The 144,179-nt window shown below is 42.5% G+C and overlaps 1 protein-coding gene across 1 annotated transcript; it reads left to right on the top strand.

Annotated features, from left to right (window-relative positions):
* The first annotated feature begins 25,853 nt into the window (after positions 1–25,853).
* On the top strand, positions 25,854–120,050 carry LOC311000276 (zinc finger E-box-binding homeobox 1-like). Its single transcript, XM_083990945.1, has 9 exons — positions 25,854–25,983; positions 89,569–89,811; positions 105,329–105,466; positions 106,362–106,564; positions 108,631–108,757; positions 109,923–110,392; positions 111,392–112,777; positions 113,741–113,918; positions 116,059–120,050. Exons 1-9 carry the CDS (start codon positions 25,926–25,928, stop codon positions 116,838–116,840), a joined length of 3,585 nt encoding a protein of 1,194 aa, XP_083847071.1. The 5' UTR covers positions 25,854–25,925; the 3' UTR covers positions 116,841–120,050.
* The last annotated feature ends 24,129 nt before the right edge of the window (positions 120,051–144,179 follow it).

The following is a 144,179-nucleotide window of genomic DNA, read 5'->3' as shown; positions in this document are numbered from 1 at the left end:
CACTTCAGTACTTACCTGAAACAGGCTGAGAAATATCGTCCAGCACGTGCAGCTTCAGTAATGATTTCAACCTGGTTTCAGTCTTTCTGTGTGTGTGTGTGTGTGTGTGTGTGTGTGTGTGTGTGTGTGTGTGTGTGTGTGTGTGTGTGTGTGTGTGTGTGTGTGTGTGTGTGTGTGTGTGTGTGTGTGTGTGTGTGTGTGTGTGTGTGTGTGTGTGTGAGGAGATTAAACCTTAGGGGTTAAAATCGTGTCCGTCGGCCTTTTATGGCAACGCAGCCGGAGGGAAATATTGAAAAGATAAATATAAGATGCTTGTTCATTTGTAAACCCCTAAACACGAGGAATGATTTCCAGCTGATATTTTTTCTTGATGTGTTTAGTTGTTGCTCTTCCGAGGAAACTCTTGGACTCGTGGCGGCGGAGGCTCGTGAGAAATGCGTTTTCTCTTCCCTCCTGAGAGACGAGCTGCAGGGTTTTTTTTTTTTTTTTTCCCCTGTCAGATCAAAGCGGCTGAGCTTTAGTTTTTAGATATGACAGGGCTGAGTGGATTTCTGCCATGAAACATACATGACAGGATTACTAGAGGAGGTGCTCGCTTGAGTATAAAGCAATTTTAAAGACTGCACCGAGGAAAAACAATAAATGTTTCAGGTGAATGTGGAGATACACTGTTTCATTTCAGTCCAGTATAAAGTCAGATGAGCTTGGTATCGTGTTGAGCCAGAGGAAGCTATAAACATGATATAGTAAATATGTATTTATACAGTACAAACAATTTACAGCAGGAGGTGTGATGTCATCACTAACTTATAATAATGTGCAGATGAAGAAGTAGAAACCTGAAACACTGAAGTACCTGCTCTCAGTCGGAGACACTGTTGAGAGTTTAGGATGCCATTAATATGAATAAATATTAGTTCTGTCCTTGTCCCAGTTTATATGCAACAGGGAAAATCTATTAGCTGATGGAAACTTTTTGCCTCCACAACACTAGGTGGCGATATACATTGTTTCAGTAGGTTAATACGGATTCCTTTCTGGTTGACCTATCCCTTCACCTCGTAAATGACTGAAAGTTCTCAATGGGCCGGATTTGAGCCGACAATATATTGAAGTGACTCGGGTCTTTATAAAACACATCTTCTTCCTGGTTGTACTGTGTTGTGTGAAATGCACTGAATTGCATTTCGTGGCCGGGTTCAGGAAAGCTTCTATGCTACACTTTGTGTCGTCTCCACTGTTGTGAAACCTGCACACACACACATTGTTTCAGTCAGATGAAGGCAAATACATGCAGAAGAAAATGTCCAATCCCATTATTTGGGTGTTTTAATTGGAGCTGGAGAAGTCCAGTCTCAGTTGGACTAACGCGTTCACATGCACTTTACCTGTCTAGTTATAGACGGCCATGTGTCATGTAAACGTACTGACTGTAAATGTTGCAGCTTATCTAAACTTAACTGTGAGGCGACAGCAGCATCTTTAAGTTTCCATCGATGAAGATGCATTCAAGTGCAGCGTATTGAACTGTGCTCACATGATCACTGGAGTCATGTGCACTGTTTAGAGGGAAACTAAACGGTGAAAATCAGATAGTGATGAAACTGAAAAATGCTGCTACTTGAGAGTGGCTCCAACAGTGAGTCATTCTCCACAGACTCTCATGTTAAAATGTGCAACTTTACAGAGGAAAGAAAACATGTTTACAGCCTGCTACGAAAACAGTTTTGTTTTTTATGGCTACTGCTGCGGCTTTGGTTATTACGTCGTTCGTGACAACCGTATGGGAGGTGAATTTTTATATAGATGTCTCATTTAAACTTAAAGGGGGACATATTATGGAATTATCACTTTTTTGAAGGCTCTTTAACATATATTTGGGTGTTTGTTTTGCCTTCCAGCCCCCAAAATGTGAGAATTGACGAAGAAAATCTGTAATTTTCAGGCTCCTGAGGTTGAAATCCATGTGGTTTTATGAGCTGTTCCCTCAGTTGTCATCCAGTGATGTAAATAGGATTCAACCAGTAGAAGGGGCGGGGCAATCAGTGGTTCATTTGCATTTAAAGGGACAGGCACTGAAAGCAGCCGTTCTGAACAGGGCTGTTTTACGTAAGAGGATGAAAAGAGCTGTGATGTTTGATCCTTGGGGGATTTTGACCGAAGCATGTCACAGACATGTCTTTAAGACGCATGGGAACTATTCTAATTTGTGAAAAAGGTGAAGAATATGTCTCCTTTAAACTTCAGCACAATAGAGGGCGTGGCCACTTTGAGTGACAGTTGGGTGTGTGTATGTTTGACCTTTATTTACAGACTATACAGCTGGAATCGGGGAAAGACAGGTTATAAGAGACAGAGCCTGTCTGCAAACAGCTGGTCAGCTTTCTGGACGCCTTATCTCTCTTATCCTTGGCCCGACTTGGACACACACCTTCTCCTGGGCGTCAGCTTGTTAAACAGCTACAAAACAAGAGGAAGGAAGCTAAACTACACTTTTCTGTGCGGTGACTAACACATCTTCAGTCAGACCTCTGTGGTAAAGGTTGAGCAGAAGCACAGGACGACCTGTTCTGGTGTTTTATCAAATGACATCTCATGGAAAAACACTCTCTGGTCTTCCAGGATCTTAAGCTCACTCATCAGCTGGCTGACACCGTCCCTACTGTTTGCACATATAAAAACCTCCTGCGCACCTCCACCTTGACACTAGCAGACGGCGTTGGCAAGACATTCACACTGCAAAAACTCAAAATCTTTCCAATAATATTTGTCTTCTTTCTTGTCAAAATGTCTCAATTTTGGTCAAAACTAATCTCTTTCCACTTAAAATAAGACTCATTACCTAAAAATTAACTTGTTTTTAGATCATTTTCACTTGTTTCAAACTGATTTTCAATTGAAATAAGTACAAAATCTGCCAGTCAAAGCAAGATTTTTGTGCTTGTAATAAGAAAGAAAACTACTACTTATCTCAAGTGAAAATCTGCTTGTCTAAAAACAAACTACTTTTTAATGTGATGAGTCTTATTTTAAGTGGAAAGAGATTAGTTTTGACTAGAAATAAGACAAATATTCTTAGTAAGATTTTGAGTTTTTGCAGTGCATAACGCAGCTGCAACAAATCCTCCAGAAAATAAAGACACGGCGCTGCCAGACCTCCACGGTATCATCTACCTGACGGGAGGAGGAGAGAAACTTCCAGCATGTGAGAAAGTGCAGCGTTTGTAAAAAAAAAAAAAAAAAAAAAAAATCACCTCCAGGTTTTGATTCTCGATCTGCCTCTTTAACAGTCGCAACTTCTCTTCTTGTGCTGGGAAAGTACCACATCAGGTGAACACGGAAATTCACATATGTTTAAGTCATCCTCTGACCTAACGTAGGTGTAAAGTTTCCTGCTATTAGAAGCAAACACACACACACACACACGCACACACACACACACACACATGGTGAAGATTTCTCTCCGTCCAGCTGGAGACTATTAGTGTTTCTCTGGCCCACAGGAAGTCAGCCATCATTTCAGGCTGACAGGTACATGGAAGGATCTCACCGCTCGGCTGTTCTGTTCAGACATCGGCTCTGTGATTCTTTACAGCATCCTGGTGTTCGTTCTGATCACCTGGCCGATCGGCTCGAGGGAAACAGCTTTATGGAGACGTTTTCTGAGGCGTCCAACTGAGCAGTAACACAGATTTTTTTTTTTTGTGTGTGTGTGTGTTTGTTCTGGCAGTTCGCTGCCGATCACCCCGCTTCACGTCTCATCCAGGTCCACACACACACACACACACGCCAGTAGAATATAAACTCCGCTTGGCCAGTCACTGAAGCAGTTGGAGATGACTTCTCCACACGTTGTTCCATCAGGACGATGGATTCATCTCACACAGCGTCGTGAATTAAAGGCTGAAGACAGGAGAGCTGGAGCGGCGTATCCGTGTACGACATCGCATGGAACAGCTGGAGAGAGCACAGCTGTCTGAGAGCACCAGACCAGAACATGTCAGAACATCAAGTGCAGAGTACAGGGTCAAAATAATGAACCAGGAGTGGGATGGATGGACGATAAGAGTCTGTTCAGAGTGAGCGCTGCGGTGCTCAGTTCAGATTTCTTTCTAGATCGTGTTTTTATGTCGCTGTTCTCACCGTCGTTTAAAGTTTAGATGATATTATTAGACTCTAACGTGAGCTGGTCAAGGACCTGAAGAACAAGAAGACGTCAAACACTGGTAAACAAGGGGAAGATGGAGGCCACAGATTGAGCCGTTACACACGTGTGTCACCTCTGATGTAGGTCTAAAACTTCACTGACCTCCATCGCTGCTGTCTGCCATTTCTTGTCATCCACCCAGCCCGAGTCGCTGATGTCAGCGTAGCTGCTTCATCTCGTTCCGTTACATTATTTCTTCCTAAAGATCAAGAAGACTGAACCTTTGTGGCTGAACATCATTTTAGGGGGTCCGCGGAGGTGCTGCAGAGGGGTTGTGGTCGTTTTATACGTATATTTTAGTTTCCACATTTATGTTTCAAATAAAAACATGATTTTGAATAGCTTGTCTGCAGGATTATCATGCAGTTGACAGACATTGTTGATATTGGCGTTGGTATCAGTGAACAAGGTCTGTTTATAAATGGCAGAGGGAGGGACAGCCCCCTACTCACTGTACCTGTACACAGTTAGAAAAAATATGAATATATGGTAACACTTTACTTGAAGGTATCGTCATAAGAGTGACATGACACTGTCATGAACGTGTCATAAACATTATGTCATAACGTTGTCATTAAGTGTCATTCGGTTAACCCTAACCCTACAAAAACCGAATGACACTTAATGACAACGTTATGACATTGACATAATGTTTATGACACGTTCATGACTGTGTCATGTCACTCTTATGACGATACCTTCAAGTAAAGTGTAACCGAATATATGAACATAGTATTGAATGAATAATAACACACTATGTATATACATGATACTGGGCCCAATACACAATTTTAATTAATATATAAGGGGTCCCTGCTCCATCTCTCCGTCAGTTTGGGGGTCCTTGGCCTGAAAAACGTTGAAGACTCCTGTCATAAAGTAACTCCAACCAAATCCATAACCTTTATCGCCCTGACAAAGACCTGCATGGACTCAAGTCAGACTTCAAATCTTTGGTTTTGAGTCCTCATCTCGATGCAACGGCTGTGAGATCAAAGTTTCAAGTTTTGAACTGGTACAACCCCAGACAACATCCATCCATCCATCATCTACTTATTGGTCCGTGGTGGCGGCTGGAGCCGATCCCAGCTGATAGATAGTATAGTGAGGGAGGGGTTCACCCAGAATAGATCACTGATCTATCACATGAAGAGAGACAGACAACACTCACAGTCAGACAAACATAACTCGGTGCATTTTAAAAGTCTTTCTATTCGTTCTCAGTTTACCTGTGAAGACATAATTGTCTGGATTTGTTTCTTGTCCATCGTCTAATCCCATAATTTAATGTTTCCGCTGCAGTGCTGCTGCTGATCTGACGATTTCTCTGATATCCACATAACTGACAGAGTGATCTACTGTGTTAAAAACTGCTGGTTGCTCTTTTTATTATTATTATTATCATAAATGGCTTTGATCTGCAGGAATCCAGAGTAAAACATAGTGTTGCTGATTTGTTTTTAATTGTTATTGTTCTGCAGTAATTAATTTTGTCACCCTCTGGTGTGGCAGCGATGCAATTTCATGCCAAGGAAGCAACAACTGAACCGAGTGCAGTGAAATTGAATTGAGCTGAACCGACGGAAAGAGAGAAGGAGACAGAAATGTAGGAGACGTTGAAGGTGTGTGTGTGTGCTTATGTGTGTGCGTGTGTGTATGCATATTTTCATGTTTGCTAAATCATGCTCAAAATGTGCACTTGTGTTCGTCAAACCAAACTGAGAAACTTCCAGCATCCTCACAAACATCTGACACCACAGATGGCTGAATGAAACAGCTGGTCACACACACACACACACACACACGTCAGGAGGTCATGGCTGTCTCTTTGTATTAATTTGCCTGTAAATGGCAGTGTGGCTCGCTGATGCTGAGGCAAGGAGAGGAGAAGAGGAGGAGAAGAGGAAGAGGAGGAGAATGGGGAGGGGAGGGGCAGCGAACGATGCTGCTCGGCTCATTACAATATGCTAATGAGAAACCAAACCATTTACATGAATTACCCCATTAATCGCCAAAATAGGAATCTCAAACTTCAGTTCATTTAAATGGCTGTGAGCCGTCGAGTGTGTGAGCCCTCGTTCCTGAGACACAGATTACCTTTTTTCCACTTTTGTGCTCAGCTGAGCAGCAACCGGAGGAGAGAGGAGAGGAGAGAGGGATTACAGATGTCTGAAGGTGGAGGAGTGTTGGGTTTCATCCCTGAGTGTGGTCTCACAGGAAGATTGTGTTACATCACTACATTCATGGACACACCGGCTCTTATAGCTCTGCATTTTTGTTCCGCATTGACGTTTCAAGATGATACAGGTGATGAGATGTTGATGTAGGAAACGCATCGCAGCACCTCCGGCAGGTCGGCCAATCAGCTAACAGCAGTGATTGTCGTTCAGATTTACTAATTGGGCTTTATGGATTTGTCAGCATTTTTCATGAGCTGCTCATTACTCAGAAGGAGAAGATGATGTCAACAAGTCTTTAAAGAGATCGTTAAAACGGATTCATCTGAGCATTTTCTGATACTGACGTAATGAAATAATGATAGAAAATCTTTCAGGTGTTGGTGAGGAAGCATCACGATGTGGCCGAGGTGTTTTGTTCTCCGATCATCGACCTGCAGCGTTGCCACGTTTGTATCATCCGTCACCTCATTTGCTCCTGAACTCTGCTCTCAGTTTCAACTCGATGCCAACAATGAACTCATCAAATTCTCATTTATAAAGTCTTTTTTTTGTTTTTTTAAGTCAAAGAAAGATGCATGGATATGATTTACTGCAAAAAAAATCCAATTCAATCCATCTTATTTATGAAGCACAATTTAAATAAACATAAAGGTTTCCAAAGTGCTGTATACAGTAAAATAAAAACCATAAAACATACAAAAAAAAATAAAAAGCAAAAATACTAAACATAAAAAACACAATAAAACAGCCAAGGAAACGAAACCCAATCAGAAAAATTCTCACTTGGGTTGTTGTGCACATTTTCATATCAGTATTGTATTTTTCATTCATGTGCAGATTTGTACCACACACCTTCATGCATTTATAGCGAAAAGTGTAAGTAGGGCAGGTTATAACTAATTTTGGAGCCGTGTTTTGTACAAATGCACCTTTAAATTGAACTTTGAGGTTCTGCAACAAAATCCTATCAAATGAAAAGTGAACACAATAAATCACAGCTCTGGTGCAAAGACCAGATTTCCATATAAAAATGACAACAATGAATCATTAAGAGTAAGAAACACACTTTCTTCTATCACTTCTCTTTTCTTTGACCCCCCCTTTTTTTTTTAAATCTACCTCGAGGCTCTCCGGCGGCTGGAGGGTGACAACAGCCATGATTTGCCCATTTCATTAAAAATGCCAGTGTGAGCCGAGCCTCTTAAAAGCCCCCAAAGTGCAATTATCTGCAAATTAAATATGCTGTCATGCTATTATCACAACCATTTCCTTCTGCCTCGCTGGATCGCCATTCATAATTTAATCCTTTATGCACTTCCCGTGTTCCAGGTGTCGCCGGCGCTCCTGGCAAGGTAGGAAGTGAGCGTAGCGGGAGGCGGCCGACCTGGTCCAGGGTGAAGAGGTTGTTGTTGTTGCTGTTGTGGTTCAAGAGTGAAGCTTGTCAGGAGCTTTATATGCAAATACCAGGCTTAAAGGTTTTTTTTTTAAAGTATATTTGCAACTTTATTTCAGCAACTAAAAGACATTTTTAAAGCTGCAGAGGCTTTTTTTTTTGATTGACACTGTGCATTATTATGACATGTACTCCATATTGCATTGAAATTGTATTTGCTACGCTCGTCTTTCTGTTGCCTGCAGTCAAAACATCATTAATCATGTCTTAAACTTGTGTTGGCCTGTCAGTCTGCACTAACGCTGAGCTCTCTCTCTCACTCACACACACACACACATAAGCACATTATACATATATATACTAGCTGTCACTAGGAAGTTTGGGAAGCCGTCCCTTATAAAAAATGTTGTAGAGGTGAAGATAAAACTCAGCAATAATAAATCTCCTGAATCCAGTTTATTTCTGTTTTGCTTTTTTTAAAAAATAGGACGCAGCTTCTCTCAGGCAGTGAAAAATCTAAACAAAAGGATTTATTCTGACATTGTCAAATTCTATAGTCTGGTTCCTTTCTTTATTTTTACTTTTGAGGAGGAAATCTTCACCAGTAATCATGCACAACATGCCAGTAAGAGTGCATCAAACATACGCAGACGCTATAACTTTTCCCACACAGTTACTGACTTTGAAGGAGACGCGGCAGATTAAAGTGCTTCTGATTCTGAAGTCGAGAAGTGCAGATGAGGATGAGGATGGCAGGTTGGGGTGGGAAAAAAAAGAAAGAGAGAGAAGAGGTTTGAATATTCAATTTGGCTTTTATCACGCCGTACTAGATACCTGTCTGATGTGGGAGATATGAAGCCTCTTTCAGTGACTGTCAAGTGTCAGGGTGAATTTTGGGGAGAGCGAAAGGAAACACCGCGAGGCACTTTGATCTCGACAAAGTGCAATTAGTGTCAAAACAGTGAGGAGCGGAGGAGGGTGGATGGATTGTGTTGATCTGAGGCTGAGGATGGGGGGGAGGGGAGGGGAGGGCAGCTACCTGTACGATGATGAACGACGCTCAGTGGACTGAAACAGAGCAATTTAAGGGTGTTTGTATGCGTGCACAGGTTCCTATCAAGAGTAAATGGGTAGAGATAATGGCAACGGCCTGATCTCTCTGTTGCGGCGAAGCTGGGTGTCAAAGCACTCCATCGTTTATCTGTGTGTAGTGACAGATGAGTGCAGCGTGCAGGTACATGCATATCCTAACTAACTATATTCCATCTTTTCCATCCCTTCGCTGCCTAGCTGCACTCTGTGGAAATCATCTCTTTTTTTCCCCCTTTTTTTTTTTAGCCACGTTAGCATCACAGCTAACGACGACATCTGTTTGTTGTTTTGCACAGCTTTGGCCCAGACTGAAACGTCTCAACAGCTCAGAGACGGAGACTCATGAAATATAAACATCAATGGATCAATGAATGATGACGTATCCCGACAGCATCCCCTGACTCTTCCTCTTTCTCCAGGTCTCTACAATTAGCAGATGAAATTTGGTAGAAAACTCAAACTATAAAGACTCAAACTTATCTAACAGTTTAGTTTACAACTAAATAAACCAATGACATCAAATTCCCATCATTTTAACTTTGCACGTAGTTCTAAATTTGCTAATATTAGCATGCTAACCATCTACGACAGCGAACAACGTCAATCAATACACCTCATATTCAATAATATATGCAGATATAAGCACTGTCAGACAATAAAAATATTAATGAGCATCAATAATTACTCACAAAAGATCATGAATTAATCACACTTTTCTTTTCTTTGCTTATAATGTAGCTACCTTAAAGGGACAGTTTTCAAGTGTTTAATGGACAGACATGCTGCTTTATGCAAATTTAACTTTACTATACATTAAACAAAACAAAAACTATGACAAATATTCTCCAGAACCTCTGGAAAGGCCTCACTGCATCTATCAAAAAAAAAAAAAAGAAGAAGCTCAAATAGTAGCAGGGCGACATCATCTGAGTGGTAACTCTCAACAGAGACAGTTCAGCTAGTCACAGAACATGCATTGATCATATGTCAAGAAAGAAAGAAAAGGAATTTGCATGAATATAGATGATCTGTGCAAAACTATAGACACACCGCGTAGATTCACACTGTTGAAGTCAGTCCTAGAGATTAGATAAGACTGCTCAGTTTGTGGGAACCAAAGAGACAGTTTACTGTAAATATTAAAGGGATATTCAACATTTTGGCAAATTGGCCCATTGCCATAATCCCTATAGTCATAGCAGTAGGTTTGTTACCTTTAATTGTAAAACAGCGGAGCAGAGCCGCGAGCTGCTCAGAGCTATATGAGATAATAACACAACGTTACCAGACAGAATTGTTTTAGAGGGAAATTCATGCAAAACCACTGATGCACGTTGCCTTCAGGGACAGTTTTCATCAAGCAGTCAAGGCAACGTGCATCAGTGGTTTTGCATGAATTTCCCTCTAAAACAACTCTGTCTGGTAACGTTCTGTTATTATCTCATAGCGTGGTGAATGTGCAGGTCACAACTTGTCCACCAGAGCGTTGTGGAGTTGTTGGATTGTGTATTTGATGAGTTTGATGAGGGAAACCAAGAAATCCTCCGTAGCGTAGCTCTGAGCAGCTCACGGCTCTGCTCCGCCGTTCTAAAAATAGCTTGCACCGACAATTAAAGGTAACAAACCTACTGCTAAAACTATAGGGATTATGGCAATGGGCCAATTTGCCAAAATGTTAAACTATCCCTTTAATGCTTGGTCAGTGTAATGAGAGGGGATGGATGACTGACAGCCAGGAAGGTTGAAGGAGTCGGAGTGTTGGGGTTCAAGCATTGATGAGAGAGAGAGAGAGAGAGTGGAGCAGGTGATCAGCCGTCCTGAAGCACGACGACGACGACACGAAGAAACCTGCACAGTCCTGCACAGAGCGCGTGGCGCCGAGCGGCTGAAACAATGATGTGGTGAAGAGATCTCAGCAGGTTGCCACGGTGAGATGATGGGTCGATGGATGGCAGGTGTGCAGGCAGATTGGCAATCAGGAAGCTGAGAGAGAGAGAGACGGAGTGGGAATGAGCAGAAACACAAGGGATAATCTGGAGCCACAGTCAGAGCATTAATAATAATAATAATTATAATGATGATAATAATAATAATATGAGGATTTTCTTGTCTTTCTTTGATCCTCCTCCTCTCCTCTCCTTTTCCCTCTGGTTATTAGTGAAAGCACGACAAGCAGCAAGTCTGACTTTCATCTTGAATAATGTCAACTGGGATGAGTCATGGATGGAGACGTCTCTGCAGTGACTAGACTGAGCGCGCTGCTCGCCTATCCCATAATACACTGGGGGCTGAGGCAGGGCTGAGGTCATCTCTGAGGGGAAGCTGCTGAGTCCTGTGGAGCTAAAACAGTCTCAAAATGAATAAATGCACACATAAATTATGTCTCAAAACTCTCACAAATGGAAATGCAGGGAAGTTTACAAATTAATAGCACTTTGTAAATGTAGGTTTGACAGTTCATATATCAGTATCAAATACGAACTTGCAAATTATTTTCTTTATGTGCACATTTGTGAATTTCTATTCAAACTTCAAACTTTATTTATTTATACAGCACCTTTTATACATATAAAATATATATTGCACATATTTAAAAAAAGAAATATTTGCGTGTGCATCACAAATATGTTTATACATCTTTCTTTTTATTATTTATTTATATATGGAATGAAACATATGTTTGTGTGCACTGACGATGTTTTTTGTGTTTTAAGTCATATAGATGTATACAATATGTCTCCATCCATGACATATTGTGTATACATGAATACACAATATAGTATATAATATATACCCAAATACATGGAAGCCTTTTTTGTGCATCTGTTAATTTCTGTATGCATTTATTCATTTCGGGACTGTTCTAGCTCCATAGCGTCCTGCTTCTCAAAGAAGAATAAGACTAAACACACAAACACACATCCCCCCCCCCAAAAAAAATATACCAATATAAAATGTCTTAAATGCACCTCATGACAGTTTAAGGCGTTTCTGACATGTTAAATGAAGCCTTTGTGTGATTCACAGTGCATCAGCAGTGAAGATGTCACAGCTGTGAAAGGTCGAACAACCATGATTCCTCTTTGCAGCGCTGCCTGTTGCCTCCGCTCACATGCGTGGAAATTTCATAGACGTGCTCACACATTTTGTCATAGTAGGTGGTTTAATTCAATACACTTTGCATGACCGTGCACAAGGAATATTTCATCTTCCCACACATATGCCAACTGAGCTCATTTTCAAAGGTAACACACACATGCACACATACGAACACACACACTCCTATAATGAAGTGTGTTGCACAAAAGGTGTCACACAGGGTGTAATTAAGATGCTGACACAGGTGTGTGTGTGTGTCTGTGTCTGTGTGTGTGTGTGTGTGTGCACTCAAGACCTTACAGATAGAAATGGTATCTGTATTTTTTCAGATTCAATTGTCTAAAGGTTACATATCATAAACTTTTCTGTTTTATTTGAAGCGTTGACTCGTATGAAGATATATTCCTCTCTCAGCTTCTCTTTGGAGCTCTAGTAACAACAGTTTGGTGTCAGCCAATCAGAAGAGAGAGGAGGATCTGAGCCTCTCTTCTGATTGGCTGATCTGTTTTATGGTGGGATACAGTAAGAAATAGCAGATTTCAGGTAAAAACGCTCCTGGATGTTGAGCTCCAGGTGGGCGGGGCTTGAGGACTTGAGGAATCACTAAGTTACAGAAGTGTGTGTTTCTCTGTGGATTGAAGCTTTGATACTTTCACTGTAACTATGCAGGACTTTTAGCTCAACTATGCTACATTTATACTTCAATTAACCAGCTTCAGAGTCCTAGTGCTGGTTAAATCAATGACTTGTAACTAGTTCCAGGGAGAATGGAGCGTCTCTTGGCTGAAAACCAACCTTGTAAGATCAGAGCCTCCGACCCAGTGTCCCTAGCCTGACTCTCGCCAGACCCTTGTAGTTCCGCAAAGCTACGCTGAGCTCCACACAAGGGTCTGGGACTGCTCCATAGGCGATTCATTTCAGAAGGCGGGGCCTTGTAAAAAAATCTTGTATGTGATTGGATAAACCACTTGTCCGTTATCTTGAATGACGTGCTACTTCAGCCACTCACTGCGAGCCGCCATTGTTGTTTGACTCAAACAGTCGCTTCAGCGCTACGTCACACCTCAGAAAGTCCCGCCCGGCGATCCTGATTGGTTCATTATTTTTTGCTCCGGGGAAGAAGTTTGCATTGGCCTCGAGTCCAGACCCTTGTGTGAAGCTGAGCGTAGCGCCTCTGGTGGAGCTTTGCGGAACTACAAGGGTCTGGCGAGAGTCAGGCTACAGTGTCCCAGCTCTCGCCCCATAACCCATAATCTCTTGTTTATGACAGATAAGACTACACAAATATACACGTCATAACATTGTATATGATTTATAACGCTATTTACCGCTCTATTTATTGATTTCCAGTTTCATTGTAAACAAATGCAGTAGGAGGGTTAGAAACACAGCAGAAAAGCAACCAGACTTGCATAGTTCCTCTTTAATATAGAGCCTATAGCTGCTAAATTATCCTATAAACAAGACATGAAGATCTCACTTGTACAGTATGGGACCATTAAAGCTCCTTTCAGTCTGTATTTAACAGCTTAAAGTGAAGAGGCACATGGGAAACATGCAGCAGTTTGACTTTTTATAGCAGGAAAAGCATAAATGTAACTAATAAGATAGATAACATTCACATTACATTTAGTTGTGCCTGTCTAAAGGCCTGGTAATGTGCATGTTTAATCTCTGGCTCGGCCATTGATGCTGTTTGTTCCACCCGTCTCGCTCCTGCTATGAAAAGTGAAACTATCTGCCATGAAAACAGCAGAACGTCACAACAACACGTCTCTAAATTCACGTGGGCTGCAGCGTATTAGCTGAACGGGGGTAAAACTTGTGAATTGAAAAACTAGCACATCAAAGAGCATCAGAGCCGCAGAGTCAGACTGAGCTGGAGAATGCAATGTGGTTTTCTGAATAGACTCAGCAGATCAGGTGACAGCTGTGCTCTGCTCTGCCACCTTCACTGTCAGGAGCTCAGCAGGTGACTGTACACTGCAGAGGAGGAGGAGGAGGAGGAGGAGGATACACCTTTTTATTTTCTTTGATAGCGTCACAATTTGCAAAAGTTTCACATCATTGCTGTAAGATTTCAGATAAGACGCTAACATGAGACTGAGGGGCAACAAGTGCCACTGGTGTCAGTCTTAGGGTGTACTCAGACCTGTGGCTTGTTTGCTTTGTTCCCATTCAGGGGCTGAAACAATACAATCATATTTTTTATTTTGGTCGTTTGTGTTCAGTCCAGAGTGGTCCAAAGTTGTAAACAAATGTCATGCATGAACCAACTGTTGTCTTATTGGTCAGAACTTGAAGTCTCACCCAGAAGGAGGAGGTTACCTGGGAAAAACATGGGGGAAAAAACAAAAACCTCTCAATGGGCCTAAAATTTGAATAACCTGTCCCCCGATCCGATCCGAGTCATTTATATAGGATTTTTCCGTCCCAAATCTGACCCAAACCTGGCCAAAAAAAAAAAGAAAAATCAAAAAAATCTAATCAAAATCAAAATAAACTTTAATGTCCCCGGAGGGAAAAGAAAAGGAAGCCGACCCGAGTCCTTATATTTTCGTCTCGAACCTGGTCCAGTCAAGCCGAGAACATCAGCAGGTCATGTGCTGTGTTGTGTTGAGTCGATTACATTCTCACTGCAGATAAACCCTTAGTTATAACATTGTAGTTCGACTAAAGTCCATCTAATGTTCTCCCAGTCTCTTCTGTGTTGAAAGCGAAGGCTCAGGACTCTGCCATGGGGTCAAGAGTTCGCTGTGGCCCTCTGGAGGTCGTCTTCTGCATAAATGCTGACAAACACAAGGAAAAACAACAAGACAGTCAGCTTTTGGCTCAGCGACTACAGTACTTTGATATTTTCTCAATTATTTATTTGTATACCTCGCCGTTTTTTGTTTGTTTTTTCTTTTGCCAAATTTTTTTTTTCTGATGGATTTTTTTTTTTTTTGCCATTTTTTTTTCCCAATGTTTTTTTTTTGCCAGATTTTTTTTTTTCCCCTGCCGGATTCTTTCTTTGTTTTGTTTTTTGGCTGGCCCTAATACTCCTTCGTACAACAGACCAGTGATGGGAATAACAGCGTTATAAAATGACGGCGGTATTACTTATCACCCCTTTTTTCAGTAACAAGTCATCCAAAAAGTGACTGTTTCCCTCATTATCATTACGGACAGTCAAATGCACCGTTACTTGACTCAAGGAGTCGCGTCACCAGTGAAAAGGCTGTTAATCTGGAACTAACCGACTCACTCAGTATTCCTCCGCACAGAGTAAAGTAACGTGCCCAAAACTGCAACACACTAAATTTAGACGGGTTGAAATGCACATAGTTCCTCAAAAGGTTCCTGGTTTCTGGGGAGAGTTCCTGCAGCGGAGATATGATTGTTTGTTTTTTTTCCCAGAGCAGTATCTGATCTGTCTTACCTCTGTTCCACCTCCAAGAAATATGTAAATGAAGTTCAGAGGAAGTTTAGAGGAAGTAGAGTTTCCTAGCACGCATGCAGCTTCAAAATGGCTGCAGTGAGAATAAGGTCAGCGGGGCCGGTAGCAGGAGGCTGTTGTTCCATATGGAGAGAGGAGCGCTCAGTCATGTGACTTCCATGTGTCCAGACCAGAGCTGCAGTGCTGCAACAAATGAGGTCAGCCTCCAGGTATGGGCTTGAACAGCAGGCAGAGCCTCAGGACGAGCACACACACACACACACACGGACACACACACGGACACACACACAGGCATGCGGTAAAAACACACTTGTGCACATCCAGCCATGAAGAAATGCTTGCACCATGGCATTCGCATTAACACACACATAAACGTTGTGTGTGTGTGTGTGTGTGTGTGTGTGTGTGTGTGTGTGTGTGTGTGTGTGTGTGTGTGTGTCTGTGTGTAGGTGTGTGTGTGTGTGTGTGTGTGTGTGTGTGTGTGTGTGTGTTTGGGTCCCAGTGGAGATGAAGTGATGCACAATGACATCAGTCGCTCCTGTTTCTGTTTGTGACTCAGTGCACTGGCCACTACACAGGCTGACCACCACCACCACGTTATCTCTGCCACACATTCACCTGAACCGCACACACACACACACACACACACACACACGGGCCTATTGATCACCAGCTGAGATGTGATGAGATTGATCGCCACTGCACAGGAAATGAATGTTGTGCAAGAGAGGAGAGGAGAGGAGGAGTGTAGGTGGTGGGGGGAGGGGTGTGGGTGCTGTGAGGTGGAGTCATGTGGAAGGTGAATGGTGTGTGTGCATGTGTGTGTGTGTTGATGTTAATTGTGTGAGTGTGAGTTTGAGCAGCCACATTGGAGGAGCTGATGATGTGATTTTGTATCTTTAAAGCTGAAGTGAGACACGTTTGGCCACTAGGGGGCAGAGCAAACGAAAAGATAATATCTAAAGCTAGCATTAGCATATGTAGCCTAACATGTTCGAAACTGAATGAGTCAGTTCACAAATGATCGGTGTGAATGTGGAAGGTACAGACGCTTGTACTTCTGCTGAGGCCAGTCTGTTTCAGTGCCAATTTAAATGGGAAAAAAACATGTTTATTTTTATGCAAATTGTGCTGCCATTATGCCAGCCAGGTATTTAGTCATGTCAAGCCACAGTTAATTATTTAAAAACAACCTCAGTCGACCAAAGTGCTGCACAGTTATGAAAATACAATATAGTTAATCATGGACAATAAATAAAAACAATAAAAGGAATATAAAAAAACTAAATTTATAACAATAAAAGAGAGAGCCCAGGTTATTCGCTTAGCCTTGACTTGACGGGAAAAAAATGGTAACCCTTTAATTTACAGGCTGCTATTTACATGATAATAACATGATAATGTCAAGAAATAGCTAAGAAATAACAGTTAATTTCATAGTAATGTCATGTCATGTCATGCAAAAGATTACACATGTTTTTCATGCTTTGTATTTTTTGGGAAAGGCAATTGACTGTTATTTCTGGGATGTTTCTACACAATCAATTGTTATTTCTTGGCTATATCACAACATTACTATGAAATTGAGTGTAATTTTTAGGCTATTCCTAGACGTAATGATGCAATTACTTGTTATTTCTGGCCTAATTCTTGACATTATCACAAAATTAATGGCCTGTAAATTGAAGGATTACCAAAAAGATACATGTAAATGTGGATTGAGATTTAAATATAAATGTAAATATCCTTAAATTAAATAAAGTTAAATCTAAAATCAATGTGAGTATATCCTTATTCAAAGAACCACATGTGTCCACTTTGTTTGTCTGTTTGTATAAGTTCACATGCACATGTCCACCTCATCACTTTACCTATTACCTGCTTTCCTGTGATGTTTAGACTGTATTGATCAGACAAGCAGAATAACACACTGACACACACACACACACACACACACACACACACACACACACACACACACACACACACACACACACACACACACCTGGGAGAGCGATCAGCCAACTGACCCTTGGTTTACCTGTTGAAGCCAGAACACCCTGTCCAGACTTTGTCCTGTCAAACACAGCTCTTATCTCAGGTAGGAGGATGCAGCCGAAACTCACATCAAACTGTCTCAATCAATGGAGAGATCAATAAAAAAAAAGGAGCTTTTCGTGATTGGAAACCCAATAATAATCAAGTTTTAGAAATACCTGAGGTTGCTTTTAGATCCATTTCATTGTGTAAAAGACATTTACATGACCAGGTTAATACCGAACCGAGGCCTTTAGACCAAACCCCCTCTTTTTTTAATTAACCTTGTCATAGAGTAAACATTTCCCAGCAGCAGTCGTCCAGGTTCGTTCCCCTCTCTTCATTCATAATGTCACGCAGCCTTTACAGCATTTCATTAACAGAGAGAGTGACAGGGAGAGAGGATGAATTATCTCCCTTCTCCTCCCGCCTTATAAAGGTAACTCAAGGACTCGCCATTATCAGTTCCCCAGCCACTCATCGAGACAAGTGATTTGTACCCGCATTACTCATCCTGACACAGAATTACATTATTCATCTTTTGGCCACCGAGCCCCATCTCCATGGCGCTGAACTAGGACTAGTGTCGGACTCAACTTAATTGATTTGTTACATGTTTTTTTTTGGGGGGGGGGGGGTTGATTAACACATCAGAGACGAGTAGAGAGTAGAGTGTATAGCTCTGTTTCTTTGTCCTCACCCTCACTAACCTGCAGACCACCTGACTCACATTAAAACCAAACACCGAGGAGGGAGGGAGGGGGGAGGGGGGAGGGGTCACACATTTAGCCTGAGAGGAGTGCTCTGCTTTAAAGGCCAAATCTATTAGAGCCAATGCATTGACATTAGAATGAAAACAACAAGTATCACATTAGGGAGGAAAAGGTCTCAATCAAAGGCACCACAACAGCTTCTGTTTTGTTGTTTGTGTTAGCATTTAACATTAGCATGCATCAGGCACAAAAAGGTGTAAAAGGTGTAAGTTATACCTGACACTGAAAAAAATACACTGTTAAAATATATAAATATTGGGTGGCATTTGTTTTGCAAGTTTCAAAAACTCAAAGGATTAATAGTTAGGCTACATGACAGTAATTAATATAAACACATATATATCTTAGTTAACACATATTACAAAACGTTTTTTTATTTATATTCTCTTTTTTTATATATATATATAAGCAGTGGCATCAAAAATTATATCAAACACACATGATACATATATTCCCCCCCCTGCCCTATACTCACCCCTCCGACCTTGATCATTCAATAAAAACAAATCATAACAAAGAAAGAAAAAAAATGTATTGCTGTTAAGAATTGGAAGAGGATAGTTGTAACAAGGTGTATCCATTTTGAATTCATCTTCCAAGTCTGGCTTTAGTTTGATCTGCTGCCATATGCCAGGATAAAATATTTTTGTCTTGTTTTGCATTATGAATTCAGGCTGTAGATGTTTCCTGATAGATAATATAAAGAAAAGTAAAGTACCAATGAGAGATGTTGTGCTTGTGCAGTGATTTAACTCTCATTATTTATTTTTTAACACGCATCATCAGGCACAAAAAGGTATAAAAGCTATACCTGACACTGGGAAAAATACGCTGTAAAAATTACAATTATTGGCTTGCATTTGTCTTTTTTGTTGTTTTGCAAGTTTTTCTGGGGGATACATGACAGTAATTAATATAAACAAACACATATAGTGTATATACAGTATAGCTACATAATACAGAAAGATGTGAAAGATATTAACAACATTTCTTTGCCTCTTATAGCTACCGTCACATTTGTTGTTGCAGCCCAGACCTGCAGAGCATGTAGCATTTGTTACCCTCTCCAAATAGTCGACAATGGCATCTATTCTTTATTTTCAGACTTAATTACACACCTCAGTGCTGCCGCTGTCGTCCTGTGTCATTAAAATGGTCGGGGTATATAGAGAGGCACTAACACCAACAGGTTCAGGATTTAAATTCCCTCACACATCCGCAGCTTCACACTTAATGCTAGAGCCCCCTGCCTCACGCATAACTAAAGAAACTGCTGACGAAGGAATAAAAAAGTCATTTAAGGCCCGAGGCCCGAGGCCGGGGCTGCTCTTCAAAGAACAGCACTCACAGTCTATTGGCCGACTTCTCATTGAGAAAGATTTTCCAGCACAAATACAAATGAATTTACTGAGGAGAAACAGAGAGAGAGCGAGGGGGGGTGAGCCCAATATTCATGTCAATACCAAATTAGCATTGAATAATGGCATCCATTTCCTCTTTCACTTCACAGGCAGCAGGGCAGCAGCCGCCTGTAGAGACGTTGTGATGTAGGAGAGCAACGACCGACCCCCCCCCCCCCCCACCACCACCACCACCACCACCACCCGGACAGGAGAGGACTCTATAGGCCTTCATATCCTGCCGGTGGGAGACTCAATTAAAGCATTACTGCTCTGCTGCAGGAGGTTTGGTTCGAACTGATGGACAGATCAGATCCACCAAAATGATATGATGATGAATGTGAATGAGTGTCGGTGCCGAGTAAAGAGACTCAAATATATTTATACCATTCGTTACATTGTTAGGATCAGTTCGCAAAGAGTATATTTGGGGATATTTGAATTTTGAATCTTAAAGAGGAACTATGTAAGATTTTTTCCTCAATTATACATCTTCAGAGTAATTGACCCTTCGCGATTGTGAACCACATACAGCTTTCCCTGCTGTTTTTTTTCTCCCACCACTGTATCAGTCAGTGAAAGCAGTCCCTGCCTGGAGGATCCCTCGCCTAAAAGCCCAGGTAAAAGCCGTAAAAGTACAGCTGTCATTTCGGATGTGAACATATGGTTATCCCCATATTTACACTTGCTCAAGTCGAAAAAAGAGGAACTATGTAAGTCCAGTCGCTTTTCGCTGCTTTGCTAACCCTCATCCCGGCCATGTGCATTTGTTTACAACTAAGCCGGTGAGAAATCAATCAGTAGAGCGGTGGATAACATTATAAATCATATACAATCACTGGGTTTCCATCCAAATGTATCGAATTTAAGAGCGGATTTTGTGAAAATGCACAAAAAGCAAATGCGCATTTTCATTTAATCGATACGCTGACAAATCCACCCCCCCCCCCCCCCCCCCCAAAAGTGTAAAAACTTGTATGCACATTTACTACCTTTTTTCGAATTTCTGGCGTTTCCATTCAAGTATTTATTCGCAATTTTTGAAAATGCGAATAAAAAAAGGTGAATGGAAACGCAACTAATGTCAAGACATGTATATTTGTGTAGTCTTATCTGTCAAATAAACAAGAGATTACGGGTTACAGGAGACGAGACACCGGGTCGGTGGCTCTGATCTTACAAGGTTGGTTTTCAGCCAAGAGACGCTAAGTGGAAGGCAGAGAGCCTCCATTCTCCTTCGTAACAAGTTAAGCCATTTATTAAAGCAGCACAATTACTACAAATCTGTTTAATTAAGGTAACAATGTAGCATAGTCAAGCTACAAATCCTGCATAGTTCCTCTTTAAACTGTTTATATTTGCAGAGGAACAGGAGTGACAATGTGTAACATGTATTTATTCTACACATATACGGAGACGCTTTGACTTTTAGTTTCTATGTTAGTCTGCAGCTCCAACAAACAATGGATCCTACACCTCCCATCACACAACTTGTGTCTTCTGTTAGAAAATGCTCTCAGTCTCAGCCACCCTAGATCGTAACGCAGGCCAGATGAAATCATCTGGGTTATTTCTGCGTGACCCTGCAGCGCCCTGCGTCTCCTCCAGAGCCACTGATGATTCAGGCTGTAGAGTCTGGAGTATCTCTTAAAGACAGGAGCCGAGGTCTTCACAGAAACGGCTGAAGCTCAACACGGCGAAGGCTGCTGAGGAGATGGATGAATAAAAGAAAAATGGCATAAAAGGGCTCTCACACCATCCCAACAAATAATAAGTACACTTGACTTTTGCTCTCTGTCGATTGGACCATTTTGTGACTTTGTGACATGCCAAGCTACAAGATCAGACTGTTGTTCACTCATGACGGACTAATATGGACACAAATGTGCAGAGAGGAGTGCAGACACACACGTAATCTGTATGTACTGTCTAGAGCTAAACTTCAGCTCTGTATACTACCTACTGCTGTAACACGTTATGTCAAAATGTCATAAGTAAAGAATGTTATGTCAAAATGTAAAAAAAAAAAAAAAGCAAAAGAAAAGAAAATATTATGATAAAGATTTTATTCTGTGGGTAATGGGGGCGGGACTAGATAAGCTTTTGCTTCTCCCGCTTTCCCTTTCGGCCATGTGTATTGTATTACTTGAACTAAGATGAAGTGTGATGATGATGATTTAAATTGACATGCCCGAAATAAACAAATAGATTGATTGATTGATGTGGAAAACAAACCCCTGCCACTCTCCAGGCCGAGACGAACACTGTGCTGCTGCTGCTGCTGCTGCTGCTGCTGGTGGAGAGGCAGTAATTACCTCACAACACGATTGGCTGCTGCTTAATTGGCCAATTAAGTCCCTGGGCTCGTTCAGCCTGCACAACAAAGACAAACAAATCAGGGTTTTTTTTTCTTTTGCTTTGACCAGAAAGAATTAATTAATAACCAGAGATGTAACTGACCTTCTGTTTAGTAAATAAACAGCCACTGAACCTAATTTTGCTTTATCACAGGTGTAACCTCGATAAAAACATGAACGGTGCCTGAACTCAACATGTTGGCTCACTGTCAGGACTTAGTGGGACACTGAACACATCTCAGGTCTTGTTAATTGTTGTTGGTTTCACCTCTGCTCCTCCTGTTCTGACGGGTCAAAACGTCTTCTGTGTTGTTGTTTTCTTCCAATGTGGCCGTTGTTTAATCGTTCAGTCTGAGCCAAACATGGTTCTTTATTCACTAAGTACGAAGTAATACCACTGCAGTAACTACAACTCTGTGGAAGCCGCGACCGGACAACTCTGGCAGCTGGACACATTTATTGAGGCTGCTGCACTACTGCATTTATTTGGTAGCTACACCGGTCGTTCTGGGCCGGTGTGTTAACGGCGTCGATCCGTGACCGCAATGCATGATGGGATATCTTGCTCCGGTTAGTGACCATCGGATGCTCACTACATTTCGCGGTGAATTGTGGGATAGATTCAGTGCACTATATAGTGAACATTAATAATCACTAAACATTCGGACACCTACAAAATGGCGTGGTCACTATATAGTGCACTATATAGTGAGTAGGGGGGGATTTCGGACACAGCCATAGACTAAATGTGGACTGGGGGTCGTGTCAGTGTAAATATGACGATCAATGATACTTAAACGGGCGTGATTCAGCTGCAGTGTCCGAGGGACCAGACAGTAGTTGGCTGTCGTTGTTGCATTACGTCCATAGACTTTATACGTCTAGCTGTGTGTGCCCCTGGATTTGGAGGAGCCTTCGAACTGGGACAGGCCTTGTTGTTGTTGTTGTTGCGACGCTGTGACGTAATCGGCCTTTACATGCCTCCTCCGAAGGATGCAGCCCCCGGATTGAGACACAGCTCCTGGATCTGTGTCTCTGAGGATGATTGGACAAATGAGAAGCACCCTGCAGCACTGTATGTTTATATTTAAACCCCCCTTAGTTTAAAAGTTCAATTTTTATTTCTGTGTCATGTCAGTTTGGCCCGTCCCACTTGGGAATACAAGACACATACAAGGCGGGTAACACTTTATAATAAGTACACACTATTAAGCATTAATAAATACTGAATTCTTCATAACACATGAATAATACTCATTAGTATGTAGTTTATAAATACAGTTAGTGCTTATTTATGTGTTTATAAACTACATACATGAGTAATCATGTGTTTTAAATGATGAATTCAGTATTTAATGCTTAAAGCAGAAGTAAGGTGAATGTTTGTGTTAATATAAGTCTTAAATAGTTGTATCTCCCGACAGCAATCACTTCTATAGAGTGTTTGGTCTGAAACACGGGTCTGTCAGTCACTCTGCTCTGCTGTAAGCCGAGGAGAAAACTTTCCTTGTATCCTACAACCTTTATCCAATGAGGAGAGAGAACGGCATAAAGGGGCGGTCCTCTCTGTGTGTGCAGCCAAGGGATGCGCGTGAATGTGGTGATGTAGGGACGAGGACCAATAGATCCATGATAACATAAAGTGTTACCATACTAGCAAAATAAATAAATAAATGCATTCAATACATGAAGCTACAAAACAAACTCTCCAGGTAACGAGTCTGTAAATGGGTTGTTGACATGACATGTATTTTTCACTGTCACAGGAGATAAAATGAATATAATTAGTATTCTTATAATTTAAAATACAATAAATGGTTAAACATTTATTTGTTCTACATGGACATTTTGTTATAAAAACTGCTTTGTTATTAGATTTTTTACATTTTTGAGTCAAATCTCAAAATTGCAGAGCTGCACCAACTCAGTGAAGCTTCCCTCCCTCCTGGATAATAAAACCTCCACAGGCTCACTCGTGTGTCCATGTCAGGCCGCTGAATGCAGCACCCCAACAATGAGGAACCTTTGAACAATGCCTATAATCTCAAGCTTTCTCTCCCCAGTAATCCTCTGCAGTGTAATTTCACTCCCCTCCCAAACCCCCTCATCCTCCACAGTGTGAGACTCACGGCAGCACCTGGTGTGTCCGAGCTGGAAACCTGATCGTCGGCAGGTACAAGAATAGCTCGACACTGACCGTGAAGGCCACTCCTCCTGCTGCTCCGACCTGCTGCATGTGAACTGTCACTGAACTTCTGTTCCCTGTTGCTGAGGACCAAACACAGCTTCACGTATACAGCCTACGTGTGTGTGTGTGTATTTCTGGACTCAGGTCTCCTCCACATATTCAGGTGTCAACACATTCCCGGTTACTGGACCACTACTGGCCTATCCTCACTCTCGGACGTCCACGGACTTCGTTCCCGCCCCCCAGATCCACCTGCTCACCTCGTTCTCCATATTCAGTCACTAGAACTTCTAGCTGTGGATTTCTGCGCCACCTGTTCCCCATTCCTCTAATCTGCGCTCCAGTATTTATACAGAATCCCCCCTTTCTTTTTTTTTTTACACCCAGTCACGGGATTGAGATTCAGATTGTCTGTGTGTGTGTGTAATGGCCTTCTGTGGACACTGTGTCCCTGTTACCTACCTGCCTATCCATCCATCCATCCATCCATCCATAGGCTACTAAGTACACCTAATGTAATAGGATACATGCACAAATCCTACAACTAAATACATTTACTAGGATACTGCAGCGTACTTACAGGTGTCACTACTTGTACTTTACTTGAGTATTCTTTTCATATTCCACTTCATATTTGCATATAAAACTGTTGTTATATATCAAAGTATCGATAATTGGCAGAATATCTCGTCATGTTTGTGCATAAGTAGGCTACCAAACATTTCATGGTTATGTCAGGATACATTAAGTATCTTTTCCACATTGTTACTTTTTATTATTATTATTATTATTATTATTATTATTTTTATTACTATTATTATATTTTTTATTTGACATATCTATCTAGGCTATTTGAATGAATGGACAAGTTAGTAAGTTGTTTTAAATATTTTTTATTGATAATAAAATAATATACAAATAGCCTACATGTTTTTATTCTCTCCCAACCTTAATTAATTATCTCCTGACCCATCAGAGTTACTTAGTGACCCAAAACACTGGACTAAACTATGATGAATAAACTCTAAAGTAGTTTGTAACATGTCACTGTCTTAAGAAAAAACATAAAATATCACTAACTATGCAGCCTTCTTGTACTTTTGATCATTTAATTACATTTTATAGAGATTATTTCTGCAGGCTGTTCTTATTTAAATAGGATTTTTAATGTCAACACACTGGTATTTTTATTTTTACACTTGCTCCACCACTTTCTCTCCGACACACACACACAGAGGCCTACAATGTGCCTGTATTTCCTCTCTCTTAGGTTACATTTCTACTCTTCCACCTTGCTGTTATATATATGTAATTACATATAGTTTAAAAAAAAATATATATATATATATTTCTGGGCTGTTATTTAGCAGCGAGCAGGAACCGTGTGAGTCCCCAGCCGACCCCTGCTCCAGAGAGCTCTGGGACCAGAGCAGACCACCATCACACGGCCATGTGCGGCCAGTAGGAGGGGCCATGTGGCGCTGAGGTGTTTTGAGAAGGTGATGCCGTAAAGGCGGGCCAGGGTGTCGCAAACCAGGTGCAGGGGGAAGGTGATGTCGTAAAGCGGACAGCAGGGGAGGGGAAGGGAGGGGAGGGGTGAGAAGGGTGAGGAGGAGGAGGGGGGGAGAGAGAGAGAGAGAGGGGAGGAAGGAGAGAGAAAGAGAGAGAGAGAGAGAGAGAGACAGGAGGGGGAGGGAGGGGAGGGGAGGAGGGAGGAGGTGACTCGCAAGCGGCTGCGTTTCAGACTCAGCGAGAGGATCATGGCGGATGGCCCCAGGTGTAAGCGCAGAAAACAGGCGAACCCGAAGAGGAGCAGCGGTAAGTCCCAACTCTTCCGTGTAACCGACCGCAGCAGCAGCAACAACAGTACCAGGCTGGTACTGCTGCTGCTGCTCGGCGAGCTTCTTTCTTCCCCCCCCAAGTCCTCCAAGAGACTTTTTTTTAGTTTGGGAGTGAGTTTCGCTGGAGTTTGTGGGAGTATTTGGTCCTAGCAGCAGCAGCAGCAGCAGCAGCCAGTGTGTTCATAACGGCGCTGTACCGTTATACCTGGATGATGGCTGCTGCTCTGCTGCTCCCCCTCCGCCTAGCGGTGCATGCGGCCGCCTGCCTGGGTGGACCGTTATCCGCCCGTTAGGCTATAATAATAATAATAGTAATAGTAGTAGTATTATTAACAAGCGCTTCATACTTTATCGCTTTTTCCTCCTTTATTTTTATTTTCTGGACACTTTTACACACTTTCCCCTCCCTCTTCGTCTTCTTTTTTGTTGTTGTTGCTCCACTTCTTTTCTAGCCACTTTTCCCACCCACGGTTGTCTTCTTAGTAGTCTAGTAGTTGTCTAACTGTTGGCGGCAGGTTGCGGGGCTTTCACCTAACAACGTGGTCGCAGCAGCAGTTCAGTTGCAGCGTTTGGGTTTGTTACTTTAGTCAGTGGATGGTTGTTTTTTTTTTTTTTTTTTTAGGGCGAGGTTGTTGTTGCCTGGATTAGTTTCATGCTAACTTTGCTGCTCGCTGACTGCAGGGCTCAGTCAGTCAGTCAGTCAGTCGCTCGGTCTCTCGGCCACAGCACAGGACGGTTCAGTTTTGTCGGTTGGTTGTTGTCTGTCCGTTGAAAACAAAAAATCAAAAAATCAAAAAATAGAACTCAACTTTTTGTCCGTTTTGTTTTTTAACGGCCGGACGTTCGAATCGCACGAGCTCTCCTTCTCTCTCTCTCTCTCGCGCCACCTCCACCACCACTACAGCCGGTGATGGCAAAGAAGCGATGGGATGTTTATTTTATCTCCAGTTCACCCCTCCCTGCTCCAACTGCAACAGCACCACATGCTTCTGTAGTTAAGGTAAGAGCGGAAACTGCATTGTTGATGAAAAAAAAGAAAAGAAAAAAAAAAGTAGATTTGGCACAGTTATGCACGTGCTTCCTCGTAGTTTATATTGAACAATCCAGTATTTTCTGTTGCGTTTTTTTCCTCTTTGCACCTGTGTGCACCGGTGCACGCTGGGGAATAACAGATAAATACGATTTACGGATGCAGGCGTTCACTCTTTTTTTTAAAATATTTATTTCATTTTTTATATACTTTGTTCCCCCTTCAGGCGTAATAGAGCTGTAATAGGGATCGTATCCAAACCGGAACTGTGATTTCAGAGTATAGGTGCATGTGGGCTGAGGTGTTTTCTGATCCACCTGTTATGAAGTTAAAAAAATAAAAAATAAAAATAGACATTTACACGTTGCTTTAAATTTAGACAACCCCTCACGGAGGAGGAGGATGAGACACGCTGATTGGCCGGGCTCTTACCTGTACTCCCCCCTCCCTCCTCCTCTTCCATCGCATCCACCAATAAAAATAAAGGTAAACCTATAATAAATATATAAATATATATTTTCGGACACCGTTATGAGGCATGATGCGTGTGTGTGAGAGAGCCGAGGGGGTTGGAAAGCACCTTTTCGTTTAATCCTCCTCCTGCTGCTGCTGCTGCTGCTGCTGACGACACGACGGTGACTCTGTGCGTCCGTGCAGGAGCCATCATCATCCTCATCCTCATCACCACCATCACCATCATCATCATCATCATCACCATCATGTTTACCTGAACGGAGGATAACGGGTCTGACAAATGGCCTGGACATAAACACCAGATCACCTGCTGGGCTCTAAACGAGGATCTGCTCGTCGTTTTTGCTCCGTTAGTGTCTCGTGAGGAGCCAGGAAATGTCAACTTGTGCAGGTAGATGATGATTTTTTTTTTTTTTTTTTTTTTTAGTTTTCACCGTGCAGCCTTCCTTCCTTCCTTCCCCTTACCTTCGCATGGATGGATGCTCGCCTCCCTTCCCTTCAATCTCGCGGGATTTATCCGATCGACACGCATTTCTGACCCACTTGTGCATGTCTTATCTCTCCTTTTATGCATTTTTTTTGTTGTGTATGTGTGTGTGTGCGCGCGCGCGTGTGTGTGTGGATTGGTTGGACTCATATGGTCGCGTGCACCCGTGCAGATCACTGTGTGTGTCTGTGTGTGTGTGTGTGCATAAAGTGCTTCTACCTCTTGTTATCCCCCCTCCTCACCGTCAAAACCTGTTCGTTTCCATCTATTGTGTTGCGGTAATTCGTTACACAATTTCCTGAGCGGTGTGTGCGTTTGTGTGTGTGTGAGTGTGCGCGCGGAAGGGAATGGCGGTCAGTCCCCATTACTGCAGTGAAGGCGGGGTTGTTGCTGTGGTTTTTTTTCCTTTTTTTTCCTGGACCGGAGACAGCCAGGTATACGGCAAGGTGATGCAACACCTATGAAGGTGTCATTTCACCGATTTCTCCACGCGATATTCTGGCAGTGCACGGGGTGTGTGTGTATGTGCGTGTGTGTGGGGGCGTCCCCGTGTGTCTTGTTTTAGGTAGATTTCAAATAAGAAGAAGAGAGAAAAACGAGGTTAAATGAGATTATGGTGTTAGAGCCGCTGCTGCTGTGACGGTGACTCACAGCGACACGGACATGATCAGATGAGAGTGAAACTCTTTTTTTTTTGTTTGTTTCATTTTCAACCTGCCTTACTTCAAACGTGTGTGTGCGTGTGTGCAGGGCTGGCCCTAGGATTTTGGTGGCCCCCTAAACAAGATTTTTGTTTTTGGCCCTGCACTCTAAGCGCAAACACCAAATCACTGGTAAAAACTGAATACAGACGTGTTTATGCCCTCTGAGGTTTGAGGCCATTTTCTCGACTTTTACATTATTTTCTTAAATTCATCTTTTTAAGATACTTGCAGATGTAACAATACTCAAGTGTTTTATGTCTAAATATTAGAACCTCCGCTGTAAGCTCATAGCGTGCACATGCAGACCTCAGGATGTTTAAATGACTTGAATTAACCCTGGTACCTTTCTGATCATGTGGCCCCCCCACCTAACGGCTGTGGCCCTAAACAACCGCATAGAGTGTTTATGCCCTGTGTGTGTGTGTTATTATTAGTTTTCAATCCACATGACACACACTTATGTACTCACGCACGCACACGCTGCTCCTTCACAGCTCGTTCACCTCTTTGAATTTCAATAGAGCTGATGTACCAAACATTAGTCTGTGTTAATGCACCATGACCTCCAGTCTGTTCACCAGCAGCAGAGGCGGCTCATACCTACTGTTTTTTGTTGTTGTTGTTATTATAGTGTCACAGAAGCTTTAATCCAACACTTCATATGTCCACGTGCACATTTACGTCTGATATGTGGCTCTGCATGGGCTTTATTAATATATCTGGGAACAGCTGGGCTGCCTCAGGTGACCATAGATGGTTTTAGTCATAACAAGAAGAAGAAGAGTCAGTTATCATCTAATTATTGTCTCAGTAAATCAGTGTTGATCTCTTTTATTGTCATAAAGTATCTGATCAGTGGTTCAAAAGCCAGAGATTTAACATCCTACTTATATTTACCCTCATATTTGAGAAGCTGGAACCATCAATCAGCTTTGAAGTCTGCCTAATTTAGTGGATAATTGGTTCAGGCTGCAAATATATTGTTTGTTTTTTTAGTATTGGTTGAATCTAATTGTCATTAGTCCATGTGTGTGACACCGGTCCATGATCATATTGTGTGACTGTAAAAAACTATTATGACCAAGCAGCTGTGGCTCATATCAAGGGGGTGAAAGTGGGTCATCCACTATAACCACAGGGTCCGTGGTTCGATTCCCCAGCCGTTGAAGCGTCATGATACAGTTGTTGTAAAGCACTTTGAGTGACCGATACGACCGCCCGGTAAAGATAAATAAGAGCAGCACATTGGAGTTCAAACCATGTTGTCATCTATAAAGAATGTTTTTTCTTGTAGTTTAAATTCACACGTCGTGTTTGAAGTGAAGCAGAACTGTCCACGACGTCATTAGCAGATGGTTATCAGAGAGGTGAGGTCATCAGTCGTCCTGCAGAGTTTTTTTTTGTTTTTTTTTTACTCCATGACGGTGGTGGAGATGATGAGCTCTGTGTGTGAGCTCTTTGCTGTGTGAACTCCTCTGGTGTTCAGACTAGTTAGGGCCACATGAAAGGAAAACCTGGATGTGAGCAGCAGCAGCAGCAGCGGCGGCAGCGGCACCATCAGACTTTTTTGTCCTTGGAACATTTTCTATTCCAGAGCATCAGTGGCAGCAGTCAGGTGTCGACATCCCATCCTTTCATATGCATGAAACCTTTGCGTTTGTGCTTTGAGTTGTGATCTTCCTCCGTAATGAGCCACGTCGGAGTTTGGCTTGAAAGAGGCCTGAGACTCATTTTCCTGTGTCCCTGAGCTGTTATATTGTGTGCCGCCCCCCCCCCCCCCCCCCCCCCCCCCCCCCCCCAAATTATTATTTCACTTCTTTTTTTATTTTATTTTTTTATGTTCTCGCTGAGCTTAACAAACAAACAAACAAAGCCTAACCTGCCTGGTGTTAATGATGGTTGACAGTCATTTGGCCCGGCGCTGCTTCTTTACACAGATGATTTCCCACCAGGCCCACACACTGTAAACGTGTCGCTGGAAAAAGCCTCACACACACACACACACACACACACACACACACACACACACACACACACACACACACACACACACACACACACACACACACACACACACACACCAGCGTCGTCTTGATGTCGGCCTGCAGAGAGTAGACTAGACGCCTCCGAAACTTTCACTTCTATCCCAACACTACACCTGTTTGTTTTAGCCTCAATTTAAACGTGTACATGAAAGTGAAGACTACTACTACTACTACTACTATGTCGTCCGTGTTGTTCTTGTTTACCTGCAGCTGTGTTGGTCCCATGATCGGCTCCACCTCATGTTAAAGGAGAATTTTTCGGTCATTTTCGACCCCTAAATCGTTGTCCTGATGGTCACCCAGTGTTGGTTGGGGCAAAAATCGCGACTAAAATTGATGCAGGCAAACCAGAGTTACACCATGGCTACCCGGCGCTAGCGATAGCCACAACGCTAACCTATGGGGGCAATTCTTTCAACCACAACAAACACTCAAAAAACAATCAAATATCTCTGGTACATGACTGGAATCCTTATGACACACTACTGAACTCATATAGTGTAGAGTATAAACAGTATAAACTTTGTGTTATAATAATTAATAATTAAAATAAACGGTCGGAGATATTCTGGACATTACCACTGCACTGCTCCACCGTTTATTTTAGTAAAGAAATCATTCCAACAAGGACAAAGTGTTAGTTTCTGTGGCGGGGAGAGCAGGCGCTCTGTGATGGGATAGTAATGTCTTTCTGGGATGTTTCAGAGTTTGGCTGTCTGAGGTGAGTGGCTACATGCAAAAACACAAAGTTTATACTGTTTATACTCTACACTATATGAGTTCAGTGGTGTCTCTAAGGATTCCAGTCATGTACCAGAGATATTTGATTGTTTTCTGAGTGTTTGTTGTGGTTGAAAGAATTGCCCCCATGGGTTAGTGTTGTCGCTATCCCTAGCGCCGGGTAGCCATGGTAACTCCGGTTTGCCTGCATCAATTTTCGTCACGTTTTTTTGCTCCCCCCAACACTGGGTGACCATCAGGAAAAAGATTAAGGTGTCAAAAATGACCGGAATTCTCCTTTAAGCGTCTGCAGCTCCTCTGTAAGTGGCAGGTGTCAGCCCGCCGCCAGCCACCGCTTCATCCAACACCTCTCCTCTTGCTTTTTAAGTGCCCCGTGTCTGTAGGCGTGTTTGTGCTCCTGTCATCTGGGCTGTAACCTAACACCTAGGATCTATCGTCCTGCGTGAGGGATCCCTCCTCTGTTGCTCACCCTGAGCTTTCTCCAATGTTTTTCCTGTTAAAAGGGGGTTTCCCAGGAGTTTTTCCTCGGTGGATGTGAGGGTCTAAGGGCAGAGGATGTTGTTATGATGACAAACTGTTGGTAAAAATGGGCTATACACATAAAATAGCCTGGACAGGACAGAAGCAGCAGCTCAGTTTGGACTATGGATCGGCTGAACATCGGTATCGGCCCAAATTCGCCCGATGGGCTCTATGCACAGCTCCACCACTTCCTGAATTTGAGGCCTTTATTTCCTGTCTTACATTATTGGACACACTGATTAATCCAGGTGTGTCTGACCATTGTGACTACTCAGACACACCTGGATTAATCAGTGTGTCCAATAATGTAAAACAGGAAATGAAGGACCTGCCTTAAATCCAGGAAGTGGTGGAGCTGTGCATAGAGCCCATTGGCGTTTATCTGTTATGTGGTATATTATGCTGACTCAGAGGAGAAGCTTTTTTTTTTTTTTTTTCTCTTTTTGGGGAGATGTGACTCTGCTGAGACGCCAGAGAGCATGTGCACGTTCAATTTGTCAAAGTTTTGTGAGAGAAAATGTGGATTTTTCATGTGCACAAGTTAGCCAGGAGAAATAGCTGGAGAAATAGCGTAGGTGGTGATGGTTGTGTCTGTTGTGCTGCCAAATCCAGTCTGCTGGAGATGTTTTCCTGTTTTATTACATGAAGTAAATCTGGAGAACACTCAGCTTCAGGTCAGTCGGATAGAAAACAGACATTTGTTGACATGAAAGTGTTTTTTTAATTGCTGTTTTTAAGGATTACCCCCCTCCCCCTCCCTACCTGTGACGATGAGCAGCATTTCCACTGTTGTGAAGTCTCTGGCCCTTTGGCTCAGTGTATAGCTAAGTGCTGTATCACTGTGTACAACAATTTTCTTTCTGTTCATCTCAGTGTGGGTTTGAAGTGAGGAGCTGCAGCCTCTTTTTGTCTCTATATGAATGAATGAAGCGTTTTCCTGAGGTCACCCTAAGGTGCTCCAGTTAGAGGAGTCATGTGAGTGTCCGGCCTCTTCACTTAATACCGAGCGAAGCTAATGCACTGACTCCCACAGGCCGGGTTCATCCCCCGATCAGGCTGATAGGAAAATAATCAATGTTATATTAATGTGTAATGCAGCTACGGACTGCATTTTGATTTGATAACGATTCACAAGGTCCAGATTCGATTTGATATTGATCCATTTAGAGATATAACCAGTTTGTTTGGTTATGAAAGAGATTTTCACAAAACTAATGTTGCAAATTGTACAAAGATTGAACTCTCTAACCTGGTGTGTTATTAAAAATATTCATGTTTACCGTATATTAAATTGATGGAAAAAGCAGCTACATTAATGCACATTCATTTATTTAATGACCCACTCCAGAAGGAAACAGTGCAACAGTGCAATGGCTACATTAAAAGATCAATGAACCGATATCAGATCTTTCAAATGAAGATCGATATAAATTGGAAACTCACCTTTTTAAACCTAACCCTAGATATGAAGGCTTGGTCTTTTACCTTTCAGGTTTTTGTGAATATTTATACACACGTCCGCCTGTTGTTGCTGTTGTTGAGAGACGTGTTTGAGGGAAAATGGTCCTGAGTGGGACTAGAAGTGGCTGTGGTCCACACCAGCTGTTAATTGATCCATGACCATTGGTCATTCATGTTACTTTCTCCTTGTGCATAAGAGCCCGAGGCTGTGTGTGTGTCTGTGTGTGTCTATGTGTGTGTGTGTGTGTGTGTGTGTGTGCTGTTTCCCCTGCACAAATGGGCCTGTGGAATGACAAAGCACTACAGGATGTCTTTAGCGAGTCAGCATCAGCCCCTCCCATCGCCTTTTATGGCTCGGAGGGGGAGGTGCGTCAGAGCTACTGATGCTGCTGCTGTGACTAATTGAGCAGTGTGTGTGTGTGTGTGTGTGTGTGTGTGTGTGTTAGCATCAAGGTGGGAAACTGCTACTTTCCTCCAGGCTTTGCATAACAACACGGCTCTGCTTGTTGGGATTTACATGCATTAACACGGAGCCTGTGAGGAGGAGGAGGAGGAGGAGGAATTCTTCTTCCCGCTGATGCTGTTGCGTTTCAATTAGGTGACGTTGGCGGCGGCGGCCGATAAAGGCACCTTGACAGATGACGCATGGAAAGTTAAGGCAGATGACTCAATACAGCCAAACAATTAAACACAGCAGCTTTAAACCGGTTGTAACAACAACACAAAGACAAACACAGACAGAGACACCCACCCAGTTCTGACTTGACTCGTCTGCAGTCGTAGGAAGTCGAATCAAAAAGTCACAAAGCAAAGATGATGATAAAACTATGTAGCAAATGTGGCAATTACACTGTTAAAAAAAAAACAAGATAGAAGAAAACAGAGCAGCACTGTGGGTGTAAATACTGTAATAAACATGTCACTTATGTTTAAGATCCCCATTAGCATCCGCTATTCTTCCTGGGGCCAAAAACATATACAGAGACAATAGAGGGTATGCACATGACGTCACGGTACTCGGAAGTCGCTGTGGAACGTCCACTGAGCGGCAAAAAGACGAGTGGCAGAGCCGCCAAAGTTTAAAAACGAGCAAGTAACGAAGCGATTTTCTCCGAGCCCACACAAGTCTGACATGTCTAGCTTTGCCAGCATGTAAAGCAGCATGACCTAACAGAGCTGCTAAAAACCTTGAGGATACGTCTCACTGACCGAGTTACGTTCAAGATCCTGTTCTCAATGACGGAAAGTAAATTCACTGGAGCGGTGATTTTTTTTCGATCGATCAGCTGTGTTTACAGTTTCAGGTGTCATAGTTATGATGGTTAGACAGATAAATTAGTCCTCTAACACATCCTACAGTTTGACTGGTCAGAGTTTTTCAGAATAAAAGCAGCTAGTCCTCTAACACATCCTACAGTTTGACTTGTTAAGAGTTTTTCAGAATAAAAGCAGCTAGTCCTCTAACACATCCTACAGTTTGACTGGTTAGAGTCTTTCAGAATAAAAGCAGCTCGTATTTAAGCGTCGGGAGTCACTGTCAGGACGACAGTAACAGCTGTAATCTCGTCCCTCTGCACAGTAACACTGAGCCTGTCAGTCACTGCGGTGCCACGGTCACACTGTGTGTTACAGGATTGTCACTGTGTGTTACTATGGTTACAGGATTGTCAGTGTCCGTGAAGCAGACGGTTTTGGGGAGCTGGTTGTCGATTCCTTTTGACATCAATTTGTCTTGATATAAGATATTTTATGCAGTTTATGAGTCCACCGCTATCCGCCAGCATGTTGAGGGACGCTTGTTTTGCCACTCAGTCTGAACGAACGGGGCGTTGCCGAGGGCAACGTGACGTAAACGCATACCCTCTATACACACATTCACACTAGACAATATAGACATAGACATTAAACAATATACACTAACAAATACATAAAGACTGAATCTCCTTGTTGTTTACAACTACTTCCGGGTAGAAAACCAGCTCGTAATTTGAATGAGAGCAGTAGTAACGAACGAGAGTTTAGCCACATATATATGTCATATTTTTCTCGCCAAAATCTGAAATGATTGAAGAAACATTACTATTTCTCTGTGTGTTTTGTGTTGCTATGTGTTGTATTTATTCAGTTTGGGGGAATCACAGTGTCTAGAAAACATCAGTAGCTCAGCTGACAGGGACAGCTAACGGTAGCTAAGCTAACGGTAGCTAAGCTAACAGCAGCTAAGCTAACAGCGGTAGCTAAGCTAACAGCGGTTATTAAAGTTAAACAGGTAGCTAACCGTTAGCCCGGCTAATCTATGATAACCATGACTAATTACAAAAATGTGCACACATAAATAGTAATGTTTGTCCAATCATTGGTTTTATAAACTTTACAAACATCAGATTAGTATAAATGGTGATATAGTGACATGAAAAATTAGATATACTGTATATATAGCGAAACTCTCGTCCGTCACTATTGTTCTCATGCTGGTTTACTATCCGGAACTAGTTGTAAACAACGAGGCGATTCGTTCTATAGACAATATTGACCATATAGACAATGAGACTTACACCTCAACCCACCGTTAACTCTGACCGCTGGTAGCTGAGAGTTTACCTGTTTAAGGTAGTTTCATTTTCCCCTAAACAGAGGCATTTTCCCCCTAAAATCTGAGAGTGTTTAAGTAAATTCTTCATCTACTTGCGCATGTGCAACCAGTAAATTTGCTGTTATGTTTTTTTTAACACTCAAAGAATGTCTGTCATTACAGGTGGCAGCAGGCTGAGTTGTATGAGGATCATGAATGAAAAGGAATATTTGCTTTGCCCCTAAATATTCTGTTTGTGCTCCACTGTGCTCCAGATCTAATCTGTGACAAACAATCAGAATCACGTCATTAGCAAAACCCACCCACGTGTTCAGAGACGTTTGCTCTAGTAAAAAAAAGGGGGAGGGGGCACGTGAATATAAACGCGCCAGGTGTGATTTGCCACAGCAGCTCGACACTGAACTATTTTTAGTGGAGGTGAAAGAGAAATTTAAAGCTAAAAGCAGCTAACTCACTCTGAGAAGTGTAAATGAGTGTGAAACCTGCAAGAGTGCAAGCTGCACATTGTCTGCACACACTCACCCCCCCCCCCCCCCCCCCCCCCTCAAACCCACTCAGTCCTCCACACAGATAGAGGTCGAAGGTCAGTGGAGCAGGCCTAGAGCTGTGTTACACCACAGAGCAGAGGAGCCACATGGGCTGAGAAGTAGAGCTGCAGCTAACCATTAGTTTCATTACCCATGACGAGTTGATTATTTAAACGATTCATCGATTAGCTGGTCAATAAAATATAAAAAAATATTGAAAAATGCCAATCAGTGTTTCTGAAACCACAAGACAACGTCCTCAAATGTCTTGTTTTGTCCACAAACCAAAGAGATACTCGGTTTATTGTCTTAAAGGAACAAAGAAACTAGAAATATTCACATTTAAGAAGCTGAAATCAAAGAATTAGGACTTTTTTTCTTAAAAAAAACAACTCAAACTGATTATTCCATTAGCTAAATAGTTGACGGTGAATTTAATAATCCATTATTGTGCGAATAATCGATGAATTGTTGCAGCTCAGACGTGGAGTAGCTTTTTAAATCGGCGTCTTCAAAAGAAATCAAGGACTTATTGTCTGTTTTTGTGTTGTGATTGAACGACAGACATTTAAAGTTTCTCCTCTGCTGTGTCTTGATAAAGTGTAACAGGAGGAGGAGGAGGAGGAGGAGGAGGAGGAGGAGGAGGAGGAGGAGGAGCTGGGATGAGTACGGTCTACTCCAAACCTAAATAAGATTACAGCAGAGCCAAATCCCGCTTTAGACTTACAATGGCGTTTAAAATCGATGTTATGAAGACAAAGTTTTGCTCGCTGCCTCCTCCACACACACACACACACACAGAGAAAGAGAAAGAGCCAAATGTGGAACCAGAAGTGAAATGTACCTCCGAGCGGCAGCGGTGCGTAAAATCTCAGAGGAAGTGCCAAGCTGGTATCATCAGCACCCTCTTTTCTTAAAGGTGGCCTAAACCGTTTTTCCGCGAGTAACCTGCTTTTGCCGGCGCCTTTCATCATCCTCATTCAACCACCTTGAATATTCATGTATTCAAGAAGCTCCGCGAGCGGCGAACGGCTAAAACTTTAATCTGCGCTGCTCTGCAAACGGAGGCTGAGCCGAGGAAGACGGCCTGTGGTGAAGGGACTCACTTTGTTCTGCTGCTGCTGCTGCTGCTGACCAGCATCACACCTCAAACCATGCAGGAGTTTAGGTTTGTGTGTGAGAGTTTGTGTGATTGTGGGGGTTTTGCAGGCCAGTGTGTGTCCAAAGAAAGAGTCCCATTCAAAGTGTTGTGTGTGTGTGTGTGTGTGTGTGTGTGTGGGAGAGGGGGAGCACTCTTTCACACTCAGCTGGTGGGAAACTCCTCACTCTCACTCTTCTTTGGTGGTGCTACGATTTGCATATTCTGCCACCCTCCATTCTCCTCTCCCTCCTCCTGCCACCTGAGAGGCAGAAGAACAGAAGAACAGAACCAACCCGAGTCGAGTCGGAGTAATCCCGCCGCGAATGTCGGCGATTGCAGAGGAACGCCTCTCGCTCTGTGATAGGCTGCTTTGATTTGTTTCCATTTGAAAATTGGGACACATCTCAAAGGTAAAGCGGAAAGGAAACAGGTGCAGGAAAGTTGAAATGTGGAGCCGAGGAGGAATGAAGAGGGTAAATAAAACAGAGTTAAAGCCCTGGCTCGTCATCACAGCATCTTCTCTGTCGGTCAAACTGCTAAAAACAACTCCATTAATCAGTCATCAACTATTTGATCGCTTTTAAATCAGTTGCAATTTCTCCAGCGGAAAATCCAAAACATTTCGTGACTCAATCAATCAGACACTGGAGTTCATTATCGTCACTTGTTGTTGGTAATGAGTCTCTTTAATCTCTGATCTTTTCTCTTGTTTTTGATGAAGATTATCTTCCAGGGCTGAAGTCTGCTGACTTAATGAGTCGTCTTGAGATTTTAGAAGTCTGTGCTGTCGTGACCTGGATGATACTGGAGTGTTTTTTTGCTCCTTTTACACTTTAGAAAGAAACGTTAAGTGATTATTCTTTCAGGTTATATTCAAAGAAACAGTATTTACCACAATAACTTGAGAACAACAGTGAGTTATATATTTACATTTCCCCATTTTGCCCACACCACCACCAAACTAAAGATCTCTTTGTGATTGAACAAAAAGGGAAAACCTACAGTAGGAGGAGGAGGAGGAGGCCACCTCCCAGCAGCCCCTGCGGTCTCAGGAGACATAAATCATGAGTGGTGGTGGACAGGTGGGTTAGGAGGGGCCTGGACTCACTAAAGACCCCCCAGAGACCTGGGAGGGGGCAGCAGCAGCAGGACAGGTGGGAGTGGAGCAGAGAATTAGATTAGAGGCACCGTCAGTGATTTATCTCTGCTCTTTTAGACCAGACCGATGCCTGGTCTCCGCTCCACCCTCTTTGTTTCAGACCTGTGTCTGCGTGTGTCAGGACAGGAAAAGTCAAATAGAATGTTATATTTTAATCTCTTTTTTTAATTACAATTGACACACTAACATATAAATTCCTACCAGTTCAGTGTTACGTTGGGTAAATTGACATAAGTTGTAAGTTGACGAATGAAAACAAAGTTCACAACCCAGCTGTTTTGTAACTTTGCTTTCGTTCATGCAAGTTGCACTGATCTGCCTCGATAGTTATGATGTAATCTTTTTTGGAAGGAACCTTTACGGTTAATTAATTGTTGCGTTTGATACCGCGGTTAATTGTGAAAATAAGTAATTGTGACATCCCTACTGTGCTACGATAGGTTGGTGGTATACCGTCGTCAAGCAGTGAGAACATGGGCGTCTTTACAGCTCTGAAGACTTTGTACGTTCTGTCTGCTTGTTGCCGGCCTCTTCTTCTGGAGTAACTTAGGTTCTGATCGCATTACTGGTCAGACGTGCTCATATCACTCTTGAGTTTTCAAAATGCCTAAAATGAAAACTTTTGGAAAACAACAACATGCCGGTCAGGTGGTTTTCTGGTGGTCCTTGATGTATCCTTCCCCGATTCGTCTCTTTCCTATTGTATCGTATCGTTTCTGGTAGAAAACAACGATGCTCTAAAATGATCATCAAACCCATTACTAGGTATTAAATATGGCCGACCTCCGCCTCTGCTAACGGTGATACCCGAGTACCCGGGTACCCGAGTAGGCAATCTGCTATCCGGTTATGAATTTATTATCCGGTTAACCTAGGATTAAAAAAACGGCACGTTAGAGCGCAGTCTAGCATCGGATCAAACTACATTATCATGCCGTGGTTCGGCTTTTTGTAGTGTTAAACAGTTTCAGATCAAGCAACGTGATTTTCTGCTGTGTAAAAGCGTTTTTGGATCGAGCCTCGGACTTTCAAACCTTTTACAATAATCTGTGGTGGTTCCCTCGGCGTAAACCGTCGGCAGGGAGACGACAGGTGTCATCAAGTCTGTTAGAAAATATGTTTTCAGTTTACAAACATTCTGAAACCTCCCCAGTTATTTCCTGAAACGATGCGAGGCAGAGAGGACCGAAGGCCCCAACATGTAGTGTGGACTAATAAATAAGCACCGCTAATGATAAAAAAATAAAATAAAATAAAGCGCTCAGAGCGCATGCAGCGCATTTATTCCCCGGCATAAAGATGCACATCTGCCCCATATGTAAGGGATAATGTATAGTTCGGAGGTTGTTATGGAGAAATAAACCCCGACAGGTTGTATGGTTCCATACAATGTTCGCACGATGTGTGTATTGTGTGTATTGTGTGTAGTCGTATCTGTCATAAACAAGAGATTAACTTTACTGTTTACGGGGTGCGTTTGTGTCACGGAGTCGCGGTGCCACCGAGACGAGAGGAGAGCTGTGACACCGGGTCAGAGGCTCTGATCAGCAGGTTTGGTTTCCAGCAGCGATGTGAAGGAGCCTCCACTCTACTTGTAACAGGTTACAAGTCGTTTATCTAACATCACTAATAGTCCGAAGCTGTTTAATGACGGTAAAAATGAAATATAAGGTAAATATCCTGCATAGTTTCTCTTTTCTGTGCTGCGCTGATCAGAGCGGCGTCCCTAGCAACGGTCTGTTATACTTGACGACGGTCTGTTATACAGAAATAACAGACCGCAGAACGCAGCGCTGGACCAATCAGAGAGCAGCATTCAATAGAGCCGTGTAATAAGTGCATCTTAAACTCCATCTCTACTCTTATTATCCACCTGATATTTACTCTGACGACGCTGTGTGTCAGTAATGCGACTGTCTGACGGACAGAGCACATTAATGCACCGGCTGCTCTCTGTCCGTCAGACATGACGTCATTTTATTTTTTATTACAGTATTCGGTTACCCGGTTACGACAAGGTTAGGGTACTCGGTTAGAAAATTATTCGAAATGCCCATCCCTAACGACTGCGCACAGTTAAACGCTGCACCACTGACTCTGTATCTGTCGCGTGATGTTACGTTTGTGTTACAGTCGGATGTTTCCGTCTCTCTCTCCCACTACGCAGGACGGTTTGTTGGTTTTTGCGAACACGTTGAAATGGAACAGAGGATTTGATTAGGAGCCGAGCAGAGATGCGCCGTAGTGTGGCGGGTCGTCTCTCTTTGTCTCTGTCCTCCATCCTGTGTCCTGTGGGCTTGATTTGCTGTGCGTGCTGGAGCCAGAGCGATGATATATGACGCTTGTAAAAAAATAAATAAAAAAAAAAGTGAACACCGGGAGGAAGGAGGGAAGGAGGGAAGGAGGAGGGGGAGCAGGGCAGACACCTCTTGCTTGCAAACAAAGTATGCAAGTCTATTCAGAGGCCTTAATAAACTGTCAGCGTAGATTTAGATCTGCGCGTTGATGTGGGGGAACATTAGGAGGCGTCCTTTTTTAAATCACGCAAGCAGATTCACGGTCGAGTGAAAGAGAGGGAGAGGGAGCTGGAGAGGCTGAGAGAAAGGGAGTGTTGTTATTGAATTACAGGTGATGGTTGCTAATTGGGCCCTCCAGAGGTTGTGTGTGTCTGTGTGAGTGTGTGTGGTGTGTGTGTGTGGCTCTGGGGATGCAGAGTTGATGAAGCTGTTAGGGTAAAGTGCGGGGCCCCTGTGCGCTCCCTGAGTGCTGCGCTTTAGAGGCCGCCCCGTCCCCACGGAGGAGCAGCAGCGCTAATGGAGGCCACCCAGCCCTCAGGAAGATACACCCAGACTGGGATGGATGGATGGAGGGATGATGATGAACCAGGGGAGAGAGGAGGACGAGGAGGACGAGGAGGGGGGCGATGCTGCTGTAATTGAGGCAGCTGCAGGGTGAGAAGAGCGCTGTGTTTTTTTGATGAGCTGTGGGCACGAAGCAACACGTTTACACCGGCGCTGTGACAATAACTGCATCACCGTGTTGTTTGGTGGCAGGTAGCAGGCCGGGGCCGGAGAGTCACTTTGCAACCACACAGCAGGGTTTAGAGCTGCAACAATTAATTGATTAATCAAACAATAATAATCAATTGTTAAATTCATTCTCAACTATTTTGATAATCAAATAACAGGTTTGAGTAGTTTCTTTTAAGAAATAAAGTCCAGATTCTGTGATTTCAGCTTCTTAAATGTGAATATTTCTGGTTTCTTTGTTCCTTTATGACAAGAAACTGAGTGTCTCTTTGGTTTGTGGACAGAATGAGAGATTTGAGGACGTCATCTTGTGGTTTGAGAAACACTGATTGACATTTTTCTGTAAAGGGCAAAGGCTAAATATAATAGATACAAGGCTGAAAATCACATGTCTGTTCTGATGATACCAGTCAGAGGTGTAAAACTCAAGCATGTGGGAGCCTCCTTTTATATTTATATTTAATAGACGGTGGGACACAGTCAATCAATCAATCAATCAATCAATCAATCAATCAAAAGTACAGCTATCAAGATGATGATGATTTTTTAAATTTTTTTTAACAGTTTTATTCCTATATTTCATGCATACATTGACAGTTTAGGGGTGGAAAAGTCTGGAAAAGTCTTGGGAATTTGTTGGCTAAAGCGTGTATGAACCCTGACACGTGACTCTCTACTATCACCGACTCACGTGACACAATTGTGACTCAGATGGTCTGTAGCCGGGGGCCGTGGAAACGCGTACAAAATGTGACGTTGTCGACTCGCTGGTTTTCTGCAAACACACCCTCTGTTGTACAAGAAGCAAAAGTGTTTGTTTTGCTGCTGAGACAGAAGAGACTTAGGATTAAACAGAAGAAGTGGCAGCAAACAGGAGCAGAACAGGATTCATTCATATCAAAATCCAACTTATCATAGTGAGTTATCAAGGAAAAGACAGGCATTTGATTCAGATGTATTCAGGTGGAGAAGTACTGGCTGGACGAAATAGGTCATTTAAAGAGATGGTGTCAGTATCGCTATTTATTCATAATTCTCAAGGTCCTGATTCAATATTGATTCATTTAGATATATTTCAGAGTTAACACCAATTCTGCTTGGTTGGCCATGAAAGAGATTTCCACAGAACTGATGCTGCAAATTGTACAAAGATGGAAACTCTCTAAGCTGGTGCATTATTGAAAACATTAGTGTTTACATTAAAAGAAAAAAGACCCAAAAGCAGTGAAATTAATGCACATTTATTTGTTTAACATGAGCCACTCCAGAAGTAAACAGTGCAACTCTTGTCATGAAGATCATCCAGTACTGCATTTTCAGCAGTACTATTACATTAAAAGGTCAGAGGATTTTATGAATCAGTATCGGATCTTTCAAATGAAGATCCCAATAAACCCAGGCCTAATCATTTCTGAGGAAGAGGAGGATGATGATGATGAGGAGGAGGATATGAGCTCCACAGGAATCACAGCATAAAGCCTGTGACCCAGAGCAGACACACACACACTCTCTGTGTCAGTGGAGTTTCTTCTGTTTACAACACAAACTGGACTCTCTCCAGGGAGAGGATTTGGCACTCATGTCTTTTTTTTTTTTTTTTTTCTTCAGGATTTTAAGGACACTGACACTTGGTTGAGCGATATGTGGGTTCTTAGCTTTTTTGTCCCTCATTTCTTCATGGAGTTTCAACCTGAAAACTATTTTCTCAATGAGTTGACTGTCAAGCAGCGAACATGCTGATCACTGTCGGCTCCTGGCTCCTCAGTTTGTGCTTTAATTGAAGCAGAATACAACTTGGATTTCTTTTTGGGTGCAAAATAAAGTGTAAGGGAAACACTGTAATTGATAGATCAATGGAGAAAATAATGGTCAGATAAGTAATGAATGAAAATCGTGTCACTGCAAGGCATTTTGGATAAAAACAAAAACGTCTCTCCTTCCTCTCGCCCTTTACCCTATTTTTTGTATTTATCACTTCCAATATACTTTTCCCTCCGTAATTGTCATTCTCTCTTTCTGCTGACTGTTCAGGATGTAGGACACACGCAGTGTTTTCCACCGCCGTGCTTATCCACTTTGGTAGATTTCTGTTGATCAAAGCAGTTTTGTCCTCGGCGGCGCTGCTGCAGAGCGACTGCCGAGGCGTCAGCTGCTCCGTCTGCAAGAGACGAGGAGCAGCAGCAGCAGCAGCAGCAGCGGCACTGCAGCCGCTCTCGTCTCCTCTGTCTCAGGGTCTCACCTTCACCGAGCCCAAACCTGTGGGCCGGAGCCAGAGCCTCTTCGGTTGTGTGTGTGTGTGTGTGTGTGTGTGTGTTTGTACAGTATGCAGCGACATCAAAGCTACTGTCTGTAACACCATTTGCATCACCTTCACCTGTAAAGGAAGGCGAGGAGGCCTGGCTGTGAAAAGGTCACGGGACTCGACTTATCAACAGCAAACAAAAGTGTGTGTTTGTGTGTGTGTGTGTGTGTGTGTGTGTGTGTGTGTGTGTGTGTGTTGTTGTGTGGCCTGTTTACTTTGAAGAAGGTGTGTCTGTTATGGCAGGATGTGAGTTGACGGGGTCCGCTCTGTGTGTCCAGACTGGGTTTCCTCTGTGACTGCACCGTTCTCCTGCATTCATCCAGTTTTTGAACTTAAAGGACAATTCCAGGCAAATTCAACCTGGGGCTCTAGTTTCCTAGTATTTCAGGTCTAAAAAGAATGAATCTGAATATTTTCTTTTTCCTGTTCTGCAGTAGTTCTGTCTGTCCCTGCATCGCCACAGCAACGTATAATGAGAGCAGACAGATCTTACGCTGTTTAGGCTGTTTACATCCCACAAAATCGCTTTTAGTTTCCACAGACAATGCCAGTTGTCTTCAAACACACACCGCGAGGGGTTTGTTTACCTTCATGAAAGACGACATGTTTGTTAACGAAGCTGCGATACAAAGTCTCGCGAAGTCTCGCGCAATCTTGCGAAGTCTTGCGAGAGTCAAGTTGACATCTCACTATGTTTACAGGGCGTCTGAAGCTCCCGTCAGTCAGAGTAAATCCATACTGTTTATTCCACCTGTAAACATACTGACGCTTGTCAACTTGACATCTGACGTTGTCTGTGAAAAAAAAAGTGTTTTTGTGGGATGTAAACAGCCTAAGATCTGTCTTCTCACATTATAAGCTGCTGTGGCGATGCAGGGACAAACAGAACTACTGCAGAACAGGAGACAGTGAAAAGAAAATCCTCACATTCTTTTAAAACTCTTAGGAAACTATAGCTCCAGGTTGAATTTGCCTGGAATTGCCCTTTAATCTTGTCGCAAAGTTGATCGTCTCAGTGTCGCACCACACTTGCAGTTTGTGTGTGTGTGTGTTTCTTGCTGAGTGTTATCTGAGCACCTGGTGAGGTAAACCGTCGTCTTCACATCGCTGCCTGGACAGATGCCAGCTCATGTTCAACAGCGTGTTGACTGGATAAGGAAGTTACAGCAGAACCAACTTTGTAACACTGAATGGAAACATTTCTAACATTTTTCAGACTTGTTTCACCCTCTGCTCTCTTCCACATGTCGATACATCAGCCCTGTTATTCTGAATTAGCTGTTGACTTTTTGGAAGCCGTCAGCCGGCGTAATCGATGGGCAGAAAGTTTAATTTCCTGCCCTCATCACGTAGGAAACCCAGAGCAGGAGTCTGGGCTCGGCTGCACTTTTTCCTTTTTGGGTGATGGTTATATGAGAATTGGCACAGGTGCAGCTCCCAGGCTGCAGCTTTTTACGCCTCGACTGGGTTTCATCAGCGCTGTTTGTTTTCCCCCTCTGGTCTCATGCAGCAGGCATCTTAATGTGAGCTCACAGATACTTGGAGTTGATCCGGCCGGCCCGTAGCGAGCCGACCGACCGACCGGCCGGCCGGCGTGGAGGCTCATTAGTCACCCAGCGGCTTCGGCCCCGGACAATCTGAGGGGAGACGGCAGGAAGAGGCCGAGAGTTCAGCAGCAGGGAGGTTGTTTCCCAGCTGCGTGTCCTCGCTGCTCTCTAAACCTTCATATCTGATTCTGCACCGCCTGCTCCGTCTGTCCAAGGTCAAACGTTCTGTCTCGTATCAGCGTCACAACACAGAAGCAACACAGTCGATAGATTGATCTGTTCGTTGTTGCTTTTCTTTGCCTTTATGGTTTTTTGGGGTGTTTTTTTTTTTAATGATAAAGGTAAACTTGTTCATTATCAGCAGCGAGATGTCCTAGAAAAACAAAATCATATTCTCAAGATGTAAAGGGACACGTTTGTCTAAAAACTCAACATCATCAATCACAATATCTGCAAATGAAATTTGATTATTAAAAAGGTTGGCAACAAATTTCATTCGATTTGTTGTGTGGCGCAATTATACAGTACGTCACTACCTCATGTTGAGTGAGTGTAGGGACCAGTACATAACCAGCACAAGGCAGTAATGCAACTTTACGGACACAAGTGTGCGTCTGTCAAGCAGCAGCCTGTTATTTGTGCCTTTTCTGCACTGTCAGTTTGAAATAAAGTTGTTTTTGACTAAAGCAATTGAAATTATTATTTTTTTATTGATTAATCGATAAAATGATCAACCAATGAACTGATTATTAAGATATTCGTTAGTTGCAGCTCTTATGTTTTGTTGTTTCTATTGCCTAGCAGCCCTAGGTTTTAATAGAAGACTCACGTCTTTATTGTGGAGCAAGACGTTTTAACATCGACTTGGTCTTTAAGAAATAATAAGTAGAATTTAGCTACAATCACTAAGACTCAGTGATAAACTGAGAAAATAATCATTGTGAAAATAATGTGACGTGTTTATATAAAGCTAAATTATCCAGAACTTTTTACTCAGTCCATGTCAGGACGAGTCCCGTGTGGTGGAAACATTTGTGTGTTTACGTCTTTAGTATGTGTGAATGATTTTGTGTGTGTGTGTGTGTGTGTGTGTGTGTGTGTGTATATTAATACTCACACATCCCAGCGTAGCAGGTGTGCCCGCCCGCCCGGGCTTCAGTCCCATAACAAGTTTCATAAATACCATGTGACACGGTTCCAGCAGGCAGGCCTCGGTGTAAAACTCTCCTCCTGTGGCGCGAGCATGCAGCCCCTCCAGCACAGTCACATTACAGCACACACACACACACACACAGCCCTGCACAGCTCCTATCTGCACACACACACACACCTTCTCTCAAGCTGCTGCGTCTCTATAGACTTTATATTCGAGCTGCTTTTTATTTTCCGTATTTATTTAACATCTCACGAGTTAATTTAACTTTCTTTTTTTTCTAATGTTGTAATGTCCTCTGCCTCACATGTTTTTATTTGAGATTTTCACTTCGTACAAAACACACACACACACACACACACACACACACACACACACACACACACACACACACACACACACACACACACACACACACACACACACACACACACACACACACACACACACACACACACACACACACACACACACACTCGAACACCCCCCGACATCCAGGGGCGTTAAAGTTCACATCAAATTTAATGGCGTTTAATAGAAGAAGAAAACACAGAGGCCTTAGTGGTTGAATCCATCTGCATCTTGCGAACCGTTGCGAACAAATTGGGTGCAGTCCGTGTCCAGGAGGTGTGATATATAAAATGTGTGTGTGTGTGTGTGTGTGTGTGTGTGTGTGTGTGTGTGTGTGTGTGTGTGTGTGTGTGTGTGTTTGTGTTGGCTGGGTTGCAGGTCCAGCTCTGCAGTGTTTGCCTCTCTGCTGCCCCCTCGTCCGGGTGACATTTCAGCCGATCCGAACGTGCTTGACATTTTGCTAAACTGTGTTCGGAAGGTCCTGCCTGTCCCTGTGTTTTCCTTCCCCCTCCTCCCTGCATTGTGTGACTGGGTAAACAGGCACACACACACACACACACACACACACACACACACACACACAAACACACACACACATGCGTATATCCTCACAGGCAGCCTGTACATCTAGGGAGTTTGCTTTGAACGCCGGCAGGCTGAGGATTATGCCTTTGTCTTTTATTGCTTACCGCGCTCAGAGCAGCCTTGAATTGTTTATTTTTTGATGTTGTTCCCTGAACGCACCTGTAAAGGAAAAGAAGTAGGCTAGCATCTCATTATGCTCTCAGAACAGAGCAGGGCAGTATTTTCCACACTCCTGCTCACAGACGCTTCTTGTTCCTGTGCCCAGACATTCAAACAAAACCTTTTAATGCACCAAATACGTCCGTTTGATCTGCTTTAACAGACTAGATATCATACAGGAAGTGTTTTCTCCAGGCGGCGTTTGCAGGTCCTTTTGAATCGACACCAAACAAGTTGTCGTTCCAATCATCCCGGGGCTCCAGACTGCCCATAAATGGGGGTATTTTGCCCCTCAAATTTGAGACAGTGCAGGTACATTTTTCATCTACTTGCGCATGTGCAACCAGTAAAATTTGCCCCCTTTTTTTTAACACTGGTGGATCAAAGAATCTGGAATCTGTAGTTGTAGTAGCAGCTGTAGTTTATTCAATCTTGTGCCCAAATTGCTACAGTCAGGTGTCAATCAACATTCAATAATGCATTCCTTAATTTAAACTTAATTCATACATCGAAAGGCGGTATAGGTTCGTTACCTTTAATTGTCGGTGCAAGTTATTTTTAGAACGGCGGAGCAGAGCCGTGAGCTGCTCAGAGCTACGCTACGGAGGCTAATGGGATTTCTTGGTTTCCCTCATCAAACTCATCAAATACACAATCCAACAACTCCAAAACGCTCTGGTGGACAAGTTGTGACCTGCACATTCACCACGCTATGAGATAATAACACAACGTTACCAGACAGAGTTGTTTTACAGGTAAATGCAGAGACTGCTTGATGAAAAACTGCCCTCGACGGGAACGCGCATCAGCGGTTTTGCATGAATTTCCCTCTAAAACAACTCTGTCTGGTAACGTTGTGTTATTATCTCATAGCGTGGTGAATGTGCAGGTCACAACTTGTCCACCAGAGCGTTTTGGAGTTGTTGGATTGTGTATTTGATGAGTTTGATGAGGGACACGGGACCATGTACCGTTCACCTCCATTGTGTTCACTGAGCAGCTCACGACTCCGCCCCGCTGATCTCTAAAAAAAACATGCACCGATAATTAAAGGTAACAAACCTACTGCTATGACTATTAGGGATTATGGCAATATGCAAATTTGCCAAAAATGTTGAACTATCCCTTTAAGTTTGGGGGCCACTGTGCTCAGCCCTGTTATCCCAGAAGTTTTAATCCTCCGGCTGAAACCGTACGGACACGCCGCGGTTCTGCTGCTCTGCTTCGTGCGCCACTCACTCAGATAATGAAGCCTTCCCTCGGCTCCGCCCGCAGCTTGATGCTCGCCTCGCTGAGTGACAGCCGTTCAAAGCTGCAGCTCGCTGCCCGGCGTCCAGACGGCAGCGGCATGGTCTTCATTTAGCGAGGACAGAACCGCTGTGCCAACCGAGGCGGCGTGCCAGAGTGCTGCCCGCGGAGCACGCTGCCGCTGCCGCCATCGCCGCTGCTGCTGCTGCCAACTCCTGACATACAGTAGATGGGGCGTTTTTGGGGTTTAGTTTTGTGCCAAAAATACAGTGGTCTGATTAAGTACTATGATGTAAGGTGGAGGGGTGGGTGTGAAGAGGCCTGCTGCTGGATTTGGAGGATGGAGATATCGTTAGCAGCGGGAGGAGGAGGAGGAGGGAGGAGGAAGCTGCAGCTCTGTCCGTTCTCCATCTGTGCTCCGATTATGAAATTACGCCGCCGACTGGATACACAGAGCCATTCATGAGGGCTTAATCTTCAAGGAGAGCCGGGACTTTGTAGTGACAACAGGTGGATTAGCACAGAAACAGTGACTTTATGTTGTGTAGTCGGAAAAAAAGTAGGTTACATTACATCCAGCTCCTATTGTTGCTGTCGTTGTTGTTAAAGCTGCCAATTTTCAGGGAAACGTGAAGTGAAGTCCCAAAACCTGAAGTTATTTAGCTCACGGTCACAATTTTAACAAGATTAAAGCAGAAAGGAGGAGATGACAAGTCTTTTTGTTTTTTTAAACCCCAAGTTGATTGTTTGATTCACTTTTCTCTGTGAGTCTTTGCAGTTTAGAGTGCACTGGGTTCCTATTGTGGAAACGACTGCATCACCAAATTTGCTTATTCAATAAAACCCAAATTTAAGTAAACGGTCACTTCAACTGCAGCGTAAAGACCCAGACGACTCCGGCTCAGACGAAGCATAAAAAAAACAACAACATTTGGCTGTAATTTCAGACAGATTCGAACAAAAACTTTAGTTTGAAAGTTTTGACTCTTATTTGCTCCAGAGGGTGTGGGACGTCTCCGGAGAGCCACAGCACAACAGAGCTGATGTAAACCTCCGCCCACTCCTCCCTCATCTGCGGCGCTGCAGCGAGGAGGCCAGGCCCCAAAGATGAAAATTAATAAATTAAAGACGAGCCCCAGGCAGGCGCTAGTTTAGATATTTGAAGAATGATATCGATGCACGAGCTGACAAAGTCATGGGCGGTGGTTTAGTTTCATATTTATGTGGTTTTACATGGAGGGATGTGAAAATGTATTTTTAAGGAACACGTATGTTGTGTTTTATTCAGTTCACCTGCGCAAACGTTTGTATGGAAGCTTTTTTTTCTCCTCCTTCTCGTGCTCGTCACACATTTTGACTGATGTGACCTCACAGCTGAGCTGAGGTCAGATCTGTTATCCAAGAGCAGTATTTTTACAGATTTTTTGGATATGGCAGCGGCTGTGTGTGTGTGTGTGTTTACACAAAAGCTTGAGGCAGACCCACACCACACTGCTCATCTAAGTCAGGGGTGTCAAACTCTTTATAGCTCAGGGGCCACAAACAGCTCAGTTTGATCACAAGTGGGCCGGACCAGTAAAAATAACAGCATAATAAAATTATTTTTGAAATTAAGTTTGAAATTTTCCCTTTGTTTAAGATGTTTACAGTTAATGAGCTATCCTAAATGTTATGCCTCTTCTGTCTTTTGTGTAGTTTTCACACTCAAAACAAATTCACTTCAAACATCAAACAACACCAACAATCAATAGCAAGTGGCAAGGCTATACATGTTCTCCAACTCTGATAATCAGAAAAAACAAAAACATCACTAGGCCCCTAAATTAAAAACATCTTTTAGTTTATCGGCTTGTACTGTAGTAATAAAAGTAGTTTTAAGGGATAGTTCAACATTTTGGCAAATTGGCCCATTGCCATAATCCCTATAGTTTTAGGAGTAGGTTCGTTACCTTTAATTGTCGGTGCAAGCTATTTTTAGAACGGCGGAGCAGAGCCGTGAGCTGCTCAGAGCTACGCTACGGAGGCTCATGGGATTTCTTGGTTTCCCTCATCAAACTCATCAAATACACAATCCAACAACTCCACAACGCTCTGGTGGACAAGTTGTGAGCTGCACATTCACCACGCTATGAGATAATAACAGAACGTTACCACACAGAGTTGTTTTAGAGGGAAATTCATGCAAAACCGCTGATGCGCGTTCCCATCGGGGGCAGTTTTTCATCAAGCAGTCTCTGCATTTATGAATGTGCAGGTCACAACTTGTCTACCAGAGCCTTTTGGAGTTGTTGGATTGTGTATTTGATGAGTTTGATGAGGGACACGGGACCTGTACCGTTCACCTCCATTGTGTTCACTGAGCAGTTCACTGACCTACTCCTAAAATAGGGATTATGGCAATGGGCCAATTTGCCAAAATGTTGAACTATTCCTTTAAACATAGATGGAAAATTGACATAATACTTTGAAATTCATTACACTTGTATTCTTACACTCAACCCATCCCCCTGAGGGCCGGATTGGACCGTTTGCCGGGCTGGTTTTGGGCCGCACGGGCCGCACGTTTGACACCCCTGATCTAAGCGCTTAGTTTAGCGTCGCCTGGCGAACCATGATGGCACACAAACAGGGGTTGCTCCGGGCGATACACGCTCCCACTCCCACAGGCTGTAGCTGGTGTTGCAGAGGCAGCTATCACTCCAAACACACAGATGCCGTGTTTTTTTTTTCTACACATCACATCACAGCGCTGAGCTCTAACCGATGCTAAGCAGCTCTTTGTAACCCGGCGAAAGTCTGCAGCTCGGCGACCTATTTCCCAAGGAGTTTCTGTGGCGGGGGAGAGCCGAGCAGAGCAGAGCGGCGCCTGTGTTGTGATGTGAATACTGAGCAGGTGAGAGTCGGAGGAGAACGTGGAGGAGCTGGAGATCATGACAGTACACCGGTACCTGCTGAGGCATAAATCAGACCCACTGAGTTTTATCCTGTTGAAGAAAAAGAAAAACCCACAGGCTGCATCCAAACAAGCTTGTGATGTATTTTTTGGGGAAATGTCTAAAACCTGTTAACCCAAGTCTCCAGACTCACTTTTTTTTACTATGAGCACAGTGGCCCCTAACTTAAAGGAGAAGTACCGTTTTTTACAACCTGGACAGTATTGCTGGTATAAAATACAGTTATTTACTCACCCATATCTTTGGTGTCATTAGGAGGATGATATTTAGATCCATTCGAGAGCTGCGTATATCCATATAGTGGGAGTGATCGGGGCACCGAAATGCAGCCTCTAAATATCACATTATCTGCTGCGAAACTCGTTCATTTCACCAATATTTTGTTATGGTTCGCTAGTGCTATTCCACAACAACAAGTCGTCGTCCACAACCTCAAAATCGGACAAATATTCAACCATGCTGCACAAAACTAGCAGTAGCAAGTTCCAGGTAAACAAGCCAACCTTCACAAAAAAAAAAAGGAAAATGAGTGAGCCTTTTTTAAAATTGCTTTATTAACAATTATATACAGAACAATACTGTTAACCAGGGGTATTATAGTTATAGAAATTATATACACAAAGAGGCAGAGTGAATGAGCTGTGCTCAAAGATGACATCATCCAGGTTAGATGTCAGTAGGTCAGTGTACTCAGAGGGGAATAGCACTAGTGAATCATAACAAAATGAAATGAACACGTTTCGCGGCAGATAATGTGTTATTTAGAGGCTGCATTTCGGTGCCCCGATCACTCCCACTATATGGATATATACGTGGCTCTCGGCTGGAAATAAATATGGTCCCAAGGACTCCGTAATGACACCAAAGTTATATGGGTGAGTAAACGACCGTATTTTATGCCAGAAATAACGTCCAGGTTGTAAAAATGGCACTTCTCCTTTAAAATTTTAGGAGCGCAAGCAGAAAATGTACGGGTGCACACTGTAAATCCACCTGCAGAGCAAATATCCACATTTCCTTTACACTCATTATCCTCACACACATGGGCCTGACACCTGTTAATGACAGAGTCCAGATTCTTTGAGTCGCCCCTTTTCACATTTCACCAAAAAACAGCTAGTTAGCTGGTTGCACAGGCACAAGTAGATGAAAAGTCTCAAAGTGTAGGGGCAAAATGCCTCCATTCAGGGGCAGAGGTCTGGAGCCCTGTGTCAGTCATCACATGATACTCTGACTGTAGCTCATTGATCTGTTGCGTGATCAGCGGATTGCCTCTGCATTACTGGCGGCTGCCTGTAGGATATCCTTTGTTTGGGCTCCAGTGAAACAGAAAAAGGCCCTAATGGATATTAAATTAGCCCCCGTAGTCCAGATTGGAAATACATTACCAGTTGTAATGAAAGCATATCTGGAAAATCAGGGTGTGGAGTGAAACGCAAGATGTGTTGGAGGTAAGCGAGTATATACCTCTCTCCCTCTCTGCTCCTCCAGCTGTCATTTGTGTGGCTCTGGGGCTTCATCGTTTCCATTCTATGTCAGGGTAATCACTGCGTTATGAATGGTTTTTAAGGCTGTGGCAGACGGGGCGAAGCTCAGCGAGCAGGGGAGAGTGTTCTGCCTGATTAAAGACTTAATAGGTGACGACGCTGCCGCTGCGTGGCATTTTCAGCGCGATAAGCCCGACGGTGTTTGGTAGAGAAGGTCAGTGGAGACGGAGTCAAGACACGGAGCAGGAAGCAGCAGATGTTGTGTCTCCAAACTTTGTGTTGTCACTTTCAGAGGAGAGTCACGTCGTCCCGTCACGTCGCCACAGTTGCTAAATCACTAAATGCAAAATATTTTGAACGTCCATCTTCCTTATTATTGAGTCCCACAGGCCGTGATTTTATGAGCAGTATGGGATGTCGCTGTTAAAAGTTTTTCATTCACAAGAAGAAAAAAAAAAACGTAGGCGTGTGAGGTTCAGTCGGATAACTCAGGTGGTGTCACACAGTAACATGTCCCTGTGAAGAACCAAACAATAGTTCCTACAGTTACCTTTACCGTTACCTAGGTTTTACGAGGAATTACAGCTCTTTCGCAAAACATCTGTAAATAGCAATAAGCTTTATGCCCAGCTCCACTACTTCCTGAACTTACACCAGCTCCTTTATTTCCTGTCTTACATTATTGGACAAACGGATTAATCCATCACAACAACGGTCAGACACACCTGGATTAATCCGTTTGTCCAATAATGTAAGACAGGAAATAAAGGAGCTGGTGTAAGTTCAGGAAGTAGTGGAGCTGGGCATAGAGCCTATTGTACTTTTTTTTTTAAATTTCAGAAATATCACTTTTATCTTGTGAAAACCATTGATGGAAACTCAGCTTGTGTTGTTTTGTTGTGTGGTGGTTTTTACACTGGAACCGATGGAGGGGATATTAACCTTGTTCAGCCCCACCCCCACTCACAGTGTGGAGTGACAGGAAGAGATGGAGGACAGAGAAAGGGGGGGGGGTTGGGGCCGAGGGTCAGAGGTCAGGAGGCAGGACTCACACACACACACACACACACACACACACACACACACACACACACACACACACACACACACACACACACACACACACACACACACACACACACACACACACACACACACACACACACACAGGCATCAGTTGAGTCCTGTGCATCACTGTTTGTTGTGTAATATGGTCCAGTCTGATAATCTGCCTGATATCAAAGCTGCAGGAATCTTCTTCCTCCTCCTCCTCCTCCTCCTCCTCCTCCTCCTCCCCCTCCTGCTGCTGCTGCTGCACGTGAGGGGGTCAGAGGTCAAGATCAGCTGCGTTACAGCCACTCGGCGACAAGAAGGGATTTCCTGTCAAGGACACTACAGACGTGTGGAGTGGTTGAACACAGCTGTCTGGTCTCTGTAAGAGCAGCGTCAGTAGCTGGGTTTCCAGCCAAATGTATCGAATTTAAGAGCGGATTTTGTGAAAATGCGCAAAAAGCAAATGCGAATTTATGCCCGTTTCCATTCATTAATGTTTTGCGATTAGGAGGAGTGCGCCGTGAGATTACGTCATAAGAGAGCGTGAATGTATCCAACAGTTGACACTCAACATCATGGACAATTTACGTACTTTCCGGACTATAGACGCACCTGTATAAGCCGCACCAGCTAAATTTTAAAAGAAAATACATACGTTTCCTCATCTCTGATACAATAACAAGACATTTTGTCATGATGGTGAACTTTTTTTTGTTAATGTTAGTCGGTCTGGTTTGACATTTCAGACCTGGTGCTTTCTCCCGCTCCCTGAAGAAGCTGAGAAAAGTTTCCTATAGTTTATTTTTTGCTTTAAAAGGCATGAAAGTGTCTTAAGTTGTAAAACCTATCCCACTGTGTCTCCTGTGTAGTGGTCTGACTCTGCAGACAGAGTCATGTTCTCTGCCCCGGGGGCCGGGGGCCGGTCTTTCATGCTCAGCCTCAGTGGAGAGCTAGCTGCTTTCTCTGTCTATCTGCTTTGTTTTAGTGTGTTATAATACTGAAACTGATTTGGAGACAGTGAAACGTGACAACCTGTTGACAGACTGATGATATGAGACTCCTTCAAACATCTGGAAAAGCCAGCGTGCAGGAGTGAAAGGAGAGGGTTCAACACTGACCCAGATCTGCTCCCACCACCAGAACCTGTCACTTCAGAACAACAACAAACAAACCCCCACCCTCACTTTATGAACGTGTCATCTGCTGCCTGTGTGTGTGTGTTGTTGTTGTTTAGTTGTTTGTTTTGTCGATCACGAGCCGCACAGCGCAGCAGCTCCGTACCTCACGGCAGGTAAAGTGTCACGTCGGCACATTTCACAGGATCTAATAAGCTGGTTGAAGCACTTCCTGCTCCAGATGTGCAGCTGCTCTGACAGATGCAGGAGCTGGTTTATAGGTTTAGTTTTATTGTCTCGTGGCATTTTCAACATTTATCTTCTGCGTTCATAGACAGATAGATACGTTGAAAGAGAAAATTAAATATGTTTTCATGAATCAGTTTGAAACAGAAACCGGGCGTTGTGTTACAATCTGAACCAGGATCAGTTTGTGGAACAACGGATTCACCAGGAATTTGCATTTCAAGTCCAGATACATTAAATAAATTGATTATCGCCTATCTCTATAATAAAGCAATATCACACGAGAGGGAGTGCTGTTGTACTGTATATCAGCACGGGTGTGATTCGGTCGTAGGCACGAGGCCGCAGATAATCACACTGATATACAGTACAACAGCACGACCTCGAGTGTGATATTGCTTTTATACAACAGTGCTACGAGCGCATTTTAGAACAGTAATAAACTACAAAAGATTATGATTTGTTTGTTTATTTAATCATTTCTTTGGCTCCGCCAACAGAAATAGTTCCGCAACTGGAAGGGAGACAAGGCTGTTGCCAGGCAACACATAAACATGTCCTACTAGCTTGCTACTAGCCATTTATATCTATGGCTACTAGCTACAAGCTTTTCCACCGAGCTGCTTCCAGTGCTGGTTCTGGTTCTGAGCCCGTGTCTGATTAGCACCGCAGCAACAGGACCAGCGTGAAGACATACAGAGACGTTATCGATACCGTATTACATTTGTTTATCTGCTATGTAATCAATATAAACACAGTTGAAGCTAAGTAGCTGAGCTACGTGGCTAACAACAGCTAACGCTAATATCAAAACACATCGCCGTCAAAACGTAGTTGCCCCGCGGCAATTTTTTTCCAGCCGTGTTTAGTAGAGATTTATCGCCAATTAGACGGACCAGGTCAGGTCCAGGTTTTAATGTTCAGGTCCGTTTCTAACTGTAGCAGCAGCAGAGAGATGGGGCAGCTCCTGTATGGGGAGCGTGGCTCTGACTTAGCTCCTGTCCAGCTGAACAGCGGAGTGATAATGTCTGTAAAAAGTAGCAGTGCTGTTATACTGTATATCAGCACTCATGGAACGTCTCTTGTCCAATCAAATTGCTCGGTTGGGACCGGTCGGAACTAACTGTTGTATAACACATTATAACCACCACTTATAATGAGTTATAATGCAGTTATAGCACTGTATAACTATAGTTATAAAAACTCATAAATGATTGCTTTATAACAATATGCATAACACATTAGAATTGAATAGAGGATAGAGAATACTTTATTCATCCCTAGCAGGGAAATTAAAATTAGTCCAGTAGCTCACACAACAATGACACAAAAAAGAATTACAAGAAATAATTAATTATTAAAGCAGAAGTAAGCGATCCGGTCGTTTTGGCTAATGCTGCGTTCCAGGCAGGCTTTTGAAACCGTAAGTTACAGCTTCAAGTCACAACTTACGACTTTGTAGCGTTCCAGGCAACCCGTAACTCGCGTTTTTCCGACCTGTTGCACCTGTGAAAGTCACTATAACGGCCACTCGTAACTTCCGACCCGTGAAGTCGCACCAGATCGAACTGGTACGACTTCACAGGTCGGAAAAACACGAGTTACGGGCTGCCCTGAACGCACCATAACGTCTTGTCAGCCGATGGAGTTAGCAGCCCCCGCCCTCGTCATGGATCTATTGGTCCTCGTCCCTACGTCACCACATTCACGAGCATCCCTTGGCTGCACACACAGCCCTTCATGCCGTTCTCTCTCCTCATTGGATAAAACTTGTAGGATACAAGGAAAGTTTTCTCCTCGGCTCAGAGCAGAGCAGAGTGACTGACAGACCCGTGTTTCAGACCAAACACTCTATATAAGTGATTGCTGTCGGAAGATATAAATATTTAAGACTTATATTAACACAAAAATATCGTTTACTTCTGCTTTAATTAATATAGAGCATTATAACTCTATGACTCTGATGGATCTGACCCCATCAACAGTAGATCCAGTATTGGCAGGTGGACGACATGAAGACAATGTGATGACGAGAGCACAAGTTACTTTCAGTGTCGGGGGGCGAAACACTTTATGAACCGCGCCGTTCATTACGCTGCGTTCATTGTTTTGAAGCAGCAGACCAGCGCCCTCTACTCTGGCTGAGTGGCTGGAGACTGGGCCCTGGGATGGGATGGGAGCAGTAAACCTGGAGCACTTTACAAAGCTGCATCACTTTTTTATAATGAATTTGAATTTGTCTGTTGTGTGTGTGTGTGTGTGTGTGTGTGTGTGTGTGTGTGTGTGTGTGTGTGAGTGTGTGGGAGCTTCTCCAGCACATCGTGGCAGAGGAACGGGCTGCGATACAAAACCTCATGTAATGCCGGAGGTGTAAAATTGTGTGTTTGCTGATAATGCCACCAGGAGAGACTCCCTGCTGCTGCTGCTGCTGAGTTTCAACTGATTTATATTCAAATGACTGGATGCAGATCCACACACTCTGCTGTCGTGTTGTTTCACACACTTCAGGGCTCCAGACTATCTTCTGTTTTTTTCACTAGAAGCACAGTGGCCCCTTAACTTAACAGTTTAGGAGCACAAGCAGAAGATTTAGGGCTGTAAATTGTCTTGCAAAGCCAATATTCACATTTCCTTCTCATTTATGATCCTCACATACAGATACCAGATTCTTTGAGTCGTCCGTTTCAATGTTTCACCAGTGTTGGGGGAAAAAAAGGCAAATTTACTGGTTGCACATGTGCAGGTAGATGCTCCATCTCAAACTTTAGATGCAACCTGCCTCCAGTCTGGAGCTGCAGTGCTTTTCTCTTTCTTCCGTCCTCCAGTTTGTCATGTGGCTAAAGGCCATGTGGTCGGAGCCCCCACCCCCCACCTCAGCACAGTGACCTGTCCTCCTCCTCCTCCTCCTCCTCCTCCTGTGGTGGCCTCTCCATGCTTTGTGGCCGTTGGTTCCTGGCCAATGGGCGCCGGCGGCCGGGCAGCGACCTTTCCGACCTCTTTAGCACTGATTGGTGCAGCGTGGCTGTCGGCTCGGCTGCACTCTCTCCTCTCTGGCTCCTGGTCTTACGCTCAAACATGGCTGCTCACTGGGGGGCCGCATGGTGCTTACCAGAACCAGCATTGATGTGCATTAATAGCACTTATTTACTACCAGGCTGCAACTTGCAGGATGAAAATCTTTGTGATGCTAAAAACTATTATAGTGGTAATAAAAACATACAAGTGGCTCACAGACTTTAGATATATAATAATAATAATAATAATACATTTTAATAAAAATAAATAAAAAAGTGATACAGGTAATCATAATAAAACTGAATTTAAAGCAATCATAAAGAAGTTAAAAACAGTTTAACTTTTAAAAGTTAAGTTTTGAGACCATTTTTAAAACTATCAGTTGTGTGTGGAGCCCTCAGATGTTTATAACACCCACCAGTGTGGATGATCACACAGAAATTGATGAGGCTCCTAAATCTTATTGGGAAACTGCTGAACAGCAGGGAACACCAGAGAAGCATCCGTTTAAATCAGGACAGTAAAGATGAGAGAGAGACAGAAACTAAAAAGTTTAGGTCCAGACATCAGATATTTATTTATTTCAAAAAGAATCGGCCTAAAGCAGCTCCAGTCAGTGTCCTGGTAACCACATGTACTGATCCGATGGTTTCGGTTGGTCTGTTAGTTTGACATGTAAGAGAACAAAAAACAAACTAATTACAGCTGTGAAGCAGATTTAAATATGTGAATCCCTCCGTTCCCAGATGTTCCTACAGTACCTGCTCCTAATGATCATAAAGTCTGAATCCCTTCATCCTCTCTGGTCGTCTGCAGCTCTCAAGTCAGTGTTTTCAGTAAACGTCCGATTGGGCCGTCGTAGCGTTGCAGCGTCTGTGTGTATCCGTCTCAGTGCTCAGGCTGAGGTTGAGAGCAGCAGAGAGGTCAGAGGTGAAAGGCAGGAATCACCCGTTCTCTGTCCCTGTGTGTCTCCAGAATCACTTCCTATCTCCAGCTCCCGGCGCGTTTCATCCTGAAGGCCGAGGAGATACACGTTTAAATTCACTTCAGGAAAATTGTAATCATATTTCACGCCGAGTCGAGACGACGAGACGCCCCCACAGGCGCAGCAGCAGGTTGTGAGTAAGACAGAAGCCTGACGTGGCCTGAACATACTGGCATGTTTCTGTCACCGTGTGTCGTCTGTTAAATAACAGACTCTGTTCATGAAGCTGGTTGTGTGAGACGCAGATGCTCTGAGTCGTGTTATAGGGAAGTGGCCTCTGAACCAAGGTTGTTATAGTTTTAACATTTTCTTTATTTTTTATTTTTATTTTTTATTTCAGTTTAGTTTTAGTTCAACAACTGATTTCAGTTTTAGTTTAGCTTTTAGTTTGAGGAATTGACTAGTTTTTATTTAGTTTTAGTTTTTCAGGTTTTAAGAGAAGATGAACTTCCAAAGTTGTGGGTTTTTCCCTTTTAGTTGCATCCCATAATGTTCCCATCAGTCCTCATCAGGTTACATCACTCTTATCTACCTGTGGGTCGGACCTCAAGTCGTCCCATATTGAGCGGTGGCGTTTTCTTCCTGCAACTTAAGCATCTCTAAGAAAACTAAACTAAGCTGATGTTATCTGACTGAACTTTAGTTTGAGTTAGTTTGGCATTGTTCATTATAGTTTTTATTTATCGTCATTTTTATTTTAATTTCAGTTCACTACATTATTTTTTCCCTGCTGGTTTTAGTGTTAGTGAGCTATACTCACCCTGCTGTGAACCTGAGTGTCTCTAAATGAAAAGCTAAGTGCTGCAGGTCGTGTCCTGAGAAAGGAGGCGAGTGTAAAAACAGGGAAACGAGTGCAGAGCAGCTTTCGATAAGGAAGCTGCTGACTGAAGGTCACCGCTCTGCTCCGCATCGCGCTGCGCCGCGCTACGCCGCCGCACTCTGTTTGTGCCCGTAATGAAATCACAGTCACATGCAGAGGTGATGTATGGATAATATATAGCCCTGCCAGGAGCCTAGGCACTGTTACAGACACACACACACACACTCACACACAGGTTCATTTAGCGAGCCAAGAAGATTTAATGTCTTAGTCTCGGTTCTCATGTCTGCCAAAGTGGAGACCTGCATAAAAATGGAATTACAGAAAAAGAGAGAAGAAGGGAAAGTGCTAGTGTTGTAGTTTTTCTTGGCTCTCTCTCTCTCTCACACACACACACACACACACACACACACACACACACACACACACACACACACACACACACACCTCTCTCTCTGTGTAACAGCTGGGCTCCTTAGGTAAATTGAATCAGCCCCCCCCCCCTCCCCTCGGTTGCTCAGGCTCTTGTGTGGCCCCTGGCATTGGAAACTCAAGCTTTCAGATTGATTTTCTCTCCTTCTCAGTCCACCGTCCACCCCCCACCCCCCCACTCTGCCTCACAGCTGGTCCAACCGGGTCGACTGGATCCAGCAGAGTAGAATAGTAGAGTAGTAGCCCGCCGGTAAACGGCCGCCTGCTGGACCCAGGTCTGGCCTCGGTCACCGCCGCTGCTCCTAATAGAACGAATCTCCTTGTTGTTTACAACTACTTCTGGGTAGAAAACCAGCATGAGAACAATAGTGACAGACGAGAGTTTCGCTATATACGTATATCTCATTTTTCATGTTACTATATCACCATTTAGACTAATCTGATGTTTGTAAAGTTTATAAAACCAATGATTGGACAAACATTACTATTTATGTGTGCACATTTTTGTAATTAGTCATGGTTATCATAGATTAGCCGGGCTAACGGTTAGCTACCTGTTTAACTTTAATAACTCAGTGACTCAATAAACGCTCCATGAAAAAATATTTTCTCCAGCGGATATCTGAGTTACAACATGACTGAGCTAACTGGAGTAGTTTCATGTCGTGTGCCACAACGGGAGGGTTTTAACAGCTGATGTTAGCTTAGCTACCGTTAGCTTAGCTACCGTTAGCTGTCCCTGTGCAGCCACTGATGCTTTCTAGACACCGTGATTCCCCCAAACTGAATAAATACCACACATAGCAACACAAAACACACACACACAGAAATAGTGATGTTTCTTCAATCATTTCAGATTTGTCTAAACGGTGATAGGGCGTGAAAAATATGATATATATAGCTAAACTCTCGTTTGTTACTATTTATCTCATTCAAATTACGAGCTGGTTTTCTACCCGGAAGTAGAATGTAAACAACAAGGATATTCGGTCTGTAAGTGTGCGCAGACAGTCAGCTGTCAGTGTGTGTGTGTGTGTTAGACTCATATGTGAGTGTCTTGTGGGAGCAGAGCTTATGTAACCTCCTCCCCGTCTTTTATCCCCTCGGGTCTGTTGCTTCAGAGACTAGAAGGAGAACGGGGTCAGTCCTGCTGCTGGTAATCGCTTATTCTTGGCCGGGCAGCCTTCAGACAGCACACACACACACACACACACACACAGAGGCACACGCACGTATCTCCTTGAGCTATTTTCTGCCTGACTTCAGGTCCTGCCCTCGAACCTGTCCTCCATTTAAGCTTTCAGACTCTGAAGTGCTATTAAAGAGATATTCCACCCAAAAAAGCTCAGGCTGAGGCTCTTCTACTGACCCAGTGTCAGAGTGTTTTCATGGGGAAGATTCACAACTTCAACAGTTTTTTTCATGATGCATCTTTTGTTTTTTCGGTTCATAAGCTGCTAAATACAAATAATGTTTAATAATCAATATCATGTTTTAGTGTTGTGGTGCTCGAGACCAGGTCTTGGTCTTTTCTTGGTCGCCGTTGAGCTTTTTTCTTAAGACCAGTCAAGACCACATCTACAGTGACAAATGTCTCTCTGTCACTTTGGTTTATGTAGTTTATTTCAACAACTTTTAAAGGAGACATATTCTGCCCCTTTTCCACAAATTAAAATAGTTCCCAAGTGTCTTAAAGACATCAAAATCCCCCAAGGATCAAACATCACAGCTCTTTATATCCTCTCTAAACAGCCCTGTTCAGAATGGCTGGTTTCAGAGCCTGCCCCTTTAAATGCAAATGAGCCACTGCTCACCAGGCCACGCCCCCTCTACAGGTACCTGTACTCACAGGTAGGGGTGGTGTTATGCAAATTAGAAAACTAATGACATCATTGGATGACAACTGAGGGCAGAGCTCATAAAACCACATGGATTTCAACCTAGAGAGCCTGAAAATTACAGATTTTCTTTGTCAATTCTCACTTTTTAGGGTCTGGAAGGCAAAACAAACATGTTAAAGAGCCTTCAAAAAGTGACATTTCCATAGTACGTCCCCTTTAAGATAATTAAAATTGTTCTACTAAAGGTTCTGCTTTGTTGCACCAGTGTCAAAAGTGGGAGGAGACTCAGCAGGTTCAATCCAAACTTTGTTTCAATTAATAATGGTATGGATTTTATAGAACTATGTTTTCTCTTTTAGCCGAGGAACAACGTAAATATCAAGCCACATGATTATTATAAATACTGGTACTGAATACGGTAATGGTCTTGGTTTTGGACTTGGTCTTAACGCGGTCTCCAGTCAGGTGGTCTCGACTACAAAACTATCATTTCTTAGCAGGAACCGTAAATATGATGATATGAATATGAAATCTTTAGTTTGAAGTGAAACAAGAGGAGCTCTGACTCTGAGGAAACGATAACAGGTGTTTGTTGTTGTTTCCTGGTGTTTCTATAGACAAAAAGCCTAGTTACAGCCTCAGACATCTAGATGACAGATTCTATTAAAAGACGTCACATTTTCCACCACATTAGGCCAAATTACGCCTTTATTGTGTGTGTGTGTGTGTGTGTGTGTGTGTGTGTGTGTGTGTGTGTGTGTGTGTGTGTGTGTGTTCAGCAGCTTATTGTGTTTTTCTGCAGCAACTGTATCAGGGATCTCTCAGTCAACAGGAAACAGTTTATTTTGCTGCTGTCAGAGCGGTGAGATCCACCCTGCATTGTGTCCATGAGAGATTCAGCAGAACTTCATCATTTAGAAACTGATTTCCTGAGTTTCACATCAGTTTTGAAGCTTTTGTCCTGTTGTTCTTTACTAGACTGAGACATTTCCTACACTAAATGATGATTTTAAAGCTTATTCTGTCTGTGTGAAACCTGTAAGACAAATTTACAGATGTAATCAGGAGTGTGTGATGTTGTTGAACTCTGACCTTGTGTGTGTTTGTGTTATGATCAGCGACTTAATTGATGCACAGGAGATAAAACCCAGAGTTGAGTGTACAAACGGTAAGTGTACACAATAAATCAGGCCTGATAGATTACTGTATGAAAGCCTTTAATCCAGCTGTGGAGCTGCTATTTGCCTTTTTGGCAGAGGAGATTACTAATGCAGATGAATGCATGTTGTGTAGTATTAGATGAAGTTGAAGCTCTCCTCTGCTCCTCTGCTCCGGCTGCGCTGAGCGGAGACGGGAAACGCCCTGCAGGAGAGGTGGTCGGCTGAGGACGGGTGTGTGTGTGTGTGTGTGTGTGTGTGGTAGAGAGAGAGAGTGTGTGTGCGGGAGGGAGGGAGGTTATGAGTGAGTATGACAGTGCAGGTTATGTGATTGACAGGCTGCCTGCCTCATCCCACACACACACACACACACACACACACACGTGATGTGAGCTCTTCTGCTTTTTTTTTTTTTTTTTCTACCTCTTGTGTATTTAAAGCGACCTGGCGCCGGCAGCACAGAGTTTCCTCCAGCGTCTTCCTCCTCCTCCTCCTCCTCCTCCTCCTCCTCCTCCTCCTCCTCCTCCTCCTGCTGCTGCTCATGATGATGATGATGATGATAATGATGACGATGGCGTCACATTCTTCTAGTTCAGTGGTTCCCAACCCGCCAAAGATCCAGGGGGGGTCGCGAAGCCCTCTTGATTTTAAGGGGTTTAATAATTTTAATGTAATTAAAATGTTAAATAAATGAGTAGGCTAAGCATTTAATTCATATATGTGACAAAATCAACAAAATTCAAGGGCCACATTAAACATTTATTTGTGTATTTAAATAGATAAACAAATAAATTATAGGCCTATATCAATAGATGATTGAATATCAACAGTTTTAAAACATTAAATACATAATATACAGCAGGGCAATATCAGTCACAATGAATTTGAAAAACAGCATGGAACAATGAGAAAAAACCTGTGTAAAATTACTAAAGTTTTCAATGGTAAAAATATGGGTCCCTTAAGAAAAAGGTTGGGAACTTCCAGTTTCCCAGTTGTGAATCAGCAGCACACTCTATGGTGGTGATTTCTCTCTAGTGTTCTAGTTTCTCATTTTGCCCCTAAATTTTGAGACAGTACAAGTACATTTGTCATCTACTTCCTCATCTAATACAACCAGTAAATTTTCAATTTGATGAAAGGTGGAAGTGGCGACTCGAAGCATCTGAACTCTGTCGTTAACAGGTGTCATCAGGTTGATGTGTGTGAGCATCATGAATGAAAAGGAAATGTGAATATTTGCTTTGCAAGTCTCTTTACCGTGTTAGCTCCCCTACATTTTTTGCTTGCCCTCCAAAAAGATTTTTTTTTTCAACGATCTTATTATTGAGAACAAGGTACAGAAAGACAGTTATAAAAAGATAATACTTTTAGATTTTTCACACAACACTTACTGTATACAAATACAAATCCCAGGTAGTGCATCCCAATCTAAGGGGATTAAATAAGTAAAAAAAAAAAAAAAAAGAAAGTTATGATATTGATAGGTAAAGATTTCATTCAACAGGTATGAATAATTAAACAAAAGAAAGTGGAGATCATTTGAAAGTAAAGCTTGAGAATAAAGGAGGAGACTGTGTTGGCTGTGCAGCATCATGCATCAGAAACCTTAATGTGACATGAGCACAACCGTTTCTCATCTAAGAAACTTTTGTGAATGACGCTGCATCAATGTGTTTTAATAACTTTATTAACCAGGAAGTAGAAACACTCTGTGGTACAGAACTAGTAGGTTTGAGTCAGGAGACGTGGTCAGAGCGGAGGTGAGTCACCGTCACAGTCCGACCAGACTCGATGCCACATTTAGCTTCTCTTCTCACCCTGCGGCGTTCAAGTGCACCGTGTTGTTTCCTCGCAGACGATCTAACGTTTGATTTGTGCGCGGCCATTTTGTTCTCTGTTGACTGCCTGCTTGTTGGTTTGTTTGTTAAAGTCAAGTGAGAGGTTTTTGGACGAGCACCAGTTGCCATGTGGTGAATTTTTGTTGCCGGCCTCATTAAGCCGGTTGGAAGTGAAACCATCCACCTTCATTTGGAATCGGTTTGTCATTGCAATTATAAATTAAAGTGTTTCCACAGTCGGGTGCATTAGTGGAGTTCAGTCACGACGACGGAGCTTCAGGTTTTAGTGGAGGCACAGTCAGATAAACAGATTTTAAAGGGATAGTTCAACATTTTGGAAAATTGGCCCATTGCCATAATCCCTGTAGTCTTATCAGTAGGTTTGTTACCTTTAATTGTTGGTGCAGGCTATTTTTAGAACGGCGGAGCAGAGCCGCGAGCTGCTCAGAGCTACGCTAGAGGAGGAGGCTAATGGGATTTCTTGGTTTCCCTCATTAAATACACAATCCAACAACTCCACAACGCTCTGGTGGACAAGTTGTGAGCCACAGAGTTGTTTTAGAGGTAAATTCATGCAAAACCGCTGATGTACGTTGCCTTCAGGGACAGTTTTTCATCAACAGTCTCTGTATTTCCCTCTAAAACAACTCTGCCTGGTAACGTTGTGTTATTATCTCATAGCGTGGTGAATGTGCAGGTCACAACTTGTCCACCAGAGCGTTGTGGAGTTGTTGGATTGTGTAGCCTATTTGATGAGTTTGATGAGGGAAACCAAGAAATCCCTTTAGCCTCCGTAGCGTAGCTCAGAGCAGCTCACGGCTCTGCTCCGCCATTCTAAAAATAGCTTGCACCGACAATTAAAGGTTGTTGAACTATCCCTTTAAGTCTGAGAGTCAGAACATTTTTGATTCCTATGTAATCTAAGTAAGTTGTGTTGTTGTTTGTTTGCTTGTCTGCAGTGAACTAAGCAGCAGTTTCACTTTTATTCAGTTCAACTTTCCTTTTATCACCGTTATCAACCATTAAAGCCTTGAACGTCTCGTCCCTGACTCACCACTTTAAAGTGAAGAGTCGACTCTAAATCATGGTGGTAGTGTGAGAATGACATCATCTCACGGTGAAGGCCTGGAGGGCTGAGCTGAGAGCGAGGGAGGGAGGACGGAGGTTGAGAGGCGAAGGCAGCAGGAGGGAAGGTGCTAAGGTAAACAGGAAGTGACCACTCACCACTTTTAACCCCTCCCCCCTCCCCCCACTTCCCCATATGTCATTTCCTGTATGTGGAGGTCTGCTTACTGTAAATGTGCTCTAGTTACACTACACCTACAGAGGCAGAGGACCCTCCTCCTGTCACTGAGGTGAGGGAGTAAACGTCTAATAGCACGGTGTTAACTGAGCATGTGACCCAGTTGTTGTCAGAGAGAGTTAAATCCTGCTGATGGTACGTTTGTGTCACATGCGCACACACACACACACACACACACACAGCATGGTGTGTGTGTGTGTGTGTGTGTGTCAGACCGGCAGCAGTAAGTCAGTGTGGCAGGTGAATGTCAGAGATGTGGAGCTGTTTCTTTATTTTTTTACAAACACAGACTCGGAGAAAACTGTAAAATCCAACTCACCTTCTTTTAAACCCAAACGCACCTCAATATAATATATAATATATATACATATTATTTATAATATATAATATTAATCTATTTTATTACTTGTTTTTTATTCGTTATTGATTTGAATGTCTTATTGCTCTTAGTGTTTTGTTATTTTGTTTCTGGTTTCTGTAGCACTTTGAGATTATCTTATGAAAAATCATTTTACAAATATGATTTATTAGGGCCACGGGCAATCGCACCGGGCACTGATCCCTACAGCTATGAAATAGCTGCAGGGACCAGTGCCCGGGCGAAGCCCGGGCACTACTGTTATTGTGTGGATTTTTTCCTAGTTATTAGTGTGAATGCTGCAAGCATTCACACTATTGTTATTCAAATCTTTATACTTATTATTATTATTCTTACTTCTTCCACCCTTTTTCAGCAGTTTTCTGCTCCTTCATACTTTGTGCTATTTCAACAATTCATATATCAAAACGTGCAGCTTTCTCAGGACAATATTGCTATGATTTTACTCTTTTCAACTATTTATACTTTTTAAAATATTTAACTTTTTGTGCAATTTTTTTCCCATAGGAATACATTGAAACAGTCTTCAAACTCTTCAAATCTTCTGCTTCATTCAGCCTCTAATAGCTTCAGCATACTTTCAGCTACAGACTTCATTCAACTTTTAAACTGTTCACAAACCTTTCAACTATTCAGCTATATCTCAGCTTATTGATATCTTCAACAGTTTCAGATATATGTATAGTTTTAAAATCATTAAAATTTCTGACAAAATTCAGATTTAACATGAAAGTCAATGGGACGGAATGTTCGGACGTTGGCAGTTGGCAGAGTGACAGAAGGTCTAAAAATCCTCTCACATTTTTCTCTCTATCCTGTCAGCACGGCCACAGATTACACTCTACACACATAATTTCCGCCACGTTTTTAGACAAGCTCATCCTCGATCTCTTCATGTGCTCAAAAAACCAGAGAGACTTACAGAATTTAAACTGAGAGCCTCCGAGTGCAGCCAGTTCCCTACCTTCCTCTCATTGACTCCCATTCAAAAGTAGGCGCTGATTTTCTAAACGTCCCAAAGTTTCCAACCTGCGACACAATCAACAATTTTTACTCTAGAAACACCAAAGTGACATGGACGCGTTCAGCAAGGTCTTATGGTTCGGAAAATGTAAACCTTTTGCTCGTACTAAGTACAGATTTGTCGTACATTAGATCTGTTTGAGGGTGTCACAGAGCAGTTAAAGCCTATGGTTAAAGCTGCCACCATACCTTAAAGCCACCAGCCAACAGTTACATGGTAACCTCAACATGGCAACCTCACCATGGTAACCTCACCATGGCAACGTCACCATGGCAACGCACACACATTCTCTCTGTTTGACTGTCTGTCGGTCATACACACACACACACACACACAAACACACACACACTAATGGACACACACTAACTACCACACACACACACACACACACACACACACAAATGGACACACACTCACCATACACACACATCCAACACACACACACACACACACACACACACACACAAATGGACACACACTCACCATGCATACACATCCAACACACACACACACAAATGGACACACACTCACCATGCATACACATCCAACACACACACACAAATGGACACACACTAACTACTACACACACACACACACACCATACACACACATCCAACACACACATACACACACACAAATGAACACACACTCACCATACACACACACACACAAATGGACACACACTAACTACCACACACACAAACACACACACACACACACACACACCCAACAAACATACAACCACTTACCAAACACATACACAATTTACACAATTACACACAAACAGACACACATGCACACACAACAAACACACACACAAATGGACACACACTAACCACACACAAACAGACACACACGTCCAACACACACACATTTCATACAGTTGTCAGGTCAGAACTTTTTGTATATCTTCCTCACTCACACACACACACACACACACACACACACACACACACACACACACACACACACACACACACACACACACACACACACACACACACACTTTTGTATATAGCTTCCTCACTCTCTCACACACACACACACACACACACACACACACACACACACACACACACACACACACACACACACACACACACACACTTTTCCTACAGTTGTCTGACTGTTTTGTATGTACCTCTCTATCTTCCTGTTGTAGTTAATGGACTCGTTGCTGTTAATTTTGTTCTTTAGCTATTTAAACTGAAAATACACATTTCCCCATTTTGGTCATGTTGAACACATTGTTTTACACGTATCCTAAACTACTGAGGCTCTTCTCAACCATTTCACACCATTAAACCCGCTGTTTACATGTTCTACTCCTCAGCTAATGCTCGATCTATATTCTTCAACAATGTTCTTCTGCTGTCAGTTTACAATGTATTTCAGTAGGCATTAACTTTTTTCCTAATTCAGGAATTTTTCAAACTCTTCTTTGACAATTCAAGTAATTTCCAGCCATTTCATACAAAGTCTCACATCTTCTACTTTTAAATATATTCTCAGCCATTGCTTCGGCTATGTTAGTGCTGGTTCATCAGTTGTCCTTCCTGTCAGGTTAGCTGCAGATTTCAACTATTTAGCCATTACATTTAAACATGCAGAATTTCAATGTTTTCTTCTCCCTTTAGCATTTCTACTGCTTTTTACCTTTAAAAAGGCATTCATCTCACACTACAAGTTACATGTTTCAGCTTTTTCCCTCCAAGGGATGAATTAAGTATTCCTCTACTCTCTACTCTACTCTAGCATTAGTCTTTTCAACATTGCTTTAGCAGTTTCGTCAACTAATTTAGCATTGATTCAACAATTTCTTCAGCTCATTCAGCATTGCTTCAGCAACAGCGTTCAGCTGCTTTCAGCATTCACACGCATTTTCTGCAGGAAATGCTATCTTTTTCTAGTTTTCTTTCTTCATCTTCCGGACGGTTTTCGATTCGCTACTAGTCCTGCAACTCGAAGAGTTGCAGGCCAAATTATATATCAAAACGTGCGGCTTGATCGGGATCGGGGGGCTATTACTTTTCTCAACAGTGTACGAATTTTTCGCGACGTAAGTCGCGAAAAACTACGCAAAATTTTGCATGTAAGTCAATGGGACGGACGGGAAAAAAAGAGCGAAAAAGACCAATCATTGGAGTTTAACAAACGTCTACTGCTCAGGCATACTTTCACCTAGAGACTCCATTTAAACTTTAAACAGTAGACACAAGTCTTGTGTATTGTCGTATTACTCCACGTTTTGATAGGTCATATAGTTTTTGATCAATCCCTGATCAATGACCATGATCATTTTTGGAGAAATTATGAGATTATAATGGATGTGTATTGGACGGAATGTTCGTGTCAGAGTGCGTGACATCATCGGTTAGAGTGGGAGAGATGCCAGAAAAACTCCAGATTTTTTCTCTTTCCAAACTCGGCCCGGCCACAATTTACACTCTACACACATAATTTTTTAAGAATTTGTAAGACAAACTTGTTATCTCTCTTATCATCTGCTCAAAATATCAGAGAGACTTACAGAATTTAAACTCTGAGCCTCTAAGTGCGGCCACGTCTGTCTCTGCTCCTCATAGACTCCAATACAAATATTTTCTGAGAGAAGCAGAACGGCCTGATGTTTTAAAACTGCCAGCGTCGCCAAAATATTTACTGTAGAAACACCAAATCGTACCAAAAGTTTCAGTAAGTCCTTAGAGCAACGTTGATCTGTGTTTTGTTCTGATAGGAGTTACCGTTTTCTCACCCTAAGCCTAATTGTGAGACCGGTGCAGAGGCAGAAAATGGCTCTTTTTCTCCACGTTTCTGTCTGTCTCAGCCTGCGGGGGCCCCTATCGCCGTGGTAACCACCTGGAGTTGCCGTGGTAACCTCTGTGATCCTCAGGCCAGAGCTCGTTAACTTCATAAACAATCCACCTGGAGCTCATTTAAATGTTTATAAACACAGACACAGCTAAATCAGACTGACACAGGATGCAGCTACTAACTAACTATGTGTCAAGTCAGTCACACACACACACAGACTCTAGAGCCAGCTTCATGTGATTACAGTTACACACACACACACACACACACACACACACACACACACACACACACACACACACACACACACACACACACACACACACACACACACACACAGTTAACCTAATGTGATTACAGCTCCTCCATATCAGTGCTTATAGAAAGATGATCATGTGTCTGTCTGATCAGCTCTGTCTTGACCTTAAGATCGTGGGTTTGATTCCCATGTCGACAGAGATGGCACAACCCGCAGTAGCTCCCGTGGCCCATTCAAAATTTCCCGAGAGGAAATTTTCTAGTTATTATTATTATTATGATTATTATTATTATTAAAGTTCATCTGGGCCGACCTGTCCTGAACACTGCTGCTGTGGAAACACATTAGATTCACTTGCTTTCAGAATTTTACTGAAGCTTGATATTATTTATTTAAATTATATATATACAGTATATTTTATTTCAGTGAAGTTTGAACCATTTGAATAAACAGATCATCAGAGCAGGTTTATTTATCTTCACCTGCTCATTCAGGTAAAGTGACACCAGTCTACTTCCTGTTTACACTGAGGTCACAGCCACAGGTTGTGACAGAGCAGGAGTCATGTTTCAAGTTTAAGTTGAAGTTGGCAGTCTCTCTGCTGTAGCAGCAAAGCACATTTTAAAAAGTAAAAAAAACAAACAAACACATATAAAATGCAAGGTGTGAATAAATAATAAAATGCAGCTTTCATCCAGGTGTATGTGACATGGTGTCTGCTGCACGACGGGCTGCGCCAGCCGTGTCGTCGTCTGCTGGGTGGATTCCTGAGCGCCGTTGGGTACGAGGCAGCAACGGCGTTCTGGAAATGTGTCGAACAGAGAGTTTCGCTCTGACTCGACTCAAACAGAAACCGAGAGCTGCAGGTGAACAGGAACAGATCGACAGGGTGTTTTATCAGCCACCTGATGTGTCACATCACATCTACGGCTTCTTACACTGAAACACTGACAGACGTTTCTTCTCTAAGTGTCAGATAGTGGGTCTTTGAACTCTGACTGCTCCACTATAGATGGACTGATTAATCAACTACAAAAAACTAAAGCCTGAGGATCACTGACATTGATGTTGATTTATTAGTTGTATTTGATATCCATCCTAATCTGAGGATCTTTATTACTTTGTCTTATTATTTAGGTTAAAATGAGTCACTGCTGGACAATGTATTGATATCAGATATCAGACTGTTGAAGCAGTGCAGTGCAGTGTGCAGTGGGGTTCATCTGAGGCCGAGCTGCTGGGTTGGTGTTCCCTGTTCTGGCCGCTCTGTGAAGCTTTCTATGAAAATCGGTGATGCCAGCGTCTTATAAACAGAACATTCGCTCACTGCTGCTGCTGCGGTTCAAAAACACAGTTTGTGTCGTGGGTTTGACCTGTTTTCACAAATAAAACAGCGCCAAAAAATCAGAATATCTCAGTTTAGAGTTACTGTACCTCTCTAGTTTAAAGGTCCAGTGTGTAAAATGGGGGCAAACCATGATGTCAAGCCTTCAGATTCTAGATTGCAGCACTCACCCCTCCCGTTAGCAAAGTGTTACGATATAGAACGAATCGCTACTACTTCCGGGTAGAAAACCAGCATCAGAACAATAGTGACAGACGAGAGTTTCGCTATATATATCTAGTTTCTCACGTCACTATATCACCGTTTAGACTAATCTGATGTTTGTAAAGTCTATAAAACCAATGACTGGACAAACATTACTATTTACGTGTGCACATTTTTGTAATTAGTCATGGTTATCATAGATTAGCCGGGCTAACGGTTAGCTACCTGTTTAACTTTAATTAATGGGGTCATTCCTATGTTCCCACAGCCCTATGTTCCCACATTTCTAACTTTTGTTGTCACTGAAAATTAGGCCCTATGTTCCCACAGCCCTTTGGTCCCACCATTGGTTGGGTTTAGGCAATGAAGAAAAGAGTTGGTTAAGTTTAGTAAAAAGACCCGGTAGAGGCTAGACAGGCCAGATAGATAGAGTCCAGATAGGTAGAGAGAGTCCAGTGGGAACATAGGGCCTAATTTTGAGGAAAACCTTAGAACTGTGGGAACATAGGGCCGTGGGAACATAGGGCTGTGGGAACATAGGGCTGTGGGAACATAGGCACGCTCCCACTTTAATAACTCAGTGACTCAATAAACGGTCCATGAAAAAATATTTTCTCCAGCGGATATCTGAGTTACAACATGACTGAGCTAACTGGAGTAGTTTCATGTCGTGTCCCACAACGGGAGGGTTTTAACAGCTTTAATTCCTGCTGTTAGCTTAGCTACCGCCGTTAGCTTAGCCGCCATTAGCTTAGCTACCGTTAGCTGTCCCTGTCAGCTGAGTCACTGATGCTTTCTAGACCCTGTGATTCCCCCAAACTGAATAAATACAACACATAGCAACACAAAACACACACACAGAAATAGTAATGTTTCTTCAATCATTTCAGATTTAGGGCGTGTAAAATATGATATATGTGGCTAAACTCTCGTTCGTTACTACTGTTCTCATTCAAATGACGTGCTGGTTTTCTACCCGGAAGTAGTTGTAAACAACAAGGAGATTCAGTCTATGTCTGCTGCTGTTTCCTCCTCCTCCTTCTTTGTTAGTTTATTTATTTATGAATGCAAAGTTCTTGAATCGTTCTCTCTGGTTGGCTGGATTTTCCGTTAAGAATAATTATAAGGCCACAAAAACCAAACAAATTGTATTTTATAGCGATTATACACTTATACTAATATATTCATGGGTAGTAGATTCAGATTTTGATAATAAACCTTGACAGTTATTACACACACTGGACCTTTAAAGGAGAATTGCCGTTTTTTACAGTCTGGACCTTATTTCTAGTATAAAATACGATCATTTCCTCACCCAGATAACTTTGGTGTCATTACAAGTGGTTGTGATGAAATGAGCTCCAGCCGAGAGCCGCGTATATGGAGTCTACAGGGCAGCAGAATGCAGCCTCTAAATAACACATTATCTGCAGAGAAACTCGTTCTTTTCACCAATATTTAGTTCTGATAGGCTAGTGCTATTCCCCTCTGAGTCCGGGGTTAGCTGTTATCAACATCCGGGGTCTGTAGGTTGACCTTCTGACCTCTGACCTGGATGATGTCAGCGCTGAGTGCCGGGCGGCGTGGCTTGTTGCTAGCGCTAATGCTACGGTTAGTTTCCGACTTGTCAGAACAAAATGAGCAGCTGGATGAAGTTCAGCTTCCACAGGCTTCCTCTCCTCAACCTGGACTCACTAAAGCTCCGGCTAGTTGAGATAAAAATGGACCCGAATGCCGAAGCGGAATCATTATTATCAGAATGAGCCGCGCGGCCATGTAGACTCTCATTATACGGATATACGCGGCTCTCGGCTGGATCTAATTTCGTCGGAACGACTTGTAATGACACCAAAGTTATCTGGGTGAGTAAATGATGGTATTTTATACTAGAAATAAGGTCCAGACTGTAAAAAAAAACGCAATTCCCCTTTAAATCCAGACTTAAAGTTGTAGTTTGATGACACGGGAGGATGCAGCCTGCGTAGTGCGTACACACACACACACACACACGCACCTCACCTCCTCACATCACTGATGATCATTTGATTGGTCGTCTGATTCCACTGCAGAGGTGCAGTGGGTTTTTCCGAGCAGCAGTAACAGGACTGAGATCAGAGCAGAGAGTTATGTAATACTCCTGAGTGCTGCCCCCCAACCTACAGCATGAATCATTACACACACACACACACACACTCTCACTCTCACTTACACTTACAGTGACATATACAGCTTGTACAACGGTAACCTGATGCATATCATCGTCACCGTAGAGACGGACTTCTGATTGAGTGTGTGTGACACTGATCCAGGTGTGTGTTGACATCACGTTCCAATAGATAACAGACAGTTAGAGGAGTTTCTTTCTGTTTTTCCTCTTGTACGTTATTATAAAGTGAATATTTAATTAGGTTGTTAGATGTTATTGGACAAACAAGAGATTCCAGTGAAAATAATCATTAGCAGCAGCAGCAGCAGCAGCAGCAGCAGCAGCAGCAGCGTGGTCGTCCTGTGTGTGAGTCACGGCCCAGTCAGTCAGTCACACACACTTCCTGTAAACAGGAGCTTTTGGGAAAATGACTTCAGCTCATATCACCTGAAAGTCCCCTAACCAGGTCTGGGGAGTTTACCGATGATGTCATGTATGTAGGCAGCTGCTGCTCAGGTCAGAAACATGAAGATTCACTCAGTCGATCAGTCGTCTTCTTCTTAAAGGGACCCGGCCTGCGTGTTGCTCTCAGCCTCTTGTATGTTTAATGCAGCAGACATGAAAGTTTGATTCTGTTGGAGTGGTTCAGTTTAAAGCCACTGTTGTTTTATTTCATTTTTCGAAATATTACGTTCATTTTAAAGCGAACACTTAGTTGAGCCGTAACAGGATCTGCTGCTCTCGGGCCGTTGATGCTACCTCTCCTTTGAGTTCATTAATACCGGTGAATTCAGACTACTGTAATTGACTTTTTAGCTTTAGTTTTGATACAGAAACACTTCCTGTGTATTTTGAAACAGGTTCTGGTACCTGTGAAGCTGTGAGACCTCAGGTGTTTGTTTATCTTATCTCCGTCCCTCTGGAGCAAAATGAAACTTTTTGACATTAAATCGCTGACTCTTGACTTTGGTGGCAGCGTGTGTCTGTGTGTGTGCGTGCTAAAAGGTCTACCTGGTAAAAGAGGATGTGTAATCTTAGTGGGTCTAACCTAGATTCATGATGACTCTGTGTCTCAGTCTGTCTTGAAGCAGGTTGTCAGTCGGTTAAATGAACTGTTGTTCTCTCCTGTCAGAGGTAAAATAATGAGACGGAGCTGGAAATGAAGAGCTCATGTGAATGTTGATGTGATGTTTTTGATTATTATGATCTCAATTCTAGAGGCTGTGAAAAGAAAATTATTCATCATCAACGTTTGTACTTTTTGTAGTTATTTTTTATATTATTTACTTTATTTCAAGCACTGAATATTATGAATATTTAAAAAAAAATATTCATTGTTAAACAGTAAAATGTACAAAAAACATTATGAATATTAGCTGATGAATTGATTATTCAAATGTTTTGCTTCCTAATATCTGTACTTGCTTGCTGTACAAGCATCAGTAGTTTTGCATGAATTTCCCTCTAAAACAACTCTGTGTGGTAACGTTGTGTTATTATCTAATAGCGTGGTGAATGTGCAGGTCACAACTTGTCCACCAGAGCGTTGTGGAGTTGTTGGATTGTGTATTTGATGAGTTTGATGAGGGAAACCAAGAAATCCCATGAGCCTCCGTAGCGTAGCTCTGAGCAGCTCACGGCTCTGCTCCGCCGTTCTAAAAACAGCTTGCACCGACAATTAAAGGTTGAACTATCCTTTTAATCACTATTATTTTTACTATCTGTATGTGATGTGACCGCTGTTGACTTTGTTTTGTCTCATGTAAGCCTTGCTGGCAAACGTTTGTGTTCTGACTGTTTTGTCTATAAGTGAGACCAAAGATGAATTTCCTACCTTGGCGGGACTATAAAGTTTTTCTAATTCTAATTCTAATGAGAATTGTCTTTATGTCATCCTCACTTTATTAATAGTTCAGGTGCTTCTGCTTCTCACCTGTACTTTTGATTTATTATAAAGACTCAACATTTATTACTTGTGTCTCCTCTTTATTATATTTTATCAACAAACAGGAGGATTGTAGCGTGGGTTGAGCTCAGCGGCTCCTATACATGACTCAGGTTTCATGTTTTAATGTTTGTCGTCATCAGGGCTGTGAAAACGAGTCAGAGACGAGCTGAAAGTAAAGTTGTCGTCTCGGTCGCGGCTCAGTTGAAACCATGAACCCCTCTGCGGTGCGGCGAGCTCGGCCTGCAGACCGCCGGTTTCTGTGGCTTTGTGAAGCCTGAATCTGCCTGTCACTGTGTTGCTCTGTTGCTCCGTTGTGAGGCAGCTAAAAAAGAAAAAGTGCAGTGAAGTGACTCACCACATGCGAGTCGACTGGGGGTCTCTCTGCTGAACCGATGCCAAACGCCTGGAAGCCGGAGCCAGGAGGCGATTAGCTTAGCACAAAGAGCCGGAGCAGAGGGAAACGGCTAGCTGCAGCCTGGTGGAGCTGCGGTTCAACCAAATCCTGTTTAAATCCACCCAGACAGTCGACGGTGGATTAAATTAACTATCAAATAAAAACCAAAACAGGCGCTGCTCCCCTGGAAACACTCTGACACCCAAGTGCTTTGTGGGGAAAATAAAAACCAGAACAATATGGAAGAGTGTTTATCCATCCATCCATTGTGTGTAGTGATGATCCGTGGAGGGGGCGGAGCTAATCCCAGGTGACACGGGAGGGGGGCGAGGGAGAGTTCATCCTGGACGCGTCAGAGCTGAGACACACACACACACACACACACACTTAGAGTCACCAAACTCTTTGGTAGCTGTGGGAGGAAGAAAGAGTCGAATGTCAAACCCAGATTTTTGTTGTTCCAACACTTTTTTTTTTTTTGCACAATTGTAGCATCAACAGAATAAATAAAATAAAAAATAATGATAAAACATGTGCAGGTGAGGTAGAAACCCACTCTGGGCTTATCTTTAAACCTCACCTATACAAGTTAATTACACAAATAACAAATCAAAACAAAAAAAATGACCATTACTATACTTTATTATTACTATACTTAATCTTAAATGTTATCTGGTGTGACCTGCACATTCACCACGCTATGAGATAATAACACAACGTTACCAGACAGAGTTGTTTTAGAGGGAAATGCAGAGACTGCTTGATGAAAAACTGTCCCTGAAGGCAACGCGCATCAGCGGTTTTGCATGAATTTCCCTCTAAAACAACTCTGTCTGGTAACGTTGTGTTATTATCTCATAGCGTGGTGAATGTGCAGGTCACAACTTGTCCACCAGAGCGTTGTGGAGTTGTTGGATTGTGTATTTGATGAGTTTGATGAGGGAAACCAAGAAATCCCATGAGCCTCCGTAGCGTAGCTCTGAGCAGCTCACGGCTCTGCTCCGCCGTTCTAAAAACAGCTTGCACCGACAAATAAAGGTAACAAACCTACTGCTATGACTATAGGGATTGTGGCAATGGGCCAATTTGCCAAAATGTTGAACTATCCCTTTAATTGCATTACAAACAATACAAAATAGATTAAAATAGAAGAAACAACAATACATTGTAAGTTAAAAATAAAAACAAAGAAACTTCAGTACAAGCTCCTCCCACTGAGGGTCACGGTGAGGAGAGAGAGAGAGCACCTGGGCCGAGCAGGAAGCAGCTGGAGAGTCCTGATTACTCTGGACACACACATAACACGTAAACACACACACACACACACACACACTCCTGAGACACGTTGGACTTCAGTAGGACGATTCTCAGAACAGTTATTTATCACACACACGCACAAAAGGTCACTATCTATATCCAATCCAATCCACTTTATCTGTATAGCACATTTTAAAAACAACAAGGGTTACCCAAGTGCTGCACAACAGATACAAAAACAGTAAAAGAAAGAAAGTTGAAGTTAAAATACAGTGAATTAATAGCATATAAAAGCAATAAGAAAAACATAAAGTCAGATCAAACACTGAGAAATATAAAAATAAACGAGATTTAAAAGTATCTCGTTTATATATGTGAAGATACACGTGGCAGATGCTTTGTCTCTTTGGGAGGACCGGTGGGGGGGGGGTCCCTGGTCTCTGGCTCTCTTACATGTCTGGCTGCAAGCAGAGGGGCTTTCCTGTGAGTGTGTGTGGAGCTGCAGCATTAATAGCCTCGCTGCGAGTCCAGAGGTTGTTGGTGGTTGTATATTAAAGCAAGGTGGGGATGGAAAGACGGCGCGGCGTGCCAGGGACATGAGCAGCCACACCCCTCCTCTCCCCTCCCCTCCCCTCCTCTCCCCTCCTCTCCCCTCCTGTGTGTGTGTGTGTGTGTGTGTGTGTGAGGATGACGCAGCCTCAGTCTTACCTCATGACGCTGACTTTCAGCAGACACCTCGACAGCATGAGTCAGTGCTGCTGCTGCTGCTGCTGCTGCTGCTGCTGCACTACATTTAACATCCTCCAGGCCGTCTCTGTTCTCCTGTGGCCACGACTCTGTGTCTGTGCTACATCTTAACATGTATTCAGGTGTTTCTGGGCTTTAGCTTTAAAAAAAACAAAAAAACACACACACACAAAAAAAGAAAGAAAACAGTTGAAATCTGCTGGAGAGATCGTTTCAAACTTTGTTTTTTCTCTCAGGAAACGATGAGCAGGGTCAGCAACAGCAAGCAAGACACCACCACAGGCTTTAGAGACTTTTTTATATTCATTTCAGCTGTGATCTCTGTAACACTTTAATAAGTACACTATTAAGCATTAGTTAAGCATTAATAAATACTGAATTCATCATTTATAACACATGAATACTCATTAGTTTGTAGTTTATAAACACAGTTCAAAATGTTTTACTCATCATTGATTAAGCACTGACTTTATTTGTAAACTACATACTAATAATCATAAATGATGAATTCAGTATTTATTAATGCTTAACTAATGCTTAATAGTGTGTAGTTATTATAAATTGAATGTAAATGTTCATATGAAAACATCAGACATCTACTAATAGTGCTAGCTAGGTGTTTATTCTATACTCTATTGTGTTATATTTGGAAAAAGGATATATAAGAGATACTAAAAATTAAAAATGATATCCATCTGTAGTTGTAAATATGTGTTTTTATTTATCCGTCTAAAAAAAAAGCTGGGCGTGTCTCCTTTAAGACGACATCATTGGCCAGGACAGGGAAAATGTGTGACTGTCCCTTTAAGTGGGCCGACTGCAGCTGCTCAGCATGTTAAAGTCTGGTCACATCTAGTAGCAGACAGACAGCTTTAGTGATGTACACTCTTCTGTTTGGTCTGACACACACACACACACACACAGTGGGGTAATTGTCTGTTAGAGGCTTGGCAGAGATCCCATCCTGCACAGCTGCACTGGGTCAATACGCACACACACACACACACACACACACACACACACTCAGCAGGCAGACTCACTGCGGCCGTGTCATACAGTCTAATGTTTTGTTCACACGTCTTTCTTTCCTTCGGACTTTTCAATAACGGATCATAAATAAAAGAGTCGACTCGTTTTCATTCACGTCCGGCACAAAGAGTGTTTGTTCAGCTGTCGGCTGGAAATCATCGGCTCTTTAATTGATGATTGATTGTGATGAATTAGTTACAGTTTATTGGTTTTCTCTCTGGATCAATTTAGGAGGAAAAAAAAAATATATATATATATATACAGTATATATTTCAGGCCAAGTTGATGGATGTTTGTAGCCGTGGTGATGTGTCAAATGCTGTTGAAATATTTTAGCAGCTGTTTAATGGATTAACGTGGAGCTTTGTGGAGATACTCTTGTTCTCTTGAGGTTGTTTTGCCCCCGGCTGCTCTGTAAAGTCTAGTTTTCACTTAGCACCATCCTCAGGTCAGAAAATATAATGGCCAGTTCCCAATCAATCAACCTCAGCTCTGCTTTGAGCCTCGTGCATGTTAGCATTTAGCTCAGAGCCCACTCAGTCATTAAAGGAGACATATTCTGCCCCTTTTCCACACATTAAAATAGTTCCCAAGTGTCTTAAAGACACCGTCAAAATAGGATCAAACATCACAGCTCTTTTCATCCTTTTCAGAACGACTGGTTTCGGTGCCCGTCCCTTTAAATGCAAATGAGCCACTGCTCACCAGGCCCCGCCCCCTTCTACCTGTACCTGTACTCACAGGTAGAGGGAACAGCTCGTAAAACCACATGGATTTCAACCTAGAGAGCCTGAAAATTACAGATTTTTTTTGTCAATTCTCAGATTTTGGTGCCTGAAGGCAAAACAAACACCCAAATAAAGAGCCTGCAAAAAGTGATGATTACATAACATGTTCCCTTTAAGTCTGAAAAAACCCTTACGTATTGTTTTATATCTTCAGAGCTTCATGCTCTATTTTTATCCTGGTGGATTTTAGCCTCGCTCCCCCTCCCCCTCCTCCTGATGCGTTGCAGCTGACCTTTGACCCACATACTAGGCCATGTGGCCCAGTCAGGGTTGTGTTGTGTCCTGTGTTGTGTTGTGTTGTGTCAGACACACATGACTTCCCCTGCAGGTTCCCGTGTCCTGCAGTGGGTCTGACTCCACTGACGCTGCACAAGTCAGACGCTTTGTTAGTGGCTCAGCGAGCGGCTGCTGCTCTCCGCTCCCACTCTTTACTTCCTCCTCGCTCGGCGCTTTGAGAGTCAAAGGAAGACGCTTTAAAACTGAGACTTGGTCTGGTTTTAGTTGTGAGGTTTTATTTAAATGGAGGTGACAGTGATGCTGTTTACTTGTTAAAGGGATAGTTCAACATTTAGTCAAATTGGCCCATTGCCATAATCGCTATAGTCATAGCAGTAGGTTCGTTACCTTTAATTGTCGGTGCAAGATATTTTTAGAACGGCGGAGCAGAGCCGTGAGCTGCTCAGACCTACGCTACGGAGGCTAATGGAATTTCTTGGTTTCCCTCATCAAACTCATCAAATACACAACCCAACAACTCCAAAAGGCTGTCGTGGACAAGTTGTGAGCTGCACATTCACCACGCTATGAGATAATAACAGAACGTTACGAAACGGAGCCGTTTTCGAGGTAAATACAGGGTAAATTCAGAGACTGCTTGCTGAAAAACTGTACCTGAAGGCAACGCGCATCAGCGGTTTTGCATGAATTTACCTCTAAAACAGCTCTGTCTCGTAACTTTCCGTTATTATCTCATAGCGTGGTGAATGTGCAGCTCACAACTTGTCCACGACAGCCTTTTGGAGTTGTTGGGTTGTGTATTTGATGAGTTTGATGAGGAAAACCAAGAAATTCCCTTAGCCTCCATAGCATAGCCCTGCTCACGGCTCTGCTCCTCCGTTCTAAAAATAGCTTGCACCGACAATTAAAGGTAACAAACCTACTGCTATGACTATAGGGATTATGGCAATGGGCCAATTTGCCAAAATGTTGAACTATCCCTTTAAAACTGAGACTTGGTCTGGTTTTAGTTGTGAGGTTTTATTTAAATGGAGGTGACAGTGATGCTGTTTTCTTGTTAAGGTCTTGTTGCAGTTTCTTTTCTTTTTTTTTCTTTTTAATGTTTCTGTCCGACCGCCTCAGACAGGATATTGTGTCCTCTCCTCTGCTCCCTCCATCTCTGCATCTCCGCTTCCCTTTATTTTAATCAAGGGATAAGTTCAGCCTGCTGTTGGCAGCGCAGCTCCTAATTAAAGCTCAGAGTTTCATAACGCGGTCGGTTTGTGTTTACTGTTACTGACTGAATGAACGGGCTTAATGTAAATAAAAAAAGACGGATCGGATCAGTTTTCAGCGATATCGAATATCAAGGCCACTTCCTGCCGTCGTGTGCAGCATTTTCTCTTCATATTCTGAATTCTTTTATGTTGGAGTTGATAAAATCCCCAACTAATCCAGTAATGTATGTATTGTTGGCCTGTATCCAGATAATTACATTCTGGATATTGTCCAAACAAACAAAAATGTCACTCTAGACCAGTTTATGCCCAGATGTGTTTGGAGTAGAAGTTCAGGCTTTTAAAACGAGCTTCCTCTCCTCAGCTTTGTTTTCATAAGTCCCGTTACAAGTGCAACATGCATCAGATTTATTCTATCGGTGATTTCAAACCCTGTTGCGGCGAGTTCAGAGTCGTTAAGTGACGTGAAGTGTCAGAAATCCCGGGCTCTGGCTGCAGGAACATTAGCCGAGCGCGGTAACGAAGGGGAACGTTATGAAACGGCTTCTTAATCGGAGAGATGGATGACAGGAAGGGAGGAATGCTATCGTCTAGACTTCCCTCTTCCTTTAGACCTCCAGATGGAGGATTAACAGTTCACTTGACGCGTTTCATGATGATGATGATGTGGACAGGTCTCTTTCCAACACACACTGACACACACACACACACACACACACACACACACACACAAGTTGTTGGACCTGTGTCTGTCTGTGTGTGGTTGTGGTTGAGTTTTGCATCACAGGCGTTGGGAAGCACTCATGAGTGTTTTTTTGTTTTTTTTATACATCCCCTCTGCCCTGCAAAGTGCTGCCCCCTGCCTGTCGTCATGGTAACTACAGTATGCAGGAGTTACAGGAGGAGGAATATCTGCTCCTCTCTTCCTGTTTATCATGAAGATCTCTCACCTGGATTTGAAATGATTCTTGTTTTTTTTTGTTTTTTTTTCCTTAAAAGCTGTGAGGCCTGAGCCACAGCAGCAGCATCTGGCCACATCTGTCTCTGAAAAGACCTAACCCATCCCTAATACCCAGAAATCCTGAATCTAATGTCATTAAACCACACACAGCGAGCTCATGTCTTCTAACCTGATCAGCCTGTAATTGAATCCAAACGAGCAGGAGAGGAGACTGATCTGATGCTGCTGAGTTCAGGTTTCTCAGGACGCAGCGTTTCAGCTGTTTTCAGCCTCTGTGAGCCGCTCGGTTTGTTTTTTTACTTTAAATTGTTGCCTTTTAGGCTAATTGAACAGTTCAGTTCAGTTCAGTTTTATCATCATGTCCCAACGAAGGAAACTGATTTGCAGCAGATAAATGACAGACAACAAGTGACAAATAAATACAGTCAATGATAATAAGTTAAAGTCAATAAAAGAAAGGGCTACAGCTAATATAGGGTTTTTTTGTATGGCTTGTCTGCGTGTACTGTGATTTTATGTGGGAAAACCAAAGTAAAATCTCCACTTAGGTGGACAATAGGGCTGCAACTAACGATTATTTTCATTATCAATTTATCTGTCGATTATTTAAACGATTAATCGATTAGTTGTTTGGTTAATAAAAGGTTAAAAGATGTTGAAAAATGTTAATTAGTGTTTCCCAAACCACAAGAGGACGTCCTCAAATGTCTTGTTTTGTCCACAGACCAAAGAGAGACTCAGTTTATTGTCATAAAGGAACAAAGGAACCAGAAATATTCACATTTAAGAAGCTGAAATCTGAGAATTTGGACTTTTTTTCTTAAAAAACTGCTCAAACTGATTATTCGATTATCAAAATATAGTTGACGATTAATTTAATAACTGATTATTGTTCGATTATTTGATTAATTGTAGCAGCTCTAAGTTAACCTAAGCTAAGATAAACTAAACTAAACTTAACTTAACTAAAAAAATGAAACATTAAAACAATAAAACATTGGCCCAGATCTGCTCAGCTTCCTGAAGCTTCGTCTTCAGGGTTTTCACACAGAGATCTGCCAAGAAAAAAACAAAAAACCCAACCCAGACACATTCAGATCTTAAATAGTTTAGGAACAGCACTGAACTACTCAAGAAATACATGATGTAACTCAGAGTGGATGCAGACACAGCACATTGAACATGTTCAAAACCCTGAGCGCTGAAGGAACCAGACTGTTAACAGAGTGTGTGTGTGTGTGTGTGTGTGTGTGTGTGTGTGTGTGTGTGTGTGTGTGTGTGTGTGTGTGTGTGTGTGTGTGTGTGTGTGTGTGTGTGTGTGTGTGTGTGTGTGTGTGTGTGTGTGTGTGTGTGTCGGCTCAGTCCGATACTCTGTTGTAGATATGAACTGCAGCGCTGCGTCTGCATGTGGCTCCACCAGAGGATCAGTCAGCATGTCTTTGAACATCTGTATCTGAGATAGAAATGACATTCAGGCTGAGTCACTGTCACGTTCTGCACCTTTAATCTACCTGCACTACACGTACGTACTTGTAGAGTTATATTTTTATCTTTACAGTGCAGTTTGTTTGCAAATAATTTATATTACCTGAGATGAATCTATCTGCATTTTATTTTTACTTTATCTTTTACTATTATGTGTATATGCTTGTAGTGTATAGTGATTTTAAGCACTTTTTCTTTTTTTGCATCTGGAGGTTTTGCTCGAACAATATTTCACTGTTAATGCACAATGACAAATAAATCCTAATCTTATGCTGAAGATTACAGTTTGAGATCATTGAAGTAAATCTATATATAATCTATATATAAATCTATAAAAGTAATCAACTGAAGAATAAAATAATAAACAAATGAAAACTGGGCTTTCAAGACAACTGAGGGAGTAATGATAGACAACCTAATGGATGTTGTATAAAGAGGCTCTGGTTGATTATCAGCAACTGTTTTGATTATAGTGATTACTGAGAAGTTGGTGGTGTTTGTTTTCTACTGAATATCTTTGAGTTCATTGACAAAACCAGATGTGATTTGACATTTTTCAGTCCAAAAGTTAAAAATAATCAGTAGTTCCAGCACTAAACCACACAGTACACTCATGTAGGTTATGACTGTATTGATACCACACACACACACATAGAAACACACACACTCACACACAGAAACACACACACACATCTAAGTATTCAAAACAAAACCACTAAAAGCTAAAAGTGACTCACATTTTTATTTCTAAATGAGCTGCAGCCTGAACAAACCTCACGCTGCTCTCCTCTGGCCCAGCCTCTCACATCGATCCAGACGCGCATCGATCCAGCCCCCACCCACCCACACACGCACACACACACCTACACACACACACACACACACATCTACACACAACACAATCACATCTTTTGCATTCTGAGCTCCACTCGTCAGTCTGGAGCAGCAGCAGCGACAGTCGTCTGCAGAGACAGCAACACATCTCTCACACCGGAGCATGTGTGTGTGTGTGTGTAGAAGCAGTGTGTGTGTGTGTGTGTGTGTGTGTGTGTGTGTGTGTGCTCAGGGTGTGTCTCAGACGGAGGTGGGTTAAAGGAGGTGTGTGTGCGTCATCTGGGTCTGCAGCAGCAGCAGCAGCAGCAGCAGTGTGCGCAGGCCGGGGTGTGTCCGTGGTTAACGGTGCAACCTGAAATAGCTTCCTACCTCACACAGAGGAGCAGAGCTGCTGTGGTTTGAGATGTGTGTGTGTGTGTGTGTGTATGAGTGTGTGTGTGTGTGTGTGTGTGTGTGTGTGTGTGTGTGTGTGTGTGTGTGTGTGTGTGTGTGTGTGTGTGTGTGTGCACCTGTCACCTGTGTGAACAAACAAACCCGGTCTTTTCCTCCTCATTAGGCATCGTACAAGATGTACAGCTCCCCTGCAGAGCGCACACACCTACACCTACACACATACATAGTCACAAGAACACACACGCTGACATTGAGAAGGCAATTATACTTTATACAGCATAGCACTCATCATCATCACTTAAAGGGATAGTTCAACATGTTGGCAAATTGGCCCATTGCCATAATCCCTATAGTCATAGCAGTAGGTTTGTTACCTTTAATTGTCGGTGCAAGCTGTTTTTAGAACGGCGGAGCAGAACCGTGAGCTGCTCAGAGCTACGCTACGGAGGCTCATGGGATTTCTTGGTTTCCCTCATCAAACTCATCAAATACACAATCCAACAACTCCAAAACGCTCTGGTGGACAAGTTGTGAGCTGCACATTCACCACGCTATGAGATAATAACAGAACATTACCAGACAGAGTTGTTTTAGAGGGAAATTCATGCAAAACCGCTGATGCACGTTGCCTTCAGGGACAGTTTTTCATCAAGCATCTGCATTTCCCTCTAAAACAACTCTGTGTGGTAACGTTGTGTTATTATCTCATAGCGTGGTGAATGTGCAGGTCACAACTTGTCCACCAGAGCGTTGTGGAGTTGTTGGATTGTGTATTTGATGAGTTTGATGAGGGAAACCAAGAAATCCCATAATGAGCCTCCGTAGCGTAGCTCTGAGCAGCTCACGGCTCTGCTCCGCCGTTCTAAAAACAGCTTGCACCGACAATTAAAGGTAACGAACCTACTGCTATGACTATAGGGATTATGGCAATGGGCCAATTTGCCAAAATGTTGAACTATCCCTTTCGATCCCTACACACTCTCATGTCTGCAGCGCCTACAACTTCTCTGCAACACACACACACACACTCTGAGTTCATTCACACCAGTCCAGTTGATCCATTCTTCACCCTGAGCCTCCATTAAGCCTCGCTGCCCCACAGACAGACTCAGTGTAGAATAGATTTGCTCTCTCAGGCTGATAAACAGGTGATTATTTTTCCCCGTGGTCGCGGCGGTTTCTCCTGTTTTTTTTATTGTTTTTATTTATTTATTTTATTTTTTATCGTCGACGTCTCTGTGTGAAATGAAGAGAGGGGGAAATAAACAGTGTGAGGACCTGGAGTCAGAGACTGATGGATGACGTGACGTGTGGAAGATTATCTCCACAGTGTGAAGCAGCGGGTGTGGACTGAACGTCGGTTTGGTAATTTACCGACTTCTGAGCGTCCATGATGTCGGGATGAGAGAACACGCAGTTTTATTTTGAAATATTACACCAGAGGAGCATTTTCTAAGAGCTTAATGTATAACATTTGTTATTTTTTGGCAACTCGAACATCTCTTTCATCTTCTTTGAAGCAGAAACTGCGTCTCGGAATATGAAATGTTCAGGTTTTTCTTTTTCTTTTTTTGGTTTTGGAAGAACTGCAGTTTCTGTTTTATATTAATGTGACATACAGGCGATCCGGTGTACTTCCTGGTTCAGACCTCGTCCTGTATGAGCACAGGTGCCGTGGAAAAACCTGTGGCTCCATCTTGAGGAGATTACCATAAACATAACAGGAACATCGTGGCCGCCATATTTCATCCACTCTTACAGCAGTGGATGATTTAAAGCAGTGTTTTCCAACCTTGGGTTCGGGACTCCACGTGGGGTCGTCTGGAATTCAAATGGGGTCGCCTGAAATGTCTAGGAATTGTTAAAAAAAAAAATATATATATATATTACTGATAAAAATATGTTTTAACTTATTATTCTTTTAAAAAATTATGATTAAAAACACCACACACAATCTTAAACAACTGTATTCTAGTTGTATTCTATGGGGAGGGGAAGAGGAGGGACACACACACTCGGCACTTTTGCACCATTTACTTCTTTAGGAATCAATGAGTCATTTAGAGCAGTGGTTCTCAAACTTTTTCACATCAAGGACCCCTAAACTGACACAAATTAGACCACGGACCCCCTCATTGGACAACATTTCGAAACAAACACGGGAAATACACAAATATTTGTTCTTGGACTGAATATCGTTACTTTTTTTAGTCACTGTAGGTTCAAATTACAGGTATTGGCATGAAGTTTTGGAAAATATTTCAAGAAATGTTTGTAAAAAAAATGTGGTAAAATTTTGAGAAAAAGTTGGGGACCCCCTTGAACCCTTTCAAGGACCCCTGGGGGTCCCCGGACCCCACTTTGAGAACCACTGGTTTAGAGCACTTAATTTATTAAGGGTTAAGGATTCACTGTCCAGAGGATTCATTTAGACTGAACTGGACTTTGTTAAACCTTTTCACACACACACACACACACACACACACACACTGATCACGCTGATGTTATGTTAGCTCCAGGAGTGGCCGATGAAGTGTCACCTCCCATTAGATCGTCTCTCATCGTCTCTCATCGTCTCCGTCTCTTCTCTGCAGTGACAGACTTCAACAACGGCCTGGAGGCTCTGAGCTCAGACTCGGACGATGAGGACAAGCTACACATCGTGGAGGAGGACAGCCTGCATGAGCCCGAGGCCGCCGCCGTCGCCGCAGAGGCCGTCGCCACCGCCGAGGCCGACGGGACGGAGCTGCAGGACGACCACGACGCCGCTGACACAGACGCCGCCGACGCCGCTGACGCCACGACAGTATTACCCCTGAACGGCTCCTGGAACGGAGGTGAGATCAGTGTGACGAAGTCCTCTTGTTTATCTGTTCTTCTTTCTGGGAGGCTGAGCTGAGTGTGTTCGCTCCGTCTCAGCTCCCAGGGTTCCTACGCAAGTATGGAAAGTATGGAAAAGTATGGAATTTGATTTTATACATTTCCAGGTCTGTAAAAGTATGGGAAATAGAAACTATTGTATGGAAATTATTTTATTTATCTTATCTTGGTTTGGTCTTACCTATTTGGGTTAATTGTTTTGTATGTGCTATTGTACTTCGCTACAATCTCCTGGTAATTATTTGGTTGCATAATGGCATACCCATTGAGAATAATGAAAACAAATGATAAATTGCATGCTTTTTTTTATATTATGCACGTCTATTTACTCTCTCTCTCTCTCTATCCACTTCATGCCTTGGTGGCACATAGGGCCTCCACAGAGCACGTCTATTTACTTAAATATCACAAATTATTTGATTTTTTTACCGAGAAGTCTGGAAATCAGGGTCTGGAAAAAGTATGGAATTTGGAAATTTCAAATGTGTAGGAACCCTGAGCTCCACACAGTAACACACACACACACACACACACACACACACACACACACACACACACACACACACACACACACACACACACACACACACACACACACACACTCCCAGCTCCGAGCCTCCCAGTGCACACACACCTCAGGGAGGGTTCATCTTTCACCACAGAGGGCCGCACAGATTTCTTCTCATGTTTTGAGACATTCAGGCCAAAAACTTCTATGTCCAACATATCTCACCTCCAGTGTTGGGCGCGTTACTGATTTATTCTTTTATTTATTTTTCCTTTTACAAAGCATTTTACGTAAACAATAACACATGAACATGGGGTGTTTTCTGTTATAATTATACAATAAAAAAAGTTAGATAGATAGATAGATAGATAGATAGATAGATAGATAGATAGATAGATAGATAGATAGATAGATAGATAGATAGATAGATAGATAGATAGAGAGAGAGAGAGAGAGAGAGAGAGAGAGAGATAAAGAGATTGAGAGAGAAAGAAAAAAAAGTGATTCTTTACATTGCAAATACATCGTAAATTACATCATACTATTCATCAATAGATGGGATGTCTGGCTTAAGCCATTTCTTTGTAATTGTATTTTATTCTATTTACAATATTGAGTTTAGCTGCTAGAAAAACAATTTATTTTTCACACTTGTAGTAGCTGAGCACACAAGCCCCAAAAAAGTTCATCCCAGTTAAGTTCACTAGTTCTGAATAAACCTTACGCTAGAAAATATATATTATTACAGGCCCGAAACAAGTGTTGGGCACGTTACTTTTAAAAAGTAATTAGTTATAGTAACTAGTTACTTTCCCCAAAAAGTTAGTAACTGAATTACTACATTATAAAAGTAACTAATTACCAGGAAAAGTAACTATTGCTCAAATATGTCAAATGACTTGAACCTGCTCCCTCTAACCTCCCGTTTATCTGGAGCTAACCGACTCACTCAGTATCCCTCCGCCACGCTGCGTCTAGCTGATGGACTGAAACAAGTGTGTAGGCTATGTAACGTACACTTTAACGGGTGTGTTATTATTTTGTGACGGGACTTCTTGAGTCAAGTAACGGCGCATTTTGTCGTCAGTAACAGTAACGACGCTGTAACAGGAGGAAACAGTAACTTTTTTGATTCATCGTCACGGAAAAAAGTAGCGCAGTTATCCCCATCACTGCTCACTGACAAGGTGCATTAATATTAGAATGAGTCAGCCGTGTGTGTGTGTGTGTGTGTGTGTGTGTGTGTGTGTGTGTGTGTGGAGATCCGTTAGAACAGGTGGTGTTGTGACTAATTATCTGCTCCACTGTGTTATCAAGTGCAACCAGATCAGGACAGAAACAGACTCTTGTTCTCTGGGTTGTGTTATTGTGCAACTGTCCGACACAAGCACAACAACATACACATCTTTTTTTCTTTTTTTTTTTTATGAGATGAAGGCAAGATGTCGCCCAGACAGTCAGAGTGTGTGACGCGTATGGTTTTTGTGTGTCTGTGTCCAGGTTGAGTGTATTCTCTGATGGAAAACCACTTCAGCTCTTCAGAGCTCAAGCTCAAATGCTTTTAGGCTGTTTCCCATTGTCTTTATACATGCAGATCTGCAGAAACAAGTGTGTAAGAATCACAGTGTGTGTATGCATGTGTGCCGTAACGTATTGACCCTTCATCTTCACAGTTTGTCTTCTGTGGAGTTCGGTTTAACACATTTACCCACAAACACGTCTTTATTTTCTCACCAGCTTCCATAACTGTGCAGATTTTCTACTTCAGTGTATATAAACCATCTGCGTTTTTATTATTTCATTGAATAAGAGGAAAAAGATTGAAGACCTTGGGGTCATTTAATAACGTTTGCTCAGATTGGGGTCAGTTTATTCCAAATCTGATAGAGAACATGTTCACTTTTCCAGAATTGATAAATGTGAATCTCCTAGGGTGTGAGTGTTGGAACAGGAGGCAGCTCAGCTCCTCAGCTTCCAGCTCAACACAAACACAAGAGACGTTCAAACGATGTCACCGAGTCACGGCTCAGATGAAAGTGACGACTCATGAAGGAAAAAAAAAAACCTCAGTGGGAACTTTAAAGCTCAGAGGAAATAAAGAAAAAGGCAGAAGTCAGGATTTGTCAACCAGCTGATTGATTACATCATCGATGATGTAATAGACGTATTAGTCTTTGCTAACTGCTGCTTCACAGACGATTTGACCATCAAAGACGTCCTGCTGCCTCGCCTCATATTTACAAACCAATTAGAAAAACACGCCGATGTTTTTTTTTTTTTTTTTTTTCTTCCTGTTTACATCTTCGCCTCAGGACTCATCAGATATTCATCACACAATCTGACATGCTCCAAAAACTCACACTGACACAGATTGCAGCCGGGGCTTTCCTTAGATGTTCATAGAGGTTTATTCTATCACTGTTGGTGATTCAGTGTGTGTGTGTGTGTGTGTGTGTGTGTGTGTGTGTGTCAGGTTGTTTGTGGGTGTGTATCTACCTGCTCTCTGCTCCTTTGATCAGATTAGTTCCCCCCTCCCCTCAGCTCAACGCTCCCTCGCCTGCAGAGCAACATGTTCTGCTGGTCTCTCTCTTCTCCCTGTATACACCACCACCTCCTCATCCTGAAGGCTACACACACACACACACACACACACATACACACACACACACACACACACACACACACACACACACACACACACACACACACACTTTCTCTCTGATGAAACCCAGTGATAAGCTTCATCACGTGACCTCATGGCCGAGCTCTCAGCATCTTCACCTCCACATGTGTGTTTACATTTGTGCATAAATTAACATATTAATGAGGGAACAACAAACTCAAATGCATCGTATCAGTTTTAAAACACAGAGCGGTGCGGCGTCTCTGCATCAGTGTTTTTCAACCTTGGGGTCGGGACCCCATGTTGGGTCGCCTGAAATTCAAATGGGGTCGCCTGAAATGTCTAGTACCGGTAATTGATTTAAAAAAAAATGCCTGATAAAAATATTTTTTTAACTAATTATTATTCTTTTTAAAATTATGATTAAAAACACCACACACAATATTAAAGCCCCAGTATGTAACTTATTTGGCTTTTTATCAGCAAAAATCAAACATGTCTTTCATAAATATGTATTTCACTGAAGTGGAATCATACAAATGAAAGCTTTCTGGTACCTTAGAATGAGTTGTTACAAGTCGTTACAAATACATAAGTGGGCGACGCACCGAACCGAGGCGGCCATGTTGCATCGTGACCGTAAGTAACCACGGAAACTGAGCGGAGCTGTGGGCTCGGCCTGTTAAAACTGTCACCACTGTGTAGTGTGAGGAAGGACGGAGGCACTGGTGTTGCATTCAGGTGCAGTCAGGCAGACGGCCGTCGGCAAACCAACTGGATGTCATTTTACTCCACCAGAGAAAGACGGTAAAACAATACCACATCACCATGACAACATGTTGTCACGCCTGTATTGTTTAGCCTCGTGCTGGCGGACCACTTGTTTACATGGACGCTTGTTTATCCTGTTACATGCAGCGTCTGTTGTCTGTCTGACGTCTGCCCCATTTCACGTGAATGCAACATCAAGAATACGTTCCGATATGCAACCGCACCGCTAGATGGGGGGAATTCCTACGTACTATACCTTTAAACAACTGTATCTATACTTTCACTTTCTCTAATATAAATCGAGTTCAAATAAAATGCAGCAAAATAAATAAAAATATCTGAGCTGGCACATCTTGATTGACGCGGTCAACTGAAATTTGTGATGTCAAAATAGGATCACGAGTCAAAAAAGGTTGGAAACCACTGCTCTATATTTACTGTCATTTATCCCAGGACGGATCTTTATGGATGTGTGATAAGCATCATGTTTATTATGTGGGTCAGAGAGAGGAGACAGGAAATCACAGCCATCAACTTCCTCCTGCTCCGTTATGGACACCAGGCATCTGTTTGGATTGGTACTTGTGCTAATACCTGTAGATTATTATTGTTTTTCACCCATTTTTGTTCATATTTTTGTTTTAAATGCACATTTCCAGCCCTGTGAATATGCAAACAGATGAATAATATGATGATAATACAGGCTGGCTCCACCGTGTGTTTCAGATTACGGATTAATCTGGAAAATATTTGCCCTAATAATAATCATAATAACTATAATCTGTATTTATGGATCATGACTCTGAAAATGAAAACTTGGAGGTCAAACAAGGCAATAGTTTAAGAAAAAGAAGAAGAAAAAGAAAAAAAAAAAAGCTGAGGCAGCTAATTTAAATTGTTTGCTTCCTGAAATTATCATAATTCACAATATCCCGAAGCCAAATAGCATCTTAAGATGTCTGTTCTTATCTGTGCAACGGCGCAGAATCCCCCCAAAATTATTCATTTTACTGTCACATGCGATGAAGAGAAGCAGCGGAGGAGCAGGAGGAAGAGGAGCAGGAGGAAGAGACATATGTTGCTTTAATTGAAGATTCCCTTCTCACAGTTGTTTTCAGTGGATCTGCTCCGTCCTGCGTCTCTCTGCTGCGCTAGTTGCCCGGCGTGTTGACAGAGATATTAGTGAAATAACCTCGTAATGAGTTCCCTCATTAGCACTGCAGGGACCCGGTGTGTGAGTGTGATGGAGCTGAGTCATCTCCACGGCGACGCGTCCGTAGCAGCAGCAGCAGCAGCACGCGGCTTTTATTTGCGCCGCAGGTCGGCTTGTATACGAGCAGCGGGCCGGTCTGGTCCTGAAGGAAGCTCCAGGTTCAGCTTTATGAAGCACAGCTGGACCGCAGGGCAGGCTGGTTCCTCTTCACCTTCTTCATCCCTCTTCTTATTCTTCTTCCTCCTCTCCTTCTTCTTCAGGGTTCCCACTCTTTTCTTGAAATCATTTTCCAGGATTTTTCCAGCGGCTCCAGTCTGACAGACATGTTATTCTACATCCTCTGACCCTAATCCTGAAATTTGGATTTTGGGTGAACTATCCCTTTAAAGATGTGCAGTCTATGGCTCTAAATTATGCAATAATCTCTTACAGTAACATGCTTAGAAATTCCTATGAATTTATCATAGAACAACACAAACATGGGCTCCAACACTGGAAACACTCATCAACTCAAGTCTCTAGTTCTCTCTTCTCACTAGGCACTTTTTTTTTTTTTTTTTACGAAAATAAATCCTTCGTGAGGTCTGAAAACGGCAAACAGAGCTCTGGTAGCTGATGTGGTAAATCATTTTCCAGGACAACTGAAGCTTTTCCAGGACATTTGACTTTTTTTTTCAAATTTTCCATGTGTTTTCCATGACTGGAAAATCGGTCAACCATTTTCCAGGTTTTCCAGGACAAGTGGGAACCCTACTTCTTCCCATTTCCAGTCACAGAAGTTGCAGGAAACTTGTGCAGACAGAGACAGATGTTTGTGTTTGTTAAATTGTTTCTTGCAGAAGCTCTGTGTAAAAAAAAACCTCCGTACGTTTAAACCCTCCACACACACACACACACACACACACACACAAACATACACACACACCCCCTGTTGAGCAAGTCTGCAGGATTAGCTACTTACACATCCGAAGACACTTTGAAAAAAAAATGACATGACACACCTCAACGTACAAACCCCCCCCCCCCCCCCCCCCCCAAAAAAAAAAAAAAAAAAACTGCAGAGGTGCCACCACCAGATTTAATAAGCACCGAGCAGCGGCGGCTGATTGGCCTGTGTTTACACCGCCGCCGCCGCCGCTCGACGCCCTTTTAATCCTCCGTTCCCCACAAACAGCTCAGCCCACGCAAGCATCTGCCTTCATCTCACACACGGCAGGAGCGAGTCGCAGCCAGGCAGGAAACACTAAAACCATGGAGACGGCGAGAATGTGACACTCGGAGATATTGCTCTCAAGGCTGGTTTCATTGTTGCTGAATAAAGCCTTACATGGTGTGAGCAGTGCTCGCTCTCCTCCACTTTGTTTTCCTCCCTCCCTCTCTCTTTCTCTCTCTGCACTCTCTCCGCTCTTTTCTCTGCTGCTTTCCTCCACTGATCCCTTTTCATCTCTCCATCCATTCTTCTCTCTCACTTTCTTCTCCTCGCCTCCTCCTTGTGCATGTGTTTCCTCTCCTCTCCTCTCCCCCCGTTCCGTTCTTCCTCCCGCTAAGTATCCGTCGTCAGATTCCATGTGAAAGCCTCCGCTCCGTGTCTGAAATGATAGCTGGATATTATTAGCTGCTAATTATCCACTAAAGCTCTGCTGAGCGCGGTGGTGTTGTTGTTGTTGTTGTTCGGTAAACCTCAACATTAGCTTCGCTTTATTTGACTTTTTTTGGTGGAGAAACTAACTTCTGTAACTTTTGAAGGCCTCATCCTGTGGCGCTGTGGCTGTGTGTCCACCAGTGTGGCTGTTAGAGGGTTAATATAGAAGATACTGTATGTTTGAGCTGTTAAACATACAGTGCATACGGAAAGTATTCAGACCCTCTGCCTTCAATTTATCATCATTTATTATGTTGCAGCTTTATGATCTACATGAGCGTCACAGCAGAGAGTCTGAATACTAATGTTTAAATGATATTTTAGTTTTTCTTTCTTAACTAACTTGCATCAAACACTAAAAACTTAAAGGGATAGTTCAACATTTGGCAAATTGGCCCATTGTCACAATCCCTATAGTCTTAGCATTAGGTTCGTTACCTTTAATTGTCGGTGCAAGCTATTTTTAGAACGGCGGAGCAGAGCCGCGAGCTGCTCAGAGCTACGCTACGGAGGCTAATGGGATTTCTTGGTTTCCCTCATCAAACTCATCAAATACACAATCCAACAACTCCACAACGCTCTGGTGGACAAGTTGTGAGCTGCACATTCACCACGCTATGAGATAATAACACAACGTTACCAGACAGAGTTGTTTTAGAGGGAAATGCAGAGACTGCTTGATGAAAAACTGTCCCTGAAGGCAACACGCATCAGCGGTTTTGCATGAACTTACCTTGCGGCTCTGCTCCGCCGTTCTAAAAATAGCTTGCACTGACAATTAAAAGTCTACTCCTAAAACTATAGGGATTATGGCAATGGGCCAATTTGCCAAATGTTGAACTATCCCTTTAAACACACCTACAGAGGCAGACAGGTGCATAGGAGAGGACCGAGGAGAACTCTGACTGACACAAATACAGGGACCAAAAGTTATGAATGACTCTGTGTATCTACTGATACACATGGTATGAGCTGTAACCACAGCGTTACTTTGCAAATGAGTATGACGGGTTATGACAGAAAATGACAAAGTTTGTAATTGTTGTAGTGAATATGTGTCAGATGTTTTCTGAAGTTGCACCATATTTAAAATAACCTGGCCTCACAGATCTCTAGACCAGGAGTTATAAACCACTTGATAACAGCTCTTTTGTTGATGCTCTGTTGTGTTTTACTGTGAATCGGTGTTGCTTAGTTATGACGAGGTTGTAGTAAAATATGCAGCGTGTTGAGCAGACACACACATAAACAAACAAACATTAGTTTATCATCTGCATGCTGCTTGTTTGACCTTTGACACTGTTCACAGCACTAATAGAGGATCAGAAACTAAACTCCTGTTTGCTCTACACTGTGTTGGAGCTGCTACTGAGAACAGTTTACACACTGGTCCTGAGTGGAGAAAGTCTGAGTGTGAGTATGTGACAGTGTGAGTGTGAGCTCAGGTAGTATACAGCAGTGGTTCTCAACTGGTGGGTCGGGACCCAAAAGTGGGTCGCGGACCCGTTCTGGATGGGTCGCGGACAGCTGGTCAAAAAAGTAAATAATATTTAATGCACATCTGATGTTGGACTTGTCTTTTATTTTAAAAAATAACTTATTTTGAAAGACACACGAGACACGTGAACACATGCAGTTGTAATGCTCCTCCTCACTTTCTTATTGTTTGCTCTGAATGCAAAGATATCAGTTTCTTATTAATGTGGCCTGATGCAGTGAAAATACCTTGTTTTGTGGGTCTTTATTTTGTGCAATTTGATATTTATTCACTTTTGTGAACATGCTCTGAATGCAGAGATGCATTAGAAGTCACATATATTGATTTGTTGGTCTCCATTTTGTGCAGTTGGATATTTTTTTATTCACTTCCGTACATGCAGTTGTCATGGTCCTCCTCAGTTTCATTCATGTGCTCTGAAATGCACTTTGCTCAATAAAGAGCAAAATTAGTTTTTAAAGGCTTAAAAAAAAAAAATCTTGGTTTGAATTCTATAAAAGTGGGTCGGGACTTAATGACCATGAGAGAATGTGGGTCCCAGAGTGAGACTAGTTGAGAACCCCTGGTCTACAGTATATTTGACTTGGGTCATGTGACCTCACCTGTTTTCCACCTGCACCTGCAGCAGAAACCAGCTCCCTTCACTGCTCTAGGGAAACATTAACCAACCAGGAAGGAGAAGTGTTTCTGTCTGCGAACTCTGACCGAGATGGAGGGAGTGGGGGGGGGGGGTTAGAGGTGGAGGTAGGGTGGGGGTGGGTGGGTGGGGGGGGGGGTTGTCCTGGAAAAGTCCTGAAATGTTGCAGCCGCCGCGTGGAGCCACTGTGGGAACGCTTCAAAGAGTCGACGTGATATTTTTGGATTGTCTTAAACTTTTCGCTCCGTTCTTTCTTTCTTTCGTTCCTCCTCTCCTCGTCTGAGGCGAGAGAGAGGGAGGGAGGGAGAGAGGGAGAGGGAGGGAGGGAAGGAGAGGGGGAGCAGCTGGTGTTGAGCTGCTCCTCTGGTGAGAGATTAGAGTCTGCTACTCCCCCTGCAGTCTGGGCCGCACTGCAGCTCCAATCCATCCTGCCTTATACATTCACCACGGACTCACAGTGACAGGTTCTGGCAAGGTAGAGCAGTGCAGTGTGTGTGTGTGTGTGTGTGTGTGTGTGTGTGTGTGTGTGTGTGTGTGTGTGTGTGTGTGTGTGTGTGTGTGTGTGTGTGTGTGTGTGTGTGTGTGTGTGTGTGTGTGTGTGTGTGTGTGTGTGTGTGTTCACGAGTAACTCCGCCAAGTGTGTTTGTCTACGCAGTTATGTGCTCTCTGTGTGTGTGTGTGTGTGTGTGTGTGTGTACCACATGATTTCCTGTTTTCATTCCAGTCTGATATCCCACATGTGTGTGTGTGTGTGTTGCTGAGTCCTGGTCGTCATTACTGCGCTGCTTTTTTTTTTTTGTGAGGCATTAAGTGTAATTGTAGAGTTTGGTGGGAAAATATGCAGAGAGGTGTATCAGAGGAGGAGGAGGAGGAGGGATGGAGGGAAATAAAGTCAAAGTAGGAGGGGGAGGAGGAGGCAGAAACAAAGGGAGGCATGAGGTGAAGGTGCAGACGGAGGAAGAGGAGAGGAAACATGTGAGAGACTGATGGAGGGAGGAGGAGAGTAAAAGACAGAGAGTCAGAGATTGAGGGAAGAAGAGAGGAGTAAAACACTGTTGTGTGTCTGTATCAGTGTTTCAGCTCCATCTCCATCTTCTTCATCTTCTTCTTCTTCTGCCTCCATCAGCTCTTAACATTTCCATGTTTCCCACATTCTGTGTTATAAACTGTTTTCTTGTCTGTAACAACATCTATTGCACATCTGTCCGTCCTGGGTGAGGGATCCCTCCTCTGTTGCTCACCCTGAGGTTTCTCCTGGTTTTCCCTGTTAAAAGGGTTTTCTATGGAGTTTTTCCTCAGTGGATGTGAGGGTCTAAGGACAGAGGATGTTGTTATGATGGGATGTAAAGCCCTTTGAGACAAACTCTTTGTAAAAATTGGCTATACAAATAAAATTGCCTTGCCTTCTTCTTTCTGTGGTTCATTAGTCAGTTGTTGTAGTTTGTGCAGGTTCCTCCATCACCTCCTCCTTGTTTTCATACGAGTTGCATTTTTTTTTAGTTGTTTTCATTTCTGGATTTTTACAGGCATTTTTGTAGAGGCACTCCACCCAGCCCCAAACAAAGAGAGAGAACGAAAGAGAGAGCACAGATGTGTATATATGAAACAGTGAGACTAAAGGAGAAATAAAGCACAGAGCCACATCGTGTTAAAGAAGATGCTTCAGGGTCGACGGGAGGTGACGGGTCATGATTGTCTGCTTCTCCGGAGTGTTCACTTTCTGTTGTGAAGTCGACCGGCCTGACGCCAACATTTAAAGGGATAGGTCAACATTTTTTGGCAAATTGGCCCATTGCCATAATCCCTATAGTCACAGCAGTAGGTTCGTTACCTTTAATTGTCGGTGCAAGCTATTTTTAGAACGGCGGAGCAGAGCCGTGAGCTGCTCAGAGCTACGCTACGGAGGCTCATGGGATTTCTTGGTTTCCCTCATCAAACTCATCAAATACACAATCCAACAACTCCACAACGCTCTGGTGGACAAGTTGTGACCTACACATTCACCACGCTATGAGATAATAACACAACGTTACCAGACAGAGTTGTTTTAGAGGGAAATTCATGCAAAACCACTGATGCGTGTTGCCTTCAGGGACAGTTTTTCATCAAGAAGTCTCTGAATTTACCTCTAAAACTATCCCTTTAACTGAAGCTCAGGTTTCATCCTCCCTTCAAAAAGAAAGAAAGACAGAAAGCACGAGACCGGTGGTTTCAGATCGAACCACAGTCTTTCTTCTTCTTCTTTTTCTCTCCTCAGGCTCAGCTCAGTTTTCAAGTGTCAAAAACACGAGGAGAAAGAGGACGGACAGGGAGTGAGACAAAAAGGAAGGAAAAAAAAGGTGGAGGTGAAGAAGAGAAATGAGAGAGGAGGAGGAGGAGATAAAAAAGAGAGAGGGATGAGTAAAAGAGGTGGAGGAAGGAGAAAGTATGAGAGCTGGACGAGTGTGTCTCTGAGGGGGGAAGAGGAGAGATATTTGGATGAGATCATGGGAAGCTCAAGATGTGTGCGTTTAAAATGAGGCTTAATGGGGCTCGGCCTGCACACACACACACACACACACACACACACACACACACACACACTTCAGTCTCCTCCCTTATTTTTATGACCGGTCCTGTGATTACAGGTTCTGCACACTAACACACACACACACACACACACACACACACACACACAGAGTCACAGCTGCACCTGTCCCTGACAAGGCTCAGCAGGAAGAGGCGTGGCCTTTGTTGGCACCGACCCCTGCCTGCCAGTGTTTAAAATGCCTGATCTCCATGGAAACGCTGGTCACAGTCAGTTTTACCTCACTGCGTGTGCTGATCAGTGTTGTTGTTTTGTTTTGTTTTGTTTTTTACACTGAAAGTGAAGTAACTTCTCTGCCCCAGTTTCCACACCGACCTTAATGTGTGACACAACAACTGATGTGGAGAGAGAGAGAGAGTGTATTTGTATTTGTATTTGTATTTCTACAGTGTCTATACATTTATTTCTACAGTAATCACAACACTATAGCCTACTGTAGATGTTGTTTTCCTTAAAGCAGATATCAGTGGAATGTTTTTGTTAATATAAGTCCTAAATAGTCCTATTTTCCGTCAGCAATCACTTACATGAAGTATTTCAGCCTAATCACGAGTCTCTCCGTCACTCTGCTCTGCTGTAACCCGAGGAGAAAATTTTCCTTGTGGGATACAAGTGTTATCCAATGAGGAGAGAGAACGGCATGAAGGGCTGTGTGTGCAGCCAAGGGATGCGCGTGAATGTGGTGACGTAGCACGAGGACCAATTGATGCCTGACAAGGGCGGGGGCTGCTAACTCATGGTGCGTTCAAAGAAACTCGTACTTTGTGTTTTTCCTTCCTGTGAAGTCATACCAGTTCGATCTGGTACGAGTTCACGGGTCGGAAGTTACGAGTGGCCGTTATAGGGAACTTTCACAGACAACAGGATGGTAAAAACACGAGCTACGGGTTACCTGGAACGCTACCAAGTCGTAGTTGTGACTTGAAGCTGTAACTTACGGTTTCAAAAGCCTGCCTTGAACGCAGCATTAGCCGAAACGGCCGTGAAGCTGATATCTGCTTTAATTGTTATGATTATTATCTTTAATTCCAAACGCTTGCTTTGGCAATATGTACAATGTATGTCATGCCAATAAAGCCATTTGAATTGAATTGACAGAGAGAGATAGAAAGAGAGAGAAACAGAAAGAGAGACAGACAGAGAGAAACAGAAAGAGAGACAGAAAGAGACAGAAAGAGACAGAAACAGAGAGAGAAGCCTTATAAACCCTGTTAGCTCACAGCTGTGTGGCCTCAGCTCTTCGACTCGGATCTCAGATTGGTCACAAGGCTTCACATTCTTCACATGAGGCCTGTTGCATTATGGGAAATGGAGGATCCAATGATTTTTTTTTTAAAGAGTTTGAGCCCCAGTGACACCTCGGCCTTCTGTCTCTGTAAACTAGAGGAGTCCTGTTGTGTTGTGTTGTGTTGTGTTGTGTAACCCTGGACTCATCATGATCAGACATAAGATAGAAGGAAGCAGAGAGAGAGAGAGTTTAGTTACACAACACAGACCTGCAGTTCATGTTTCTAAACCAGGGCTGAGATCTTTTATTTTTATGTTGATCAGCAGCTTTGACCGTTTTCCCCCTTTTTAGTTGTTTTGTGACATTATTTATGTGCTCATTTTTATTTACATCATCAGAGTACTGTATTTTATAACCCCCTCCTGTCACAATTATTACATCATCGCCCGATGGCAACTATTGGAGCTGACCGCAGTTTTTTTTTGGTTGGTTTTTTTTGCATAATAAAGTTCAAATCGTTCTGTATAAAAACAGCTGGATGAAACTAACAGAAATCTCATATTTCCATCAATGTTTCCTCGTCGTTTCCCACTGTTTGAGGTTTGGCTGGTCCTCTTTTAATGACATCATCACCTTGCGCCCCCATCTTCATCTTCTGCTGTGGTTTAATGAAACAAGAAATGCAGTTTTTATGTTTAAAGCCGACAAATGGCTCTTCTCCTTCTCCTTCTTCTTTTTGTGTATCATTTAAATCTGTTCAGGCTTATACTATAATAGAGGAATGAAATGATCAAGAAAAAGACAGTTAAATCGTTAATCACAGTTATTTGTATGGCTATTAACCGTTAACTAAAGTGTCCTGATTGTGACAGTTTGACTTGTGCGGTGTGTGTGCAGGTGAGTGTGAGCGGAGGAGGAGTCAGTGTGTTTATATCTGATGAGAGGTCGTGTTGGATGGAGCAGCAGCTGTGTCAGTGTCGTAGCGACGCGTCATCACTTTCACTTGCCACGTTCAAATCGAATCAAACCCACTGGTTTTAGTTGATCTCAGTGAAGCTGAACCAGTTCAGTTTCAGGGGAAAGAAAACAAACAAACACAAAAGCCCTTCCTGTCTCTTTCACAGTAAAACCAGCTGTTCTAAACGAACCGAAACATCAACAGGTTGTTTTTCTTTATCGAGGCCGTTCGTTCAGCTGCTGCTGGATGAGACTTGTCTAGAGAAATGTTCTTTGTTCAGGTTGGTTTTTATCCCTCAGCTGCCTGCTCTTCCTCCTCCTAGTTCCTCTTCCTCCTCTTCCTCCTGCTTCCTGGTTGAAGAAGCAGTGATGGAGGTTTCTCTGGCTTCACGCACCACACAGCAGTTTTGGTATTTTGCTTTGAACTGGCTGAGTAAAAACTCTGCACTTGAAAGCTCTTTACTCAAGTGGAATATTTTCTTGTGTCATTTTGAAAATGTGAAGACTTTCATACAGGTTTCATACAGACACACACACGAAACCCTGAAGTGTCTTTAGTTGACGTGCCTTTCAACTCTCTCATCAGATACAGTATTTCTGTCTCTCTCTTTTTTTTCTTTTTTTTTGTGGCTACGTTCAGACTGCAAATCAGATTCAGACCACTTCCATAGTGGTCCTGAACCAGATTCAGATTCAGCGACCCCGGTGTGAACAGCCGAGGCGGATTTGATGCGACTTTTACGTCACGTTACAATGTTTACTCTAAGTTGTGTTAATAATCTGACGTGCAGTGACGTGTGTTTACCGACAACAGAACAGCTGGAGGAGAGGAGATTATAAACAAAAAAGGTTGTAATAACCTTGTTAATGTTGTTTCTTATTAATAAACCCAACGCTGCCCAGCGGGTTGAGACACTTTAGGAGGTTTATTCCTGTATAGGTACAAACTGAAGTAATGGCAGCCTAACTGAAACTTCAAAAACATTTAAAGAAACAGCACTCCAAGTTTATAGATTTATTTGCCACACACAAATCGTTAAACTCGGAGTGCTGTTTCTTACACTTTTTGAACTTTATACCTTATTAGGAATTCAGCACCCTTTTCGAGCATGTTGTCTCCCATTTATTATGAGCCTAACTGAAACTAAAACACAGAGTTTGGCTCTTTTTCTTCACTCTTTTCCTCCTCAGCAGCTGCTCAGACATTTTCCAGCTTCTATTTCACAGACAATTCTAAATAAAAGTGAAAATACTCATTCCCTCTATGTTTCCTGTGCAATAGCTGCTGCGCCTGCCGTCGTTGTTATTGTTCTTTTGAGCATGCGGGTCAAACTGTTCACACTGGGATCTGATATAGGCCACATTTTAGATTTTTTTCTTTTTAAATGGATCTTGCAAAAAATCTGAATTGAGCATTAAGACCTGCTTTGTGAACGCAGCCAACCGACTGCTTCCTCTCGAGAGAAGCAGGTGAAGCCACAAAATCTTTTTAGTGAATCTGTCGGAGCCGTTTGTTTAACTTTAGAAACCTACTTCCATTTTTTGTTGTTTTGAAGATGGATGGAGGTCCATGAGGAGCACACACACACACACTCATCATAAAGGTGTATCATAACAAACCCTGTGCTGCCCTCTAGTGGTGAATCTGCAGAACAGACACTCAGAAACTCGGTCACTGCTCAGAGAGACTGAAAACACAGAATCAGTCCTACATGTGTTCAAGATGGAGACTTTTTTTTTTTAAATGTGCAGAGAAGAGAGGAGCTGAAATGATGCTAAACTTTGTTCATGTGTGTGTGTGTGTTTTTAGTGAAGGAGGAGTGTGTGTCGGAGGAAGAGGATGAGGCGGTGAAGGACATCCTCCAGCAGGGAGACACAGCCATCATCTACCCCGAAGCCCCCGAGGACGAGCAGAGTCCGGCGGAGACGGGCGGTGCTGATGAGAACGGTAACCCTGACGACCACCAGCACACAGCATCCGAAGCTTCACCTCATGAGCTTTTATTTTGGAAAAAAAAACAAAGAAACCTACATAGTCAGCTGCCGTCAGACTATACAACACCAGTCTGACTCTGTAATAACAACAACAACATTTATTTATAAAGCACTTGAACCTGAGTTGACCAAAGTGCTGTACATAAAAACACAAAACATACAATACAACTAAACAGATGCATGTAATAAACAGTAAAAACATGCAATAAAACAATAAAACAGAAATGAAAATAAATCAAACCTAACTAAAATGCCAAGAAGAGGAGGAATGTGTTTTTAATAAAAATACACTCTGGACTCTGATCATCCTGCACTTTCATGAAGCCATTTTTTTTTTTTTACATTCACACATCTCTAGTTTTTTCATTCCACTATTTAGGCTGCATTCACACCGTTTACAGTTGTTATTTGTTTATTATTTATGTCCAACATTTCCATATTTGTGTACAAACTGCACACCTTACTGCTGTACACCCCCCATCTGTGCAATACTTTCTTATACCTTACAACGACCAACACTGTGTATATAGTTTTTACTCTGTTCATGTAAATAACTGTTTATTCTTGAAACATTTTTGTACATAACTATGTTCGTTTTACATCTTTCGATATTTGCATATTTTTCTGATTTTTACCTTGTATGTTACACATGCTCAGAGGCGTTGCAACAGGGCAGGCAGCCCAGGGCAATTGCCTAGAGCCCCTCACGGATGGCTGTTGTCACTGGCTGTGTACATCGAATGTACAGGGTCTTGTCACGCCCCTGCACATGCTGCTACAACAAACCAAACTGCCCATGTGTGGGATCAAGTAAAGAGTGTTATGTTTTATGTGTTATGCTGTTGCAGGCACACCTGACTCCTTCTCCCAGTTGCACACGTGCCCGTACTGCTCGCGGGGCTACAAACGCAACGCCTCGCTGAAGGAGCACATCAAGTACCGGCACGAGACCAGCGAGGACAACTACAGCTGCTCCCACTGCAGCTACACCTTCACCTACCGCTCCCAGCTGGAGAGGCACATGAGCCACCACAGGGGCAGCAGAGAGCAGGTGACACCTCCACTCACCACTCACCTTTTTTTTTTTTTTTGTGCTTTATTATAAGCATAACAGAATTATCTAAGCACATAACATAGCATATGTTGACATTATGCATTATACAGAGAGATAGAGGTGGACAAAGCAGACAGGGGGATAATGAGAAAAGGAAACAAAAATGACAATGACAGTACAAATAATGACATTACAAATAAGAAAAAATAAAAATAAACATTGCCAGATTTGGAGGAATCCATTTACCTAGTAAAAAGTTCTTAAAGAGGGGCTATGTTGAATCTTTCAAAAATACAGTTCATTTTCATAGCTTTTTTATTTTTAATGTCTTGAAATCTAAACAATACAGCACCTTTTCTATAAATGCATGTACTCTAAAACATTCTGGATTGACATTCAACACTTCACAAGAAGAACAACCGGACAAGTGATCACTCTACAAGATTTTTTTTTTGAAAACAACAAGTTGGACACTACTTATGGCCAAATTTCATATCCACAAAAAAAAATGGACAGAATCAAAACCCAGCCTGGATCATTTCACACAAGAAATTCTCCAATATGCAACTACACTCACCACTCACCTGGGCGCGAGGGGCGGGGCGCGAGGGCTTTGTCCTCGAGGGAAAGGGGCCATTTCCGCTGCGCGAGCCTCGGGTCATTTTACGGTGGGGGTGGGGCGTGGGGTCGTTCTTACCTGTGTTTTCACCGGGGGTAATGGGAGGGGGGAGTGGGGGGGGGTTAAGGTGTACTCGGTGCTGATTGGGTGTCGCCTCAGCGCGGGATGTGACGTCAACAGAAAGCGCAAAAACAAGCAGCGTGTTGCAGAAGAGAAGAGGAGCGAGAGGGGAGCGCCGCGTGCAGCACGGCCGCAACAACAACAACAACAACAACGGGAGCAGTAAAAGGAGACACGATGATGTAATGATCCGTGCACAGGACGACGACGCGATTATTACGTTACGCGATATCGATTACGTGAGGATCGAAGCAGCTGCACGTGATTACGTCACCTCCAGAGGGTCCGAGTCTGCAGCTGCAGCCGACGGAGAGGAGAGGACGGTCCTGCAGGCTAAAGGTCCTCCCCCTCCCCCTCTCCCTCCTCTTTCTCTCCACCTGGAGCTTCCTCAGTGGAAACGGGGCTTTTATTACTCTGTTATACCAGATTTATAACGTATTCTGCACGCGCATTATGCACATTATTTCATTTATCTGACATTAGGTGTTCCAGAGAAATGAATTTCCTTCCACAGCTCCAGCTAATTTGAACTTAAAAAAAAAAAAAAAAACGTTAACCATTAGCTCAAAGGCTTTGAAAGTCCGCTTATTCTTTTTTGTTTTTTGTCTGTGCATATGGAATGAAAGGGATTTTATTTTATTTTTTTCAACTTCAGCTCTTTAAATATATCAATAATATAGGCTGTACAGTTTGGCTCCACCGTGGGCACACAATTTAGGGAAGACATCTTTCATTCTAAACACAACACTTGCAGTTTAAAAAATTGCAGTTTTTAATGTTTTCTACCAGATTATGTCATTGGTCCATTTTTGATTTCATGTAATATTCTAAGTTTCCAATAGGAGCTTACAGCACCTTAATGGAGCAAATGAATGGCAATACCGGTATAAGTGTGACCATAATAATAATAATACAAGAAAAATTACTGACCCTGAGAATATAGAAAATGGTCATTTTTGAACAAGTGCATTGTGCAAACAAACTTGCAACTGGGTTAAGAAATAAAAAAGGACCAAGAACTGATTTATTTTATCCTTCAAATCCAACATTTAGCTTTACCCTGTGGGGAAAAGTAAAACACTTTGTCTCTGTATAGATAATCAATGATCAGTTTAAACCTTTGGCCGAAGGCACAACTGAAGGAAATGTAAATATTCAGTGTTTTTTTTGTTTTGTTGTTTTTTAAGGTTCAGAGAACAGTTTTTACTAACAGCAGATAACTAGAAGCTTCCCACGTCGTATCAGGTGATCAGTGAGTCATGTGACCCTCTCTCTTGCCGTAGTTACTCATCACTTTTCTCTTCTTTTTTTTTTTTTTCCTCAGCTTCACGTCTCGCAGTCGACAGGAGGATCAGGAGGAACAGGTGGAACACGCAAGTTCAAGTGCACCGAGTGCTCCAAGGCCTTCAAGTACAAGCACCACCTGAAAGAGCACCTGCGCATTCACAGCGGTGAGCTGTTGGCACGGCAACTGCCACTCACACACACACACACACACACACACACACACACACACACACACACACACAGAGTCCCCAGCTTGGCACAATCTAAGCTGCTGTTCAAATCTCCAGGCTGCTCACGTCTTTTTTTGGTGACAATCGTTTAAGACTCAGTTGGTATCAGAGCTCCACTCAGCTCCAGATATTTAAGATCTTCAATATAGTATACAGATTATCTCTAAATATACATATATACAGTATATATATATATATATATATATATATATATATATGTATATGCAGTGTCATGCAAAAGTTTGTGCACCTCTGGTCAAAGTTTCTGTACAGTAGATGTGAACAGTTCAGCAAGTGGAAGATGAAATGATCTCCAAAAGGCATAAAGTTACAGATGACACATTCCCTTTACATTTTAAACAATATATTTTTTGTTTTTATTTTCATTTTTTTACATTTTCAAAATGACAAAAAAGGAAAATGCCGCCCTGCATAGTTAGTAGCTAGTAGCCCCCCCTTTGGAAACTATCCCAGTGTGTAAATAGTAAATATCTTATCTGAGAGCTCCAGTCTCCTGGGTTTCCATTTCTTTTGCAGGCTGCTGCTTTGTTTCCCTTTTTCACTCTAAAATGGTAGAAAACAAAAAAGAATACACTGATATTGCTTAAAATGTTGCAAAAGAGTGTTTCATGTTTAACTTTATGCCTTTTGGAGATCATTTATTTTATTTTTTTATTTTAATGTTTATTAAACAGGGACGATACATACAACATTCCCACAAAAAATGGGAAAACGTGATGCATATAAGACGTCTAGCTTCAGCTAATTAGCAGTCTTTGTCCCTGCTCAGGCTTTAGAATAGAATAAAATATACTGAACACAATAAATGCAATGATACAAATACAGTGGATAATACATTCAATAGGTACCATGAATAAATAAACACAGCTGCAAATTTCAGATTAAAACAACAGTTAAATTTAGCATTAATCATTTCATCTTCCACCTGCTGAACTGTTCACAGAAACAGACATTTTGACCAGTGGTGCTCAAACCTCTGCACGATGCCGCTGTTTAAATAACTTCCTTTATTTTACATTTTTAAAACAACATAAACAGTCGACCGGCTCCTTTAACACGTTTGTCGTTTGTCTTTCAGGAGAGAAACCGTACGAGTGCTCCAACTGTAAGAAGCGATTCTCCCACTCAGGCTCCTACAGCTCCCACATCAGCAGTAAGAAGTGCGTGGGTGCCGCGCCCCCCAACGGCGTCGCTCGGACGTCGATCAAGCCGCCGCCTCCCAGCGCTCAGACCGGGCCCGTGGCCATCGCTCCGGCCCGGATGATCCTGAAGGACAAGACGGACAGTAAACCTCTGCAGGAGCAGCTCCCCGTCACACAGATCAAATCCGAACCTGTGGAATACGAGTGTAAGCCCGCCATGGCGGCGGCCGCGCCCGCCACTTCGGCCGGGACCAACGGCGTGGTGAACGGGGGCGTCGCCGCGCAGCCGGCCGCCGCCACGGCTACGGCCGCCACGCTGCCTCAGGGCGTCGCCATGGTAGTGCCCACGGTGGGGCTGATGTCGCCCATCAGCATCAACCTCAACGACCTGCAGAACGTGCTGAAGGTTTGTTCTTTATTATTAAGATCCACATTAGCTGCAGCAAAACTACAGCAATTACATATATTCAGAATACAATAAAAGCAAAAAATAAAAACATCAGTTCATAAACAAAAAATTAAAACAAAAACAAAACAAAACAAAACAACAAAAAACAAACCAATTACCATGGTGAGGTTTTTTTTTTTCGATTACATATCAGCACCTTTACTACAGCCATATATACTCTTTATATTATATTATAGATCCATATTTTCATATCCTATACTATCTCATCATTCCTATACACAATACTTATATATATAGCTCTGGAAAAAATGAAGAGACCACTTCAAAATGATCAGTTCCTCTGGTTTTACTGTTCATAGGTTTGTGTTTGAGTAAAATGAACAGTTTTGTTTCATTCTATAACCTACTGACAAAATTTCTCCCAAATTGGAAATAAAAATATTGTCATTTAGAGCATTATTTGCAGAAAATGACAACAGGTCAAAATAACAAAAAATTTTTGGGGGGGTGTTTTCAGACCTTGTACAATGCAAAGAAAACAAGTTCATATTCATTTTAAAACCACACAACACTACTTTTTAAACTTAGGAAGAGTTTAGAAATCAACATTGGTGGAATAATCCCAGTTTTTAATCGCAGCAGTGTTTGTTTTTTTTTAAATCTATTTATAATCTTTCTTCCTCATTAATAGAGTGAGGTGCTTGTGTTGTAGTTCAATAGACACTGGAATCGATGGCTGCCACATGTAGAGAAGCTGATTTATTGCTGATATATATAACAACATTTTGGAGTGGTCTCTTTATTTTTTCCAGAGCTGTATATATAAACACACACACCCATACATATTTATATGTACATACCTTCATACCCATTTATACCCACATTCCTACACGCTCATACTACCATACGTTCTATTTATACTCCACTTGTATATCATATCTTCATATACCATACTGCCATATCTTACATGTGCACATCTGCCTTTCCGTATCCAAGGTGGCGATGGACGGGAACGTGCTGCGGCAGGTTCTGGGCTCGGCCAACCGCGTGGTGACGACGGGGAAGCAGGGCATCGTGGTGCAGCAGCCGCAGCAGCAGATCATCAGCCTGCCGGCGTTCGTCGACCACGACGGCACCACCAAGATCATCATCAACTACAGCATCAGCCCCGCCGCCGCCACCACCACCACCACCACCGCCACCGCCACCACACAGCCCACGTCGCTCGTCGTCAAGAGCAACCCTCCTCTGGCGCCGCCCACTGTGACCACAGCAGCAGCAGCAGCGCCGACCGCCAGTAAGACGGACAAACCCGCCACCCCGCAGGCGGCCGACCTCAGCCTGGTGAAGGCCGAGCCGGAGTCGCTGCCCGTCACCGATGTGGAGACGGAGACGGTGGAGGCGGCGGCGGCGAAGGCGGCGGCGTCGACACGGACAGAAAAGGAGCAGGTCAGGACGCCGGACGCGGCTCAGATGCCCAAAGCCAACGCCGCCAGCACGTGTTTACTCTGCGACGACTGCCCCGACAACCTGGAGGCGCTGCACCTCCTGCAGCACCGCAAGGCCGCCAACGGCGAGGCGGTGGACTCGGCCGCCCTGGACCCGTCGTTCGCCGCGCTGCTGAGCGAGGCGGGCGTCACGCTGGAGGAGCCGCCCGTCGACGACCTGGTGGCGCTCCTCAAGACCTACTTCGCCTCCAACGCCAACCCCGGCCAGGAGGAGCTGGCCAAGATCTCCGAGTCGGTCAGCATCCCCACCGAGGTCATCGGGAAGTGGTTCGCCAAGATGAACTCCGGGAAAAACCGGAGCAGGAAGCGCCGGGAGTGGACGGCGGCGGCGGCGTTTTCCAAAAAGACTGAAAGGAAAACGAACTCGAATCAGAACGGAGAGGACGAGGACGACGGCGATGACGGGGCGTCCTCAGAATCCGGAAGCTCCTCGCCGCCAGACTGCTCGGCGCTCGGCGTCAACACCGGCGACCTGGTGATCGTTAAGAGCGAGCCGGACGACCCCGAGGCGGCCGACTCCCAGGCCGAGCCGCTGGACCTCTCCCTCCCCAAACACATCGCAGAAGCGTTGAAAAAAACCAAAATGGCGGCGGCGGCGGCGGCGGGCCCGGCCAAGCAGCAGGAGCAGCCGCTGAACCTGACCTGCCTGAGGAAGGAGGGTCAGACCATCTACGTCGCCACGGCGCCGCAGACCGGCGGCCAGCCCGTCAACATCGTCACGGCGACGCAGCTGCCCACGCTGGTGGCCATCGCCGGGCAGGGCTGCCTCGGCGCCAAGAGAGCCATCCTCATCCCCCAGCTCACCTACACCTACGCCGCCGCCGCCAACGGCAACGCCGCCGGGGCCAAGACCGTCGTCCTCAACGGCCACAAGGTTCGGACCGTCACACACAAACACACACAACTCAGACAAACCGACAACAACTTTATTGATCATCAGAGTGATATAGTTTACGTCGCGTAGCAACCGAAAACGTAACAGGAGGTAACGGCCAATAACGTGATCATTTTGACCATTTTAAATGTAATAACGCCAATTGTGGCTTTTCTTCGTGATGTCAAAATCACACGGGAGGCTTGAACGGTCAGTCGTTTTTTTTTTCTTACAAGAATGAATAATGAGACGTATCCGTTGTTAAAAGACAAAAGTTAACTTAAAGAAAAATCGGTTTACGTCCATCACTCCGTAGAAAAACCACCAAAAAAAACACAGTTTTTATTTGGACCTAACCAACTCGCGTATCCCTCCGCCCAGGGTAAAAACTGTGTTTTTCCTGCACTTTGAAGGGCTGGAAAAAATTATATTATAGCGAACAATGGAACTGTGTATTTTTTTTTCAGGTAAAACCTCTTTTAGGCCGTGAAAATAGGCCGTTTCTTTGGGTCTGTTCACAACACTGTATGTTGTAAATCTCTGGGCAGGGCTATGGGCTGGCGTTGCTAACGGGAGGAGTGCAGAGAGTCTTCTACTGCAATTAAAGTACTTAGGGGCTATTTGTAGATCATACAACCCCACTTTAAAAAAATGCTACTATCCCTATACTAAGACACAAACTAAAATTAGCTCCAAAGAGAAAAGAGAAAGCTGTGGGTTGTGTGTCTGCGCCTGCAACACGACAGTAACGTCAGCAGACGGGAACTCGGTCCCAGAGATGTGAGAGCGGAGCAGACGAACTTTAATTGCTTCAAAGCTCCCGAGGAGATCGTGACTGTTGATGACACACAGACACCAGAGCTTCAACATGATGCAGTTTTCTGTTCTGTGTTTTCACGTGAAACCCAGAACGGCATCACCACGAGCAGGTTCTGAGTTTGTTTCTTTCCTTTTTCCCCGCAGCAGGAGAAGCGTTCGGACAGCAGCGACGCCGTGTCCACAGCGGAGGAGCCCGGCGACTCGGACCCGGCCGGGCTGATGAAGAAGCGGCGGCTGGAGAACGGCGTCTACCCCTGCGATCTGTGCTCCAAGGTCTTCCAGAAGGGCAGCTCCCTGCTCAGGCACAAATACGAACACACAGGTAAAGAAGCCTCGCCCTCATTTTAAAGGGATAGTTCAACATTTTGGCAAATTGGCCCATTGCCATAATCCCTATAGTTTTAGCAGTAGGTTTGTTACCTTTAATTGTCGGTGCAAGCTATTTTCATGCAAAATTGCTGATGCGTGTTGCCTTCAGGGACAGTTTTTCATCAAGCAGTCTCTGTATTTCCCTCTAAAACAACTCTGTCTGGTAACGTTGCGTTATTATCTCATAGCGTGGTGAATGTGCAGGTCACAACTTGTCCACCAGAGCGTTGTGGAGTTGTTGGATTGTGTATTTGATGAGTTTGATGAGGGAAACCAAGAAATCCCATGAGCCTCCGTAGCGTAGCTCTGAGCAGCTCACGGCTCTGCTCCGCCGTTCTAAAAATAGCTTGCACCGACACTTAAAGGTAACGAACCTACTGCTAAGACTACAGGGATTATGGCAATGGGCCAATTTGCCAAAATGTTGAACTATCCCTTTAACACCGGTGTTTGCTGTGACTCACAGATCATTTGAATAAATCTGGTTTGTTTTTCTTCTGTTTTCTTTCTCCCGCTGCGTTAACTCACACACTCACACTCCCAGGCTGTGATCTTACACATGACATCATCTCTTGTTAAACACGTAAGACATAGTGTGTGTGTGTGTGTGTGTGTGTGTGTGTGTGTGTGTGTGTGTGTGTGTGTGTGTGTGTGTGTGTGTGTGTGTGTGTGTGTGTGTGTGTGTGTGTGTGTGTGTGTGTGTGTGTGTGTGTGTGTGTGTGATCGCAGCTTTAACGGGACACCTGGTCCAGTAAATGTACCAGCCTGGTGACATCACCGTTAACACACATGATGAGACTCCTGAGGTGAATGAACATGAGAGTTTCTCCCTGAAGCTGCAGCGGTGCTTCATGTAGGAATGTGCTTTTATTAAAGATCTGTACTACTGTGCTACAGGTGTGTGTGTGTGTAGCTTCAGCCATGACATCATCCACACACACACACACACACACACACACACTCCTATCTGAGCCTCTGGATAAAAAACAAACCAACACATTTCTCCTACCTGATCCTGGTCCTGATACCTGACACTCTGGGTGCAGTGACCACATCCAAGTCTTTATAGTTTTTTTTTTTTTTTTTTGAGAAACCGCAGCAGATTTATGAGGCACAGAGGGATGATATCAGGCTGTGAAGACACAGACAGTACGTGATACTGAGAAAAATGTTCTTAATTGCCTCGAAAGCCTCACGGCACTTAAGTCATAATTTCACCTCCCTGTTAACGGAGTTGAATACGATTTAAGGTCCCAGGTTTCACACTTCTCCTGTGATGATGCAAGAACAAAAAAACAAAAAACATCTCGGTGTAGTTTTCCATCCTCCTCTCTCAGCTTCTCTCTGGAGCTCTAGTAACAACAGGTCTGTGTCAGCCAGTTAATCAGAAGAGATTGATTGGCTAAGAGAGTCAGCCAATCAGAGACTTCAATCAGAGTATTCTGACAATTTGAATAATAAAACATATTTGAGATTTTAGATGGACTGAGGCTTTGATACTTTCACAGTATTATATATATATTTATATATAATAGAGCTACGCTACGGAGGCTCATGGGATTTCTTGGTTTCCTTCATCAAACTCATCAAATACACAATCCCACAACTCCAAAACCGCTGATGCGCGTTGCCTTCAGGGGCAGTTTTTCATCAAGCAGTCTCTGAATTTCCCTCTAAAACAACTCTGTGTGGTAACGTTGTGTTATTATCTCATAGCGTGGTGAATGTGCAGCTCACAACTTGTCCACCAGAACGTTGTGGAGTTGTTGGATTGTTTATTTGATGAGTTTGATGAGTTTGATGAGGGAAACCAAGAAATCCCATGAGCCTCCATAGCGTAGCTCTGAGCAGCTCACGGCTCTGCTCCGCCGTTCTAAAAATAGCTTGCACCGACAATTAAAGGTAACGAACCTACTGCTATGACTATAGGGATTATGGCAATGGGCCAATTTGCCAAAATGTTGAACTATTCATTTTAAATGAAACATTGATGAGCACCCTGACTGACCGGCACAGCTGCAGCGTCACAGCGACTGAAGCCTCTGGCGTCTCTTCTGACTCTTGTCTTGTTTTGTTTTTTTCCTCGTCTGCAGGAAAACGGCCTCACGAGTGCAACATCTGCAAGAAGGCCTTCAAACACAAACACCACCTGATCGAACACTCGCGGCTGCACTCGGGCGAGAAACCCTACCAGTGCGACAAGTGCGGGAAGCGTTTCTCCCACTCGGGCTCGTACTCGCAGCACATGAACCACCGCTACTCCTACTGCAAGAAGGACGGGCCCGGCTCGGGCTCGGGCGGCGGCGGCGGCGGCTCGGGGCCACGCCGGCTGCAGCTGGAGCTGGGCAGCCCCGGCGCCGGGCCGCAGTCGGACAGCCGCACCACGACCCCGCCCTCCCAGCTGGACTCAGACGAGAGGGAGAGCGAGGAGGAGGACGAGGACGAGGACGAGGAGGCCATGTGCATGGACGACATCCGGGTGGTGCAGGTGGACGACGGCGAGTGCGAGATCTACGAGGGAAACTTTGACGACGACGACGACGACGAGGAGATGATAGGGGAGGAGATCATAGACGAGGAGGAGGAGGAGGAGGAGGAAGAGGAGGAGGAGGAGGAGGAGAAGGTGGAGAAGGAGTTTGTGTGCGACGTGGTGGAGATCGAGCTGGGGGACGATCACATGGAGGTGGAGGAGACGGGGGAGAAAACGACCGAGCAGCAGCAGGAAGAAGAAGAGGAAGAAGAAGAAGCAGCAGCAGGTGCAGAGACCGAGGCGGCGGGAAACGACTGTGAAGCAAATACAGACCATAATAATAGCATCAGGGAGACGTCAGACGGCGCCGAGCCCACAGAGGAGCTGGAGACTAACGCCAAGTAAAATAAAATAAAATACATAAATGAAAGGAGCGTCTCTCTCTCTCCCCGGGACAGTGCGAATGTGTCGGTCCTCAAAGTCAAAGAGTTCATTGAGACAAAACAAAACAAAAAAACAACAACGTGGCATCTCGCCATCAGAAGGAAGTCACGGCGGTTGCCTGATTTTAACGGTCCACTACTGTGTACAAAAACCCAGGTGTGCCTGAACTTGAAAAAAGAAAAAGAAACAAAAAAAAACAAAACAGTGACTTTTCTTTTTTTTTTTTTTTCTTGTGAAAAATTAAATATCAGTGTTAAAATTGTTTATAGAAGTACAGATTTTAAAAAGCGAAAACTCACCCATCAACTTGTTAGACGACTTGTTACTGAGACATCCCAGGTTGTTTTGTTTTTTTTTGTTCTGTGTTTATTTGGTCAATGTTACTAATCTTGTTCTTGTTTGAAACATTTTAACCTGTAAAGATGAGAAAGATTTCTATACCTTTTTATTGCCAATGAAGTTTCCTAAATCAGTATTTTATTGAGTTCTACGAACAAAAACCTCTGCACTACAGTATTCCTGGTTTACCTATGGAAACATGCCTCATGCATTGTATGCCCTTCAGTGTTATCTATGTACAACTAGCTAGCGAGATGTCGTCCGTGTTAGTGTTATTAGTCTTTGCTAGCTAGGTTTTACTTTTCAGTTTGACTGTTAGCCTTAAGGAAAACAAAGTATTCTTAGCGGGGGAGGGATGGGATGGGATGGGATGGGATGGGATGGGGAGTCCGGGATGAGAAACGTGGCTTCTGTTCGCCATAACCAAATTTGTCCTATCAGGGAAGGTAAAGTCACAACCTCAAAGCCAGCATCCTGCAGCCCGGACCGGGCGAAGCGAAGTGAAGCGAAGTGAAGCGTCTGGGTGAAGATGAAAACGCACGACTTGACCGACTGAGTTCCTGACGCCCGTCCGGCTTCGGCCCGTGGTTTTCCTGAAAAAAAAAAAAAAAAACAACACAGGCGCCACATTTCTTACCGAGCTCCTTCCTTCCTTATTTTGGCTTTTAGTTCTCAAGTCAGTGTTTTTTTCCGTGTCGTTACAAAGCTTAACGTATGAAGTCATACTGTCCGTGAAAACAAGGAGCTGGGAACGCGTTTTCCTTGGCTCCACCCCGATGCCTCCAGCCTTATGCAAGACCTGTGTGCTGTTAAAAGTGCCATTGAACAGTGTTATCGTTTCCTTCTTCTTCACACATGTAGCCAGTATTATGTCCCTGTGTTACTTTTACTTCAACAAGACCCATATTGACTAATGTTTGTTCACTTGCACAGAGCAGCAGATTTATGTCGCAAACGTCGATGAAACGACGACAGTTCCTGTGAAATTAAATGCAAAGATTTCTGAGGCCTTGAACAGTATTTGAAACCACACACACACACACACACAAACACACACATACACATGAAAAGGAAAAACGACGGGATAATTATCGCCATCATTAGTTAATTCTGCCTGTTTATTTTTTCCTCCATAACCGATAGTTTTGTTTACAAGATGTGAGAAAAGAAAGGAGAGGAAAAAAACGCACATTCAGATTGTCTTTGAACGTCTCATTTCTTTCTAAACCGACAGTCCACGAGCTAAATCTTCACTTTGCATCGATAATAAGACACCAAAGCATCAACTTGGACCAGCTATAATCAGAGAAGGGTCAGAAAATACACAAATAAAAGTGAATATAATAGTAGAACCAGCAAATCTTCTTCACACCGAAGAAGCTTCAGCTCTACGTTGGAGATCAATGTAAAATGAACCTCGTGGTCATTAAATCATTAAATCAATCAGTGCATGTTCTGTCAGACTTGAGTATTTGATGTTATGGACTCGTTCAGTTAATGTATTGTCCTTTAGTATCTAAAAAAACCCACAAAAACACAAAGTTTAGATCAGATAAATGTGTGTGGACTGAAGCCAGAGACACAGTCCAGACTGAGCTGATGCCTTGTAACCTTGAGATAATCAGTTTCCCACTGAAATGTTCTTTTTTTTATTTTTTATTTTTTGGAAATGCAAGTTTAACACGTCGTACTTTTACATCATTAAAGTAAAAACAAGTATTAAAATGTTTACAGAAGTGTTTTAAAAAAGACAAAAGAAGCAGAGGATGATCTGTGGATGCAGGTTTTTAAGTATTTGAAGGGCGAAACACCCACAAAGCCCAGATCAGTTTTACAGTGAAGCGTATAGACTGAACCAATTCATCCGCTTTTATCAGACGTGCACTTTTCTTTTCTTTTCTTTTTTTTTTTTTAAAGCAGAAAGAAATAAAAGTTGTTGCAAGCTGTCCCGCACTTCAGGTAACAAACGTTAGTGAATGTGGTCTCCAGTGTTTTCAGTTGGTTTTTACCGAACAGTGTTTATAGTATTAGTTTGTTTTACATTTCTTTTGTTTCATGTGTGTGTCCTCTGTTTTTTTTGTTTTTTGATTTTTTCAACAATGGCAGTATTAGAACCCTTTTCACAGATTAAAAAAAATGTACCTGTTTAGTTTTTAGAAGACTTTTTTATATTTATGTGTCTTATTTTTATATTTTCTTTTATGGTTATTTATTACACATTGTAGTGTACATTACTGTAGTTTGAATTGATACAATAATATATTTTAGTATGAAAAATAACCTCAAGACAAACAAACCAACTACAACATCAACATCAACAAAAAAAAAAAATCAATCCCAAAGTGTGGTTCTGGGAGCTGAAAGTTTGTTTTAACAAAAAAAAAATACACATAAAAAAAAGATAAAAAACCTGTATTCTGTAAACACGACTTCTGTTTTAAGCTAAAAGAAGAAAAAAAAATAAAGAAAAAAGACGGGAATGAATTGAGAAATAGAAACTGTTACATGTGCATCCGCTCTGCGTCGTTATGAAGCTACTGAATTCTAAACCTCTGTGATTTTAAAGCATGAGTCGTCGCTGTTTTGATGAAGGATCTTGCTATGAAGACGTTACTCCTCCCTTTTTTTTTCATTTTGAAGCCAAATTTAGCTCGACCCTCCTCCTCTTTCCCCTCACCCTCGACCCCCCACTCTCCAAAAAAAACACCCGACACCTTGTTTTCTGTTGTGTGCCAACTCGTTCCATTGTACTGTCGAAGGCTGCATATTGTTTGTCCTCTACACACCCTTTGTAAATCCACTGTCGTTTTGTATTGTTTTTATTTTAGTTTTTTGCTCCATTTTTATGACTCCCCATCACAATAAAATATAAGAAAGCACCTCGGAGTCGCTCCTGTTACTTCTTCCACTTCCTGTTTCATCATGCAGACGGGTAACTGAGGGACTGATTCAGTTTGTTTTGGTTTAGTTTCATCCACTCACTGCAAAAACTCAAAATCTTTCCAAGAATGTTTGTCTTATTTCTTGTCAAAATATCTAATTTCTAGTCAAAATGAATCTTTTTCCACTTAAAATAAGACTCATCACCTAAAAATTAACTTGTTTTTAGATAATTGTCAAGCTTGTTTAAGCTAAAATCTGCTTGAAAGAAGTAAAAAGTGTCAAAAACAAGCCATACTTTTAATGTGATGAGTCTTATTTTAAAGCAGAAGTGAGTGATCCGGTCGTTTTCGCTAATGCTGCGTTCCAGGCAGGCTTTTGAAATCGTAAATTACAGCTTCAAGTCACAACTTACGACTTTGTAGCGTTCCAGGCAACCCACTCGTGTTTTTCCGACCTGTTTTACCGGTGAAAGTCACTATAACGGCCACTCGTAACTTCCGACCGGTGAACTCGTACCAGATCTAACTGGTACGACTTCACGGACGGAAAAATACGAGTTTCCTTGAACGCACCATAACAGTCCTCGTCCCTACGTCACCACATTCACGGCGTTCCTTGGCTGCACACACAGCCCTGCATGCCGTTCTCTCTCCTCATTGGATAAAAACTGTAGGATACGATAAATGTTTTCTCTTCGGCTCAGAGCAGAGCAGAGGGACTGAGAGACCCGTGTTTCAGACCAAACACTCTATGTAAGTGATTGCTGTCGGAAGATATAACTATTTAAGACTTATATTAACACAAATATATCACTCACTTCTGCTTTAAGTATAATGAGATTTGTTTTGACTAGAAATGACATTTTGACTAAAAATAAGACAAATATTCTTGGTGAGATTTTGAGGTTTTGCAGTGCACATCACAAGCATAAGCTCTGATTCAGTGATAATAGAAAACACAGGGAGAAACACAAGACAGTTTGTGGAAAGTAATATATAGTAACACAACAATATCCTCATAATAATAATAATAGCAGCACTTTTTTAAAGAAAGTTACAAAGAGTTTCAGCAAGAAAACAGTAAAAATAGTCAGTATCATGTCAATTGACAGGAAATACAAAATTTAAATTCCAGGAGAGATAAAGGCTTTCAGAAAAAAATAAACAGATTCATCAGATCTTTAATAATCCTGGGAAGGAGCAGAAGATCTGAGGCTTTGATAATAGTTTTTTTTTTAAATCAATACAAAAAACCTAGGACCATTTGATGTAACTCATTGAAAATATAATAATTATATAGCATAAATAATATATAGTGTAATAATTATAGAGGTCAATCTGAGGTAACGTGTGTAAACAGTGACCTCATTCAGTATTCAGACTCTACACGTTCCCTTGGTCCTCTTATCGTGATACAGATTTAATATTACAGTTTTTCTCTGTTGGTTTGGCTCATTTCTTGAAACAGAAATTACATTCTTAAAACTATAAGACCATTTGGCCAAACAGTCTTACAGTTCTGCACAACATTACAGCTCACTAGCAAAAGCGCATATCTCTCCCAAAACTGTTCACACATGCTTCAAAACTAGATTCCTTTACCATGTAAAGTGTCAGTACCATCAAAATGGCAAAGATCTTTCTCAATTGCTTTTGGCTCATTTGCATTCACTTAGTGCTTTTACCAAAAATAAACTGGATGGTTCAGCATAACACCATGGATGAGCTGCAGAACCTCATATCTCTCCCAAAACAGTTTACTTATGTGTCAAAACCAAACTTCTTTCTCATGTAAGTAGTCAGTGCCCCCAAAATGCATCATCCCTGTGGCATTCTGTGAGCACTGCAAGTCAAAATGCTTAGATGTTTTGTCACTATGGCAGAGACGTATAAAACCTAAGAAAAGGACTTTACAGTAAGAGCAGCCTCCAAAGTTTGACATCACACACACTGCACTCATATTGCCAAGGAAATTGTAACCATTTTTATTCACATATAGCCTACATAAAGTAACTCAAGATTATGTACTGTAAAAACAAAATGTATAGGCCTACAGTTCTCTGTACATGTATGAAATATGAACACAAAAAAAAACAGAAAAAATATACCAAGCTTATAGTGCAGTAAACAAAGTTTCACGAGTAGAGACATTTTCACTGGTCATCACTGTCATCACCCTCTGTCTCCTGGCCACCATCTTCATCCTCCTGACCATCCATACGCTGCGCTCTGATTGGCCACATATTTTCATCAACATCACAGCGGATATTTTCCCTCGCGATGCAGCGAGGGAAAAAGCGGCGTGAATGACGCAACCATCCCCTACACTGATCCCCTGTAATGTCATCACACGCAGCATCCATGGCATGGAGCAGGGACCTCTGGTCTTGAGCACGATGCTCATACACTCTCAAGTTCTAATTTCACCTGACTGTCAATTACTGTCATGAATTTATAAAATGCTGCAAGAAATTCATATGGTTTTCATGGTATTAGCCTACAGTATGTTGACTAATTTTGACAGTTGAACAGACTATTGTGCATATGATGATTTACACAGTGAAATCATGCTGACATGTTTTGGAGAGAGCAACCATTAGACTGAGAATCAACTAATCAGCTTAGATCAGCAAGATCTATTCATTTGGAAAACGTGCTAAATGTATGCTCATTGTGCTAACTCTAGGGTACTTGTACATAACCATTTGCAAAGATGCACTAAGACACTTGAGACATGTACTAAGACATTTGCAATTTGATGAAATCAATGAGAAATGCCATTCTGTTGTGAACATTTGCAAGGTGGTTTGGAGATTTGTCCATGTTATTTTGAGAATGTAATTTCTGTTTCAAGAATTGAGCCAAACCAATAGAGAAAAACTGTAATGGATTAGGAATTCCCATTGTTGCCAATCAATTCACGACCAATAATAAGAACAATTAGAAACAAACTGAAATGTCCAGACTTTTTATTTGGCTCCAAATTGTGATAAAAAAATTTAAAAAATCACAAACAATGAGATTAAAACCGTTTTCAGACTCTTTGAATGTAAACAGAAGTAAAAAGTGAAGGTGCTGCAGGTCCAGTAAAAACAAAACTACCCAGGATGCATCAGCAGGTGGCGCTAGAAGACCACGCAACGATCGGCAGCAGCAAACCAGGCTGCAGTTGTCATGAGAGCATGAGCACTGATTATTCATAAATAATAAAGTCATGATTATCATTGTTAAGCAGCGTTGGAGCTCTATCAAAATGTAAATTTAAATGAAAGTGTAACCATCGCCTTTTCTTTTTTTCTTTTTTTTTTGTTCGCTGCTGTGGGCAAATGACAATTTATGTGCATGGCTGATTTCAATATGTAAAGTTATTATGTGCAATTAGAGGAGGGAGAAAAAAAATCAATGAAATCATAGTGAGGAGGTGGAGGAGGGAAGCCAAGGAGGGGGGGTGATAATGACTCAATGCAGCCAGCCGGCAAAGATGAGCTGGAATTAAAGATAAATAAATAAATAATGAGACTTAAATGTTATTTTCAAAAGGTCCAGGAGAATAAAAGTGGAACTTTCTCCTCGAACAGCTCGGAGAACATCGGCTTATACAGAGAGCAAAGTACAACAAGATTAAAATCAGAATATAATGGACTTAACAGAGTTATAATGAATATTCATGAAGCACTTGATAGTTTGTTTTCTGCACATGATGAGGCAGAACACACAAGGACAGGTGTGTGTTTGTGTGTGTGCGGAGAAAGAAGAAGCATGTATGAAATTAATGGGAGAAAGAAGGAAGGACCAAAAGTTCATTTTCAGTTCACGTTTCAACCTTGAGTTCATGCGATGTTCTTTACATGAGACTTAAAAAGGCTCCGAGACAAGATATTAAAGAAACATGAGGCCAGAGAATGAAGTAAATTATAAGAGACAGGTGCTTCATATGGAGAGGAGGATCCGTCATTTCCTGTCTTGTGAATAAATCATATTCTTTATCTGAGAGTGAGAGCAGAGTGAGGTCAAAGGTCAGACTCAGTCAGTTTGTCTGTTAGCTCTGAACATGAGCGTCGCCTGAACCATCGTCAACTTTCATCTGTCTGAGATGATTCGTCACATTTCCACGATGAATGTTTCTTTAACTTTAATTTCTCTCAGTTGTTGTTGCCGTGTTCACTGTTAAACATGAACGTCTGACCACACACACACACACACTTTACTGTAATTTTGATTGACTCAGGGCACGATTTGACAACATAGTTCAGTTTTGGGCACAGATTGAACTGTTTTGATGTGAAAGTTTGGTTTTGCAAGAAGAGTCTGAGGTTTTGTGAATGTAGCTTGAAAATTGGGGTTTGTGTTCACAGTTTAGAGAAAAGGAGAGCAGCTTTCGAGAAATGTGTCTTAGCAATCGAGAAAAACTGTAAGATGTTGGTGGATGGTTTTGGGATTTTTACCAGTTACTTAAGACGTGAATTAGCTGCTCGTCCTAAAACATCCAGTAGGTGGCAGTGGAGCTCTGACCTGTTCGCTCCGTGTTTGACCTCTTCCTTCTTTTGTCCTTCAATAATATATATATATATATAATATATATAGGTTGGTATTGAAATATTCAGAAGCATCAAAAGTTTAGTTTTTACTTGATTGAGATTTTTTTTTAATGCTTAAAGGAATAGTTCACCAAAAAATGAAATTCACCCTCATGATGATGAATACTCCAGAGTAGTTTTTTATTCCTCAAAGTGCATCTGACCCGGGAGGCCGGTTCATAGTCCAACGAAAACTTTATATGAGAGTCAATAGAGAATGTGAAGCTGACGTCACGCCGCTTTGCGTTGGGGAACGACGGCGCCATCTTTGGAGGAACGCAAACATAAACAGAGAGTGGGGACTGGATTCAAGACCCAGATTTACTCCCTCCACTGACTGATCCAGACATCGTGAACTATCTCGTTTTTGGTATTAGTGCATATACTACTGTGGCATTTTTTTACGCAGCAGCTGTCCCACCATGATTACTTTTAAGCGACTTTGGGGAACTTTTTTTAGGGAGACGAGCAAGTGTTTACATCCGCGATCCTCCAAAGATGGCGCCCAACGTCCCACGGCGTGACGTAACTTCACATTCTCTATAGGGCCTGACACAAAAACGTCTATAAAACTACACAAAAACCATTTCATATTCCTCCACACTGCTCGTCCGCTGCAATCCAAGTGTCCTGAAGGGATATAGTCCAGAGTTTACTCGAAATGGCGTCATTTAGGACATTTTTACAGCCTAAACAGTCCTGTATTGAATTTGCCTGGGGCGCACTCACGCGTTCATGCGGTTTTTGTGTAGTTTTATGGACGTGTTTGTGTCGGGCGCTATTGACTCTCATATAAAGTTTTCGTTGGACTACAAACCGGTCATTTTTTGGTGAACTATTCCTTTAAAACTTTGGTCAATTCAAAAAATGAAAGAAGATGATTTCATTAGATCTCAACTTTCTCAAAGTGGTGATACCGAGGTGTGACCAGTAGGGGGCGCCAAAGTTATAGGAGACTTTCAACGGTAGATTTGTGGCTTCAAGTTAAAAACAACAACAAAAAACAAAACAATTAGATCATGTTGAGTAAACGATTTAAGTAAATTTCCGTCACAGAAAAACACCAATGAATATAATTTTACATACCCAATTTTAGCACGAACACATGGACTTTACAGTGACTCGGTATCGGAAAGTGACGGGGTCGGAGTTAGCCAGTTAGTATGATAACTTTAGTAGAAGGAAAGAGAGGACAGAAACAGACAAGGTTTTATAATCACCTCTATGCAGTCAAAATAATATTCCACTCTCCATCCTACTTTTCATCATCGATATTGTTTTGGAAAACATGTGTGAACGTGGCCTGAATCTGAATCTGAATCTGTAGGTGAAGGTGAAACGACTCTTAACCACCTCGCCGACTCGCAGATGTTAAGTTTAGTGCATCAACAACGTTTTCAAACTCATCTACAAACCAAACGAGTCGCTGTCTGCTGGAGCGAAACCAACGGCAACGTTAGATCTGAGTAATAATAACAGGCACTAATTAAAGCTCATTTCATGCTGCCGCAGTTTGTGTAGCTGCTGCACTGACTCACACACACACACACACATCTGTCAATCAATCTCTGTGGTGGCACTGATCAGGAGAAGAAGGCAGTTGAGTGTGATGGACGGGAAACACACAGCTCCTTCATCTTCACACAGAGCTGTCAGGGTTTTAATGGTGCGAGGAGACAGATTTTTTTTTTAATCTTTTGGTTTTTCTTGTTGTTGTCGTCGTCGTATCTCACTCTTCACATTTCTCCTGAAGCTGAGCTCATCTTCAAGTATCGAGTCAAACAAAGCCACGTTGTCTTGTCGTCCCTCTGTACTGCACCAACATTATGTCACATAATAATGATAATAATGTTGTATAACACTGTACTCAACACCTTGACAGAACATCTTCACGAGGTGGAAACGGTAATGCGCTGTCGGCGAACAACTGGATTCTCACATTTCTTGACAAAATCGTGTGATCGGAGTAAGAGAGTCGCAGATTGATCTGTGGTCGATCATCTAGTCATCGAACCTGTTTGTTGTATTTAGTCCTGGATGGGAGTTGGTTTTATTTTGTTTTCATCTTTATTTATATCACTGTGTCTTATATAGGTTATCGATTGTATGTTGTCTTTTTCAAAATTTGAGAAAGAAACATTTCTTTTTTTCTTTTTTTTTTTATAATTTTTTTCTTTTCTTTCTTCAGTTCATCCACACACACCAAAAAACAGAACAAAAAAATAAAATAAAATAAAAAAAACACATAAAGGACAAAGCATACCTTCTCATGTGTACATATAATGGGTAATACGTTGTTAGATGCTATTACTGGTAATCAAGTCAGCAATAATAACCTAATACAAGTATCCAGTGGGTAATAGTAAATAACTAAGAATATTTAATAATAATAAAAGTAATAATAATGATAAAGGGAAAAAAACTTATTATCGATCAGCAAATTGTTAAAAATAAATTTTGTTTTTATCTTTATTTATATCATTGTGTCTTATATAGGTTATCAATTGTATGTTGTCTTTTTCAAAATTTGAGAAAGAAACATTTCATCACAAAGTTGGACTGAAATGTTCAACAGATCCTCGGGGTCAAAGTGATTGAAGGCACTTTTGGTTCAAATATTCACATGGACTCAAGGACGAGGGTTTAAAGTCATGGTAACCTCACCTACTTTCGATTTAGTAAAAACATTCATTCAGATTCGGGAATTTATCACTTTTTTCTTGGTCAAAGGTCAAATATACTGTAGGTGTAGTGACCAAACCAAACCAAACATCTGGACACATACAAACAAATTAAAACATTGTTACAAATATGCTCGTTACAATTCACAATAGAGTTTTTGTGTCTCTGGGAAATGTGTCTCATCAACTCGTGGGGTTTTAAAGGGATAGTTCAACATTTTGGCAAATTCTCCTATTGCCATAATCCCTGTAGTCATAGCAGTAGGTTTATTACCTTTAATTGTGGGTGCAAGTTGTTTTGAGATCAGCGGGGCGGAGACGCGAGCTGCTCACGAAACGGTACTTTCGCCGTTGCCTCAAAACTCATCAAATACACAATCCAACAACTCCAAAACATTTTCGTGGAGAAGTTATGACCTGCACATTCACCACGCTATGAGATAACAACATATATATAAAGCAAATATGCAGAACGCCCAGCAGCCGTATTTACCTCTAAAACAACTCTGTCTCGTAAAGTTACATTATTATTTCTTAGCGTGGTGAATGTGCAGGTCACAACTTGTCCACCAGAGCGTTTTGGAGTTGTTGGATTGTGTATTTGATGAGTTTGATGAAGGAAGGGCGAAAATACCATGCACTCCCCACAGCTCACGTCTCTGCCCCGCCAATCTAAAAACAACATGCACCGATAATTAAAGGTAATGAACCTACTGCTAAGACTATAGGGATTGTGTGATTTGACAAAATGTTGAACTATCCCTTTAAAGCTGCTGAAATCTTTCAGTCTGTGTGAAAAACTGTCACACCGCCTGAAGAATCATCAGAGGTGAGTTAAAGCTTCCTCATGTGTCAAACGCAACACGTCTTCATCAGTCAGACACACACATCCTGCATCGTCGCTCCTCGCTACACGACACATGAAACATTCACAACACACGACTGCAGCTGTCGTCAGCTCCGTGTTTGTGCTGTTTGTCATGTTCAGTGCTGCGCTGTCGGCCCCCGTCACTGTCAGTCCCGGGTCTGAAAGGTACAATTTTCATTTCAGCGCTCTGAGCTGACGTCTGTCGAACAGTTGCTCAAGACACTGCAATTATAGTCACAACAATGTCTCTGACAGTGGGACAGGATTCATGTGCATAATAAATGAGCTCAAAGCGCTGCAACTTCAAGAAAACACACGCAGAGACCGAAACGGGACAAATTCAGAAACAACTTCATTAGTATTGAATGTAATTGAATGTCCTTATTGTCACTGCATGTGACATTGAAAACGACAAGCGTTACTTTCACACACACATGCACAAAAGAAATCAAAAATAATTTATAAAATTGAATAAAAAATAGTAAAGACCAAGTTTTGACAATGCATGAGCTGCAAAACTCACAGCACAACAGAAGAGTTTGATTCAGATATTATTGTACTATTAGCTTAGCATTAAGCCTGGTTTATGAGTCAGTGTCCACTCCCCGCTGTAACCACACCGGGGCTTTGACGCCGTTAAGCACTTTTCTAAGTTTTGCATCGAGGGAACACATCGCTGTGCAATAGTTAGACATTTTTTTGGAGGTGCATGTCAGGGGACGGCATAAGGGTTTGCAGCGCCGCAGAGGTCTATGAGGGTACGCCGTCAAGCATAAATAAGGCTTTAGTCTTTAGCTGGTATGTTACTTTTTTGTGTCCCCAGAAACACTTCTGTTAAAGAGCTATGCTGAATTTTTAGCTTAATTATGCTACATTTTCACCTTAATGAAGCAGCTCCAGAGTCCTAGTGCTGGTTAAATCAATGACTTGTAACTAGTTCCAGGGAGAATGGAGCGTCTCTTGGCTGAAAACCAACCTTGTAAGATCAGAGCCCCCGACCCAGCTCTCGTCTCTGCAGCACCGCCACACAAACGTAACGCGCCCCGTAACCCGTAATCTCTTGTTTATGACAGATAAGACTACACAAATATACACATGGTAACATGGTATATGATATATATAACGTTATCCACCGCTCCATGGATTGATTTCTCGCCGGCTTCGTTGTAAACAAATGCACATGTCCGAGAAGAGGGTTAGTGAAACGGCGGAAAAGCGACCAGATTTACATAGTTTCTCTATAAGTTTTTTGCAGGGCATGCATCGTCCCATTGATGAAGCTCAGGGAGTATGTACACTTTTCCTCTGATTAGCTTAAGCACATTAATTAACTAGTGAAAGTTAAAAAAAAAAAAACGAAGAACAAAACAAAAAGGTACAGTCGACTAAGATCAGTCTGACTTCCAGCTCCGTTTAGAAGCGGCTCTGGAGCTTTCAGCCACATCACATGATCTTCAGCAGGTGGCGCTCACTCATCGACTGAAAGCTCTGGAGCATCGACTCAATGGACCTTGCAGTGAGACTTTATTGTCGATGAAGTGCTGCTCATCCAGCCCCACGCACCCACCCACCGTCGGTTGATTTACAGATGTGTGCAGCAGCTGGAGAGAAGCTCAAGGTCACTGGTTCATTATCCTTAAAGCCACAACACACTCTCTTTCTCTCTGTGTTGCACACGAACTGCTTCTTTAACCAGCTGAGAAACCTGGAGTTTGAGCTTCAACAGTTCAAATGCAGAGTAATTAGTTCACTTGAGAGGGAGTTTGTCGCCTGTTTGAATTAACTGAGGTGGAAAAATGACACGTGACAGTGAAACTACACCAGTTTATTGAAATAAAAGGTTGAGAAGTGAAGAGCTCATGTTGTCATATTCTCTCCTGTTGTGAAACTTCGTTTTGATTTGTTGGTGAAAAAAAAACTAAACTAAACCACAAAAACTGAATTTCATCTCTGAGTGAGAGACTTGAAAACTGAGATCGACTGGATGAATGAGAGAGAGGACGAAAAAGAAAGATTTGGTTTATAAATACACTGTCCGTCCAAATAAAAAGTCATGTGGTCCAATGTGATGTCATTCAGGACATTTTTACAGCCTAAACAGTCCTGTATTGAATTTGCCTGGACTTGTCTCAATGATGTCATTTCTAGTAAACTCTGGACTATCTCCCTTCAGGACACTTGGATTGCAGTGGAAGAATATTAAAAGGTTTTCGTGTAGTTTTATGGACGTTTTTGTGTCGGGCCCTATTACTCTCATATAAAGTTTTGGTTGGACTAGGAACCGGCCTCCCAGGTCTCCAGATCCACTTCGAGGAATAAAAAACTACCCCGGAGTATTCATCAGCATGAGGGGGAGGCAACAATGACTGAATTTAATTTTTTGCTGAACTATTCCTTTAAGGTCTGGACTCTGTGGTCACATTGGACCACATTTCTTTCTTGAAGATGATGTTTCCCCTCTCTCCTTCCAGTGTTTAATAATGCGTTGGACAGTTCTTAACCCAGTTTCAATCTCCTTGGATGGTTTATTTGCTTGATGCCAATAATTTGTCCCTTCTGAAACAGATTAACATCTGGATGTGTCTAACATGGTTGTTTAAGAAGTGAGACTGCTTCATTTAGGGTTAAATGGTCTGTATTTTTTTTTAAATAAAAAATAAATAAATAAATTGAAACATAGCTGAAACATAATCATCCATGTAGTAATTATCCAATGGGAAGCTCTCACCTATTAGCTGTGTATATTCCCATGTGTATGAGTGTGTGTGTGTCCTATATCTTCTCTTTATGCTTTTTTCATGAGCCTCACAACTCGGACAAAGCTGTTTTTTTTGTTGTTTTTTTCAGGTTTTATATGTTGCAGTTTTATTCCTCTTTGACGACCCCAGCAGAGTTATAGATTTTCCAGCAGGGAGCAGTTTTAGTGTGTGTGTGTGTGTGAAGATGCCTGCTGAGGTTTGTCCCAGTGATTTGTTTGTCCTGCTGAATGAGTTTGCTGCCTGTCATTAAAGCAGCCGAGCAGGGAGAGAAACAGCCCGTCCAACTCAATCTCTTCCTGCCGACACCATCTCCATATTCAAACTCCCGGTGTCTAATCAATGTCCTTATGCAAAAACAACTCAACTCACACAACACTAAAAAAAAAAAAAAAAAAAGAACAACAAAGATCTAAAATAAATCAGGAGCAACGAGCAGCAGCAGCAGCGCGGCGACCAGCGGTGCAAGGAGAGCTGAAAACAAAACAATATTTTATCCCTTCATGCCTCACAAACACACGGAGGCTCACAGGCTTTACTTTTATTTTGTAACATCTCATTACTTCTACGCACAAAACGTCTTCCTCAGCAAGATTGGGAGTGTACTATAACTGTGGATGTAAAGAGGCTGTTTGTTCCTCTCCATAAATATTTTTCATAACCGCCGCAAAATAATCTCAGATTCTCCTCCAGGTCGAGGAGGGAAACACAAGATTTATCTCACAAGACGCAAGAGATTTATCTGCACTAAAAAAAAGCATTTCTAAAATAAAAATAAGAAACAGTTAGCAGCTTCTGGTGGAAACGTCTTTGTTATTATCAGATAAATCACTGCTTTTAGTTTCCATGCAGGGAATTAGCTGAGTAATGTTTTATTTATGCACATTTATGCACAACTAAGAGTCAGCGACAAATACTACGTCTGGAGAAAATGAGCGTCTGGATTGTGTTATCTACTTCTAGTGATAACAGCGCACTGTTAAAATGTTAATGCTGTTAATGTTTAAGCTCTGTGATGTTTAGAAGAAGATTGTGATTTTGTTTTTTTCATTCAACATTTGAGATAAAAGAACAATATTTCTCCTAAAGGCCCTGCATGCTCTTTGTTCACTTTGTTGTTTTTAACTCGCAAACACCAACTAACTTCCAGCTTTTGTTGGTGATGTGAGAAAAGAGTGAGCTGCAGCCCCCAGATCAGTTTTAAAAACAATCATCATGGAGAATCTGACACTCAGTACGTTTACATGACACTTGAAAAAAACAAATTATTGCCTTAATCCGACTATAACTGGACAACTGAGTGCATGTGAATGCGTTAGTCCGACTAATATCAAAGTTTTCCAGCTCTGATTAAGACGCCCAGATAATGCGATTGGAATTCGACTTTCTTACGGCGTTCTTGTTTGTCTCTAGAAACCACCATGACCACGAGGGATGGAGTGCACCTTATCTGCACAATAAGTAACGTGCACATTACGTACGAGATGAACAAAGCTGTACGATTAAAGCAGAAGTAAGTGATCCGGTGGTTTTGTCTAACTTCCTGTCAGCAGATGGAGTTAGCAGTCCCCGCCCTCGTCCACACCACCACATTCACGCGCATCCCTTGGCTGCACACACAGAGAGGACCGCCCCTTTATGCCGTTCTCTCTCCTCATTGGATAAAGGTTGTAGGATACAAGGAAAGTTTTCTCCTCGGCTTACAGCAGAGCAGAGTGACTGACAGACCCGTGTTTCAGACCAAACACTCTATACAAGTGATTGCTGTCAGAAGATATAACTATTTAAGACTTATATTAACACAAATATTCCGCTTACTTCTGCTTTAACCATCTTGCTGTTGTTCAAAAACGCCGGTCTGCTGCCTGGCTAATAGGCAAGGGGGCAGTTGTCGGTCTGAGAAGTGAAGCTCACTGCAATCCCCTCGGCTGCCTCTGGGGGCTGGTGTCAGAAAGCAGCATTCTCCATAGACCCCCATGTTAAAATCGCCGACTTTACATCCTCAATAAACATGATCAAAGCCTGGTGTCAGCACGTTTTTTGGTCTCAACCGATAGTTTCTACCCCCGCACACACTCTGAGGGGGGTGAATTTTTTTTTAACTCTACCGTTTTACTGTTATTAGGTTTAAAATTCTGGCCAATTAGGGCGCGGACACGTTGAGTGACAGGTCCGAGCAGCTCCGTGGACAGCTGCTTCGAGGCCAGTGGGCGGGTTCTCGGCCGGCCAATCCAACATGGCGCTGTTCAGGCCGCCATATTTGAGTCACAAAAACGACTCCACAAAACCAATGGGCCATATTTTTTACAGTCTATGCTAATAGGTCAACCTGAAATGGTTCCGTATTAACCCGCTGAAACGACGCATATCACCACCAGGTGTCGAGGAGGAGGACACGTTCCCGTCAGTTATTCGATTTTCTCAGTTGCATGCGAACTGGGACAAGGGCAGACCAAACAGAAACACAAACTCAAGGTGTCACTCAGGATTTACCCATAAAAAAACAAAAAAAAACACTTATACTTGCTATGTTTAGTGGTAAAGGGAAGTTGAACAAACCCGAGCAGTGAAATCCTGCAGCTCCTCAGAGTGGAGTAGACAAATCGAATTAAAGAGGTTGCACATGTTTTTTTTCCCACATCGACCTTCAGAGGACGGAGGCTGTTTAACATATCGGGTCATTAGTGCAGCGAGGCGCTGAACTTTATTACCTGAGGGAGTAGAAAGCTGATTTCACCGATCAAAGATTTTAGATCTTCCAACTCCTAAAGGAAAATACCACGCTTTTAGTGACGTCGAGGTAACGTCGAGGATTCAGTTGAAAACAAGAAACCATGTGACCATCAACATCCACAGGGACAGTCATACACCTAATGCAATATAATATATATATATATATATATATATATATATATATATATATATATATATATATATATATATATATATATATATATATATATATGGTTAATATGGTTAATATATATATATATATATATATATATATATATATATATATATATATATATATATATATATATATATATATATATATATAAATGTTTAATCTCTTTGAATCCTTATTTTTACAACATAAAAAATGATGATGGTAATATTTATTCATGTAATTATTTTCTCTTTCTCTTTTCTTTTTTCTTTATGTGTAACTAGTTGTTGTTGTAGTTTAAGATGATGTGTGTGTCCCGTTGATGTTACACTGATATTTGATGTGTGTGTTGTTACTTATGTATTTATCTCTTTTAAACTCGCTTGTTAGTTTGTTTTGTGTTTGAGGAGCCACTTGAAAACGAGACGGTTCTTCTCAAGGAGTTTATCCTCTAATTACATTTTCAGATAAATATTCATAAAGATCCTAACATGTGGAAACACTTTGATTTGATTTCACCATAATAAACTCGTTCCTGCCTGTAGTTGCTACTGTACGGCAGCTGGTCGTGTTTGGTGAGTATAAAGTATAAAGTGATGTAATAAGTTCTTCATTGAAGTCATTACTGACCGGTAACAGATTTGTCTTTAAAGGTCCTCATCAGTAAATGTCTGAAACTTTTACCAGGAGTCTTTGGTCGAGTTCAATCGATTTAAAAAACTTCCATAGGAGTCGTTAACGGTGTGATGATGAGAGGAACCAGCTTCGTGTTTCCTGCTGTGAAGCTGCAGCTCATCAGCTTCTGATCGTCTCTTTTTCCACTTCAAACGTCTTTCATCCCCCCCACCCCTCCCTCATCTGACACCTTCGCTTCAACCTCTGTCCTCACATCCGTCCTTCACTCGTCTCCTTACTGTACATCCTTCAGGGTTCCCACTCTTTTCTCGAAATTTCCAGAACATTTTCAGCTGCCACTTTATGACAGACCATGTTATCACACCACATCATCATACACTATAATACATCCCCTGTCCCATTCATGCTTTGGAGGAGTTGTACCTTATTTTGTACATTTAACCATTTAGTTTCTATGTTTATTCCTCTCTCAGCCCCGGCAGTCTGATTTAAAGGTCCAGTGTGTAAAATGGGGGTAAAAACTGTGATATCTAGTGTTCAGATTCTAGTTTGCAGAGGGAAAAGTGACGGTGGCCTCCAAGGACAAAAAAACTTGTTTACCACGACTGGGAATATTTCAGGAGCATGGAGCGATGAGGTGAAGATCTAAACCATTTTACGATATGTTGCTGTTGTTTCCTCCTTCTTCTTTCCTTCTTCCTTCTCCTTCATTGGTTTATTTATTCATGTGAAAGTCTTGAAACGTGCTCTCTGGTTGGCTGGATTTTCCGTTCAGGCTGCCATACAAACATGGCGGCGCAAGATGGCGACACTCTCTAAAGAAAGACCCTTGCTATATGTATATATAAAAAAAATAATTATAAGGCTACAAAAACCAAACAAACTTTCATTTTATAACAATTATACAAATATATTCATGGGTAGTAGATTCAGATTTTGCCAGTAAACATTGCTACATATTACACACTGGACCTTTATAGATGTGCAGTTTATGGCTCTAACTTATCAATGAAATAATATTTTACATGCTTATCATGCAAACATGTTGTTTTTGTTTTTAAACCACTCTGCTGCTGCTCTCTCTATCTGTCACTCAGCAGAGAAAACCCTCATGCTCGCCGTCCAATATGGAAACACCACTGTCCAATATGGAAACTCCACTTTGGAAAAGAAATCCTTGGTTGGTGGGGTAATTAATTTTCCAGGACATTTGACTTTCTTTTGGTCATTTTCCATGAGTGGTTAATTGGTCAGCCATTTTCCCGGTTTTCCAGGACGCGTGGGAAACCCTGAATCCTTCCCTCCCGAGTCTCTGCAGCAGAGTGATGATGAGCTGGCTCCTCTCCAGCAGCAGGCAGTAATTCAGTCCTGTGAAGCAGTTGGGTGTCACAGTGCAATCCCTGCTCTCAGTGTTTGCTGTCACAGCTTGTCTTATAACCAGAGGAGGAGGAGGAGGAGAACACCCCTCCACCCCTCGCTCTCCACTTTTTTAATGGAAGAGTAAAATAAGTGTTTGCTGTCTCAATCTGTCTTGTAAATGGAGAGAAGGTCAAACGTGGGAGAAAAAAAAGTCCTGAGTCGCAGCTTTCCTGCAGAAACAAGACAAGACACAAGTTTTATTGGAAGCTGCGTTAAATATTTATATGCTCACTCCTACAACTACATCTTTGTGACTGAAGTTCATGTTTTTTTAATTTGCTGGAGGACTGGATAAGAAGCTGCAGTTGTGTCTTAATCTGCCCTTTGACCCACAGTAGAAGTCACTACGTTAGAAAACTGATTGACTAATGAGACAACGTGTGAATGCAGAGTAATGTTTGTACAAATAGCCTGCAACGTTACCAACTTAGTGCACTGTCAATTTATTGAAAGGGATAGTTCAACATTTTGGCAAACTGGCCCATTGCCATAATCCCTTTAGTCATAGCAGTAGGTTTGTTGCCTTTAATATTCAGTGTAAGCTATTTTTAGTTACGAGACGGAGTTGTTTTAGAGGTAAATTCATGCAAAACCACTGATGCACGTTCCCGTCGGGTACAGTTTTTCAGCAAGCAGTCTCTGCATTTGCCTCGAAAACAAGTCTTTCTTATAACGTTGTGTTATTATCTCATAGCGTGGTGAATGTGCAGGTCACAACTTGTCCACCAGGGCGTTTTGGAGTTGTTGGATTGTGTATTTGATGAGTTTGATGAGGGAAACCAAGAAATCCCATGAGCCTCCGTAGCGTAGCTCTGAGCAGCTCAAGGCTCTGCTCCACTGTTCTAAAAACAGCTTGCACCGACAATTAAAGGTAACGAACCTACTCCTAAAACTATAAGGTTTATGGCAATGGGCCAATTTGCCATAATGTTGAACTATCCCTTTAAGAGACGTAAACAACTGTGGGTTTAAGCCTGGACTGTGCATGAGGAAGGGAAGAGGAGGAGTGCTTCACTTACACTGAGGCCTCTCCCTCCATTACAGCAAATAAACAACTTTCATTAGCCTACCCGTGTTGTTATTACTGAAGAAGACAGAGGAATAACTCTACATCAACATGACACGCGGAGTGGGAGGAAGTCATTGGTGAATGTTGAAGAAACTTTCACCACAACAATAAAAACCCCATTAAGACATAAAGGGTTTGTGTTTTTCTTATTGTGCTGCAGTGTGCCTATTTTATATGTTGAAAATTCATGAATAAAATATTTTTTAAAAAGACACAAAGGGTTTCTGCCGACAGAAATGCAAGAGGACTTTGATTTGAAACAATAACTAGAAGTATTACTAGTTTGTATTAATATGTGATGCATTATTTTTATGTGACAGATAAAAAAGCTGCTCTCAATTAAACAGAGAAAGTCCTGCCTCAATAAAATTATTTTTCTTTTTCTAATTCTTTTCCTCTCCTGCACAAGTATTTGCCCTTGTATCAAGACATATAATGTTTGTTTTTATCATTGTGCATATGAATAAAATAAAAATAAAATAAAAGGCTAAACCGACAGAAATAATCAGTCTCTTCAGTAACTTTCTCTACGAGTTGACAATAAATGCAGCTGAGTCTTTAGTTTTCTTTCATGTGTTTGGTGATTTTGTCCAATAATGTAAGGGTTTTAAAATCAACATTTGAGGTGTTGACCTGTTTCTAAACATGAATGTGTGGATTCTTGATAATAGTAGACAAAATTTTAGTTTTAAACAAATGTAGAAAATTGACATTTTGACCTGTAGGTGGTGTTAGAGGAACAACGTTGTGTTGATAGAGTCACAGCTGGAACAACATGAACGATCAAGATGTTAAAAGCACCGTGGTGGGTTAAGAATTAGTTTCTCACAGAGTCTGACCTTCGCCTTCACCCTGGGAGACCCCGTGCATTCATATATATCGGGAGCATGTTTCACTCTGACGCATGGCGGTGCTACGAACCCCCTCCAGTGGAGAGAGGAGAAGCAACCGGAGCCGCTGAAGCCTGAAGAGCTGACGGCCCCTGACTGGTTCAGACTCCTCTGTGGCCTCAGAACAGGAAAATGACAGAGACGTTGAACATGGTGAAGAAGCTAAAGTGGCTCAGACGACCCCGAAGGTCACGGCAACAGCTTGTGGAGAGAAATCCCTCTTAAGTGCAGTGGATTTAAAGTTGGTCTCTTTCCGCCACACGCCACACACACACAGTTGCTCTCCGCCTCCAGCTACATTTGTCTTCTGACCTTTTCCATCCAGCTGCAGGCTGAAGCCTCTTTCTGCCCTCAGCTCCTCTTTACTCATCATTGTCAGTCAATCTAGTCCCTTATTGTCATCCTCCCCAAACATGACTGATGGCGCGCCGGCCGCTCAGGGACACAAATTAACAGCCCGTGGTGCAGAAAGTGTAAGAAACTCAGCCGGCGCAGAAGGCCTTCGATAATACACGAGTAAACGATGTGGGATTTTTCTTTTTTTTTTTTCTAATGCAGTGGAATATTTTTGTATGAACGTTCCTCCTGCACCTCAAGGGCCATTGTGGGTGATTTATGAGACTCTGTGACTGAAATAATATTTTCTTCGCAATCCAGATTTGAAAAATGAAACAGTTGGTCGGGAAACTGAAAAAAAACCAAAACATATGTGCAGCCTGAAGCCGTGACAGATAACTGCAGCGAGCAATTGGTTCGACATGAGAGCAAATAACAGAGAATGAGATCGACTGTCGGCAACGGCGTGAAAATATGTGCCGGTCTTTTCTAAGGATTCAAAGTGAGAAAGTCGGACATTAGTGTCTGCTCGTAGCCTACCGCTAAAGCTGAGTAATTAATGTTGTTTAATCAATACAAAGGCCGAGGTGCAGGCATTGTCATGTTTATGCTTTATGTCTTAAAACTGTAATAAATGAGAGGAAGTGTAAGAGGAGCAGGTTATTACAGTAATGTAGCTTCGAACTGAGCCACATTAGCTCGCTGTTAGCAAAGCAAGGGCTAACCAGCTAATTAGCATCATATTTATGCTGCGTTCGAGACGACTTGGAAACTCCCAGTTGAAAACTCTGAGTTCCGACTTAAGCGTTTGAGACACACCACTACACGCCGGAAGAACCAAAAACATGGCGAACCGAGACAAACTTTGCATTCAAAGTAGCTAAGGCATTAAAACATTAAAAAGGGCAGAAGAACAATTTAAAAGAAGACGCATTTTAAAGGGACAACGAGGAGTTTCTATTCGGTTATAAAAAAGTCTCACGTTAATGTGGATGAATCTCCGCTACCCACACTTGTTAATGGGCCCATTTTCGATAAATATATCGTTCTGTCTCTATCGTTATTTTGTTATTATTAGTGGTGGCGGAAGTGCTGGTCGAGCCGACCAGCGTTTCCTTCGTTGCGAATCATGAGAATAACGCAGCCGCATCGCCGTTTATGGTCGGAACTACGGTGGTATGTGAACCTCTTTGAACCTCTGACTTTAATTATTGATGAATGAAAACATGAGTCCGTCTTGCGCCCGGTCAAAGAAATGTACGGTGCGCGCGGAGGCTCATAAATGTAGTGTGAAAACGCTTCGCTTTTCCAAAACTCCTCGTTGTCCCTTTAAAATAATGAAAAAATCATTTAAAATCAAAGAGAAATAACAACATGAATTTATTGTGTTCTACAACATCAGCAGGTAATCTGTAACTGTAATATTGTATATTTCATAATGTTTTAATGTATATTGGCTTTAAAAATGCATTTAATAATGCATTTTAATCGATGTTTGACCATTGACATTGTGGGTCTGTGCAGTTGCAGATTGTTGTGTGACGTCAGACAACTGATTCTCTGAGGAGTCTGGGTAGATTTTTTTCTCTCGAGTTTCCCCGAGTGGAAGATCTGACTTGAGGTGGTGATGGAAAAACCAGAGTGATGAGTTGTTTCGAACGCAGCATTAGCAACAAAGTGGACATTTCCCAAACGGTTTCAATCAGAAAGGCCGGTTTGTGTGGATTTTGTGAGATGATCCAAGTGAAGAAATAAGACAATAAACTGTCCAAAGTCAAAATCATCCCAGTGACATGACACGAGTTCAGACGTCGGGTTCAGTGAGGAAATGAAACTGTAACCCATCACATGATCCTTCCTCAGCTCCAGACTCTGACTCATGCACTTCCACCTGCAGCCGCGGCCTCAGACCTCTGCACCAACCACCGGCTCCACCCGTCCTCCTCCTCCTCCTCCTCCTCCTCCTCCTCCTCCTCCTCCTCCTCCTCCTCCTCCTCCTCCTCCTCTGCTCCGGGCTCATCTCCCCTCTCTCTCTGTTAATCCCAACCTGTCAATCACCCGCAGCTCCGGTCGTGGGTCCAGCCGACCGCTCGCTCTTGTTTTCCACCTTCAGGCAGCAAATTCAATTAGAGGCTCTGACAGTCGGTCACAGAGCTGCTCCTCAAGTTTCCACACGTTTTTTTATTTTCTTCTTTCTGTGACCACAAAACAATCTGGTCCTCTGACCCGTGTCAGTGCCGGTCAGCCGGAGAGGAGACGCTGCAGGACACCTCAGCGTCTCTGTGATTCATTTGTCCCTGGACCGTCCAGATCTGATCCTCTTCATCCTTTTGTGTTTGCGGAGGGGCTGATTTAAGCTCCTCGATGGGTTTTATCTTCTCCCTGAAAACATTTTCACGTCTAATGACTTTCTTTTCACCCGGAGTGAAACCCAAAGAGGACGTAACAATCAGAGCCAAATCACCAGCAGAGTCAGTGTGAGCTTCCTAAATTGAGACAAGCCAACATAAATGACCGCGGTGGAGCTGCTAATTTCCTTCAGCCACATGTGTCCGTTTTATTGTTCTCTGATGAGTCTTTCAGCCTGGTGGCATATAGAAAAGTTTTTTTCTTTTTTTACTCAAGTGCGATTTGTGCAAAGTCACGTTGGAACAAGTCGAACGTGACAGGAGCCGTTGTTTTGTCAACAGTCTTTATTGTGGGGAAGAGGAATTTAGTAAAATCTTGTTTTATTCAAGTTTTTTAATCACAACGTCTAAGAGAAGCCCTGAAGGCATCTGTCTTGTTCTATAACGAGAGACTGTGTGAATTGTGCTTATACCTCAAAACAAAGCTACATATATTTAATATTTTAGTTAATGGAATCGCAGCTTTTTAGAAATCAGCATTTCCATCAACAACTTTTGTTTTCACTGCACTCACACTCCACATACATATGTGTGCGTGAGTGTGTGTCTGCAGAGTGGTCGTACAGTAGAGATAGCTGGAAGAAAAATAAAGATGTTGTCACGGAAAAGATAAGTGCAGGTACAAACTCTTAAGCGAGTTCTTGAGTGTAAAAACAAAAGTTACAAGGAGTCATTTTTACAACCTTGAGTATCTTTCACCGCCTTTTTCTCTCCAGCGTGTCGTCCGTTCATCATCCATTTGTCCGTCCATCACTTCTTCTTTCGTGTCTTTCTCTCTGCTGAAACAATCCACAGACACACACAACAGCATTACCATTTAAAAATAATAATACAGTAATAACATTTCTGCATCTTTACCTCTTACCCTTCAGTCGGCTGGTAAATTAATATTCACATCATCATTTGGGGAAAAACAGATTATTTGTTGCCATTTTGACCCCAGCCATAATTACCCACTATATGCTAATTAATTATTCATTAATTTATTGCTCTTCTTTCTTTGTCCTTAAGTGTTAATTTGAATTTTAAATCATCCATAACAGATTAAAATGTTTTTGTTGAATATTAATTGTTTTTCACTCTAAAACAATTTGATCACTTCCTGTTCAGTTTCCAATCAGACTGTCTATATATTTACTTTCCACACTCGACATAATCACATTAATATATCGTCTCTAAACCATCTGTCTGTCACTGATGGGGATTATATAATATTTATAGATGTGTTTAGTTCACGCCATCATTTATTATCCAGTTTGAATGCAGCAGTTTGTTTCTCATGAGTCGAGTTTTCTTCTCCACACTCAAGATGTTTCCATCCACTTGTCAATAAAATTATCTGAAGTTTGCTTAAAATATTAATGTGAATAAAGCCGGTGCAAGTACATTTCCATCTAAGAGCTTTGTATCGTATAAAAACCTGTGCGTAATGACGCCCCACGCTGTTTTGCTGTTATCAAATTGATATATCGATTAGAGTTCTTGCATTTTGAGGCGTTTCTGTTCATTTTTGCACTGAATCGAAAAAACCAAACATGCAACAAGCCAAACGTGTGACGAGCCGCTGGAGTCGCTGCCTTGGAAACCACTGAGTAATATAAACACCAGCCATGGATCGCATCTACCAACAAATATTGCACAAGTTAAAATAGTGCTGATGTGCCAGCTAATTGCAACATACCAAGAAGACGGCAGCAAACAAGAGAAAATCCGGTGAGATCGACATGACATTCAATCGAATTTTAATTTAATTTTTAATGAGCGTAAAAACGTGCAGATGAAAACAGAGCTACTCTTTGCATCTTTATCATTGAGTCTTGTTGAGTGTGAATCCTTAATTTCATTGTACATTCATGACAATAAAGTATCTTATCTTATTTTATCTTAATCCTCCCAGAGCTGAGCTGGTGTCAGTGTTTGGATGTTTGCGGTGTGGACGACGTGACTGGTCTCGTCTGGTGTCTCAGCGGGACTCCGTCCAGAAGTTGCTGTTGAAGCTAAAATCAGATCTGCTGCTGTTCAGCCACAAGCCGTTCGTCACCAGATGCACCAACACACACTGACGCACATTTATTTTCTGTTCAAGTGTTGTGGCTTCATTTTAAACAACTGGTAAAAGAGAAGAAGAACTCATAAACTTGTAGGCTACTTGTATTAACAGCTAAATGTGCGAACCATAACCATATTCAAAGAGAAACTGGGCCCTCTGTTATTCTTGTATATCACAGAAATACACAATAAATCTGACTTTGTCTTTGGGGTGTGCTGAAATAAACCACACACAGCCTCTCACCAGTCTGTCTAGCTTTTATCCACTTTGGCCCCTCAGCAAGGTTTACAGTGCAGGGTTTATTTGGTTTGAGTTGGGGATTATTATTATTAAAAGTGCTCAAAATTCTTCCATTAATTTAAGCTAAGTTCCAAAAATTGAGATGTGAAAACATGTGAATGAACTGCTAAACGGTATAGAGCAATTAAAAAGTGTGCGGCTGTGTGTTCATGTGAAACAGAAAACGCCACCAGATGGGGTGTGATGGTTAATATCCCACTCTTGACTTGACTTTTTGCTAAAGGCCTGTTTTACCAGGTCATCATGCTGCAGCGTGGTTGACTCATACATCACCTACAATGAGAGGAAATTGTAAATCCAATGTGGTTTCTATAGCATTTCTTCTGTCATTAGGTTTGTGATGTTCTCTTTATATAGACGCCTCGGTGGCTGCAGATTTTTCACTTCAAACAGATTTGTTGAGTTGAGTGTGTGGAGGCCTGCTCGGTTATCTTATTTCATCATGTGTGATATATTACAGTTGGGTTTTTATCATCAATAATCTTGTTTAGATTTTTCTTCACACTGGGTTCTGACATCTCCTGAGCTGGTGGTGAATCCTGGACCCATGCAGACCTGGGACAGGAGGCTCTGCAGAGACCTCGGTCCATGAAGCCGCCGCTCTGAGCTCACAGCCTGCAGAGACATATTTCCTCTTTAAAATTATTTCTTTGCAATCACCATTTAGATGATTGTCAGAGTCAAAACAACAAAAACATTGAATGCTAGATACTTCTTCACTGAGACTCGATTTCCTGCTACCCATGAGCGTCTCTGGGGCGAGGCCCAGGCGCGCTGCAGACAGGAGTGGTGGGTGGTCAGCGAGTTGACACAGTAACAAGCTGTGAGCCAGCGGCCTTCTGGGAAGAGGCAGCCATGACGGAGCGCCGGCTGAATGAGAAACAAGCAGGACTGAGTGCTGAGACGATGATTAATGTCTGCTGGTGGTTTTACAGCAGCGGAGCGTTTACAAGTGAATGATGCGACGGGAGAAGCAGCAAAGTAGCTGGTATTAGATCAGAGGAATAACAACAGGTATTACAGCAGGAGAATCGATGGAGCTGCAGAATCATTTGTGAATCCATAAGTTCTGGTGTTGGGCTGCAGAGTAATGAGACGGTCTGAGGGAGGGAACAGAAATGACCCGACAAAGAGTCGTTGTAGTGTGATGTGAGGCTCCTGGGAAATCAACATAATGAAACCTCCTCACCTGAACACAGAGA

Source organism: Trachurus trachurus, assembly GCF_905171665.1.
Source record: "Trachurus trachurus genome assembly, chromosome: 17".
NCBI classification, from domain to species: domain Eukaryota; kingdom Metazoa; phylum Chordata; class Actinopteri; order Carangiformes; family Carangidae; genus Trachurus; species Trachurus trachurus.
This window is presented reverse-complemented; position numbering and strand designations above follow the sequence as displayed.

Coding starts and splice junctions, on each gene's coding strand:
- LOC311000276 (XM_083990945.1), top strand. CDS start 25,926: ATGGCGGATGGCCCCAGGTGTAAGCGCAGAAAACAGGCGAACCCGAAG. Junction 106,565..108,630: donor ACAGGGGCAGCAGAGAGCAG/GTGACACCTCCA, acceptor TTTTTTCCTCAG/CTTCACGTCTCGCAGTCGAC. Junction 110,393..111,391: donor ACCTGCAGAACGTGCTGAAG/GTTTGTTCTTTA, acceptor TCCGTATCCAAG/GTGGCGATGGACGGGAACGT.